This window comes from Zosterops lateralis (assembly GCF_965231275.1).
Source record: "Zosterops lateralis genome assembly, chromosome: Z".
Taxonomy (NCBI): Eukaryota; Metazoa; Chordata; class Aves; order Passeriformes; family Zosteropidae; genus Zosterops; species Zosterops lateralis.
The window spans coordinates 47,821,273-47,943,168 of record NC_139800.1 but is presented as its reverse complement, the minus strand read 5'-3'; the positions used below and the strand labels follow the sequence as shown (position 1 = coordinate 47,943,168).

Here is a 121,896-nt window from a genome sequence, read left to right as displayed (position 1 = left end):
CAAGTCCTCATTTGCTACCCGTGGTTACTACTACATTTCCTTCTTCTGTTCTATAACAGATCGTAACTAAAATGGGTTCTGTGAAAAGATAATTCATGTGAATGCTGCTGCAAGCACTGGTTTTGTAGGTGTTCATTTCATTAATTAATGTGGAATAGGAGAGTACCCTGGAGCTCAGAGCAGGGGCCACCTTAAAGGTAAATCCAAGTTCGATATTAAAGCAGTCCTCCACATTCTCCAAGCAGAACTGTGGACTTGCTTTATCACCTTGTTATGCAGACAAAACTTTACAATATGTAACTCAGTTCAAGATTCAGAAAGAAAGTGAGTTTTCCAATCCATGCTGCAAGTAGAACAATTAAAAACTTGCTTGTGTGCTCTGTGACATAACCAGACAGGACCAGTAGGCAGTTACTGGTGGAAATTTTCAGGGCAGCTGATCACTTGGGCAACAGTGTGACATTTCAGAGGGTCAGCCAGGGAAGGAAATGTGGTGGTGACCCTTATTATTGCAGAATTGATGTCCTTAAATTCCCCATAAGCCAAAAGAAATGAGCATCCAGCTTAAAAAGGGGCCTACCACTAAGTTAACAGCAATCCTGCACCTGTGCCATACCATATGGGAACAGGTACCAGCACCTCCAGCACCAAAGCTGTGACGGGCCTGGAGAGAAGCTGAAAGCTCATCCTAAATCTAGGGACCCACCTCCAGACTGGTTACAGGACAGAATTGCCATAAATCATGCAGATTTCCACCACTGACCACTGACATCATGGAAATCTAAGCACTGAAGTGTTGAAGTGCATTAGGAAAAAAGGTGAATGAGATTTCGCTGATGGAAATGAAGGACTGAGGGCCTGCTAACACTCAAGTTAACATTTCCTAGGAGATCCCATTGGATAACTTTCTCTTGAAACAGCCACAGCTTTTCATTAAGGTCTCTGGTAAATGAGGCAGTCTGTTCACTGAAGAGAGATTAACAATAGAGGTACTCTTTGCGTATAGAGCAGTAGTAGAGGATTTCCAACTCTCATGGTATCTAGATGTTGTGCTCAGAAACAGGGTAAAAAAGCCCACCAACCTCTGTCTTCTTTGCCAGGTTATCCCCCTGTTCTGTGTTTGTGTGCAAAGATTTGAACTACAAACAGGCAAAAAGAAGTTTTTGTGAGATGTAATTTGGCTCTGTGCTCTCACTTTCATTAGCGGTCAGGGTGTATCTGTCACAATGCATTTGTGCATTTGTGCATTTCTCTGCCCTCAGAGGCAGGAAAATATGTCAGGGAAGCGTCCATCCTGACTGTGACGTATCATAGGTGATCTGATGGTCGGATCTACTCTGTTCAGAAAGCCTTGGAAGCAACTAAATGGAATATTCTTAAATTGTGATTGCTGTTTTTATTCAGCATGTTAATTTACTATGAGAAAATTGAGGAATCCAAAAGCAAAGTACGAGTATAAACATCTTGGGAAAAAAATAGGCAGTATCCAATTTTTCACTGAAAAGTAGTTAAGAACAGTCACTCATGTTTAGGCATAACAATAAGTAAAATGTTACAAAAACCAGTCTATGGTTTCTTCTGAGCTGATCTCCTGGCCAGCCTGCTCTTCAGATAACCACATAAATGAGTTATTCCTGTGGGTCCGCACACTGCAACAACAGTCTACCATTAGAGTGCAGCAAAGGAATTCCTACTGCTCTTCTGTGCATCTTTAATGCTCTTTGAGCAAAATGTGTTTGTATAGGTAGCATAAAATGTAGACCTCTTTTTTCATTGCTTTCTATAAGGTGCCAGTTATTTTTAGTAAAGTTCTAGACGTCAGAGCAACTATCAGCAATTACTAGTAAGTACAGGGAAGGAAAGGGTGCTGCTGCAGTAAATGTCCAAGGTTGTTACGTTTACCAGTCACCAAATGCATGCAGCAAGCATGTAGTAGGGAGCAGGTGCCTCTTAGGTAAGGGTTAGTGACTGTGTACACAAGTTCTTTAGGCAGGTACAGTGGCAAAGTGAAAAACTCTATCTTAGACTAGCCACGTGATTGATTATAAATTGCCTGGGCTCTACAGTTTGTTTCCTCCACCAACTTTCTGGACTAGTTTACTCCCCACTTCATCCTGCTGTATCAGGTTAGTAGCATGTTCTGCCAGAGTCCTGAGGTCAGTGAGTGTTGGTACAAATGCAACACAAACTATGAACAGCACAAGTCCAGGCTTACTGTGCGTTGTACATTGTCTATACGCCAAAAGTTTAAATAACATTTTGAATATGGGTTGTTTCCAGTTGAGCATTCACAGAAATCTAGTCTGGGTAAAAGTCCTCTACACCATTCCAGATATTCAGGGAAATACACTGTGGTCAGCAAAGACTTCTGCATTTACTGGGAGTTATATCATTACTTTTGAAACGGACAAGAACAATCCTTCCACCTCTATGGTACAAACAGTTTTTCTTTCTCATGCTCCATACAGCAACTATAAGCTGATCGTAGATTATCTACTTGGGAAGAAATTCTCCAAAACATTACACAGTCTGGTGCTGAAGGTGCAGTGCTGACAGTGAAGAGTTTTACTTGTCTCAGGCAATTTATTCTTTAATTTTGGGTACATAGTCCCATCCTCAACTCCCTTTTCTTCAGTTCCTGTGCTACAGTCGAACAAATGCTTTTATTCTGCAGGAAAACAATATTATTCCTTGACAATACACTTGTGTGAGTTTCTACTCGGGACTAAGCAGAGGATCTGAACTCCCAAATCAATGCTCTCTTACCGGTAGGAGCCTCCGCTAAACTCCGTTTAACCAGTAGATGGCAGAAGTTAAATCTTTGTTTTGCTGCTGAAACTGAAGTTCAATAAAAGTTACTGTAATTTTCTGAAGACTCTTTAAAAATAAAATAATTTAAAAAAAAAGAAAAATAAGTAAATTTGAAGAAGAAGCAAATTATAACATATTCTTAAAATATGCCGACCACAGAATTTTCTTTAGAGAGTGCACAATCATCTAATTAAAGAGGGAGATGCAGTATTTGCTCACTTAGTTCAATAACCAGAATCTACTATGGTATTTCTGAGAGGTCTTCCATGAGCTGTCAAACTGTCTATTTTCAGACTTGTACTCCTCTTGCACGCTGAAAATTTGAACAGCTTAAAACAGTTATTGCTAACAACAAAATTTCAGCATGAACTCCCTCGTGAGGCACCAAACATATTTTTCGGTACCCAGGACAAGCTATAGGCCATAACCTGCAAGCTACCATCTCACCAGTTCTTCAGTTCATCCACAGATGGCTTCCTGGAGTCAGGAATGCTTCTACTGAGTGTTGAACTCATTTAAATATATCAATTCATATGTTCTGTAGAACACAGTATGTTAAATAATGTACTCTTAGGAGCTGTTTATGGGCACACAGCAGTCCAGAGCAAACCTCATCAGGCCTTTTCATTATACTAGAGAGAGCCAGGAAAAGCAGAACACATGCAGACACTTCTTGATGGCAGCTCCAAAGGTCTGGGTCCTCTAGGCTGCCTGCTCAAGTTTATTGCCTCCCTGTCAGCCTTATCCTAGCCCAGCTTGAGACTGATTGCAGCAATCCTGTGATTGCTGCAACCTCAGTGATCAGCTGAGCCTGTGTGGAAGATTGCTACAACACTGAAGTCTACTGTTGTATATTAAGACTTTATTGGCTGAAAGCTATCTCCTGGGAATTCCAAGTATTTGTAACTACTTGATAGGATCAGAAAGAGTGAAATATGTTGAGAGACACAACAGAGAAGTCAGCCCCAGTGAGAAGAATACTCAAATGCTGGAAACACTAGCAAAAACACTCACACAGCATTGCCGTAAACCCTTCAATGAACAGCCTGTCTTCCAACCCCATGATAGCCTCTGTGTCCTTACAAAGAACCAGTAGAAGCTGAAGCAGTTCTGTCTCTCCTCCTAGGATATAAAATCTTCCCTTCTATGCTCATCCTCAGTGGCCTTTCCTCCCCACAGAACAGAAAGTACAAACCTTGTAGATATTCACTGGGAAAAATCAGAGCTCGTGTATCAATTTCCCATTTCTGCTGCTGACCTGCTATTTTCACTAGTCTTTGCTTTCTGTACAAGAGATTTTAGGTCAATCAGATTTTGCAGCAATTGCATTGTTATCTAGGTATGGAGGATTTGATTCATAATTCAAAACTTAGTGATACACATGAGTCTTGTAAGTCTGTTCTGTTAGAAACAACAACAACCAAATTAAAATTTTTTAATTTTCTTTTTAAAGGAAGTGACCCAGAGAAGTATTACAGGACTTAACCCCACAAAGAGGAACATATTTGAAATGTTTTATTACTATTAATTAAACATATTTAAAAAACCCCACTTTTATCAAATAAAGAAGCATTTAAAGCTGTAAGAGGTTTTAGAAATTCTCTGGCTTTTCAGACCATGAGAGTCATCTACTGTTTTGTGGTGTCATATAGAAAGATGAGCTTCCAACTTCAAGAGCCAAAGCCAAACTACAAACATAACTCTGCTCTGCCAAACTCAGCCTTAGGAACCTCTCTGGCCAAAGGTTTGAAAACAATATTATGAATTAATGTCCAGTTCCATGTTAACCATTTGGGTAAAGCAAATTCTATCTTCTAAAAACCAATAGAATTCTAAAAGAAGAGCTTAGTGCAAGTGAATTCCTCCATGTGGTATTTCTGCTGAACAGAAAACAGGCCAACCTGGAAGAGATTTTGAGCAATAAATTGGAAGTACTGTGTGTTGCGGATTACAGGCTATTTAAAGCCATCAGTTCAGAGAATAGCAGGTTTAACTACAGAGAGTCTCTTGAAGTTTTAAGTATTCTAGTGAAATAGTAGTAGCAGGTATGCCAAATCCAGGATTTCCACATTTAGCTAAAATAAAAAACAAAAACCAAACCCTAAAAACCTACTCAATGCATATTTTTTTTTTTTGCTAGATCTTAGGGTCCTTCCCTCTGATTTCTCCTGGTTTGACAGTTCCACCTGGACAGTGTAGGCAGGAGGATTTGTCAGCACATGTCAATGTGCAGAAATCCAACCCACAAACATCCAGGTGGCACATAATGGGCATTTTCTATGTTTCATCCTTCTTTACAAGTAGAGTTAAGCACTTCCATTTTCACTCACCTGAGACTCGCTCCTGTGCAGCAAAGCCAGCAAGCTCAGTTTCCTCTTAGCCCAAACTTTCTTCAAGTAAAAACAAAACATTACTGATCTTGTTTTACTCCAACTGTCAGTGGTTAGCATGTCTCCTAGTCAGTGCTCTCCAAGACCTTACCAAGACTTGCAGAATATTTACATTCCTCACAGAAACTCCTCTTTACTATGTATACAATTATTTTCTTGGAATTAGATACTTTCTAGTTTACTTACTTGTTAAGGAAAGTTTCCTGTCTGCCGTCCAGGAATCATGCTGGCAGGCACACTCAGACCACATGACCTGGAACGAGGTCGCCTCACAATGGGTGGCTCCAGTGAGCTGAGGGGTGCCCTGTTTGACTCCCTGCACACTCCACTCTCACCCAGCCAGACCGAGTTTCCTTATGGCTGGACCCCAGGTTTCCCTTGACAGAGTCTCAGACTCCTGGATTCTTACAGTGGTTTAATCATGGTGTAGCGACAAAATAACAGCTCAAGCAAGTGTCTCAGAGGAGGGACCCTGAGCAAAGCAAACCCTGGGCTTTTATACTCTCACAGTCTAAGCATATGAAAGTCTGGGGTCTTCCATCTGAAGCATTGACTCCTGCTGTGTCTCTCAGTGTCTGCTCAGCTAACTGGGCTACAGAGTTGTGCACCCTTTGTTGGGTCAGTGCCAGCTCCTGGCCTCTTACTTCTGGCTCCTGCTATCCAGAGCTCACGCCCAACTACTTGTGCTGAATGTATTCCTCAATGTTATTCAGGCTCAAACCATATACTGTTCTACTGGGAACATGCTGGACACTGATAAACTCTCCATGGCACTCAACTATGGGAGTGATGTAAATTATGTCCTCTAGGATGTCCTCTACTCTGATATTGTTCTTTAATGCTGACGTCATTATATTGATCTTGACCAGCTTCTTCAGTAACAGTCTGTTTCTGCCAACAGCCGGGCCAGTCAGCTCTCCCCCTGCCAAGAGAAACAACAGGGGGTCCCGCTCTATAGCGCGGCCATGAGGATGAGGATGCAGTGCTGTGTGTCAGGCGGTGCCCCGAGCGACACCTGTTCCCTCCCGGGCCCGGCTCCACTGACAGCCCCTCTGGACTCTCCGAAGCCCGAGGAAGCTCTCGGGGCTGTGAGCAGGTGGCGCAGCTGACTGCCCACACCCGTGTTACAGCGCCCGTCTTTCCGATAACCCTGCAGCAGATCTGGCCTTGGCCTCGCCACCACCCTCTTACCCACCCCCCACACTCCCAGCGCTCCCTCTCCTCCTCCTATATCCAGGGGAAAGGGGCTGGACGCGGGAAGCAGCGGCTCTCTGCGGGCCAGGGCTGCAGGCGTGAGGGGAAGCCCGCCCCGCGCCCCCGCCGCCCGGCCGGCCACCGCTCGTCCTCCCTCCCCTCCCCTCCCAGCCCCTGCTCGGGCGGCTGGCGGCCATCCCGCCGCCGCTGTGGCCTTGGGGCGCGGGGCGGAGCCGGCCCGCCACCGCCCCTTCTCCCTGCGCCCGCGGCCCTGACGGCGAGCGGCGGTTTGTGCTCCTCGCTCCGGTGAGTGCGGGCCCCACCGCCGCCGCCGCCTCGGGGGCCCGGAGCCGCTTCCCCGGGCGCGGCGTGTGTGTCCCCGGCGGCCCCGGGGCGAGGTGGCGGGGCGGGGGGCGTCCCTCGGGGCAGAGCGGGCCCGGGCGGAGGGCGGGGGCCGGCGGCTCGCAGGGCCCGGCTGCCAGCAAGGGCCGGCGGCAGGACGGGGATCCGGCCGTCTCCCGGCTTCTGCGGTGGCGGCTGGAAGGGGCCGTTGGATGCTGCGGAGGGAGGGAGGGCGGCTCTGGCGGAGCAGCCCCTGCGAGGCCCCGTCTCGTACAGCAGCGGGGGCTGTGCGGCCCCGGGCCCGGCTGGAGACCGCGGGTGTCTCCAGACCCCCCCGGCTGGGGCCGGCTCACAGCGGGTGCGAGGGGCGGCCTTTGCGGAACGGAGAAAGAGGAATAGGTTTAGCTCGAGAAGAACGGGAGTGGAAGAGAAGTTGTACTGCCCTGTCCTTATGTAGGTGAAGCTTTAAACATTGATTTTCTTCCTAGAACTACTCGAGCCTTGTCTCGAGTATTATATGTTGGTATTTTCAGTAGTGTCTAAATAGTAGAAGATAGTGCAGAGTGTACATATCAAGCACACAGCACAACTCCTCTGTGTTGCAAAAAAACTCAGTAGATTGCAGCGTAAGTGGGACAGGGAAAGGACGGAAGAAAATAATTGGAAGGTGGTGCCTATAAAGTGCCAGGTTTTAATAATTTTGGGTGACAAAATAATCTGTTTCACGTTCATGGCACAGACTGCAGGTGCAGGTGTTCTGTAACAGTTGTGGAGGTCGTAGCAGAGCCGCGGGTATTTGCCTTCTAATTAACTTGACTTAGGACTGTGGCTGTGGAGATGCCCAGTTTCAGTAACTGGATCAGGTACGTGTTTGGATCGGTCCCTGTTTATGTTCGGGATGTTTCCATGTTTCGTAACATCACCACATTTATTTTTTAACTGGAGGTTGTACTTTGATACTTAGTTTCCACCTCTAAAGCTTGTGAAGGTGGGGGGAGGGGGGTAAAGGGGAAAGCAGAGGTCTGGGTTTAGTATTTTTTTGTATCAGCAGGAAACTTGGTCTAAAACAGAGGATTCTCTCTCCAAACAGTTGGAATTGAATTAATATCTCTGAGCACTCAGTAGTGTCGCTATTGTTCAGACTGGCTTTATCAATCTACAAAACCGAAGTAAAGGAAGACCACCCTAGAGAAGTATTAACACCGGAATGTTTATTTAGTAATGCTTTGCTTAAAAGCAATTGTGCTTCATCAGAATGTCCTAATAAACTTCTGGGGATTGTTACTGCTTCAAAGAAAGTAAGAGGAGTGTAGTGGGCATAGAGTAGGAAGTGCAGCTGAGTCTTGTGCCTTCCAGGATCTATGGTGTGTGTGAGGAGTTATTAGGAAAATTATTAGTACTTTACTCATCTCAGACTTTATAAGATAGGAGAGATTCCTGGAGAAGCTTTCTACATAAAAAGAAGTCTGATCGCTTAGCAGTACTTTACTGATTATGTCATGCAGACTATTGCTGAATTGCAAGGACCATAGGGCTTTCAAACTGCAGGGTTTTGTCATATCATGTTTGTAGTTTAGCACCATTCTTCCTCTCTGGTTATCTTTGGCCAGAGGATGATACACTCAACTTTGATACTATTTGGTGACGTTTCTATAGTAATAGTGGAAGAACAAAAACATTAAATGAAGAAAATTAGAGAAGAAATAACAACTGAATAGTAAAAAATGGAACAAATCTCTTGTTAGTGTTTTCCAGCATAGACTGTAGGATTGTTAGTGAGAGTAAAAGCTGGAAATTTGCTCCCTCCTTGGAGTAACAATCCACTTAAGCTAAGTGGAAAGATGTGAGTTGAAGAGTGGTCCCTTTGTGTCTTGAGATATAGAGAAGGCAAAGAGGAGTTTTAATTCTGTGAAAAGGAATAGATTTTTTTTCAGGGTTTTTGCTTTCACTGCTGCCTTAGGGATTGATTAATTCAGAAGCTTTCCTCCAGGTATTTGGCACTTCCTTGAAAGAGTTGGGATGTCCCACAGCTGTAGGCTCAGGACTTCAAATGCTTGTGAAAGAAGGTGTTAATTTTGGTTGTTTGGGGTGGTTTTTTGCACACCCTTTCTGTGTGAAAACTGTTATGAAAAAGTTGATGTAAAAATGTTTAGTGGAACTTAATTTGCCTCCTCAAGGCGCTTGGGCGGTAAACTCTGCTAACAGCTAGTGTGAGTTTGTGAAATTGTGTCAGACACACACTTGTTCTCCTTACAGACTGAAGATGTGGGTGTTTGAAAATTGGATTCATCTACACAAATAGTTGAATGGCTGCTGAGATTGCAGGTAGCAGCTTTTGGTGTAAGAAAACTGTCTTTATTTCCAGACCACAAATTCAGGATTTGTCTTGAAATGGTGTGAAAAGTTAGGACCTCACAGTGTCAGATTATTTCACAACAGAGCTAATCCTCTCATCAGTTCTTCATCCTGAAAGGAATCCTTCCACCTACATATCTTCAGTAGCTCTGAAACACTTCAGATTTCAAGTTGTAGAAAAGGAGTTTTTCTGAGAACAGTTTATAGAGCTGGTATAATGGTAATGGCATGAGTACAGAGCTGATTCACAATACTCTCATTTTGTTTGCCTTTCCCATGCACCTCTGCTGCATTTCTTCACCTCTCACAGGAGTCTTTTGAATCTAACAGACCAATACTGAGATGTCTTTTAATCCCACCTTTTGAAATTGAAACAAAATTTCGAAGACCAAATCTTTGTACACATGTTCTATTCTATATTCCACACTTCTTGCAGCACTTCCATGTTCGTTTTGTGTTTTTTCTAACTAACTCTGAAAGCTAGTTCTTTGTTAAAACTGATCCAAATTGCATATTTGTTATAAACAGTCTGAGACTACAAGCATAGGGTAAAAAACCAGCAAGTTTGTAGAGAGGTAGGAAGTAGTTTAAAGTTCAGAGATGCTCTTTCATAAGGTGGGAAAAAAATTTCAACACTTAATTTTTCAGTGTCTGGTAGTCTCCAGATAAGCTTCCTTTTATTCTCAGGTGTAGTGCTGCTCATTTTCCTGTAGCAGAAAAGGAAAATTAGTCTCTACTTTTATCTGTGACACTCAGTGGTGAGTGTGCTGACAAAGCAGTCCCTTAACACTTACACCTGCTTAATTATGATCTGGATTTTGTTAAGACTGGATTGCATTTCAGAGGCTGTCTGAGAGCACATGAGAGCACACTGCATATGTGTGCTTGCCTGGGCTACCAAAGGCCGGTGAGATCTGTGTGAGAGAAGTATTTTGACTGTCCCTCTAAGCTGTAAGTGTACAGTACCTGTGTTGAAGTGAGGGAGGAGGTAGCATTTGGCTTTCTGGAGGGATGACTTGAAGGAGTTTAATATCTACATTTTGGAACTGGGCATGCATCTAAACTTCCAGCTCACTTGGAGCTGGAGTTACTTAAAGACCTCAATGTTTGATTTCACAAACTTGATCTCTGACCTGAACTTTCATTATGTGCAATGCAGCATTGCTAACAAAGTGAAATGGACATTAATACTTATGACAGCCTATGAAATACACAGATTATGGGACTATGCAATTAGCAACCTGTTCAGTGTGTTGGAAGTTTAGCACTTTATGGATCTGACTAAATAAGTATTTTAGGATTGCAGTCAAAAGTTTCAGGCAGCAGGACAAAGCAGGAGCATCTGCAATCTAAAGCTCTGTTTGTTCCAGTACAGTGTTCCTCTTGAGCATTAGAGTTGAAAAGGGTTCGCTAAAACTTTGACTAGAAATTATTTAAGAAACCCTGCTTTTTTGTATTACTGCTTGTTTTCCATTGTGGAATACTGATGTAGTTTATACTGCTCAGTCATCAAATTGTTAAAGATATATATATATCGCTTTAAAGATATGTGTGTAATGATAGACTTTTCTGTGTAACGAAGAAACACAAGGATTCTTTCTCCAGATTCTTTAACTATTGAAATCTCTTCAGTGTCTGTTAGCAGCAATGCAGTGGTGTATATTTGTTACATAATGGCCTTATCTGCCATAGGTAGAGTAAGTGTTAAATAAAAAGAGCTTCTCTAAATCAAAGCAAGAAACCTGTGTTTATTGCCACAGTAATTGCACTCATCTGTTCTTTGTACGTCCAAAAGTAATTATAGCATTTTATATTTTTTATAAAACAAGACTCTGCTTGTTCTACTTCTGGTGTTGAAGTGTATCCAAATGCTTGGGGGCATGCGTGGACTTGAGGCTTTTTTTGCTTGTGGTTTGTTTGGTTGGTTTTTTGCCATTTTTTGGTGGGTAGATGGGTTTTTTTGTTGTTGTGTTGTCAAGTATCTGTATCTCTATCTGCCACTCAATTTACCCAGTGTAACAAAAACATTTTTCTTAGGCAACTTGGATATTTAAATTTAAAGAAATTCCTGCTACAAAAATTTATTTATTAGGATTTTCTTTCTAAACTGTCTTGGATTGTGGATGGATTTACTTAGTGCAGTTTTACTACTTTAAACATCTGATGGATACTGAAGAGGTTGCCTTTCCATATCAAAAATGCAGAGTTTTGTCAACATGCTTAACATAGGTATTCTCCCTCCTTGGTTTTTGGGTAAGGTAGGCATGTACAGAACAGGGTACAATTCCAATATGATGGAAGTTCCTACATGCTGGACCTGCTTAGAAATCTTTATTCATGGCTGTGCCATCTATAACTTAGGTAAACTGGAATTAGTCATAATTTTTTTTTTTTTATGGAGGCCCCCTGCTGAGTAGAATGTGAAACCATGAGAAGAGCTATGAAAGTTTTACAGGCTCAGGGTAATTGAGCAATAGGCCTTTATTAAAGAAGTGCTGTTCAGCTATATGTAACTGCTAGTAATGTCACAAAGTGCATGCTTAATGTTGTGGTGAAGAATTTATAACTCAGTAGCCTCCTGCCCTGCTGCAGCTCTGCTTAGATTTTTTAAGTTGCTTGCTTTTGCAGTGTGGAGGCGCTTCTTGAAAACTTGGCAGCTAAGTACAAATACATACAGTGGCAGTCATTGCAGTGGACAAAACCAAGGGAAATAACTTGTAGGTGTAGGAGTGATAATTGCAACAGAAGGTGGTCAGATCAGATTCAGCATGGATGAAAAATGTTGCATTTTTCAAGCAAGGCCATGGATGCTGCCTATGTCCTGCCTTATCACCAGGCAAGGACTTTTATCATGGTGGTCCTGCCAGCTCACCTTTTTCCCCAGTTTTCACCTGGAAATTTCATCACAGACACATCATATTTTGTCATGTTTCTTCTCGAATTTCCTGCAAGTACCAGCAAGTCTGAACCTTCCCCTTTTTCTTGATGACTGATAAAATTGTGACCTTGCTTTGCCTAAGTGTAATCCTTTTTGCATTTCCAGAGTCCGATAAAATGTTCAAATTGAACTGATTCTTTGCTGAGTGTGTGCTTCCCAGCAATGGCCAGGAATTTACCCACATTTCAGGAAAAAGAGCATTTACTACTTGAAATCCGTTTTAGTTAAGATGCTAGGCGTTTAGTTTTATAAAAAGATGTCTAAATTTTACCTCTTATCATTAATAACACAGAGACCCTTTCTTTATTGGAAAAACAGTAACTAAGAAACGAAAGATGGAATAGAAAAAACAGTTGTGGAAACATGTTTTTCCAAGTGAGATTAAATATATGTGTGTACTAAAATGCTAAATAACCATGGCTGGTTTGTTCCTACTTTATGGCCCGAAGCTTAGACAGAAGTTGTCTCATCTAGAGCCTTTTTCCTTTCTGCAGGTTAAACAGTCTGTGTCTTTGGTTTGTCATCGAGTATTTCTGTAATAAATGTGATTATTACTGATCATGAATCTTTTTTTAACATAAGTGTCATGTACTACAGAAAGAGCATGGTTTACTGTCAGCATGTATGTAGGAAACTACCATGTGTGCCATGGTTTTCTCTTGTTCTGGATGGCAAGAGATGAGTGGAATGCTCTGATATCCCTAAAAAAACCCCAAACAATACATACTATTGATAGTTTGGGTCTGTTTGCAGTCAATGAGTAGATGTGAAGTTGTGCTTTTAAAAAATAATCTCTTTTTTTGTGATGTGAGATTGCTGCTTTTAGTCTGGCTAGCTGTGTTTGGTTTCACCTTCAACTCTAAAGAGAATAGAATAGTATGTTATAAAGTGAAGTCTAGAACAGTTTTCAGACTTTTTCTCAGGTATAGCAAGGGGCTAAATACATTTTTTACCTCTCCATGATCTTCATGAGAATTTCTGCAAGTGCAAAATTACATACATTATTATGTTTATTATTATTTTGAAATTCCACGAATTTCAGTGGAGTTTATTTGTTGTCATTGTTCCAAGTTACACAACTGCTTTTAAAGGGCTCTACAGTAGAGACAAGGAGTCACTGTCAATCAAGAATGTGCTTTAAACTGAACCAAGTCCTTTTCTAATCAATGTTGTTGTGATGTGACTAGTATTGTATTTATGTTAGATACTCAGAAAGATACAACAGCTGATGATTTGAAAACACACATACAACATATATTGGAGTCTTCTGAAAACGTGGGGGGTTTTGTTTGGTTTTTTTTTAAAGAAAAGATTTTATGTTACTTACTTAAATCCTTTTTATGGAGATCCACATGAGACTTTAATATACTTTAAATGTATCTTGTGTAGTTGATGAACAAGTAAGAGAGGACACGGGAAGAGGATGGACAGACACCTCTTTCCTTCTGTCCCCTTGGATTTGTGCGTGTTTCTTATGTCATCATCATCAAATGGTTTACCCTTCAGGACACCAGAGAGACAGGACACCATCGTGTCAGATGGTACAACCAGCAGGCATCTTTGCAATGATCTTCTGGTGCTGGTGAGCGTCTGAGGTCTCATGGTAAAAGCTGAGTTTGCTGCTACACTCAATACGGATGAAGTGAGGAATGTTGTACTAAATTTTGTTCAAATGCTTTATTAGAATATCACAGTGTAAAACTTGTGTTTCCAGAGAAATTTAAACTGTCCTGTGTCATATATAGGGATACAAACAACAAGAGACAGCTGCTGTGGCTAAGGGTTCATTCTCTACCCTAAAGGTCAAGATGTTGCATTTGCAAAAAACAGCTTCCTATTTTTATATTTGGAAAGCTATGGCCTTATCCAAATTTGCCCCTCCTGGTATTCATGGTTACAATCTTTCTGCACTTCTGCTTCTCTGAAGGAGAGAGAAAGAACAGAAATCAGACTTTCTGTGGTGAGCTGATGTGCAGTCTGGGTGAGTTGAGGTGCATTCTAACAAGAGATTGAGTGCGGTGGCAGAGTAATAATCTACTGCATTGATGTAACAAGATGAGTGGAAAACAATATTGATAGGGAGTTCAAATTCAAAGATGATCAGCATTAGTGTGGGCCAAATTGTAGGTGTTCTCAGAATTTTAATAGTAGGCACCAAGAAAGGGCTAAAATAAGGCTGTTGTTTGTCTGGTACACTTCATACAAGTCATGCAACCCTTTAAGAAAGTTCCAGTACCCTGAGATTAGCTCTGTTGGTCAGAACATGGCACTTATAATGCCAAGATTGTGGATTAGAACACCATAGGGGCCATTCACTTGGACTTGGTGATCCTTGTGTGTCCCAACTCAAAATATTCTGTGAGTCTATGTCAGTAATGAGATACTCCTTTTAAAATCCTATTCTGCATTTTCAGGTTTGAATAATCCACGTTATTTAATGTAATCTCCACACAAACAGTTTTAAAGTTGTTGGGCAGAAGATCAAGTGCTTGTTTTGGTATGTCTGAGCAGATATTGATGTGGTCATGCACTGGCCATGGTCAACGCATGTGACTCTGTGCTGCAGCAGTTCCAGGCAGACACATGTCTCCTCCCCCATGTTTGCATGTTTACATTTCAGTGCCTGCAAAACATGAATAAATATTTTGTGCTCCAATCAGAAGTTAAACTGTATCAAGTTAAGAAAAAAGGTAACCTCTATCTATAGTGAGGATGACTTTAAAAGCTTTGGTATGCTCAGTGTGCAGAGTATTGCCCCCAGACTTCTTTTTGTCAAATCACTAATTCAGAGTTCTGTGCTGTGGCTGCTTGGTTTATAATTTAGTGTGTGAAAATAGTAGTTGGTATGACTGAGGCTTCCCTGGCTCTGTGAAATTTGCTACAGCAGTGCTGCTAGTTGGTATTTTTTCTAAAGGTTTTACCTCTTTTCAGGTGTTCCTGAATGGCTTCCAGGTTTGTAACAGTGTTGTTCATGTCAGTGTGACCAGGCAGATGAAAAGAATTTGTGATTTGGTCTTGGTCAGCCCACAGTTTGGCTTATTTGTGTACTGAAATATCTCTTACTGTGAACTAAAAAAATCTCTGTCCAGGGAAGAGAGTGATGTCTGGTAAAGTAATGTTAACACACAGATAATGTGTCATAACATCTTGAATTTCTTCTTTGATTTGCCAAGACGTGGACCTGGATGCAAAATGTTCAAGCTGTAATTTACACTTGGATGAGATACGTGAACTGAGTGGACTCATGGTCATATCAAATTAATGGTTTGCTTTATCTGTCAGGGGATATCCGAATATTTTCTATCTACAGCTACTCTTAGACTTTCCCATGAGAAATTGATATGCATAAAATAAAGTTCTCATAGTGGAATGCAAAAAAGTAAATCTTAATAGGAGGGTAGCTGGCAAGAAGAGGAAGGAAGAAATTAATTTTGATCATGCTCAGTTACAGAAGCACAGACTTTACTTGGAGGAATAACTAGTAGTTCATGCTGTTTAAAGATCATGACACCTAAAACTTTAGGGGTTTTTGTGCAGGGTGAGTATCTGCACAGCTGGGAAGAGGAGTTTCAGAAAGCAACTTGTCAATGGAAATGTGAGAGGTGATGCATTTGAGGTTGTGCGTATGTTTGCAGTGTGTTCTTTTGCTGGCCTTCCAGCTTCCCTAGGCATTCAGCTTTTTATCTAGAAGCATCCATTTTTTTCCTTAAAGAAATCCTGGAAATCTTTCTTTCTCTTACATTATCTTGCTGCTTTACACCCTAGACCATCTTTTGTTACCGTTTTTGCTATTTCTCCTTGGTTGTCTTCTGAACTTGAAGATTCTTGAAGATGCTGGAATACTTTAAAAATCTCCCATAAATATGTTCCACATAGTAGTATTTCCTGAACATTCCATGAAACTAGCAGATGAGATAAATAAATTAATTCTTTGGCCTTGCATTGTCTGTTTTTAACGAATACTGGACTTTGTGCATCCTTTTACACCAGTGTCCCAGGTCTGCCATGTCTATCTCCTGCGTTGTGGTGAGTTTCTTGTTTGAAAAACTGTGACAAGAGAAAATAATGTTACTTGAATGAAGACAAGAACAGTAATCTGGGAAAACAACAGATCTAGAAATCGGGCCCATGATTATCTCTCTTCTAAAAAAAAATTTAATAGTGACTGGGAATGTTGCCAGGCACTGCAAGAGAATTGTTCTCACTGTTAATTTGTTAGCTTGGTCCTTGGCATGTGTTGGCCTAAGCCAATGCTTCCAGAAGAGACTTGGACAGAGTTCAGGTCTTCAATGTGTCCTAGGAAGTGTTCCATTAAGTAGTTTGCATATGGATAACTTTTTCTGGACATTAAGAGACATTTCTGTACTGAATGTAGGCCCCTTTCTGCTAGTTGGCCTTGATACGGGGAATATCTCAGGGTCCTTTAACTTCTGTATGTGAACCTAAGAGTCCTAGGTCCCAGAGGAATGTTTTATCCAGCAAACCATTACACCACAAAAAACAGTAAATCAGTAAGCAACAACAAAAAAGGAAAATATATCAAACTAAAATGATGTTTACAATAGAGCCTATATAAATTTTCTTTTTGGTGGTAACCTAACAAATCTTTCTGAAATTAGAAGGATTCTTTTTGTCTCTGATAGCATTTGTAATCTTAGTCTACAATACTTTCTCTTTCAAAACAATAGTGTCTTCTGGTTTTGTTTAATTGTTTTTAACTTTGAATTCAAATGTCTGTCTGTTTAACTTTAGATCAACACCACTTCTGTTGGTTTTGGCTGGGATACAGTTAATTTTGTCCCTAATAGCTGTGCTTTGAATTTGTGCTGGAAACAGGGTTGATAACATAGAGATGTTTTAGTTCCTGCTGAGCAGGGCTTACACAGAGCCTTTGCAGCTCCTCACCCACCTCACCAGTGAGGGGGTTGGGGGTGTGCAGGGAGCTTGGAGGGGACACAGCTGGGACAGCTGACCCCAGCTTACCCAAGGTGAGGTGTGATGGTGCCCTGCTGTCTTGGAGAGGGCTGAACACCTGCCTGCCCATGGAAGAGGTGGATGAATTCCTTGTTTTGCTTTGCTGGCAGGTCTAGCTTTTGCTTTATTTATCAAACCATCTCTATCTCAACCCAGGAATTTTGCAATTTTGCTGCTCTGATTCTCTTCCTTTTTCCACCAAAAAGGAGTGGGGTAGTGGCTGTGGGTGCTTAGTTGCTGCCAGGGGTTAAACCACAACACACTTAAGAAATGAGACTGTGTTGTCATGGTGGTCTATGAATCACAGAGGCACAAATGACTGTCTAGAAACAGCATAAAGAAGAGAATAATGGAGACATTGAATTTTGTTTGTGAAATTGTGTCCACAGAAGGGCAACAAAGATGGTGAGGAGGCTGGAGCACAGGTTCTGTGAGGAGTGGCTGAGGTAGCTGAGGTTGTTTAGCCTGGGGAAAAAGAGGCTCAGAGGAGACCTTATCACTCTCTACAACTCCCTGAAAGGAGTGTGTAGCCAGGATGGGGTCAGTCTCTTCTCCCAGGCAGCTAGAGACAGGATGAAACATGTCTCAAGCTACACCAGGAGAGGTTTATATTTCAAATTAGGAAAAATTTATTCCAGTCAGTGGAATAGGCTGCCCAGAGAAGTGATGGATTCATCATCAAAAAGTGTGTGGATGTGGCACTTGAGGGCATGGTTTAGTGTTGGATACGTTGATGCTCAGTTAACAGTTGGACTTGATGATCTTAGAAGTTGTTTACAGCTTTTAAAATTCTGTGATTCCAAACCATGTGGTGTATCTGTGTTTTCCACAATACTCCTTCAGACCTTTTATCTCTGAGGATGTGTTACAAGGAGATTTGTGGTGGAAGGGGAATGACTGACATTACCTTTTTCCCTGGTACAGGCCTTTGTCTGTGGGATAGATACAATGTAGACTGTGGGACATGTACTTTGTATGCAGTACAGATGTCATGAAAATGTCTTTGATTTTTCTTTTGTTTTAGGGACACTAACGGTCTTCAACAACCATGAGCAACCCCTTCGTACGGATTGTGGAGCCACTGGACCCAAAACAGCCTCTGAAGAAATTCTTTAATCTGACCAAATTGGAGGACGTGAGATATGGTATGTTGACAACATAAGAGAAGCATTTTGTTAATACTGGTGAACAGAACCTGAACAGACTTTGTCACGTTGGATGATACTTGATCTCTGGAGAGAACTATGAATTCAAAAGGTGGATCTTGAAAACAAAATTTTAGCAATTTTTTTTTTCTTGAAATTTAGAACAACAGAAATATTGGCATGATCACAGCAGTATTTTCTCAGCATACTGTGCACACAGCGCTCTTGTTTTTCCTGAGTGGGTGAAGAGAGCTAGGCAAAACTAAGAGCACAAGTTTTCTTATACTGCTAAAGACTGGAAAGGGTCTAACACTATATATATGACTGAACCAATCACAAAGATTTTTTTTTTCAGCTTTAAAAACAGCAAATATTTTCTTAGCAGGCACTTTTCTTAGTTCCTCTGACATTTACCAAATCTTTCAGCCGTACTGGTAAAACTCCTAGTGTCTGTGCCATTGACTTAGAAAGTGAATATCTATAGCTTGGAGTTGTCTATGGTGGTGTTCGGTGTTTCAAAAGGAAACAGTCGATTGAGGAGAATTCAGGGAACAAGAGGAGGAACACTTTCTCTGAATGTCAGCAAAGCATATCCATTACAGGCTTCAATAAGTGACCAATTAATGTCAGTCTTGGTGGGTGAAAAGCAGAGACGAGTCTTAAGGAATAGACAAATACACTTATGGTGTTATCAACTGATCCATTCCAGGATTCCGAGAATGACAACTTCCAGATTCTTTAAAGCAAAAAGGATCCAATTTTCATTATACAGCTTAAAAAGGCAGTAGTTTAGCAGAGAAAGGCAGGAGAAGATTCTAAAAAACTCCAAAACAACAACAGTAACAATAACTCCCAAAACTCCCAAATGAACAAAATCCCCTCTGAAAAAACCCCAAACAACAACCAACCCAAACTGTTCTGAATTACTGTGTCCTGAATAATAGATAGGGTTTTTTTACAATAGCACTAATGAGATCTCAGTGTGATTAAGTGACTTTTATGTCCTGGGGGCCAGCCTGTGTAGAAAGTTGGAACTTCTCAAAAGATTTTGAAACTGTAAATATTCTGAGAGGCAATCAAACAACTCTGATTAAAGTGGACCAGAGGAGGAAGGACCGAGACGTGTTTGGGTTTTTTCTTCACACTCATTCCTTGTAGCAGAGCTCTCAGGACTGCTCTAATAGTATTTTGCATCATCTTCTTTAAATATTTCTATTTTGAAGTAAAAGAAGATTACTAAATGCACAGTCTGACTTTGATTCAGTTTTGTCTTCATGTCTTGAGACAAAGAGACTGCATAAACCACTAAAGCTGTGCTTTCCAACGTGGCAGACAGAAAACTATGCTTTTCCTAGCACGTTTATATGTCTGTGTTCAGTGACAAGACTGAGAGCAAACTGCAGAAAAATAAGGTGATCATGTTTTCGGGGTAGCTGTGCTATAGAGGATGGAAAAGCTGTGGAAAAGTCCCTCAGCAAAGATGTCTACTGTGTCACAGGAGCTGAGATAATAAACCTGCTGAAAGCATCAGGTGGAACAGGTCAGTTAGTACTTACCTCCTGGCAGAGCTGGAGGCTGGAAAAAGGGTTTGGATCAGGATAAAGCCTTGTGAGAATATGAGGACCTTTCTGCCCCAGGCACGGAACTTTGCACTCACTGACATATGCCCTAAGGTAAAAAATGAATTTGTTTCTTGCCTCTTACCCATGCAGCTCGTCTGCCGTTTTCCATTCGAATCCTCCTGGAAGCAGCAATCCGTAACTGTGATGAGTTCCTAGTGAAGAAAGAAGATGTTGAGAATATTCTCAACTGGAAAGTAATGCAACACAAGAATGTTGAAGTGCCATTTAAGCCTGCAAGAGTTATTCTGCAAGACTTCACGTGAGTCTGATGCTCTCCAAAGTGAGGAAAAGGGGCTTTTGAGAGTGTAGCAATGGGCAGCTTGGGGTGGAGGGGTGAGCTGAGGGGAAGAATAGCCTTTTTCAACTTTCCTGGATGTCATGCTACAGACAGCACTTGAAGAAGCAAACACTCAGAATAAGAGCATTGAGAGGAACGCTTCTGAGATGGAGAAGTAATTATCTTCACAAAACTTCACAAAATGGGGGAGGAAAATGGGATTGGTAAATTGCATCAAAGTGAGGAAGTTTGTTATTTACAAGTTATTATTTGAAGGGGTGGTATAGTCTATTCTCTCTCTCTCTCTCTCTCTCTCTGTCTCATTTGTTTGCTTGTTTGTTTGTTTGTTTTTGTTCCCCAGGGGCTCATGCTTTCAGTTTTCTACCTATTTCAGTTCTCATTTATAACCCACATCATCACTTCTTCTTCTAAATCAGTATTGTTATAAATATATTTTTAAAGACTTCTCTGTTCTTGAAAAAATGAGCGTATTATTTTTCCCAGAAATGCAAATTGAGATTCCTACCTAATGGACTCTGAAAACTGGGCCTTGTTACTGCAGTAAATCTTTGGGTGTCAGTAATAATCATTTAATAGTCCCTGTTCAATGTCAGAAGTCAAGTGAAACAATTGGATCTGTTCTAATACAGCATTTGACTTGCAAATATCAAGTTCTTTGTATCCTTATCCTCTGTCTTAATAACATATTTTAGTACATCCATGGCAAGCCCAATGCAGTTGTGCTGCCAGTTAGTTTTCTTCCTCAACGGCGAAGTGTCATACCCTCTGTTTGTGTCATTCCCCCAGTTAGCTGTCATACCCTCTGTTTTGAATTTTCACAGAGGTCGCCAAAGTGCTAGAGACCTAGTACAGCTCAACTTTTAAAGACATTAGAAAAAATTGGCAAAACTTCAAATGAAAGAAGTGCTGATTTCCTAGCTATTTTTCATCCACTAGCTGTTGTTAATGTTTTGAAAAACTGGAGCGTAGAGGAACCTGAACTTTCAAGCAAACATTTTTCCTTCTTTTGCTGCTCTTCTTTCTTGCCCCCTACTCCTGCTGAGTTTTAAAATTGTACCTATAGGTCTGCAGAGCAACTGCATTCCTGAAAAACAAGCTCTTGGACAGGCCTCTGAGGACCTTTTTGAAAAATGCAACTTTGGCAATTTTCCAAAAGCCATACAACAATTACATTCAGGTTGTCCTGGTTTAGAATTATCTAATTTCCTAGTTAGGATTATTCTGTAATTATCCTGAGTTGTTCTAAGGCAGTAGAAGGATATTGTCTGTTCCATATCAATTGTATAACATTTGTAACTTGGCAAAATAGCTCTTGTGCTTCTTTCCTCCTATCCCCCTCCCTCAAATTCCTCTCAGTAGAATAACATAGAATTTCCTATTTTTCTTATAAAAAGCTTATCTTGGGATGTCAAAGTGCTGAACAACATCAATTAATTGTATCCAGGTTAGATAATGTGGATCCTTTTTCCTGTTTATTTTTTGGTAATTATTCAGGATTTTCAAGGTAAAATTCAGTAGGAACTGAGAAGCCTCTTACTGCTCTTGTTTCATGGTTTCTGATATTTAAAAAAATGTAATAGCATTCTTATGGTCAGAGTTGAAAATATAAAGCCTTACTGCTTTGGGCTGCTCTTACAGAAATGTAGTTTTTCAGTGAGTTGTTCATTGATGCCATATCCTTATGAGCACATCAGAGAACTCTTTTTGTTTTAGCAGCCAGCAAAATCAGTACATAAGGGGGTTTTCCACGCTAGTCGAAGATATCATGGTAGAACATACCTCAGTAGAAAACTGAGAATGTGTGTGCAGAGAAGTGTCAGAAGCTGTGTTAAAAGAAATACTGAAAAGCATATAATCTCTTAGATAAGTCAGGTGTTAATGTGACAGAAATTCTGGTTGCTACTCATTATTTGCTTGCATTGAAGATGGAGGAGTGCAGTTTGCTTTATATGTGACAGTAGTTCTCTATCTTGGGATTGGTTATTGTGGGTTTTTTTTCTCTTATCCAAATTGTTTCATCATGCCCATTTTGTTTCTGTTGTAGTGGGGTGCCTGCTGTGGTTGACTTTGCTGCAATGCGTGATGCTGTGAAGAAACTTGGTGGGGACCCTGAAAAAATCAATCCTATCTGTCCTGCTGATCTCGTGATAGATCACTCCATCCAGGTTGATTTTAACAGGCAGTAAGAATAAAAAACTCTTTATGTCTTAATGGTAGTAAGTAAACTGAATCCATTACTGGTCATCAAGGTAGTTGTACTGTTGATACCGTTAGCATTTGTACTACAACATTCCAGATATTAACAAATTTTAAAGTTAATCTGTTGTATCAGCTGCGGTCAGTTGGGGGAGAATTTTCTCTATCTGTGGTGCATCTTCTCAGCAGCACAAGCCCTGTACTTAATGTTGATAGAAACAGACTCATTCCAGGCCTGTGTTTATTGTACTTCTTGTTAATAATGCAGCATTATTATTAATCCCTCAGAAATGGCTTTTTTTCCCATGCACTTTTTTGACCCGTAAGGGTTTTTAGAAAGGACAAATGAGAGTATTTCCTTTCTTCCTCACTTGTCTAAGAATACAGTAGTGTCAGCTCTGAGGAACTGCTTTCTGCTTCAGTGCCTCCAAGCAGAAGAGCCTGACACACTGCTTACTATGGCCCTTATGAATCCTGGAAAGAAACATAGGGCTATTCAGTCCTCAGCATGCTGAGAGCAAAGATATAAAGACTCACTAGGATTCACTAGACCCACAGTGAAATATAAGGACTCTATACAGAGGTCCTTCTACCCTCCAAGATACATAAATATGGGCCTACTGAACTAATCTTCCAAACAGATGCTTCAATCACACATTTTATGGTGATTTCCTTCCACCTTCTTGAAGTTTTTTGGTATGTTTTAGCCTCATTAGCAAATGTAAGAAAATAGAGATTTTTCTCTCATATAGAGAACATTGGGGAGACTTATGCTTCAGTTCTTTCGAACTCTGCAGACCTAAGTTAGGCAGCTGATTGTGGTGAAGACAGTCTGCCTTGAAACAGAGGCTTCAGACAGCACTGTATCATAGTGACAACCTTTTTAAATGAAGTTGCAGGACAGTTGTGTTCCAGTTTCCTTTTACTGCCTTGCTGATTGCTTCTGATTTAGGTATTGGAAAAGTCATATTTTGCTAACATGCACTGTTGCTTATCTCAGGCTACAACATTTAGGACTGCCAAATGCAGATTAGTGTTCACATTTGAAGCAGAGTTCAGGTATTATCTCTTAAGATTTCTTGAATTCTTTTCATTGGTTGCCTGTAGTGATATTAAAATGGTGCAATGGATCAGCATTCACATTAGCTAATAAATCTTATTTTCTTGCAACCTTTGGATATATTTGACTAGATGTAAAATTCAGGTGGTTCTGACAGCTGATTATTTTCCCTTGCAGGCCAGACAGCTTGCAAAAAAATCAGGACCTGGAATTTGAAAGGAACAAAGAAAGATTTGAATTCCTAAAGGTACTGACAAAAATAATCATATTTGCATGGAGAAAAGTTCAGTTCTTCAAGTGCTCATGCTGAAAATTTTTTACTCTAATTCCTTTTTTTTCAGTGGGGCTCTCAAGCTTTTAAAAACTTGAGGATTATTCCGCCAGGCTCTGGCATCATCCACCAAGTGAACCTGGAGTATTTGGCAAGAGTGGTAATGGATCAGGATGGCTACTACTACCCAGACAGTGTGGTGGGCACTGACTCACACACCACCATGATAGATGGCTTGGGAGTGCTTGGCTGGGGTATGTACAGCAGTGTATCATGAGCAGTCTCTTGGCTTAGGCAGCTGTGTTTTGGGCTCTGGTGAGTTGACCCTGGCTGGCAGATCACCCCCACCCAATCACTTCCTCATTCCTCCTGCTAGCACAATGAGGGAAGAGAATTATTAGTCCAAAGGCAAGATAAAACTAATGGGTAGAAACAAAGATATTTTCAGGTGAAGAGAGGTGAGTGTAGGGAAAGGAAATGAAAGAAGTGATACAAAACCAGTCAGTCACCAGCTCCTGTCAGCACACCAAAGTCCAGCCAGTCCCTGGGCATTTGCTACTTTGGGAAGCCCACCTCAGTTGGTGCTGAGCCTGATGTTTTATGGCTCATTGTTCAGCTCTGGTCAGTTGTCCTGCCTGTGCCTCTCCTAGTGTTTTCCCCACCCTAGCTTACTTGCTGAGAGGCAGGGTGCAAAACAAAGTGCATCGATACTGTGTAAGAACTGCTTAGCAATAGCTAAAAATGGTGTGCTGTCAACAACAGTTTGGTCACAAATCTGAAACATGGCTCTATATGGGCTGCTGTGAAGAAAAGTTATCTCTGTGCCAGCTAGACACAATTACATAGCCTAACCCCAAATGCAAGTAACCTGATAAGGTCTCTTACAGTTACATAAGACTTTGTACTAAGGTCCCCTTTCAGCTAACTGCCTTAGATGATTTCTGCTACATGTGTTGTTGGCTTTGTTTGGGTTTTTAATATATTCTTTTCTATTCTGCATTTAAATTACAAGGAAGTAGGTAAGGACAATATTAAATAAAAGGGAATTGAAGTATCACTGACCATCCAGTTTTTCTGGTGTCACTTGGCTACTTTAAAAGTGTTGGATTATCCAAAAATTACTGCAAGTACAAATCTATTAGGTGGAAGGTGCTGAAAATTAAATCTGAGTAACTATATAGTCATTCAGATTTACTGGTTGGAGTGCACATTATGGAAAACAGAACTGTGATGTTCTAATGCCTGTACTCTGCACAATATTTGTTATGGGAATAGATGTAAATAATTTATTTTTCCCTGTAGTAGTGAACTGAAGTTCTTGAATGATTGAAGAAATAGGTAACTATGGAGTGGAAGTATTTGTAATCATCCCACACAGTAGCAAAGACTTCAGCTGAGCCTTTATTTTCCTGTGATATGGTGATAGCAGCACTGTTAAAACAACTGTTTTACAAGTATAGAACACACTGTGTTTTTAAAGAGTATTTGCTAGTTGTTCATGAATGTGCTTGTGAAGTTCTGAGCACCACATATGATAGGACTTCCTGTTTTTGATAACCTGCCTATACTACTGCAGCAATATTGGTTGAGTGAAACTTTCCAAATCAAGGGTGAAAGAGTCTCTGGCTTAGAATACAAAGGTAAACAAGTTCAGTGTATCTAAAGCATGACATCTTTGGGGTTAGACACATCTCTTATTCTATATTTAGTTGTAGCATATGCACGGAGCCATCATTTAGATCAAGTTGTAGCACTAAAAGGTGCTTGAAAAGGTGTGACTCTTAGCCTTGTTTTTTCTTCAGAATATGGAAAGTATGGCTGGAGACAATCCATAGTGTATGTGCTCAAAAATCATACTCTTGGATCCAACATTTTTTTCCAGAGGCTGGTGAAGTTGAACTTGGTTCATGACTCTCAGTGGTAGTCAGTCAGTTATGTCGACTTACTTGACTGTTTAAAAGTGTGATTCAACACCCAGTGAAAGGAGCCACACAACTGGATCTGTAACAGCATTATCTTTTAAATTAACAGAGGCATATAATTTTGAACAAAAGAAATTAGAAATTATTTTTCAGAACCCGTCTTAGATTAAGTGGGAAAAAGGATTGGAGTAGTGATTTGGCATTCATAAGCACCTATTACAGGCAGTTTTTTCTGGCTCAGTGTTCATTAGGCTAAATAAAAAGTAGGAGTTTTAGAAAGAGAAGATAAATATATGAGGGACTTTCTACAGCCGAAAATTTATAAAACTGCTTAATGCTTTGACTGCTTAATGCCAAATTGCTAGTTAACAAACATCCTGGCTTTGTTAGATTGCATATGACTCTGACATCTTGATACGTTGCCTTAATAAATTAGCAATATTAAGCAGTAGCTGGAATTCTAATAATTAAGGTGTGCTTATTCAAAAGTTCCCACCTACACTTTCCCAAACCCTGTTGAAACTTAGTGGACAAAAGGGAAGATACTTCTGTCTGAACAGGTATTTTTTCTGTTAGCCTTCTTTAGTAACATTTATGTCTTTCAAAAAAACTTCTGAGTTTTCATTTGGTGACCAGCAATCATGATCTGCATATGTTTCACTCACAGCACATCATGTTCAGAGCCATGTCAGTAATTCTTGGTTTGTTATGTTACATGTTTAAGATATTAAATTAAAAAATCTGTTATTGTAAAGGCCAAGCATCCTTAGAGTAAGTTACTTAGATTCACTTAATATCCCAGTTAATGGCTTAGGAACAAGGATGAAAATATGAAACAAAATTAAATTAAAAAACCCAACCTTGCAGAAACAGCAGCAAGGTGAGGAGTGCCTCTTAGCAGACTCAGGCTGTCTGCTTTCTCTCCTCTTTCACACCTTAAATAATGAGAGTACTCATCAGGCAGTTCAGTGTTTATCTCTGACATGGTACTGTCTTTCTGAATAGTCACATTGTATCCTCCTGTTGTGTGCAGGTGTGGGTGGCATTGAAGCAGAAGCAGTGATGTTGGGACAGCCGATCAGCATGGTGCTTCCTGAGGTGGTTGGCTATAAGCTGATAGGAAACCCTCAGCCACTGGTAACATCCACTGATATTGTGCTCACCATTACCAAGGTAAATTACCAAGATTAGATATTTTTCCATTACTGCTGAGAGCTAAACACATTCTGTAGGATGGAGCCACTGTACATACATGTTTAAGAACTCTGTGTGTGCTTCCAGGTAGTAATTTTGAACTTTTAAAAAGCTTCATCACTGTGGATTGGAATCAGCTCATTAGGGACAATTTTTCTAGGCAAATCTGTTTCCCAGAAGCCACACAAAATATATGTTGGGATATTTTGAAATTTGGTAATGTTTTGGAGTGACAGTGCTTTTTCCTCTTCCTCAAAAAAACCCTGATGACTTGTTTTTGAATTCACCACCTAAAATAAGGCAATATAAAAGCTGAAAACTAGACAGTAAGCATTGCAGTCTGATTTATTTCATGTGCAGGTGTTTGACTCATGTCATATATTCATAATATGTTTACTCACTCTGTGCATTGTCTCTGAATTAGGAGTATTACTGGTCAGCATTAGTGTTGTTGGAAGTCAGAAATGTGGTACATAAGTTAATAATGGAATGCTGTCTACAAAGAGACCTTCAAATGGGGAAAGCAAACTTTTTTTCATTATTTTATTCAGATATTGTGTATGTTATGGTTTGACTCATGTACTTGTGCAGTTGGTTCTCCTGTTTTGCCATCTTCCTGGGTTTGTTGTCTGAAGACTCTCCACACAGTTCTCCTCCTCTTAGAACATCATGTTAAGAAAATACAATTGTAAGATAGTCTCGTTTAAATGAAAGGAAGAGCAAGTTTTAGAGGAAATAGGGTCCCATGTTGTACCTTATTAAAACTTTACATGTCTGTGTCCTCATCTTCATGATTCCTGGTTTCAAATGGTTGTAGAAATCTTCACGAGAGATTTTTCTGAGTCAAAAGCTGGATTTCATAACAGACATGCTCATGTCATTTGACACATAGCAATGACACAGGCACTGTAATTTTATAACAGCATCTTCGCCAAGTTGGAGTTGTGGGTAAATTTGTGGAGTTTTTTGGACCTGGTGTTGCCCAGCTGTCGATTGCTGACCGAGCCACCATTGCCAATATGTGTCCAGAGTATGGAGCAACAGCTGCCTATTTCCCAGTGGATGATATTAGCATTGGGTACCTGATACAAACTGGTGAGTATAAGAAGAAACCACAAGTTAAAGGATAATTGAAAGGACTCCAGAGCTGTATGACATTAGCAGTAGGATTGAATCAGGTGAAGCCTTCTGAGCTTCAGTTCATTTTTTTAAATTGATATTTGCTTGTTGAGGCTGGTTTTTGTACTTAGGATCTATGTTTAGGAAGAGCTGAATGCTAAACTTTTGGCAGCCTGCCAAAAACCTCAACCTAGATTGTCCAGTTGACAGAAATAGGAACCTAAGATTTTGTTCTGCAAAAGCCACAAAGTCTGCTCAATTGCATTGTTTTTAGTGGATCTCTAATATTTGTCTTGAAAGGGTCTTGTAGTGCTATTGACAGCATGCCTGTTATGTGCTTTTTCTAGCAGATGGTGGTTTCTCCATTTCACTTGCATTTTGGTTTTGCTGTATCTGGCTTTCATTTTAGGCCGCAACAAAGAGAAGGTTATGTGCACAAAAACATATCTTGAGGCTGTGGGAATGCTGAGAGATTTCAAGAGCTCCTCTCAGGATCCAGACTTCACGCAGGTTAGAAACTACTCTGTCTTCTGGCTTTTTGCTTTGTGGCCTGTCCTATTTTATTGTGAGGATTGTCTGTTTTTCACTGAAACTAAGAATTAGTCAAGGGATTCCCTGTTCTTTGGTTTGGTCTGCACAGCTGTCTTATTTTAAGGCCCAGTGGAATGAATCAGCTGGCTCTTTAGGTGTGAAAACTTGGATGTAGGTATAGATCAGCTCTCAATTGACCTCCAGCTGGTGCAGATTCTGCTGTTTGTTCCATGAAGTTTTCAGAAGTCCTTCCAGGCTCTGAAGAATATTTTTAAGTGTAACTATGGAGATAATGTGGATGTTGGTTGTTAGCCTTGTTTGCAGTTTTATTATTTGTCTGTTCAACCAGTTATTTTGCTATGTGAATCAGGACCCTTAGAAGCTCTGTGTGATAATCACAGAGCACACAAGTAATTTTCTGTGCCAGAAAATTAAGATCTTATTCTGTGTCCAGGAAACTCAAGAATATTCCTGGTTTTCTCTACTCTAAAATTTAATCTTGACACTTGTGTTTGGGTCTGCATGATTGTTAAAAAATCTTAGTAGATTTGGAAGGATGTAGCACATTATGAAAACAAAGTTGGAAAATGTGTGAGGAATAGATTAATAGTCTGCTTTGGTTTGTATCAGTATTTCTTTGCATCATTTTTTAACCCACTTCAGGCATGTGAAAAGACAAAAAATAATTCATAATGCTTAGATGCTTTAGTTACATTGGCTTTTTCAGTAACTTTAATACCTTTGATAGCCATACCTGTGAGCTGGCAGCATCTGAAATTAGAATTGTTCCTTTTCTTCTGATCTTCTCATTCTCAGGTGTCTTTAAAAATTTCTGCAAATAAAGGTGTGCAGACTTAGCATTGATTCAACAGCAGGGGTAAGCATACCTGTGGCTTACCTGGCTTCAACCTTTCAGGCAGTGCCCAACCACTCTCTGTTTATCTTACTTGAACAGGTTGTTGAGTTGGATCTCTGTACTGTTGTGCCTTGCTGCAGTGGACCAAAACGACCTCAGGACAAAGTTGCTGTGTCAGATATGCAGAAGGACTTTGAGACTTGTCTGGGAGCCAAGGTGGGGACTGGGAACATTTGGGCAAACAAACCAATGTGTGCTTCTAAAAGCTGTCTGGTGTTCAGGAACTACGCTCTGGTGTTGTGCGCTGTTTGTTTGCCTACTGAAAAATAAATTAGGATATTTGACTGCAGTTTCAAAGAAGCAATAAGTGGTTTAAAATTGAGATGTTGCTTCTCTTGCATGAAAATGTTCATGTCCTACTGGAGTAATATTTCTTTCTGATCTTAGGCCCAACATGGTATTGATATAGACTAGAGATTTATAAACCCTGCCACGATGAGGGGTTGTTAATAGATGGGACAAAATACCTACTGCACTGAGTTCTGGGATAACTACCCAGCTTTTCAGCTCTCCAAGCATTCCAAGCAGGTTATGCCCTGAATCCACAATGTAGTTTTCCACTAAGTATTGAGTCTGTTCAGCAGAGCAGAACTGCATGTATCTCCGTTACTCTTTGATGTTGGTGGTAAAGACAGAAAACAATGACTACATTCTGCATCATCCAGTCAAAAGTGGTCATTGAAAGAAGAGCTAGATTTATATTTGAATGAATATTCCTGGATACTTAAGCTTTCTAAATCAGTTTGAGTTCTTACCTGGTACAATAACCATCCTTGTTAAAGGCATTACAGAACTCTAGTGATGTAAATCAAGAAACCTAAACTAACGTAGTTCCCAGTAATTCTTGGTTTGTTACATTTTCCAAACTCCATTAGGTGATCTTATGCTTTCAGATCTCTATATGTAATTTTTCATAGCATGAACAGTGCCTTCTTGCTCTTTATTTCCATCTGTCAGACCTTTACCTCTCAAACCAGCTACTGTTATACATTCAAGCTGTTTGATAATCCTGGCTTAAAAATTTTATGTGTTATGCTAAAATCTCAGGACTAGATTATGTACTAAGACTATGTGTGATCAGAAATATGTAACATACAGGAGTAAGAGGCATCTGAGAAATCTGAAGAAGGATGTATTCATGCAGGAAGAAAATACAAATATGTATTGCTGGAAAGGCTGCCTGTTTTACCAGTAAACAAAGAAGAGGAAAAACTCCAGAAAAAAAAAAAAAATGTCCACCATTTTGGTTGACCAGAGATGCAGCCTTCACCATCAGACATAAAAACATAAGCACGGATGTGACTAACAAATGCTTCTCATGGGCGAAAAAACAGCCCATACTAATGTTAGGTCCAAATGTTTACATTAACCACTCCTTTTTATTCTTATTTTCTCTTCCTACAGCAAGGATTCAAGGGATTTCAAATTGCCCCAGACCGACACAACAGCATAGTCAAATTTAATTTTGAGGGACGTGACTTTGAGCTTGCTCATGGTTCAGTAGTGATTGCTGCCATTACAAGCTGCACGAACACCAGTAATCCCTCAGTTATGTTGGGTGCAGGTAAGCTGATTTGCCTAAAGTGCAGTAGTTTCTCTATGGCTCTCGATGTGTGTCCTAAAGACAACAACACCACTGATGTAAATCAATGGGTGCAGTGCTGATTTTGTCATTTGGAGTGCTAAAACTGGGCTTAGTTTCTAAAAGTAACAGAAGGACTTGTAGAAGTGGTAGATAGAAATGTAGATTGACAAAAATGTATTCTTCCTGCACTGTCTTCTCTACAAGGCAACATGGAACTTAATTAACCAACACTTCTGATACTTTGTCAAATGCACAGAAGCTGATATACAGAGCTAAGAAGAGACTGTTGAAAGTCAAAGCCAGAAGAGGGGCAGTGAAGAATGGTCTTTTGGGGCAAGTCTGAAGGTGCTCTGATCTGTCAGCAGAGTGAAAAGCACACATTTAGCTAGCACTTGCCTTCTCAAGTTGTTACGAGAGTTTGAGGGTATGGTAGGTGTGAATAGAGAAAGCAAATTATTTACTCAGGGATTTTCAGCTTTCAGAGCCTTTTCATTTACATCTTAACTGCATCCAAGAGGAGACCAGAGGTGAGCTTGGTATGCATCACTACAGATAAGTTAGTCTGACTTGGTTGTGTAAAATTTCAGGTCAGGGGATTGTTCATTTTTAATATGACTAGTCTGGGTGTAAAATTTATCATTCCTGATGTGGGCTTCTGGGAACAAAATAGGAATGAAGAGTGTCAGCTCGAAGAGTTCAGTCTATACTGGACAAATTTGGCCCAGTCTCCCTGGTATTTGGCTACATGTTTACATATTTCTTTCTCTCCTCTGCAAACATACATAGATGATATCTGTCACTGTAGGATCATTGCTGCATAAAGGCTTACTGGTCTGTCAGACTGTTCATGTGATGCAGACTTTATTCATACGAAGGTCAGAAGGGATGTGCAATGGGCTATACGAACCCTTCACCAGAGAGGATTGCTTCCTAGTTAAAGTAATATAATTTGTTCTTGTGTGGTGCTGGGAAGCTTGTGGGTTGTCAACAGTCTCTGTCAACAGTAACTTTGCGTTTGGCTTTTTGATGTGATATTTCTCACCTGTTTTTAGACTAGCATCTACCTTTGCATACTTTATATACCAGCAGTTCACCCCCCTCCTTGGCCAAAGGTTTTTTAAACTGCAGCAATAGGTTCAAAGTCCGTCATGAACTAAGGTGTGGGGCAAAAGAGAATCAGAGGAGAGACCTGCTCATTATCTTACAACTTTGAGAGGAATAGAATTGAGCAAGGTGTCTCAGTCCATAGTACTGGCCCTTAACAGGACAGTCAAAGCAGCATACCTCTTTCCTCAGGTCTATTCTGCATTATCATGAAAATAGAGCTGTATTTCTTTCTTCCAAGGATCAAGAAGCAGGTTTTCTCAGGCAGACTCTATTCCCTTAGTTCTAGGTAGGTGTATCCCTTAGTTGTGCCTGTTGAGGATAGTTTCCACTACTGTTTGGCTCCCGGGCTAATGACATACGTTTTTAACCTTCCCTGCAGCAGCAGGGATACTGATCTTTCAACCCTCTTGGCTTAATAGCTCTGAGTTCAAAGTGTAAAATGCTCTGCAGATACAAATAGAGTTTGTACTTTGAGTGCATTCACTGCTATATAATGCACAGCATCCTGAAGAATGTAGTCCTAAGGATCTTGGTGTATGTGCTCAGATATAGTGGCTACTCTGACTTTTGCTGCCTTTCTGTACAGTAGCATTTATGTTTCAACCTTGACAAGGAAGGAAAAATTCTGCCAGTCTCTGATAACTGTTGGTAAACAGCAGTGTTGAGGACCTCTCAGATGCCCTCAAGAAACACAATAATTTGGCTTTCAGGATGAGGTTTCAAATGAAAGTAAACGAGCATGCAGTGTTCCCAAATAAGTAACCAAGCTGAAAAAATCCAGGACATGGAGCAGTTCTTTCAAACTACTGCTATATGCTGTGCACTAGGCAGAGGCTGTGTGTCTGGGGGATAGTGGATGTGTGCTATAGGAACTTTGACAGCCTAATCTGACTTTATAAAGGTGTTGGATTAAGGTTGCTCAGAGGAGCTAAAGTTCTGGCATTTTCTTGCCAGCTTTGAGAGTTTGACTATGCTGTCTTTTCAGAACTGGTATAAGCAGCAAGACAGAAGCCAACATTTTCAAACAAGCTGTCAAACTCTCAGTTCCTAGGATGATCGTTAGTTCATAGTCTCATTTGCAGAAGTATTCAAGAGCTCCGGTTTCTGCAGATTACTCTAGTAGCCAAGGAACCTCAGCAATTTCAGGAATAGGACTGCTGCTTTAAATTCATGTGTGCAGGCGATCTCATACAACATTTTAAAGTGTCATGGTCCAGGTCATGTCTAACAGAGCTGCCAGACAGAGCTTTGCCAGCTGGCAAAGACAAAACAGTTTGATGACATCTTCCTGTTGGAGATCATGTTGGATCAAAGCACATCTTATGTGTATTTTCTTATCTAGATGAATGTCATATGTGAGCAGGAAAATACAGCATGGGAATGTGAAGTTTTGCACAGTTTGGCTCTCTGCTGCTTCTTTTATGTTCATCCTGGAAAAGAGCTGTAGAGAACTTGTTTTCTGAACGTTCCTCTCTGACAATTCATTTCAAAGGAAGGAATTCAGGATATATATGTGTCTAGTAACATGTTCCACTGAAATATCTCTATGCATATTACAAATGCAGGAGTGGTAAAACAGCACTTGTGCAACAAGCTGTGGATTATGAGATGGCTTGTTTGTGGCAAGAGCCAGCATTGATGTTCTCATAGCCTTCTGCTCTTGAGGACAGCAGGTCCTATCCTGGCAGTTGTTTATTCTCTGGGTTACGAGACCATAGTAAGTGGGAACTTAGCAGTTCTTCATTGCATTTTTGGTGAGACATTTGTTTTACATGTAGTATTCTGAAGTTTTGAATGTCTACTTGCTGCCTCAGTGAGTGCATCTTATTGAATGCAAAATCCATCAGCTTTCTAGTGGAACAGAAATTGCAGGCTGGATCTACAGTTCAACAGAGCACTTCTCCTCTAGCTGGTTATCACAAAATTAGTGCTGTCGGCTCGCTGTACCATTTCATTGCTGGTGCCTTTTCTGTTCCCAGTTATTTAATGGTACTTCTCTTAACATGCTTATGCTCCAAATTGTCTCACTTCCCGGAAAACCTGCAACTATGCTCTGTATTTTTCAGGATTGCTTGCTAAGAAAGCTGTTGAAGCTGGTTTGACAGTGAAGCCATACATTAAAACTAGCCTGTCCCCAGGAAGCGGGGTCGTCACTTACTATCTGAGGGAGAGTGGAGTAATGCATTACCTTTCTCAACTGGGGTAGGAGTGCTTTCCTTACTGTTGTCCTATGGCTGCTTAGCTAAAGCATTATCAACAAGTGATGCAATAGAATAACTATTCCTCTGTACAGCCTAAAAGATATTGCAGGTACCTTATGGTGTGATCCTGCATGAGTGAACACATTGCTGTTTTGCTGGCTGGCTTTGTACCAATGATGAAGGCCTGCTGTAACTTCTTGAAGACTTATGTTCTTAAGGAAGAGAATGGGTGTTTTTCAGGACTAATTGTTTTGAAACAGTGTAAATCACACTATATTGTTGTTCCTCTTGCTAGGTAACTCATTTCCCATTCTGTTTGCATAGACAGTCACTGCAATGGTAAAAACAGGGCATTTAAAAATGCTGTTTTCAGCAGCATTTGATTTGTTAAAGCAGTACTTCTCCTGAAAGTAATCATTGTCAGCTGCTGAGCAGTTAAATGTCTTGCTCCAAGGTAGCTTTTTTGTCCACCATTGTTTTTGTGCTTTGTATAGGTTTGACGTGGTGGGTTATGGCTGTATGACATGTATTGGCAATAGTGGACCCCTACCAGAGTCTGTTGTTGAGGCCATTACACAGGTATGCAGTTTTTCCTGTGCAGCTCATTTATGTAAACTGTTCTCTGCTGTGTGCTGTTCTGAGTTGTATTATACTGCGTGTAGACTCTTCTCAGCTCTGTACAAAATAAATTGAGTCTATATTCTCTTTTCTGTGGGAAATATTTTGGAATTGTTCAAGATCAGTGACTGGTCATTGTTGTCGCAGTGCAGTGAGGCTCTGCAGACTTGCAGTGTGTGTGGATTCAGCAAATACCTGACCTGTCTTTGTCTCAAACCCCATCTTACAGGGAGACCTTGTGGCAGTGGGCGTGTTGTCTGGCAATAGAAATTTTGAGGGCCGTGTCCATCCCAACACCCGTGCTAACTACCTGGCCTCCCCGCCGCTGGTGATAGCCTATGCAATTGCAGGGACCATCCGGATCGACTTTGAAAAAGAGCCTTTAGGTAAGACAGCATTGGGATGCTTCTTTTCAGCTTATGAACTAAATTCTTTGGAATTAAGCACTTCAGAAACATTTGTCCTCAGGAAGTGCTCTAAAGTACAAAGAACCTCTGGGAGACAAATTATGCAATTCTTAAGAGTCAGGGCAGCAAGGAGTCAGTATGATGGAGAAAGAATAATGCTTAGGCTTGGCTTCCCCCTAATTACACTGGGTCATATTTTTGGTTATACCTGGGTGACAGTCTTTCATGAGCCAACCTGAGTTAGCAGATTTTCTTTGGCAGACAACCTTCTAAGATCCTTTCCAGCGTAAATGATCCTTTAAAATATTCTGGAAGGCCATTGGAAATCACAAAGGAAGGGTTATGTTCAGGTAGTATCAATTTTGTGACTTTTCTGTCAGACTATTTTAGTGAAATAAAGTGTGTCTTGTGAGTGTTATAAGGAACACATAGCCAGAGAACAGTGGTAAACTTTCCTTTCTTCTTGATGAAAAATTTATGCAACAAAATTGACAATACCATTTTATACAGGAATAAATGCTTCGGGGAAGAAGATTTTCCTGAAAGATATCTGGCCAACAAGAAATGAGATTCAGGCTGTTGAGCGTCAATTTGTTATTCCTGGGATGTTTAAGGAGGTCTACGAAAAAATAGAGGTGAATTAATCCTCCTGCCAGTAGTTTGATTAATGTACTATGCTATTCTGAAGATATTAAATGAGATGATCATGATAATGAAATGAAACTTTTTCATCTCTCGGTTTTGCTCTTGTTCTGACAGATATTCAAATGAGATTTTTTTTCTTTAAAAAAAAAATCTTCTGGATAATTAATTCATTCTTTCAGACAGTCATGTTTTGAAAATTGCTCCTTAAGATATTTTTAATGTAACATGTAGATGATGTGCTTTCAACAGCCATCCCCAGCTGATACTAGAAGGTGGAATATTCCAGCTTCACAGATGTTTGTTTTTTTGCAGCTGACATAAAATTAATTTACATTAACTAATAGGATTGATATCAGAAAAAGGAATTGTACTTGGTAATGTCTTCCTGGAAATCTTTCACAAGTGTTGAAACAAAATATTCCTATGGTTTTTATGTTAGGGAAGCTTCTTAAGATTACTTACAAATACAATAGAGAATTATAAAGTGTCACCTGTGTACATAATACAGGTTATTCTCAAAAAACAGGATGAATGCCTCTTCTTTTGCAATGAAGTGAGGATCTTCCTAAACGTTTTAATAGATAGAATCATTAAAAAAACACCTCCAAACATAACATAGATTGAGATGTGAATTTTTCAAAATGCTCTAAGAAATACATAAGGCTTTTGCTAAAGCCAAATTTGTAATTTTACCTGTATTCTGAAGTAATTATGTTGTTTCTGAAAACTTAGAAACCAATGAAAGGATTTTGTGTGTTTTTCAGACAGTAAACAAGGCTTGGAATGCCTTAGATGCTCCTTCAGATAAACTGTATACTTGGAATCCCAAGTCTACTTATATCAAGTCTCCTCCTTTCTTTGATGGTCTGGTATGTATGTGCTTTCCCTTTGAATCAAGCCAAAGTGTGCAGTAATTCTGACTCATATTGAAGGTGAAGCAAAGCCTCTTGAAGGGGCCTGAGAGGATTCATAACAGCCTATTGAGGCCTTGGTTCTTAAATGTTAGAATTGTGCTATTGTGTTCATTTTAATATAAAGGCATGAGTGCATCTCAGAATTGTAAGGATTCCCTTTCACTTCAGAGCTCTTGAAAAGTCTCGTTTTATTTTTAAGTTGAAATACTTCTAAATAGTCACAAAGCAAGTGAAGAAAAAGAACAGAAAATGAAATGCACTGTTCTGCCATCTTGCATCTTGCACCAAATAGTTCAGTGTTTGGATTGCTAATCCAGTACCATTTAAATAAAAGGAGATTTTAGTGCATGCACATGTCTAGGGATCCTCGATTTTCATGAATGTATCACAGGAAGCCTTGGCTGGTTTTTTTCTTCATGCATGAACCTGCTGGCAGACAGCCAGAGCATCATATTTCTTCAAGAACAAACATTTTTAATAGTGTTGAGTTTTTCTTTTTCCTAACTTGTGTAAAAAGAGAAACTTTATTTTGCAATTTGCACTTTTTTTGAGAAAGCAAAGGAATTATTTTTCATACATTAATTGTTTTGTTTGTACTTATGGTGGCTTAGACTTTGGCTCTTCAGACCCCAAAAACAATAGAAGATGCTTATGTCCTGTTGAGTTTTGGGGATTCTGTGACAACTGACCACATATCTCCAGCTGGGAACATAGCAAGAAATAGTCCTGCAGCCCGTTATTTGACCAGCAGAGGGTAAGTACTGCTTCTTCTTCTTCTTCTTCTTATCATACATTGGGAAGAGAAAACAAACCACAACTATTATACCATGTTACAGGCACACGTCCTTTCTGTCTGTTTACATACACTTGTATACCTTGACAGCTGCCCGGACAACATATAAATTAAGAAAGAAAAGCAACTCTCTTTCTGCTGCTTCAGCAGCTCTCATTAAAGAAGTAAGAAGTGTACACACAATATGTACACACAATAGAGTGTATACAACTGTTATCACTGTAGAGCTAAAGACCTTTTTATGGCGATAAGGGAAGAAGATGACTTACTGCAAAAACTAGCCTGTACGTTTATTCATAAATAAGGGAATCTGGATTTGTCTCCCTGTCAAAGCAAATGACTCTTTTTTGTTAGTGTCGAAATTGAGTTTTATATTAATTTCTTCTAGCATCTGCAACTATTTCACATATCTAGGCTCTTAGGCACTACAGAACATCCAGAAGTTTAGGTTTCAGTGCAGCTGCAATAACTATTGTGATTGGAGTCCAAACTGCTGTAAAATGTTCATCTTCTTCTATGGCCAGTCTGTCGATTTAGTAACTTGAGTTCAACTTAAGGCAAGATTTGGACTTATCAAGTTGACCTATTCAGACTTCACAGGTAATGAAATGCTTTTATTCTCTCATTCGGCACTTCTTACAGCTTCAGTGGTGTTTTAAGCAACAGCACTGACATTAAAAAAAAGTCCTAACTCATTAGATCTAATAATTTTGGAAAGAGAATGGATTAAAACAGTGTGATATACTGAAAACCAACTGCCCTAGACTCTCTGACTCCCTGCTATGAGTTACTTGGAAATTTAAATAGTCCTACATGCATTACAAAATAGATATTGTGTGTCATAGCTATGGTTTGGATGTAGCCCAATGCAAACAGTCCAATTTTCTGTCACGTTCCAGTGCATTTTTTGCTTGCTGGTTAGGCTGGAGTGTCCCATCATTCTCATATTTCTGTTTGCAAGTGAAATTTTTCTTCTGTAGTTCTAATTTGCAGCAGATTCTTGCTGCCTTTTAGATATTTAGCAGAGTGCTCTGTCTTTGTTCTAGATGTTATAGTAGTATAAATAATGAGGATCTTCAGGCACCAGCTATTAAGAAAAAAATAGTGTTGCATCTGCTTACTTAATGTAAATTATATCGTTGCATTACTGTTGGATACTATTTCTAGGGTAAAAATAGAAAATATTATGGAAGTTGCTTTTTCTGACCAAACTGTAGCTATTTGTAAATTACTTTTCTTTTCCTTCAAAACATTTCAAAGGAAAAGTATTGGCTAACTGCATGCTACTGCCAGAGTGGGAACTATATACATACCTGCCTCAGAAACACCAGTTTATTGCTTTTTTTTTTTTAGAAAGAGAATGGATTTTTTTAGAGCAGAGTGCTTTTAGTCTAAAACCACCATGGTTTCTGTTCTTCTTTTCTCTTAATAGCTTGACTCCTCGAGAATTCAATTCTTACGGCTCCCGCAGAGGGAATGATGCTGTCATGGCCAGAGGGACATTTGCAAACATTCGTTTGGTCAACAAGTTTATTGATAAACAAGGACCTCAGACGATCCATTTCCCTTCTGGGGAAATTGTAAGTATACATACTGCTCTAAACTGTGTATCACTGACAACAGAGTGAATTAGTGCTGGCTTTCTTTCTTACCAGCTTAGGTTCTTACTTCAATACCTTTTAAGTAAGGCTTATTGTGGGAGCAGGAGCTGACTCAGGGAAGCAGTCATGTGTACCTATGCAATCTGGTGCTTTCAGGCATATCAGTGGAGAGTGTAATCACTGTAAAAGCACCAGTGGAAGGTGCAGGTTTGTGTTGGGAGTGAGATCAGACTAGAAGCCACAAAGTGCTGTGTGATCAATATCCTCAAAGTACTACTTGGTGGAAGTTGTGGGCTTCAGTTGTTTATGTGGGGACATTTTTTTTCCTCCTTTCCCTGGATCTGTACTTCCACTCACAAAAAGTTTACAAAGCATTTGGCATTTTTATTCCAGCTGGACGTGTTTGATGCTGCAGAAAGATACAAGCAGGCTGGTCATCCTCTGATTGTGCTGGCTGGGAAGGAATATGGTGCAGGAAGTTCCAGAGACTGGGCTGCTAAAGGACCATTCCTCTTGGTGAGTGGCTACAGTAAGCTAGGGAGGGCAGTGTTAATAGTGCATTAATTTGTCAGTAAGACTATCTTATGACCAAATCCTGGGTTGCTTATTCTCACTTTTGGTAGCAAGAGCTACTTTGAAATCTTAGCTGCCTCCAAGAGCCACAGTAGCATTGCAAAAGCTATTTAATATTAATAGATCTTGTTCTGACTGGAAGGTTTGACTGCTCTTCATCTAGAAATCCACAAGGCCACACTAGAAAGGCCAATTTCTTTACTTTCACTTTCCATAACCCTGTCCATAAACCATAGGTCTGCTTTCAGCGGCATCCTTAATCTCACTTAGCAAGGAAACTAGAAAGTGTAAGAGAGGAGTATCAGTGTAAATTAAATTTCGCATGTCTTCACCTTGGGGGCCAATAGAGATCCGCATACAGTGAAATAACCTGTTTTTTTCTGTGTCTGTCTAGTCTTACACTGTTTACAGCAAGAACTCTGCTTCAAGCTTTTTTGCATTATTAGGAGAAGTTTTATGAGTTGGTGTTTAAGTTTCATCAAGGTTTTTGAAGTTTTTTTCTAGGAATGAGCTTTTGTGTTAAATGTACTAACATGTAAAATTTTCAAAATTAATTAAACTGCACGCTGGTGTTTATAGGAGGGCAACACTGAATTAGGAAGAATTATGGAAATGACTAGTGCTGCTCTGCATAAGATATATTAAAGTAGATGTAGGATTCCTGAGAAAACACATTATTTTTTGAGTCAGGCTTCTTTCAAAGAGGTGTGAAAGTGAATGTACAATCAAGTACATGTACAATCATCCTGGACAGTTCACTGTCAAACAGACCTGCTGACTCTACCAGTAGTTGGTAAATGAAATAGAGTGGACCACAAACAAATCAGTTTTGAGTATAGAAATACTGCTCTGAACTATGAAATTACTCAATCTGTTGTGTATTTCCCAGGGTGTCAAGGCTGTGCTTGCTGAAAGCTATGAGAGAATTCATCGAAGCAACCTAGTAGGAATGGGAGTGATTCCTCTGCAGTATTTACCTGGAGAGGATGCAGGAACTTTAGGACTCACTGGACGGGAGCGTTATACCATTATCATTCCTGAAAAACTAAAACCACAGATGAATGTCCAGATTAAGGTATGAGACACCTAAGAGCTGAATTTTCTCAATCACTGTAATTTTACTCAAAATTAATTGTCTCTTCAAAACATATGATGTGTTGTATGGCAATCAGATTAGTTTAAAACAGGGAGAAGAATTGAGATGGCAAAGGAGATTAGAGCAGCTATTCTAATAGGAATTAAACTGAAGGAAGGTAGAATTAGGTTAGATACAAGGAATAATTTGAGATGAGGCACTGAACTACTGCCTAAAGAAGCTGTGGATTCCTTCCCTCTGGAAGGGTTCAAGGTCAACCTTTCTCTCTGGAACAGCTAAAGGTTGGATAAGGCTTTAAGCAACTTTCTCTAGTTTCCTGCCCATGGCAGTGAGGGTTCAAACTAGGTGATCCATAATGTCCTTTTCAGCCCAAACCATTCTATGATTTACTATGACAGGATATAAAAGCAGGATGCTCAAACTGTTTTAATTGACACAAAGCCATCCTGTGTTCTGGACCAAAGTCACTCAAAGTCCACTATAAATGTCTCAGTTATAAATGAAGCAGCAAATGCAATGAGACTCCATAAGTGTGTGTGTGTTATGGTTTGTTTCAAACCACTTTTCCTCTCAAGTAGCTTCATGTAGTCTGGTGTAGCTAGAAGTACTGGTACCTGTTCGTAATTTTTTAAGATCACAAAACTATCCTAGTAGTCCTTGTTTTACTATGATGTCAAGTAACACGTGCAAGGTTCTGCTGCTTGAATGACTTTCTTTGACCCTAACAGCTGAACACCGGGAAAGCCTTTCATGCCATCATGAGATTTGACACTGACGTGGAGCTCACTTACTTCCACAATGGCGGCATTCTGAACTACATGATCCGGAAAATGGCATCCTAATAAAAAAAAAATTAAGCAAAAAGGTTCAGGTACAAGCCTGCTTCTCCTGAGCACAATGAAACTATAATAATCATGCATTTCAAAGTGTGAACCATAAAGTGAACAGTTTTTTTCTGTGGATTGTGTTAGAAGGCTTGTTTACAGTGCTGAATTTTTCTGTGTATCAGGAAACTGTACACAGCTATATAAAGTAAACAGCATTTATTAACTGTTTTGTATGGCAATTGGCTTGACTTACCATAGAATACAGTGTAAAAGCCATTAAAATACTGCTGGCATCTGTAGAACCATTGAAGATCACGTGCTGATTTCATGTATTTGATCCACTTAGTTTGACCCTGAAGTTAAGTTCTATGCTCATATCAGTGACCTAGAAATTAACTGACAATATAAAAAGAATTATTCCTTCCTGATTACCTGACACTGACTTGCTTTCTTATTCAGTTAAACAGAATCTGAATCTAATATTGGAATTATTTCGCTGTTTATTAATTCTAAAAAATGTGAACTCTGTTTGAAATCTAAGCCTTTGTGGAAAGGTGGACTTACTGGGGATATTTCTAATACATAAAATTATGTTTATTTTTAAAAAGTTTGGTGGTTCTGTCATTTTATCTTTATTCTTGGGATGCAGAGCAAAACTTGGATTTACACTCTTCTCATGGTCCCTGTTCTGTAGGAACGGAATCATGTAAGTCTTGACTTTCCAAGTTTGACAAGTTTGTGTAAGATAGAATAAATACAAATACCATCAGATACTGGCAGTCTTCTGTAACCTACCAGAATATGGCATGATACAATTCCCTCTGTTTTGTACCCTCAAGAAAACAGTCTCCACACTTTGTAGATCCTTGTCAACAATTTCTAAGTCAGTTAACAACCAGTAATTACATTCATGCACTCAGTGCAGTCAGTGACTGCTCACTCAACAGTGCAATGTGAATATATTTAGAGGGATAACAAACTACTCTTACTCAGAGATAAACAAGGTTATAATACTAATTCTCACTCTTAACCATATTTACAGCAACTGCTGCAACAATTAACATAGTGGAGAAATTATTTCAAAATAATTTCCTAATGTGTTTTCAGAGCAGTCAGGTCGGGCTGTTTCTGGATTAAAAAAACAACTATTAAAATAGTTATGAAAGAAGACACTTAAGGAAGGCACAAAGATTACACTGTACCTGAAACAGGCTATTGCTTGATTGTGACAGAGCTCCTCTAGTAAATCCAACAGAGGCCTACCACAATGTTGCAGGGTCTGAAGTGTCTCTCCTGAGAAGAAGCTGAGAGCCAGGACTGTTTAGTCTAGTGATGGGAAGGCTCAGGGATATCTCTGCTGTTTGTGTGCAAATATCTGAATGGAGGGCACAAAAGAATATGCAGCCAGGCTCTTTTCAGTGGTGTTTAATGACAGCAAGAAGCAGTGGGCACAAACAGTGTGAAACACAGGATGTTCCCTGTGAACAACCAGAGACACTTTTTCACTGTGAGGGACCAAGCACTAATGGGAGGAGATTGCCAAGAGAAGTTGTGGTGTCTCTGTCCTTGGAGATGTTGGGATTCTGTCTGGACATGTGGACATTGTCCTGGGCAATCCCTTGGGTCACAAGATGACCTTTATACGTCCCTCCCAACCATAGCTTTTCTGTGATTCTGCAAACAGAGTGTTGTTAATATGGCAGTAACCTTAGTAAGAAATATGCCATTTCAGCTTCAATTTTTTTAAAAAAATCAGATTCTCAAAGGCCAAACAGAGTGCTGGTATTCTTCCCCACCCTCCCATCTCCACTGTGTACTGAAGGAAAGGCTTCTTGTATTGAGCTGAATTCTTATTAATGTGTTATCCCATCAGCCTTTGGTACTCATTAAGGCTGAATTGCAAAGTTGTTTTAGTCTAAAATCCTTGTGTTCAAAGAATAAGAAAATACCAAAACCTTTCAAGTTCAACTTCCCAGTAGTTACTACTATAAACTAGAATTATGGACTGATTTTTTTTTATGCCAAGAGTCCCAAAGCACATGGTCCTTTCACAGAGCCATTTGATACTTGAGAACTGTGATTTTTCCATGTACTTTTAATCTGACAGTGCTAAACCAGCCTTGTTCAAAAATATTTTGTTCCTAGTATTTTTGGAGGGGAGGCATTATCTAAACATAAATCATCTTTATTCATTGTTCTGTGTTTCCTTTTAGGTAAAAACTAAGTACAGAGGAAGTTACTGTAGGACTGAGATTCAGCCTTCCTGTACAGTGCAAACAGCTTTCACAGTAAAAGCCATGGACTGGGGTGGAACATAAAGTAGTGCTTACAAAGTACTTTTGCTTTTAATGCCACGCAACACTTTACACAATCACCACAAGCTTCACTGGGTAGGATTTAGGCAGTTTAAAATAATTTTTGAACTCATAAATTTAGGTTCATTTTTTTAAACTCTTGAATTAGGTTGGGAGGATTGGGTTATGTTTTGGGGGTTTTATTTTTAAAATTAGTTATGGTGTTTTGTAACATAGTTTTTGCACATACATACCTTACCACACTGTCAAATAAGCAAAGTAAACTTAAAATACATTTGCTTTTAGTTCCAGAAATACTGAATACTAAGCTCATTGAAGATATGTAGAATCAGCAGGTCCTTTAAAAAGTACAAATAGAACATTTCAAAACTCTGTAGGGATTTCTGTTTTTCCCAGAGAAGTTCTGGGATCTGGGTAATCCATGAGACAAGGCATCCAGGTAAGTGCTAATCTCCATCCAAACTGAACCTCTATGCATGAATCCAGGGCACTGTCTTGTCCATATTAGGGCTTGTTCAGTTCAGCAACACAGGAGGGTGCCCATTCTGCAACTTGAACAACAGCAACTTGATCAAGGTGCAGTGATATAAAAAAGTGCTACCATTTTAATCACAAGGATGAATCCCCAAGAGGGCTTTCTGCCCTACTGCATTTTTTACTGTTGCAGAAGCATTTCCTATTAAAGACTGATTTAAGAGATGCAGTATCTTCCTTACAGAAAAGTTACTGGACATTTTTCTTTCAATTTTATATATCTACGTCTAGAACATTAAAAGTAACTTTTTTTAAAGTTTCAAAAGTAGCTAGAGCAGTGCCTGAAATCCTAGTAAGCCATGCTGTTTGCAAGGATGTGCAATCCAACAACATGTTAGTAGTACTGCTGATTTGCACCTCAATTCTTGAAGGTGTAGCCTGTCACCTAAAGTTGGATATTTAGTTGGTCATTCAACTTGATCTTACTTTTTTTTAGACCAGGTTACTCATAGCCATAATGATTTGGATCTAGACACCTAGGTTCATGTCTGTCCTTCTGGAGAAGTATTTCATTATAGCAAACATTGCTTTTAGTGGGCTTACCAGCCTTTTATAATCTAGCCAGATGCAGATGAGGGGCCTAGCACAAAGAACAGTAGTTTTTGAAGAAAACTGATTATCTGCTATTTCACCATAGTGCACAAGAACAATATATCCATTAAAATGTTGAGTTCAGATGGATGTTTCTTCATCAAAATTCTTCAAAGACAAATTAATACTTTTCCATTTCTGAAAATCCATTTGTGTCCCAGTTTCAACATTCTCTAGTACAAAGCTTTTGATTTTGATTACTGGTAGATTATCAAATGTCTTGTACTTCACTGTGATCCCCCAGTCATGCTGGCACTCAGTATTTCGGCAATGCATCTTGCTTTTTTTCTCAAAACCATCAAACTGAACCGGTTTTCTGTGGGGCTTTGTTATATAACGCTCCTTGAATGCGTCACCTAGGACAGTGTGATGGGATTCCTGAAACAACACATGCAAGAAACAATATAAGAAACAACATTACTTGTTTTTCTTGTCATTTCCCTTCTCAAATACATGTTCTCTCTTTTAAGGCACTTGCTATCATCCAGGAGACTCACCTTCCAGCCTCTTTGGCTCATTGCTCTTTTTTTTTTTTTCCCCAATCATGGAATATCTGGTTCTAGAAGGACCCAGGTCTGGGCTTATCAAAACCAAAAAAAAATTACTATGTACCCCCAGTCACCAGCTTACACATATTTGAACTTAGTAAACTTTTAAAAAACTGTGTTTGCAGTGTTTGAGCCACATCCATGAAATGAAGAGAGTAATTCAGACAATGGACAAGTTTGAGAGACTCCTGTTTCTCATCAGGGGTCGTGCAATTACTTTGGAGTGGTAGAAAAAATAACCCTAACAAAGATTAGGACCTACAGTTGTTTATAACATATTAATACAAGATTAAAGAAATTAACAGCCTGATTTGAAAGCATATTTACAATCTGAGTGTGAGTCTGAAAATGGTAGATCCTCCTGGAAATGCAATTTGTAGGGATTATTTTAAAAACTGAGGGGTTATTTGCAGAGTACTAAGCAAAACCACTTACTGGAAAGTTTTCTGAATTCTTGGATCTATTTGCACAGATATAGGTGATAAGCCAGGAGTACAAAATACAGTAAAAGTCAGAGATGCTTTAGATAGCACTTGTTTTTTGACAAAGAAATGTAAGCAAATTTTCACAAAGCCGAGCTATTCCCAGCTCCTTGCAGAGAAGTAGTGAGCACCATCTACATTCCAAAAACAGGTGGTAAAAAGAAACAAAAAATTGGCAAGGGCCTGAAGGCATGCTCACGGTTATGCTCACCTGTGGCCTGAAGGCCCTTATCACATTGCAACTGCACTTTTCAGAGCAGCACAAATAGAAGTAGCTTCAAAAGAACAAAAGGCAGAACTATAAAGGCTCAAAATGTTCAGAAAAGTGTCTCTTCCATGACCACCACTTTCTGTGTCTAAAGAGTATTTTCTTCTTTTGTCTACAGAGTAAGTTTTCATGTTCAGAAAGAGTACAATCAAAATGTCCCCAGTATATACACAGAAGCAATATGAACTACACCTACAGAATGGAAAACAAAATGATACTGAAGAACTGTAGGGCTCTTCTTGTGAAACCATGGTTTACCTTGCTTTTCAAAACTCAAATTGACCTATAAGACAAGGAGTTTGCATGCTGATTCCAGTACTTTGTGTAGATAGCTTTCAGTCAACACAAATCGTGGGAGAAATATCTCAACAGCAGCGAGACTTTCATCTGATGCTAATCAGGAAAGTTAATATCCAGTAGTAACTCTAGAAGGTTAGAAGGTAGTTGAAGATTGAGGTTTTCAACAAAATTCATCAGAAAGGCTTCAGGAAAACTGAAGTGATTCCTTCTGTATCCCGAATTTGCACACCTTGGACAACATCAACTCATATCATACTACAGAAGTAGTCACAACTGTTCCTGTGACTTACTGATTTACTCAGAATTTCTATTCTCCTCCAGTTTGCACAAAATAACCCACTGATAAACAATGCAGTTAGTTCAATAATGCTGACTTCCCTGGTGGTCATGGATGTAGGTTCCTGTACAGAAACATACCTTTATAATTCTGATGTCATCTGTACTGCAGACATATGCTTTGCATTTTCCACACAAAAGGTTCTTTTTCCCTTCCACTACTTTATGTTTTGTTTCTTTCTTTCTGGAATCCCGTAGTATCTTTTCCTTAATTTGCAGCTGATGTATCTTTAATAAATAAAAATCAAGATAATTATGAAATGAAGTCCCAATGTCAGCCTAAACATGACTTTTAGGTTCCTAGATGTTACATGGGCATGTAACATCTAAGAACCTAATACTTAAAGCCCACAAAACACACCTTCTTCTAGCAACTCATACCAAGAAAGAACAGGGTACATTTGTCAAGTTGGAATGCATGGCTAGAATGAAAAGTGATGGACAACATTTAAACTGTTTGTTCCTTCCTCCTTTCTAGCTCCCAACAGCCCCCTATTCTTAAGGCTAGTATATCATGTGAACACTTAATCATGTGAGACCCTACAGAACAATTAACGCTGCTGCTCTGGGCATCTCATGGTTTGTAAAGAAAGCTACAGAGATCACAGAAACTGCAGGCAGAGAGAGAAGCAACAAGGCACAGCCTGGAGCTGAGAACGAAATACAGAAATGGAATGCTCTGAGAAGAAGCAGGCGCAACCACATCAAGCCTTGCAGGTGGGAGAAGAAATTTCACAAAGGCCAGGGGGCTTTTGTTGCACAGCTCAATCTCTGAAAGACTGTCTGGAAACACAGGATGATCTGTATTTGGGGGGCATGGGAGAACTGTGTAAAAAGCTTTTTCATTAGTAGTGCCTGCCACTGGCTTATTCCAGGCTTTCCTGAGCCCTGGGGAGCACCACTGATACCAGCCACCAGCTGTATTTAACTCCAGTCACTCACACTCTGTGGGCCCAGCCATCCAGCCACTTTTTTACCGAGCAAAGAGTGCACCCATCCAAGCCAAGAACAGCCAGTTTCTGCAGGAGAATGCTGTGGGAAATGGTGTCAAGGTCCTTACTGAAGTTCAGATAGACACCAACCAGAGCCTTCCCCACATCCATTACGCAGGTCACACTGTCACAGAAGAAAAATCAAGCTGCTCAGGCAGGACCTGCCTTTCATAAACCCATCCCAGGTGAGCCTGATCCCTGGTTGTCCTGTATGTGATGGGTAATAGCACTCAAGATGATCTGCTCCATAACATTCCCTGGCACCAAGGTCAGGCTGACAGGGCTGTAGTTCCCCAGATCCTTCTGGTCCTTCTTGCAGATGGGTGGTCACACTGACCAACCTCCAGTCACCTGGGATCTCCTTGATTATCCAGGGCTGCTGATAAATACTTAAAAGTGGATTGATGAGCTTTTCCACCAGCTCCCTCACTACCCTTGGGTGGATCCCATCTGTCCCCATAAACCTGTGTGTGTTGCAGTCGTGTAGCAGGTCACTAACCAGTTCCTTTTGGATTATGGAGCCTTCATCCTGCTCCCTATCTCTTTCTTCCAGCTCAAGAAGCTGGATATCCTGGGAACAACCAGTCTTACAGAGGCAAACAAGGTATTAAGCACCTCAGTCTCTTCATCTTTGTCACTATGTTTCCCTCGATATCCAATAAAGAATAGAGATTTTTCCTTAGCCCTTGGTGATGGTCCATATGAATATCCAGTTGGGCTTTGGCCTTCCTGATTTTCAGCTGCAAAACATCACAAGATCTTTGTACACTGTGCCCAAGAGAGCCTCCATCATGAGTCCTTCTTGTTTCATAAGCAACAGGTCATAAATTCTACCTCACACTCAAGTTTTTTGCAGTTACTGTACAGTTGACATTCACAAACTGGCAGTACACACGATCCCTCCTTTGCTGACCTAGCCTTTGTCAGAGATCAAGTACAATGAACGCTTCACTCAGATTATCACTTGGCCCCACATGAAGCCTTAGTAGGTGAAGGCTGATATAGATTATGCCTTTAAAATTTGAGTATGAAAACTGCACAAATCACAAACCGTTCTTGCAAATGTTGTTTCATCCCAGTTCTGTAGCTTTTCAATAGCTGCATTCATCATTTCTTCCTTGTAACGGTTTAGTTTTTCATTCTCAACCACTTCTGTTTTGCTTGTCACAAGGATGCACTTGCTGTCTTTTGCCCTTCCACGACCTATATAGCAACACATTTATACTCTTTAGTTACTCTTTACAACATGTGCAAAAGTGACAGGTCTGGCATTAGACTATTAAGGGCCTTCTGTATGGCTGCTTTTGTTTGCCACGTTCAGATTCAGATAATGCTCCTTCTGAAGTGCATTCTTCAATAACAAACCACAATGAGATGCCCCCTTCAGGTATCTTCATGGATATACCCTATCCAGAACTCTATTGCCTGCTTCTGTGGCCTCCCTGTGTTGAGTTCAGGCATGCCTTAAAATAAAACTTTTGTGTAGCACCTTGCTGCCTTCTTGTCATGTAAAAAATAATAATAAAAAAAAAGATAAAGGAGAAAAGTTCATCTCAGTCTTACTTATTAATTTTCAGCCCTGCTAATTGGTGTCTTAAAAAAACCCCATATATCACAAAAACCTAAGAAACTGGAAATATAGTGCTAACAGGAACACAAACAACAACAGCAAGTGCCTTCTCTTCTACCTGACTATGCCTACTGCCTGCCTGTTTATTAAAGCTGTGACACAGGGAAACCTAGAACTACTGGCAACTCATACCAGTTTAGCAGTATTTCCGTTATAAAAACTGTTCACATTTTCTTTTGATCTTCTACTCCACAAAAATCACAATTGTATGTGGTTTGAAACTGACATAACCTCTTTTCTTTGCACCTTTAATGGCTTTTTAATAATAAACACTATCTTTTCATTCTGGGCCAATTATTTTATTACAAAACACAGATAAGAAGGTCACAACACAAAAACCCTGAAAGGAGAGTACAAAGTAAGTACAATGGAAATCACTTCACTTTAAATTATGATGTTAACTGCTTGGGAAATAGGATAAAATATTGCATATGCACCCTTAAAAGAGTAGGTAGTTTTATGTCATTTAGGAATGTGAAGCAGAATCAGTATTTAGTGTGGCTTTTCATTCCCCTCTACTGGCCATACTGTAAAATCACCAAATTTAGAGCCAAAGTCTTCTCTGGACAAGCATGGAAGACAGAAACAGGGTGTCTTTCTTTTGGTCTTAAATATTAGAGATCCACACAGGAGAAGGCCTTATGTACCTGGGAGCAGCTGGGCTGGTAATAAACCACTGGGCTGGGGAAGGCTTTCAGAAGCCAAGGCAATACAAGAAATTCCATTGCAGCAGTCCTTTGTAAATTGTCACAGAATGATTTGTAATATTTCTGACAACAGTTCTTCTAGTCATAGTTCTGCTTATATGTGTAATTGTCTGCTTGAGGTATCAGTAATAGCTCTGAAATTCCATACCTCTGACTTGGATCATTTTGGTGACATTTCCGAAGTATTCATAGAGAACCACAAGGTTGCACTCGCTAATATCAATGCCTTCATCAGCAACAGATGTAGCAACTAGCAATCTGATGTCTTTGTCATTTCTGAATGCATCCAGTACACACTTCTGCATTGGCAGGGTCATACCTACAGTACCGAGAAACTGTGTCAGGAAAAAAAACCTGAAGAGCTCCTTGAGCAAGATACCCACATTAGCTTTTACTTAAGTGATTAGAAATTAGTACATCCTTTTGATTCAGAAAACTGCTTCAAGTTTGATATGCAGCTGGGGTGTATACCCACTAACCACAGACTCCTGTGTATGTGTCACAGGAATTACCAACCTGTGAAACAACATTTTAGACACAACACCCAGATCCTTACTGAAAACACACACGCAGCTTAGTTAAAACTCAAGCTAACTCTTAACTCAAGCCATAGGCAGTTCATTTCAGCTATAGTTCCTATTCTATCTTAAAATGTCTTTCTGCCATCAAACACAAAATAAGAGAGGGATTTATAAAAGTAACAGAGATAATATGAGAATTATTCACAAGAAGCTAGTGAAGTTTCTAAACTGCTTCTGAACCAGCAGAAGAATCCTGCATAGAAGTATCACTGACAGTGTTATGGCTGCTTTAACCAAAGGTGCTGGACAGAAAAGGCAAGCATCTCCTTAGGATGCATTCAAGGTCTTCTCAATATGGAAGAATGCAAGTGCAAATCTGCATGACCTTCCTCTGTTTAAGGGCACAGAAGATGAACACAAGAAAAGCAGAACAGTTTTAGCAGCATAGCCACCACTGGTTTAGCATATCTCAGTGCAAATCTGCATACCTGTTTTATGATCTCTTCTTCCCTTACCCATCAACACATCTGTCTTTATGTGGCTAAGTACAGGGTTTGCGTCTATCCACTTCTTCAAAGCCTGCAGAGCAAATGAGGGAGTTAGATTCCCTGTGCAGATAAAATGCTGGTTTGAGATAGGTAGATCTTTTCTATGCTTGCCTAGTCAATTAATACTTCCAAAAGAAGACCCAAAAGCAGACAACAAGATGTAACTTGTGTGTCAGGAGGGAATATTTTTTAATAGGTGAGAAAGCAAGGATCACACCATGATGCCAGATTAAACTATGCCAGACATATTTCCCCTTTTTCTACTCCTGCAACTTAATGGCTGGCTAGAGAGCACTTTCACTACTAAAAAGTTTGCATTTTTCTCTTATAAACTAATAGGTCACTGAATGCTACACCACTGGCATCAAAGGAAAGTAGTTGCTATTTTCAAACTGAACTTCTGCTACACAGTGACAGTAGCACATTCAAACTCTTCTTAAAGAACAACAAAATTCAGCCAAGCTTTGGACTTTAGCCTGCTTTTAACTTTTTCTGGTTTGCAATTCATCCAGCATGTGTGGATGAAAAGGATAAAAAGGGAGGGTGGGTCATTCAGCTGATAAATCTGTTTACAGTAGACAGAGACAGCTGATATTTGCAGTAAATGTTTTAATCTACTCCTGCTAATGATTAGCAGCACATTAACTTCAAGCACAAACCTTTTTCTGAGAGCAAGGTACTGTAAGGGAAAAAAACATTATCCAGCCTAGGTCCTTGGTCATAGGCAAGTATGAAATAGACCAGAGGTAAGAGCCATCAAGAAAACATCTGCTGCACAACGTTTTTCCTTTTTCTTGATCAAAAACAGGTGCTAGGGCACAGACCTTCTTTAGGTCTATAAGAATCCTCTGAGAAATGTATAAATACCTCAGTAATGAAGTAGAACTGCTGATTCATAACACCACTACTTAAAGCCAAAACCCTTAAAACACATCTTGTTGTAATTGACTTGAGGCCTAAAATAAAAATCTGATGGCTTAATGATCAACTATGACATGTAGTAAGATGTCATGACAGGCACCATAGCTGTACTGTAGTTTTCAGAAAAAGAAAAAAATCCTGCCTCAGAGCATCAGGGCTTAGGTAGACAGTAAAATAAATTAGAAAGATCAAATACATGCACATTTTTCTATTTCAGATGAAAATGGGAAGGGTAATAGATGAGGCATTTTATTTTCCCACTTTCCATTTTAGGAGTTTTAAAAACGAATGTCATACAGCTACTAAGGCTCTTGTCTTGGCAAAGAGAATAGTGCGAGTCTCTGGGTTATAGCGGTATGCTTCATCCAGGATGCAAGTGAGCTCTTCCAACTTTGGATTCTCATTTGATTCATCTTTTGAAAGGGCAGTCAGCTCTTGTTCTTTCTCTGAAAGAAAGAAAGAATGTTTCTTGAAAAATTTACTTTTTTTAATGCAGAAAGTAGAATTCCCACACAACCTACTTTCAAACAGCATACATACTCTCTTTAGCTTCTTTTTTTATTTTCTATTGCATTCTTTCAGATGCAAGCAGGGAAATCTGTGGGTTAAATGCAACAAAATCCCAGGAAAAAAACAAAATTATGAATATCTCATGTTTGGTAGCAAATTGACATGAGAACTTATGTGATATACTGTGTATCAAAAGATAGCAACAAAACAAACTCAGCTCTTGTGCTGTTTCTTCCTAGAAAACAACTGACACTCAAGGGCAGACTGCCCAATGATTTAAAATTGTGGTCAACACTGCAACACACCAGACTACAGGCTGGAATATAGCCTATTGCTAACTAAATGAGAAGTCAGAGAGCAGAGACAACCTCTGACTTCCAATGACAAGGGTACAAGGGCCACCTGCTGCTCCCCAGAAGACTGGGACTGGCCAGGAGGCTAGGCAGTGTACTGAGCAGTGCATGTTGGCTCATCTAATGCTACCAGCATCCATGACTGTAGACCATCCGCCTACTGTGGGGCACAGCCCTAAGGGCACTCACTGTTGCTTTGTCTCCAAGCCAGGCATGTAAGAACTAACTACAGCATCCAGGCACAATTATTACTATTTTATCAGCTTCTGCACTAGAAGCTTACAGTCCCAGAAATTTAGTCCCCCCCCACCTGCCCTAACACTGCACTTGCATCCATGCAGTCACCACATCCTCTGGAAAGTGCAGGAAAAACAACTGCACTTACTCTGAAGAAAAGACTTGGACCATCCTACCACAAGCTCTCTTCTCCCCTGCAACTGTCACAGGTACTGTGGGAAATACCTTGAAATTTCTCCGTCAGTTGCTTCTCCAACTCTGTATATGGTCCATTTTTTACATTTGTGAAAAATTCATTTAGGTAGGCTAAAGCATCTTCGATGCGGGCATCTTCACTGATAATGACAGCATCGTTGAATTTCTGCTCGGAAAGAGACACATGCATTTAGGCCTCATTTTCCACAGGGTGGTATGAACACAAATTGTATTTAGCTAGATTAAGTGTTGTAAACTTGTGGTGTTCTTCCATTTCCATGACAACACAAGCACTGCAAAGTCTCCTCTGCACTAATCTGTCCCTGGTGAGTAATGTAGAGATATCTCTTACATATCTTATGTTTTAGCCTGTGTCAACTTGTTGCAGTCTTCACCATCCTCACTTAGTGGAGAGGCAAGTACAGTCCTGTCACTGTTGTGACCAGTGACAGGACTCATGGAAACAGCTTGAAGCTGAGTCAGGGGAGGTTTAGACTGGATATCAGGAAAAGCCTTTTCACCCAGAGCATGGTTGGGAAATGGAACAGGCTCCCCAGGGAAGTGGTCCCAGCACCAGCCTGACAGAGCTCAAGAAGTGCTTGGACAATGAAATTTGGCTTATGGTGAGGATGTCCTCTGCAGGGACAGGAGCTGGACTCAGTGATCCTTGGGGGTCCCTTCCAACTCTGCTTATATTCTAGGATTCTAAATAGAACGTTTGGTTCAAAATCTGCTTCTAGGCGAACATACCTATATCAGACGGAAGAGAATGACTCTACCTCTGCATGGAAGGAAAGAGGATACACACCTACCCGTAAATGTTCAGTACAAATGAAAATGTCTCTACAAATATTGCTCTCCTTCTCCTTATCTTCCAGTTGCAACAGTCTGCATTTCCTCTGAGTGGAAACTATCCAGTGTTCATATCCCTGTGTTCCAAAGTTATTCTTGTTGATTTGGGAGATGTTAGCTATTAAAGGAGAGAAAAGAAAAATAGTTCATCTCGAATAACAAATAAAAAACATTAGCTAGAGGATAACAGACTTCCCACTAATATTGGCTCTTAAAAGCCTATGCAAAAGAACAGTTTTATGATACAATCACAGAACCCCTGAGGTTGGAAGGCACCTGTGGAAGTCTTTAGTTCAACCCTCTGCTCAAAGCAGATCACCTAGAGCAGGTCACTCAGTTCAAATGGGCTTCGAGTGCTTCCAAGGACAGAGAGTCTACAACTTCTCTGGGCAACGTGTTCCAGTGTTTGACCACCTTACAGCAAAAAAGTTCTTCCTGTTGTTTAAATATTTCTGTTTGTGCCCACTGCCTCTTGTTCAGCCTCTGGGAACCACCTATGCAGTGTCTGGCTCTGTCTTCTTCACTCCCTGTGTTTCAATGGATACACAGATGTTAACCTAAAATTAACCCAGTACAATTCAACTGAGGATCTATGTACATACACACATCTGCAGGGACTTTAGTAAGAAAATTAGAGCTCACTTATCTGTAAGAAGCCTACAGTATTTAAAAAACTGCATGCACATTTGTTCCTTGAATTACCAGCTACTCAATAGTTTATATTCATTCATTAAGTAGTCCAGCAGCATATTGTCCAAAGGGCTCTCCTTGAAGCAGAACTAGGCAGTACCTGTTTGCTGCATACATACTCTGCTTGAGTGCTTCACGGGCTTCAGTAACCACAGACTCCACAGAAAGGAAGCCACTGCCATTCGTGCAAGAGGAACGGCTATGCAAAATAAGCTTCAGAAGTGTTTGCTTAATGTAACATCAATTTTGAAAACATCTTTGTTCTTTGATCAGGCTTCTTGGGTTTTGGGTTGTTTTGTTGAATTTTTTTTTCTTGGTGGCATGGGGGTTTTAATTCTCCCTTCCAGTCCCAGAATATAGTTCATTCTCAAATATCTGGGAAGGGGAGGGCAGGGGCAACATCTACAACTGAGGTAAACAGGTTTAAGGTACTGCAGTCAGTGTGCAAAAAACAGTCTAAGCACAGACAACATCCTTTAATCCGGAGCTGGAGAGACCAAGGCTGATCCTGAACATAACCATCCATACTCCCTTCTGTGCTCCAATTTTTTAGATAAGCCACTTACTGGATTACCACTTAGGAACTCTGCAGAAGCAGAACAGATCAATTTATTTCTGAAGGGTTATAAAATAATCTCATGATCACAAGACTCGTTTTCTTTTCACAATCACGTATCGCCTCTCTGCAAACCTTCCCACCAGAGTAGCTCCTGAAACTGGAACTCTACTGACAATTGTTTCCTTTCTTGGGTAGCCATATCCTCTCTCCAGTGATGTTCATGTTGCACAGATCCTATTATGAAACATTACCTCAAAGGTTTTTCAAAGGAAAATAATGGAGACCTGGTAAAAAGTAGAAATAGGAGTACCCAGAAGCATAAGAATGCTGACCAAAAAAGGTGGCCAGAGCAACCCCAGAAATAACTCTGAGTGCAGTTCTCTGACCAGAGAAAACACATGGAGTGTCAGAGCAGCAGTGTGAAAATTAACTTTTGCTGTAGGGAAAAAATTACAGCATTCAGAGTAATACCACTGTGATGTTTCTTATTTTCCTAACAGAGGCAGACTGGGTGTGAAGAATTTGGAGAAATGTTTAAATAAGAACATACAGGTATCTCTATCAATGAAATCCAGCCCACTGCATTTTGAATGCAAGCCCTTTTGTTTCAGATTCTTTAAATTCAGTAGGATTTGACAGTGGCAAAAGCACACCACTTTTAGTTTCATGTAACAGGCTGAAATTCAAGCAAAAATATTTATGATGGTCAAACTAATCAGGTGTAACAGGAAAATAGTTGAATCTCTTATCTGTGATCTGTTATTTAGGAAATATTGGTTAAATGCAGCTAAAAATTAAGGAGAAAGGAAGTGAAAAAAGAGTGTCTGTTCTATAGAGCAGCTATAAGGATCCACACTGATTCAATCAAATACTGGACTGCAATATAGGCATATTACAGCATCTTACCCACTGAGTAAGTCTTCCTCATCAACACCTCTGTCTCAGACATCAGACCTGAGATAATGTCTGCAAAGCGATTCCTAGCTTGCATTTTAACCCATCTGATATCTAGAGAAGAGAAATGTAAGTCAGTATGCTGAATAAGTAAAGCATTTCCTCAGGAAGCACAGAACAAATTCTTGTCCAGAAGAATGCTACACATGGTGCTCCATGCAATCACAATCAAGTTTACTAATGAGCACTGCAGGTGCACAGAAAAAGCAGTCCCCAATCCTCACTGGCAGAACTGAATAAAAACTAGAGATGGTGCATCAAGAGCAAAGAAAAAATATGCCCAAGTGGGCACTGCCTTACTGCAGGAGATTGCAAGCCTAAACTTCTTTCAAGCTAGCCGGAAGCAAAGCTCCAGCTTAGTTTTAAGCTTTTATGTTAATCTAAAAGAAAAGGGAATTGGGTATCTGCCATAATCATGGTGCTTTGCAACTCCCAGGAAAATAAAAAGGAAGCACGCTTACGTGTTTCTGGCTTGTTTCCAAACCTCTGCAGATCTTCTTTGTTCTCTCTGACAGTGGATATGGCCTTTATATCAAGGTAGGAGCAGAGGGTACAGATGTGCTCTACAGTTTCATTAGTGCTCTTGGCATTACCAACTCCAACAGAAGCAGTTAAACCTACAATCTAAGCACACACATGAATAGCAGTGGTTGCTCCTTTGTCACAAATGGAGTAAAACCAGGAGATACTGTTACCAGTCACCAAATTGCAACCATCTTCAAACACATGGAGACAAAACAGGCAGCAGAAGTAAACAAGAAGCAGGTACAAAATCCTAAAAACCAGTACCTGTAACACTCATGCCCTCTCCAAGGCACTCAGAGTATTTAAACTTAAACTATCCAGCCACTTAAATCTATAACGAGCTGTATCTGTCAATGCTTATCATAGAGAGGAAGAGCAAACCCACACCCTGATCCATCCTTTCCATTCATTCAGAAATGTCTTCTCAGCTGGATGAAAACCTCATGCCAGCAGCGGTGGTGGCCCCATTTTATGGGGCAGAAAACAGCAACAGAGAAGTAACAAGGAGATTACTAAATTACATGCTTTCTTCCCAGTTCAGCTCTTCCATTTGCTCTCAAATACTCCAGTCTTTGCCATGCTTGAGCAGTCTTCCTTGACAGCTGTAGCGAAGATGTAACATGGGAAAAAAGCCTGGAAGTGTCCAAGAATGAAAAAATATTCCAGATGCTACCATTTCCATTTGCAGCCATTGTTGAAGGAACTGGAACTTTTTGAACTGGATCAGCACAAAAGGCAAGACTTTGCTGACTGCATTGCAAAACACTTTCCTCTAATGTATCCACCACTGATGGGCTGGGCCTTACCTGAGGCAGCTGGTTTGCAGAGGAGTCAAATTTTTGATCCAGGTATCTGGCCATCAACACATTGTAAGGGTGGTTGCCTGTAGTGTTGTGGCACTCATCAAATATCATCAGAGTGAAGATGGAGAGGGAGCTAAGGATGCCTTTCTCCATGCTATTCACAAGAATCTGGGGTGTTAGCACAATGATGTCACTGTCCTGTATAACATTTTCTACAGACATATTTGCAACTGTTTCACCACAAATTCCTTGAACAGAGTATCTGGAAAGAAGAGGCAAAGAATAGGATATGAAAAAGGATATCTTGCAGGACAAGTAAAGCTAGAAAAGCAGGGAACTTGAAAGTCAGTTATTAAGTTTCAAATGGCAAAGAGTTGGAGCTGGTAGTTTGACCACAGAAGCTGAGAGAAAAAAAGCTGAGGGTAAATAAATGGATTTTCAACTACCATTAACAAAAACATATCATATTTGAGGAGTGATTAACTTGTACATTCAAGCTGCATTTTTCAGTTCACACGTAACATCCCTTTTGTGTACGTCTGGCATCATCTAGGACTGTTTCTGCCCAGCAGCTTCCCTTTCCCATAGCTATAAGGATACATATGTGGATGGTCAGTAACCAGTTCCCTCAAAATCTGAAGATATAGGTTGTTAATGCCCCTCTAAGCAATTTGCAGTCATGTCTGAGAGGTGGACTATCATTTTCTGACTAAGAGTTGTAACAAAAAAGAAGTTTGGGTCCCTCCGTTTAGAAAAGAGAGAATGGCAAGAGGAAACCCACTACTACTTGCCCGGAACTGCCTCAGCTTTGGAAACAGGTGTGAAAGGTGTCTCAAGAGAGAACACACCTCACCCTTCAAGTATAGAAATGCTTTCACCATTTCCACAGACATGCAACGAGTGCTTAAACTCTCCAAAACCAGACTTCAGAATTTCCAAACTAAGTCTGCTACAGCAATGCCATTCTTGCAGCTACACATCATCCTGATATTACTGTCAAACATTCGTGTTCACCAGTAAACCCACCACATCTTGCCCTAGCCACAGCTGACTTATAGGGCAGTTTATTTTCTGCGGAGGAAGCCACCACGTAGAATTACACTTACCCTCTTCTTTCAAAATGCTGCCTGAATACATTTTTCTGTTGCTCATACACTGGCACTTTGGTTGCAAGGAAGACAACTTTTGCCTTTTGTCCAGAGGGAACATTTTGCAAATGATGTTCACAAATCATAAGTGCCACAAAAGTTTTCCCAGATCCTTCAAACAAAAAACATGAAATGTAAAGGACTAATATGAAAAGATGCATCTGTAAGCAGTAGCTTGTCTCATCTAAATGCCTTGTAACAAAGGGGAGCTGGCAATGGGGCCATTACTCTTCCAGACTTGAACATAACTGGAACAGATTTGAACACAAGCATGTTGCTTACTCAGGTCTGGAATCATCACTTTCTCTCTCACAGTCTCAGTCTGTAAAGCCCATTAAACAGTCACTGGGGATTAAAATCCATTTACAGTTGTATTTGAATTCTTTGAAATCACTGAAAACAGAGTCTGTTTTTCACTCTTAGCATGTGTTCTTATATCAAATCAGACCATATATAGACACCAGGCCCTTTCAGTTTCCATCCTTCCCTATGCAGCCTTGCTCCTCTCCCACTTGTTTTCCTTTGGCCCTCAGGCTCACTGTGCAGGCTCCCCAGAACTCTTCTCAGCCCCTACCTCCCTTATCCCACTTGCCTCTCCAGAGCTCAGGGGAAAATCAGGCTGTCTGGATGTTGTAGGCATTTCAGTAGAGAAGAGAGGGGAGCCTTAGGCTAACTCACCCTATTTTTCCTTCAACTTGCAAGACAAATTTATTAAATATCTGAAAAGATTAGTACTGGCTTTAACTGAAAAATCCACACTGAGGAGTGAGAAAGCAGAAGTCAGAACATGGAATGAATGCTGAATGTGCTGAATACAAGCACTGACGTGCCAACAGACATGTTTGTCTTGCCAGCCTCTGTGCTGTCCATGGTCATTAACTGCAGGGTAGATCTTGATCTACTGCAAGGAGGACGTGTTGAAATGAATGGCTGAAGAAGTCTGATTCAACCTTTACCATTCCCTATCCTTCATAGCCATAGGCATCAAGAGAATTTTTCTAAGAAATGTCTGTCTCTTTACCTGTGGGGGCACAAATCAATGTGTTTTTCCCATCAATAGCAGGCTGTGCAAGCTCAATCTGGTAACTCCGAGCCTTCTTTGGTTCATAAACAGATGAAGACTCATAGATGCTTTCTAGAATAAAACAATGCTTTTGTGAAGAGTGTTGCAATAAAAAATTTTAAAAAACCACTGTGCCCCATACAGTTGCTATCTAAAATGATAAAGGTACAAGAGTCCTTGCAGTCTACACAGAACATTCTCTGACAGACAAACCTTTTACGAGGACAGATGCACCAAACAAGAATTTTGTGTGAGTCTGATGGTAACACTTTCATTACTCCTTAACTGACTCATAAAATGAACTCATTTCAAGGTCTTGGCTGACAACACTCATTTCAACTGGTCTTTTTTCAACTCAGAATGAAAACACAAGGGATTATTTTTCTCTAAATACATGCACAGGATTTATTTTAGCCTTATGGTCTACAGACTTTTGAAGTTATTAGTCTCTTAAACTGTGGTCTTGTCAGAGTATTTGGACTTATGAAACAGGAGGTAGGAACTACTGGTGGAGCAAAATCTGCCATGACAGTCACTGCACAGATCCTTTGCAGTCACATTCAGTTCTCTAAAATGGTTAATATCAGGTCATGTGTGAATTAATTATTTCAGAGAAGAGGTGCATAAACAGTAGGTTGGTGTTTGAGAACCTTTTTTGATAATGTGTTGACAAAACAACTCTTCACTAGAAATATGATAAATGAGGTGCAACCCTTAACATTTGTAATGCCCAGCATGAGATCCTTTAAACATTAAAACAGAAGACAGCTAAATCAAGTCAGAGATTTGTACTAATTCCTCAGTACCTTTCATTGTGGCATATACTGCACGTGTGTCTTTCAGGAATTCTAAGGAAACAGAAAATACCAACCACAAACTTTTACATTCTTAAGATTTACCTGAAGCTGAAGAGAGATTTTCACTGAGATTATCACATTCTGCTTCTTCAGAAAATGTCATCAAGGTTTCAAACTGAGTCTCAGAGGCATCTGTCATTTCACCATCAACATATTTGCCATTATCTGTATAAATGATGAAAAAGCCATGTTGTTGATCTTCATGGTTTTAAAACATATTTGCTTGTCATTTGTCATGACAAGGTGAAGGAGCTGATTGCTGGAAGAAAAACACTACATAAAATGATGATGCACACAGGCTCCTTTTCAAGGAAGATGGATAGCGCTGAGAAGCTTGGTTTTAGAAAAACAAAATGCAAGTGTAACAACCTCCAAAAAACAAAGGAGACAATAGATTGGAAGGCAACTTTATCCTCTGTGTTTAGCAAAAAGAAGTCACTGTGTAACATGGGCATTAACCACAAGCATGAAAAATTCTTAGGAATTCAAAGAAGCTTTGTAAATTCGAGATTCTGCTCTCACTTTCTCCCCATCTTCTGAGAGCACCTAGAAATTGTAAGAATATCTCTATTCTCTGTATTACTCAATGATCCAAAGAGAAATTTTCTTTGATGTTATAATTAATACTTTCTCAAAGAACTGTCCCTGGGCCCTGCATGAAGAGTCTCTTTGCAAACAGAACATATGATCACAAAGCACTGCTTTTGGGGCATGAGAAGGAGCACATCTACACATCAATCCAGCTCCATAAAGCACACAATATCTGCAATTAATTTCCAGTACTGACTCTTCTTAACTGCCAGCAGTAAAATGCTTCCAACACGGACAACGCTTCTTCAGTAGGCTGACTTTGGCTTTGCTGAGTTGGACATTAGAGGAAGCTGCCCCGAAAGACAATGATAACTTCACCTTAAAAAATGTAACTATCAACAAATAATATGTATAACCACCAGCAACATAAAATAATATCTATATACATATAGGTATTACTCTTATGTATTATTTTACATATATTTTAATAAATTTATTACTTATGTATACAACCTTATGCATAGATAATAATTAATTCTCCAGATAAGAAATTACACACTTTGACTGCAGTCATTAAAAATTTCAAAATAGGAAATACAGTTTAGAAAGCCGCTTAAATATAGCCTATCCCTGTTGATAACTAAAAAAACCCCAAATTTAAAATAAACAAGCACCTAGGGAGACAGCAAATGTATATATGAAGATATACAGTCCATTTTATCTAAAAATCACTTTTTTAGTAGGAAAATAATGTATTCTTCTATAAATTCTCCTATGCTGCAGGTTACTTATACAAGCATTTTTCAAGGAGGGAAAGGTAAATTCAATGACAAAAGCAAAATCTTACGAGAGACAATTCTGCACTTTTAGAAAATATGAACATAATAACTTGGTAACGACTGCTTATCGATTTCTCTAGAAAAAGATATATTATCTGCTCTGGGGATTACAGAAATGCTCTTGGACTATAACATTATAAATAATATTTTACCAGAAAATATTGCATCTATCACAAGTCAAGCAACCAAAAATTGCAAAAGTTGAATTAAGAAGGGAAGAAAAAAGATAACTATTTGGTTATTTTTAAGTTTTCAGAGCCTGTGCCATCTGATTCTCCTTACCAAAAAAAGGTACCATGCCTAACCATTTGGGAGGAAAAACGGTTAAAAACGAAATTCTGTCTGTTCAAAGTATAATACTTGTATTTAATGATATATAAAAGACGTATAAAATAAATTTTTAAAGGGGTGTTTTCTTAGACCAAAAGACGTATAAAATAAATTTTTAAAAGGGTGTTTTTTTAGACCACAAAGTAGTCAGATAGTATCCTTCTAAATTAGTCTGATTCTCCTGAAAAAAATTACTGTCTGGTACAAGAACGGGAAAAGAGTATCATAAAAACAATTCACATTTTACCTTCTCTTATATTCCAAAGTTCACTTGCATTGTAATATCCTGCATTATCCAAAGCCAGCTGAAGACTTTTGGGCCAGTTTTCCTTATCCGAACGACAGAGGCATTCAATGAGTTTAGTTATCCCAGCTGCTTTGCTTCTGTATTCACTGATCTGCACACACCACAAACAGAAACTGCTGTAGGTTCTGAGCAATAAAACCTACTGCTCTTTGCTTAGTAGGAGAATTTATTACATTTGATGTTCAGTTGAAAACTGCATTTCCTTCTCAATGAATAAAAACTTTACAATAGGATTCAGCCACTTACCCACTACAGCTTAAATTCTGCCAGTGTAGTCACACACTAAACTTAGCTGGACTGTAACAATAGGCAGGCTGTTTGTTTGAATATTTGTAAATGGTGTGAAACATCACAGAGTTATTGTGTCAATTTCTGTCTGGCAGAGTCCTTGTAATAAACTCTGCCTGCCATAAAATTCTGAGGTTTTCCATTTTAGACTAGGAAAAGAAAAAATGATAAAAATTATGGTGGTCCTATGGCCAGCCATCCTCCCCACCCAGCCACCTGTCACACAGGCACTGATTCATCCCACAAGTGAGGCAGCCAGCACTTCTCTGAAGCAAAACTTGGCAACTACCAGGATTTTACCATACCTGCAGGATCTCATCACACTCCCTTTCTATCAGGCATGTGTTTATGTATGGCATGATTGCCACAGGATCAATTTCTATCATTGTTGCTTCTATCCGTTTCAACAGCTGCCTGTGCAGCTCCAGTTTTTCCAGTTTGCTGAAGTCCCAGTTTTCAATTGCTTCTGCCAGTCCAGTGTAACCTTTCAGAAAAAGAGACAAATCAATACTGTGAATTCAATCTCTACCTAGAATAGGTAGGAACAAGCTGAAAAAACATTTTCTCAGCCATGGAGAAATTAAAATTGTTTTGTGCTGTAAATGATAAAAAATCTAAGTGAACCACATACAAATTGTATCTAATAAGTGACTATTTTCCTTTATAGCACTTGTATGTCTAATACGCCTTTACTGAAAGAGCAGTAGCACCTGCAAAAACAAAAAAGAGTCACACTGTGTCACAGGTCACATCACCCAAGCAACTATATCCACCCCTGTCTTTCAATCATGTAATCCTTGAAATTCTTCTATTCCATTATACTCTTCCACAGGATTCCCAGAGCAAAGGACACTACTCAGAATCACGAGATGCTTTTGTGACCTTTTCTTTTATTTACCAGCATTTTATCTTTTACTCTTGTCCTTGGCTCCACTCTTCTTCAAAAATCCCTACTGTACTGGATTAGAGCCAGTCCATGACTGAAAGCAGTACAGACACCTGCAACCTAGACAGTCATTAAACAGCTGAAAATACTCTCCTGGAACAGACAGTGGCAGGAAAGCATATTTTAAGGACTAGTGATTTGCTGTGTAGGCTTCTGAAGTGGAAAAAAGTACAACAGGGTCCCAGAAGAACTTGTGGGCAAACAGAAGGAATTTGCCTAACTTCTTCTTTCCTTTTAGAAGAGCAGGAGAGTCGTGTGGATACTTACCACCATAATGTCTTTAGCCTAAGTATTACTTATCCCTGCATCTGCCAAAAAGCAGAGTAATCCTAAATTCTAGTCTCTGGCCCAATTAACAAGTACTTGAGATAGCACTTTGAAACAGCAGGCTAACTGTCTTAAATTTTTGCTGAAGATACACCAAACTGAACACTACTAGGAAGCTCAAAGTAGATAGTTCTGAAATTCAGAAATCAGGATTATCACAGACTGTAAAAAGGTTGGTCTGGACATAGTACTTGCTTTAAGGGATGGATGGGCTACATCCAAGTGACAATAAACTTTGTAATATGTGTTCACTGAGATAATTATTTACAATTAACGGTGAGGAAATGAAAGCAAAAGTAGCTTATGGCATGAGATTGTGGGGTTCAACATGTCTAATAAATCACCAACAAGAATCTAGGATATGATATACATGTACAGAAGAAAGCTGGCAGATGCTGCTAATTTTATACTTTCACAATCTCCTGTTCCATTTCATAAAGGAAACTGGATTAGGAACTTACACATCAAGTAGTTACAGCTACCCTGGAACTATCATCCTTATAAACTACTAATGGTTACTTACTTCTTGAAAGTAAGTAAACATTAGTTACTTAGAAGTAACTACATTCAGAAGACTTTCAGTGTCACTGAGTAATCTTTTAGAAAAATTAAAAAGTAATTTAAGACTCTGTCGTTGAGTGAAGTTATCCCACGCTACCAGTCAATGCCCACGCACCTCCCGAAACCCATCTGGCTTTCTGTTTCAGAGGGTAAAGCCTCCTTTCCCTGTACTCGGTGAGGGAAATGGCTGTCTTGTTTCTTTTCTAAAGGCTCTGAGACAGACAACTCTCCTGCCAATGAGGCTTTCTCCATCCTCAGCATTGTTCCAGCTGCTTCACTTCCCAACAGGCGTATTCCCAGACTCTGTCAGCCTGCCTTTTCCTGCGGCATCAGCCCCGGCGGGACAGAACGGGCCCTGCGCTCCCGGCCCTGCCCAGCGGCGGCAAACCCCGCCGGGAACGGCGCCCACCTGCCGCAACCAGCGCGTCCAGGAAGCCCCGCAGCCAGCCCTCCGCCTCCAGCACCAGCACGGCATCCAGGAACAGCGCGGCGGCCGCCGTCACCCCCTTCTCCTCCTCCTTTCGGACTCGCTCCTTCACCTCTGGCAAGAAGCCAACACAGGCCGTGAGGGGACCGGGCGGGGGCAGGGCGGGGGGCGCGGGGGCAGCGCCGCTGCCGGCTCTCACCGTCGGACAGCCAGTCCGTCATGTTGCTGAGGATGTACACGGGGTTCAGGATCCTCTCGATGTACCGCCGGTAGCACTGCAGGTTCCGCTTCTCCTCCGCCGTCATGGCGACGCCGGCCGCGGCCCGGACTGCGGCCCCGATGGCGGCCCGGACTGCGGCCCCGATGGCGGCCCCGATGGCGGCCCGGACTGCGGCCCCGATGGCGGCCCGGACTGCGGCCCCGATGGCGGCCCGGACTGCGGCCCCGATGGCGGCCCCGATGGCGGCCCCGATGGCGGCCCCGATGGCGGCCCGGACTGCGGCCCCGATGGCGGCCCCGATGGCGGCCTCTGTGGCAGCCCCGCGGAGCCCGCCCAGCCCCGCCGCGGGTACAGCGGGCAGGGAGCGAGCGGGAGCCGCCCCCCGGCAGGGAGAGATGGGAAAGAGAAACTCCAGTCCGGCTGAGGAATGGAAACTGAAAGCGATCTGGAAGGGGAGCGCAGTTTTCCGGTTGCATCTCTCCTTAGCAAAATAAAAAGGGGACCGCCATCCCCACCCCAAACACCCATTGCATCCCAACCATGGATACGGTTGGAAAGGCTGTGCCCAGCCCGTTCCTGCGGCTGCCAGGGTGAGAAAAAGCACAGCGAAGAAGTGGGAGTAAACGCATCGGCCCAACTTCTCTTCCCTCTTGTCCCCGGAAAAACATGAACGAGCTTTTATGGGCTGTATCCTGTTGTGGTTTTATGGGGGGGAGGGGGTTTTTTGTTGTGGTTGTTGTTTTGGGGTTTTGTTTTTAAACACTTCTAAAAGCTTTTAGACAATGGATCAGGCAGTTGGACGTCAAAGGAGAAGGCTTGCCAAATGGGCAGTCCTGTTGCAGGGCAGAAAGCAGCCACAGTCAGAAGTGCTGCTAGAACATGGCAACCCCGGATGCAAACTTCCCTCTCACCCCGTGCTGAGCGGCTGTGCCATGCTCAAACAGCCGACTGACAGCGACTGGCCCAACAAGATTCCTGCTTTCTGAAGCCTGCCAACACAAGAGCACTGAGTCATGGCCTTGTGCTGGATGGACAGGGGGTAGCAGGGCAGAAGAGGGGCATTGAGGAAGGCACTGACGTTTCTTTTTCTACTCTTCGTAGTCCACTTTTACTCCCAAGTATTTAATATCCTTCCTTTCCTTTCTCTTAAGTCTTCTGTCTATTGGAAGAGTGATTGGGCATTGGAATAGGATGCCCAGGGAAGTGGAGGAATCTCCCTGGTGACCCACCCCTGAAGATATTTAAGAAAAGAGTGGGTGTGGCACTTAGTGCCAAGGTGTGGTTGACAAGGTGGTCAGAGGTTGGACCCAATCATCTCAAAGGTGCTTTCCAGGCTAATTTGTTCTGTGATTCTGTGGTTTCACAGTACATGAAGAAAGTACAGTTCTTTTCAAAAGGCTGTTAAGGTCATTAGGGAGCTTCGCAAAAACCGTTGGTTGGTTGGTTGGTTGGTTGGTTGGTTGGTTTGTTGTATAAACCTGATGCCAGACAGCATGAGCCTGAGCAACACGTGGATTGCTGCAACAGAATAGGTGAAGGGCAGCAGGACTTCCATGGGCAATTGCATTTTTATTCTGTAAGTCAAGAGGATATTGGTATATCCCAATTTAATAAACCAGGCATTTCAGAGACCTTCTTTCCATCATTATGCAAGAAAGCTGCTTGTGGGTTGATGTCTCTGTTTAAGGACTAAATTGCCTCCAGTCACAGGAGTGAGACTGCTGAGGGCAAGGGGACCTGGCAGCAGGTGAGGTCCCTGGGGCAACCAGAGTGCTTGTTTCCCAGGATGGCTCTTTGCATATTCTACCTCAGTTCCCAGGGATTCTCCATTCCTCACAATGTCCTTGATTGCAACGTGCACAGACTCCTGCTTCAGCTTTCCATGCCTAATGCTGAGTAAAGTAAAATGCACAAAAGCAAGGGTTGCTTTGACATTGAGACCCAAAGTAGCTCTTTGATATCCTGAGAGTGTAATATGATATGTATGATGAGCAGTTAAGACACAGTAACTATCAACATCAATACAAAATTAATTAGATTTGCTAAATCCCTTGAGTTTTGTGTGGAAGACTTGAACTGACAGTATACGGCCTGAGAAATGTGTTGATAAGCTATGCTGTATCTCCCTCTGTTGATCGAGACTTGAATCGCACTTGACCAAAAGTCAAGAGAGTGGCGGCTTTCTGAGCATAGCTTTATTTCTACAGAAGGCATCTAAGGTGATCTTTAAAACTGCCTGTTTCTGTAAGTTCCTCAATAATCATCCACCATGCAGAGAATATTAAAAAAAAATGAAATGCAATTATTAAATTGTAATTAGTGTTGGGTAATAAGAGACCAGATAGTAGGTTTTGTTGTGGCAGGAGAAACACATAAAGTTTTTGATAGAAAACAGCAGACAAGGAGGGCTGCAATTCCTAATCCTTTCATTACTGCAGAATGCATTGGTATGCCTCAAAACAAGATAAGGTGCTGGGCTGATTGTGTCACTGCACTATCTACTAACTCTCTTGCAAAATCCTCACAGGTCTCTGGCTCTAAACCAAGGGTCTGAAACACCTTTTGAACAAACACTGCCTTTCTCATTCCTTGGTGACTCCTCCATCTGATCCCATTGAACCTTCCTTTGAGTTAACCCATAAGAGCAGCAACTGTCTTTCAAAGTGATGTTTTGCATGACATTTTGTTTCTTGAGAAGAAAACATGATGTCTGTTTAAAATTCTTTTTTCCACCTTAAAATGCTCTTTCTCTTTTCTGAAGACTTTTATATTCCATTCACAAAGGCATGGGAAGACACGCTGCAGAGATCTTAGAAGACAATAAAATTATACTAGAGTTTACTTTTACTCTTTGCAAGGCAAAAGACTAGAAATAGAGGAAAAAAAATATTTGAATTATCTTTGCCTGTTGTGTGTCAGGAACTCAGCACAGCACATAAGTAGTTTTGTAACAGAGAAATTGTCCTTGTGACATTCTTATCTTTGACTTAAGGGAAGTCTTCAAGATACTGTCTTCTTCAAATCTTCAAGATACTACTACATTTGGAGTAGGCTTGAATCTCCTGTAATGCTTTCAGCCTTCCCTGTGAAATGAAGATCAGTTTTTATTCTAGTGTATTTTGTCTCAAGCACTTTAGGTCCTGATACAGCGAGACAGAAACTGCACCTGAATACAAGAGCTGAACATACAAAGAAACAGCAAAGAGTAGAGGGAGCTAACAATGGTTGTTAATGTTTCATGTTGTATGAAGCAGATTAGTGAGTGCTGCCAGCAGGGCTGTTCAGTGCTGCTAACTGATAAACCTTGCCCATCTGGGAGCTAAATTTATTTTTACAGGATTTGTAAAATGTCTTTGTCAATGTCTTTCAACATATATGCTATTCAAGTCCTGGTTTTCAACAGGCATTTTGTACTGCACAGTCCTCTTCTCCAAAATTTGCAGGAGCTGTTTGCCCAGGAAATTTTTTTAAATCATGGAAACTAGTGCAACAGAATGATAAGAGGCATTTATGACTGACAGCAGCTGAATATGCCCAAATCTTCATTATCTCAATTATTTTACTGTCTAATTTTTTGTTAGAAGGCTCATACTGGGAAGTAAATCTCTGAAATGATCTTGTGCATTCCCTATAGTATTCAGTGCACTCATGTCCCATAGGTAGTAAAAAGGAATTATGTTCCACTGATTAATGTGCATTGGAGTCTTTACAGGTTTGACTAGCCAGAAGGAGTCCCTCCCATATGTGGTCATTAATAGGAAATAGTAATAATTACCAGTCAAGTCAAACGTCCTGGAACTTACCTGTGGCCTTAGCAAAAATGTAAAAATAAGTGCATAATGCCTGATGTGCAAAGGAGCAATGAAACAAACTTTGTAGGAGAAATTGGGTGGGATTTGTTGCTAGCCTCATCATTATCTGTTGTAGACTTTAGGTAGAGAATGCTCTGTTCAGTAATTTCTCAAAGCCGTGTGTATGCACACAGTGGGACATACATCCCAGTAAGTGTCTTTGAGGAGAAGGTCTGCTGAGGAAAAATAAATAATACCAGGTTCCACCTAGGAAAAGTACATTAACATGAACCACCCCATGAAAATGAACATCCCTCTATTATGAAATTATGAATTTCTAAATGAGAATTGGAATTAGTGTAAAAACTGTGAAACATTTTTTAGTCTAAGGATATGAGCCCATTAAGAAAGTCATATAGCTCCTCCTGCAATGCACATTGGCAGATGTGAAGAGGAACAGCCTGAACTCTGTGTCTTGATGGGTGCTCAATTTGTTAAGTAAATCCTGATACACAGGATGTCATATTTTTACCTCTCAGTCTGGTGTCCCTTTGGCACAGTCTTGCTTACCACATAGGTGCCTTGAGGCTAGGTTTCTTGCACATCAAGTGTTTTCATGGTATTAAAGCCCACCTGCACCCAGGCAAATTCTTGGTTCCTCCACACCACGGGTAGAGCAGGTGCTCAGCTGATGAACACAGACTTCAGGTGTGCTGCTGTGGCACAGCCACTGGAGTCACGTACTGCATGGCTTTGTTTGCACCAAACTGTTGTTCACATGATAATCGGTTGGATTGAGGGGTAAAAGCCTCTGCTGTGGAAGTCAGTGGGAGCTCTACCACCTTTCTCAAGCAGAGCAACACTTACAAAATAGGATTGTTCATGCAAGGAAGTTTGTCTGTGTGTATCAATATAGCTGTGTCTGTGTCTCCTTTGGCCTCATCTTTGGGTGAGTGAATGAATGAATGAATGAATGAATGAATGAATGACTGCAAATGCTTAAACTGAGCATGCATACTAGGTGTTTATTCAAATGCCAGAGGTTCCAGAAAAATGTCCTAATTTGAACTCCCCTGATACAGCTTCATTCTCTTCCCTTAGGCCCTATTGCTGATCATCAGGGAGAGATCAACACTTCCCTCTCTGCTGTCCCCCTTGAGGAAGGTGTAGACTGTGATGGTGTTACCCCTCAGCCTTCTTCTCTCCAAAGTGTACAGAACAAGTGACCTCAGCCTCTCCTCCTAAATCTTTTAATTCCTTAGCCACTGGCCTAAGTGCAGGATGACTCACATGGGTCTCACAATTACTTTAACCCCAGTTTATCCTCTCAGGCTATATTTCCACTAATGCAATATCACCTCAGTAGGTATATCCCTGACCTGTAATCAAATAGCAAGTAGAGAAGCAATCCCAAAATCCCTCAGCAATGACCAGCTCTATGGTGGTCTACCCTGAAAGCATACACTGGTATTATCCAATAAAATCACATAAGCATGAAGGCACAGTTCTCATTGAATTAGCAGTAATAATTGTCAGCAACTTCTCACATTTCCTGAATTCCCTCATGATCCTACTGCCCAGTTGCTAAAAGATGGTTTATGGAAGTGCCACAGCATGAAGGCTAACTGCTCCATGAAACAAGTGACACTCTGTTAAAACAAGGCATTTTGATTTTGTTGACATCGATCTGTAGTTGATAACCCAGTTTTGCTTGCTAGTGTATTTCAGAAATAGCTAATCGTGTTCTGGATAATGGACAGAAATCTGTGACTTGCCATGGATTATGAGCTCAGAAGCTAGGAAACCAATGGTACATACTGGTCTCTGTGGCTTGTACATAGCTGTTTTTAACATATCTACTAGGCAAGGTCTTCCCCTGAGAAAAAAACTCAAATTGGTTGTGAGTTTGGAAGATCTGTGAGGAAAGTGGAGAGAACAGCTCCCAGACTCCCTGTTCCTGTGGTGCAGGCACTGCTGGCCTATGTCTCAGGAGGGCCACGAGCTCACCTGCAGTGTTTAGCAAAGTCACTCACTGAGGACATGATCACCCAGAGGGGTCAGACCTCCCTCCACTGGGAACATGAATTAAGCAATGGTTAAGGTACAGTGTTATTCATACAGACACTGCTGAGTGTATATCTCATGACAGTAAAACAGGAGTCTTTTTCAAATGTAATACTTCTAATCACAAAAAAACCCCTCAAAAACAAAACCAAAAAACCCAAACCAAAATTAAACCAAGATACCCCTCAGAGCTCATCATTGCACGGAGTTCTTGATCAATCTCACAATGACATAATCCTACATGGGAAGGTACCCCTGCACTCTGTAATACTATAATTACAAGAATTATTAGTGTGCTGAATGGGTATGACTGGTGTTTAATGAAAGTTGAAATTAAGGAGTCAGTTTGTTACCCTTCTAAGGAAGCAATTCTAGAAGAAAACATTGAAGTGCAGTAAGTCTGACCCTTTTGACTTAGTTTGACTGGCTCTAAATTGTCTTCTGAAAAAAATCACAAAGCCTTAAACAATAAGCTAATAATTTTAAGCATCACTACAACAGGTGATAAAGCACTGTGAAGATAAATGGTTTCTCTGTCAATGTTAATGTTGAATCAAGTAGCAGTTTATGCATGTTGGTACCACATCAAGCCGTTAAAGCATGCCTGCAAAAAGTGCTCAATAGTTCACAGTGGAACTTCAGTATAAAGCTCAATTTCCATACAACTCCAGGAAAGCAGGAGTTTTGAAGTATGTTTTTTCAAAATAAGCCAAGAGATCAAGGACCACAAAAACAGATTTGCAAATTAATATAGACCCAGATAGGTCATATAGTGAGATCTCAAGACAGACTTGTGACACATTGGTCTTAAAATCTCAGTCATAGATTTTCAAATTTCTAAGGTTTTGAATTTCCTTGGCAGTTTACTGTTAGTGTATTAACATTCTTCTTTTTTATTTCTGTGGTTAATGTAAAATTGTAGAAGTTACTCTGTATGAAAAATTATTTCCCAAAGTGACAGAATGGCTGTGGGTGGAAGCACCTCTGGAAATTACCTAGTTCAGTTCTCTTCTCAAAATAGGGTCAATCAGATTGTCCAAACTTGTTTCCCCTCAGTTTTTTTAATATTTCCTAGAACGAAGACTCTTGTGCTGAATTACCTTTACGGTGAAAAAAAAAAAAAAGAAAAAAAAAAAGAAAAAAAAAGAAAAAAAAATTATTTTGTTTAAGTAGAATTTCCTTTATTTTACTTTGTGTGCATTGTTTCTTGTCTTTTCACTGGACACTGATGGGCAGTGTCTGGCTCTTTGTCTATATACTTAACCAGCTATACCTGTAAACATTTTATTGATTTCTCATAAAGTCACACAGACCAACAAAAGGCAAGTTATGGCACTTTTTTTCCTATGAAATATCGCCTTCTCTCAGCTGTCTTTTTTCCATTTGAGCATTCAGTATAACAATTGCAGAGTGCTTTAGAAAGAATACTTCTATTTTATTCCCTTCCTTGTTCATCCAAATTTTGGAAATCTGGGTGGCAGGGCCTTTTAGGCCTTTAAACAAGTCACTGCTTTTTGCATGGTTGTACTTAGACACACAGACAAACACAGGCACACAGACACACGCCTTGTGATAGGTCTTTGGTGAATTTTCAGAGTATGTCCTCTGTTGTTAAGACACACATGGAAGAGACAAATCTGTGACAATGAGGATTTAAGAGAGAGAAAATTCCTGTGGATCCTACTTATGCATGCTTCACTCAACAAAATAAGGAGGTCATCTCTTACTTTCTGCAGAAATGTACAACTAGGAACATTTCACTCATTTTGATTTGTCCTTGGCTCACAAGTGTATCTCTGTGTACCTGCACAGAAGTACTAAGAACATGCCAAGAGCTTGAAAGACAAGGAGTTAAGCTAGAGGCTACTACCAAGACTTAGAATTGCATTTTTGAAGATTGTCAGGGGCATATATCAGGAAATTTTCAGCACAACAGAGAAGATTAATTTCACAGATATGCCAGTCCTTTCTTCCATCTCCCCGTGGTATTCCCTTTCAAAGAAGAAATAGTTCACTCATTGTGAGCTATTTTAGCCCAAGTCTGACACTGATCAGTGTTCTTAACTAAAACTAATCCTGAATTAGAGCTACCTCAACTATTCAGAGTACTTTAGTAACCCAGGCTGTAGTCCCAGCCTTAGAGTTTACCTATTCAATTGGAAAAAAGGGCAACAAGGAGAGATAGTTGAATACAAATGAAGCTTGCTCTTCATTCATGCCTTCTCCTTCCCTAAGGAAGTCTTACCAATATATTGGTGACCAGCATAGTCACCTCCTCTAAGACATCAGCACCTTCTATTCCCAAGTATACTGTGAACAAACCACATTGCTTTCAGAACCTTAATCTGACTCCACCTTCTAAAACTAAAATAAATTACCCAGATTGACACTTCATATTTTCCCAAAAACCTAACCCTAAAACTCACCATGTCCTTAACCAGAGAGATACAAACTGGTGGTATTTGCTAATATCAGCGCTGAATGCTGCCAGGGGAAGCAGCTGCACAGCTTGTTAACATCCTCTCCTTGCAGCAGTTACTTTACCTCCCCTTAAGGTCCAGAACAATCATCTCATTTAAGTAACCCTTAACCCTAGAGCACCAAGTGCAAGACTGTATGAACAGCAGAAGGGCTGAAATTGGATGGCACCCTGGCCTCAGCAGGGCTCACCATTTGACCACCATCAAGAAGGGAATTAACCACGCTCAGAAGTTCCTGCCATAGGCATGGAAAGGGCTGGTATGGCCCAGGTGTGTGGAAGGGAGGAGGGAACCCTCAGCATGCCTGGCAGACAGGGGCAGAAACTGAACCAAAACACACCCAACCCAACCACTGGCTGCTGTTTTTCCTGGGCACTGGGAGCACAATTCTGGCTTTGCCTCCAGGGCTGTCACTCAGCCCCACCACTGCACTGTCAGGGGAGGACACTGTAATTTACAGCACAACTACAGAGAAGCCTGAGAGGATGTGTTGCCTGCTTGCTCTGTGTTGCTTATAGCAAGACACTGTTCAGGGCCTATCTATGCTTTAGTCTCCATCACTCACTTCCCATCTCTTCCTTCAGGGATGTGCAAGCAGCAGAGAGTTCCCAGATGAATAAGTCAGACTAGCTGCAAGATCCAGCTTAGCTGAGCTGTTACAGCCCTGGGACAAGAGCTTGCAGGGTGCTGCAGGAAGTATTCAATATTCCTAATTTAACCACACTGCAATCTACATGTCTTCCTGCAATTTCCATGCTCCTTGCTGAAATCCAGAAATACCCCAAAAAACCCCAAAACACTGTAAAACAAAGGTTTAAAGTCCTTACTATCCAAGTTTTTAGACTGGATTTTTTCACTCAGAAATGAAGCTCTGTATGGCTCTCTGAGAGAACAAACAGCACTCTCTAGTGCTGTAGGTTCAGCAGAGTGGGTAGAAAACATTAGAGAGACATTTGTGGACATGCAGGTCTCGGTCTGGCAGGGACATATGTGCACAAACACTACACTGGAATTCAAGGTAGCTTGGATTAGGAGAGCTGCCCCTTATGCAGAGAGCATTCACTTGATTGGGACCAGAACCACTAACATCTGTCCTATCTTCTGGAATTATCATTATCACCTCCTCAAATTAACTGTCCTCCGGATCTGTGTGGGTGTTGGGGGAAAACAGGAAAGGAAACACACACATGTGCTTAAAATTGTTATTACCAGAGACTAACAGAGAAAATAGCTTCACATGTTATTAACTAAGCATATAAATGGTGCATGTGAGGCTTTAAACACAGCAACATATGCTCACGTAAGACATCACATCATATCACATCATATCACGTCATATCACTCCACATCACTCCACTGTTTTCACTGTTTCTGAGATTTCCAAGCCGAGGCTGGGCTGTGTGGTTTTTTGGGGAAGTGTAGGGACACCATCTAGCGTTGTCATTTGGAAAAAGCACATTGTGTCTCAGCCTCTTAAAATTTTACCCCACCACAGTAGGACAGGACAAAAGTTGACGGAAAAGTTGCCAAAATTGTAGCTACGTCCTTCATCAGGATAAAGCGTAAAGCAAACAACCTGGATGACAACAAATGAAACATATCAGAGACCATCTTTCCAAGAAATTAGGTACAAATTACCTAATTTGTAGAGAAAGTCTAAGTGACTCTGTTAGGAAGAGAAGTGAGACAAAGCAGAGAGCCTCTTGCTCCTGCAGCAATTCTAGGTGAAGGCAGCTTATTCCAGCATCTCTCTATAGCCTGGGAACATGCTGGGCAGTTATATTTCTTAGGTAACTCTGTCCCAAGCAGTCTAAGCCTTTAGATTCCCCAGATATATACAATTAGCTCCTGTGCAGTTCCACCAATTCTTAGCATAGAACTGTAGTCATTTGGGTTTTTTCATTAAGAACTCAGCAGAATCAAATTTAAGAAGAAAAGAGTCATCAAGCCTATGATTAACTCCATTAAAATATCACTTACTAAGGTTTACTTGGCCCATTATTCTCAAAATACACAGAAACATAGTTATTTAATACTTGCTATTTTTATTCCTAAATATGACCTTTTCTGAAATTACATTCACCATATTTCAAGCAGCCTGCAGTGAATTTCAGCCCTTATGGTGACAGATTTTCATCTAGGGTAAACATTGTTACCTTTCTTGTGTTTTCAAATTCCTTATGTTTTAAACAACTAGATGTAATTACAGGCACATATGTGTTAGTTAAAGACAAACAAGGAAGGTTTTGCACATGTTCAGATGGACTGCAACCATCCCTATACTCCTGAAAAGCTGAACAATAATGGCTATGATCAGTAGTGTATGCACACATATTTCTTGTCTTTTCTCTTGATACCAAAATTTGATGAGAGTCATGCAAAGAAAACCCAAGTTCAAAATTAGTAGGGAGTAAGAACAGTGTACTATTGCTAGAACAGAGATGTGGGCAGTCTTGCTCACAGCAGACTTCAGTGAGAAATTAACTTCTTTCATCTTGATTTCACATTTGTTTTAAAAACATAAGCAAATAAGTTTCGCACCTAAAAGGAGTTCCTATCTCTAATGGACTGTAACAGCACCATTACACTTATTAATTTAAATATTTAAGTATTTGTTTACACTAACTATAACTAATGCCTGTCTCAAATACAAGGTTCAGCAGGAGAATGGAAATTCAGAACTGTCAAGGAATGATTAATGGCATGCAGGATGTGTTCTGGCAAAGTTTCTATCTGTCTCTTTTTTTACCTAAGACACGTAGTGTCTCTAGGCAGTGACCAGAAGTCAACATTTTCAACAGAGTCACTGTTGGAAAACAAGGTATCAATCAGCCATGGCCTGTGAAGATACCTTCTCTGAGTACCACATTCTTTTCTACTGCATTTAAGGGAAGTTGCATTAAACATGGCACTTATTTAACCAGCTTGGTGAGCTGTGGGAGGCAGGGACACCACACTGGATGTGTGAGAGGGAGACCTGTGGCTCCTAAAACCCAGAGCAAACATGGGCTGTTCTCCTTCTGGATTTAACAAGCAACACAGGCAGAAATCCACACTATAGCCCAATGCCCCATTTGTTTGAACAATCAGTGTTATGGAACACTTTGTCATTAAACAAGCTGATCGCACAGACGTATCTCGAAGACTGCACACAGGCCTGTCTCTAATTAATTTTGCTTTAAGACATCTTCCTACGTTTGTTGTCTCTCTCCTACTTACTTTACTAATTAAAAAAAAGTGCAATTATAAAACAACAGATTTACTTTCTTTGCTCCCTGGTGTAGTATGAAAAAGACCACCAAAACTTTAAGATACTTTTAATGTTGTTTTAATAAAACATTTGTAAAATATGCTTGTGTTGCACCCACTCCTAGTGTTCCAAGAATTGTGTTTATGGCCACTCATTTCCTTAGGCATTTAAGTGTGATGAAGAATCTGGAGACATGATGCAGCATGTAAAACACTTTGATCCTTGTTTTTCTGCAGTATACAGGGAAATCCCCATGAATAATAAGGAAGGAAATCTAGGGGTTTCCCTGAAGATCAACAGGCCGCCTGATCTTCTGAAGTAATGTGCAGCAGGAACATTAATAACTGAACTGGGAATGGTACAAGTAAGAGTGGTTTGGTGAATATGCTTAAACTACACTTTTGCAGGAAATTAATAGTAACTAACACATAACTCTTTAAGTAAGGTGGTTCCTCTTTCCTTGCTTTGCACCACATCCAAGGAACAAAGCAGCACAGATAATGCTGAAGTGTCTTTCAGTTTTGCATGCAACAAGTAAGTGGCTGGAACAGAGCTGGACTAAACAGTTAAATAAATTATTACTTCACTGGAAAAAGAGGTAGCACAGGGAGAAAAGTGATTCACAAATCATGCATTAATTCATCAAGACTTGTCTAAGAAAGGAGCATGGGAAGATTTTTAAAAACTTCACCACAGTTTGCTTTTCATGTGCCTTCCATTTAGAAATGTTCTTCATTTATTACCTCTTTTCAAAACAAAACACTTTTAGTTTTGAAAATGTTTTTTGTGGGTTTTTTTGTAATTCGAAAATGGGACTTAACTTAGGAGGAAGGAGGGGAAAAAAGAACCAGGTTAAGAAATCTAGAAATAAGGAATTTGTGTTAGTAGAAATATGCAAAATATTTAGGTTTAGAAAGAACCCAAATAAATGAGCTCATGCCTGGCTTGCTTTGCAGAAAATAATTCTGTTTCAGTCAGACTTTATTTAATTTCTATTCCTTGTTCAGTCAGCAGTCCTTCCCATTCAGTCAGCATGACAAAAAAGAATTAATCACCCAGCCCTAGCCTGGAATAACTTTTCTGATTATGACTGAAATTTTTTTGTCACACCCAGTGGCAGGGATCCATGTCCTGAAGCAGTGATAACTGATTTTGCTGTGTTTCCCTGACTCTGAGTGCCATGAGTGTGCCACAAGGCCTGAATGTTTCCACTGAAGCGTCACATAGCCTCCACCACAGACATGTGCATCTGCATTTCAAACAAACATTGTCTTTTCCCTTGCTGAGCGGGTTAAATGTTGCTGCATAAGGGGAAGGAATTTTGTTGCCTCATGTTGCTGCCAGGCAGACAGTATCTTGTTAGATCAGCAAAAAGTTATCATATCAATATGCTGCAGACAAGCTGGCATTGAAAGAAAAAACAGATGAGAAAGTAGAGTGTGGTATCAAACAAAAGACTGTTTGTTATATGGCTGTTTGAGGATTTGCACTCAGAGTAAATACTGCCAACAGCAAAACCAATGCAATGGGTGAAAAAGAGTTCAATATGTTCTACCCAGCTTCAACAGCACTAACAGAGATCAAAGGAAGAGGATACAACATTCAGTTGTGAACAGAAAAATATTACAATACCTTATTTTTCTAGTGGCTCCACCACTTAATTGAAAATGCTGCCTCAGAACAGTTCTAGTGGAAAATAAAAGAGTACCTGGCTGGCCCACAACAACATGCACATGTGCAACAGCACAAGTTCCAGTGGGGTTCGAGTGCAGCTTCTGAATGAGAATCCCCAGGTAAAGTGGATAGGCCCCATTTATGGACTTACGTGGAATGTGAAATGCATGGAAAAGAGCCCACTTCTCATTCAAGATTGGTCTTGGGCAACTCGAGCTGCAAACTCCACAAGAAACTTGCAGCCTGGGTTCTAGAGGCAGGACATAGTATGTAAGTGACCTCCAGTTCCCACTTTATCTACCAAAAGAATTCTCAATCTATCTCCAACTTCCAACCACAAAGTCTTCTTTCTTTGCCTGGAGGAGTTGGTCACTAAAAATGAGGATACTGTAAGGCAGAATCAATAGCAAAATTTGAGGCCAAAGAGATTCAAGAATATAGAAGGTTTAATGTTCAATAAGTTCAATAACTTTTAAGTCAGGCTTTCTTGTTAACACTGCAAAAATTAGTGCTTTGGGGCACAACAGAAAAGGATAAAGTTTTACAGTTTTTAGGTTAACACAAGAGAAACAGTCAGTGGTTATTAATCTAACACACTGCAGGTAGCTTTCCCATATTTTGTAATGTCATTTGTTGTACTACCCTCCTAAAATGTCTTTAATGCACTATTTATTTTATATTATTTTCCCTTGAGTGTCTGTCTGAAGTTATCTTGAGGGAAATCATCTGTATTTGACAAGTCTCTAGGTATTGTGGTCACTAACACCTAAATTAGTGACAAGATTTTAAACATACTAAAATGTACTCTGTCATCTGTCACACCAATTAACACAGCACTAATTGAAATACAATGTTACTGTGAGTCTTAGAATTTCATACATATGTTATGGGGACATATGACAAATATTTTTGAACCAAGTGACTGATCTCACCAGAATCATTTATATACACTTCAAATCTTTCTTGTGGATACCTTTCATGCTTGTTATCCACAAGAACTGTCTTCCACAAAAATCCACTGTCATTTACTAAGCAACCCACAATAAGGTGCTTCCATAGTTACTGGACTGTATAATAATTTCTCTGTGACCTGTTTGCTCCCTCACACAGCCTTTCAGATCCTGCTTTACAGGGAATTTGCTCCATGATTTCAAGGCATGTACATCCATATGTGCAGAAATAAGCTTGCCTTGGTGCTGTTGTTGGGCTTCCTCAACGTGGAGGAATTCAGGGCTGAGTGTTGTTATCTTATGCTATACACTGGGAATTTACAAACTAACCGCAACAGACTCTGATTCATCTTTCTATTGCTGAATTTCACATTCCTCTCACAGACACCTGAAAAGAACATTCTTAATCATAAAGCAAACTGATTTCCACTCAGACACCCAGGGCGAAATTGGAAACTTAACTCTTTACTTTCCTTCACATTAACTGTGTTGGCTTGACTTTGCTCCTCATAATTTGATTGCACTTTGCTGAACATCCTTGCTTCCTTTCTCCACTTTTACAGAGTGCACATGCTGTTGTCTCTGCTCATCTTTCTGGGCATTGTGTGTCTCATGCCATCCTTAACTGCAAGCTCTGCCCTTGCTCTGTCTAATGCACAAATGAACAAGTTGGAGATGACCTTTTACTGAGGAAGACTGGTGCTTTGGGAAAGCTGATGTAAAGTCTGGAGAAACAATTCATTTGCAGGAAAGTAGGAATATTTTCTGCTGTGGAAACTGGTCAGATGCCTGGGAAGAAATGTAGGAAAAAGCAGGAAAAGGATTTAATGAACTCTTGAATTTGGTATGTCTAGTGAAAAGAAAGAAGATTTAAAGGTTGTGAGGGGGACAGGTGATTCAAATCCAAGTCAGAGATATTCAAGGTCCTGGCAGTAGAAAGACTTTCTCTATTTAACAAAAATGCAAGGGCCTGGGGTGGGTGGGCGAGCCTTGAGAGCCTTGTAGGACCATGACCAAAGATAGATTAAAGATCACTCTATAAATGAAGCTGAATGGCTGTAAGAAGGATTCCAGCAAAGGCTGAAAAAATATTTCACTGAAATTTTGCTTTGGTTGTTGACATGCTCCGAAAGAAATGAGACTCAGTATGTTGTACATAAAAGTGTGTATATTATAGCTACCATAAAATGTAGTATATTGTCCTTCTAAATTCCTTCTAAACATAAGGTATCTCCAAGAGCTCTGCATCAACTGGCAATTTGTACAGGCTTTCAACTGCTACCAATAAAACCCCTAAATGGTGAGTTGCACCACTTTAATAACCAGAAAAGGCCCATGTAATGACGCCATTCACTTACAAACGCCTTTTCTGTTTTTTATCTTGCTTGTAAGGAAGGAGAGAGCTTGGAGTCAAATCTCATTAGCCTCACTTCAGCAATACACTTGATGTTTGTAACTTGCATTCTAAAGTTTTCCACTCAGAGTGGAAACCTGCAGAATGGAAGTATCCTTCATGAATATTATTTCTGAATGGAATAAGGAGTCATAAAAATGTCAGTCTGGTAGAGGTGTGGAAAACAAGACCCCACCAACATATGTCAGCTGTTTGGGGCAGTCCAGAAGTTGAGTAGTTCTCACTAACTTTTGACACTGTCAACACCAAGGCCAGTTTTGATAAAACACCATACTTACTGAAATATTTATTGAACCAGAATCAAATGTATCTGCACATTCATATCAGCACACAAATAGGTTTTCTAATTGTTCTGAGGCATTCTGTTATTTAATTTCCTATAATGAAACAAATTCCATCTAGTGATGAAAGTTTCTGTCCTGACTTCACTCAATACCGGAAAGATAAGGTAGGAAAATACTTAATGCAAAATAGAAAGGAATGCTGTGATTTGTGATTTAGAATTAATTGCGTAGCAATAAAATATTACAAGATATGATACTGTTGTTTATACATATATCCAAGGCCTGTATTTTCTAGAACTGCCATTTAGGTTATAATTTCAAATTACCCTAAAATCTACAATAGCTTGCAAACCGCTTCATGACAAATTCCTCCCCAGTGTATATGATGCAGGTGATTAACACTGGCAAATAGTCTATAAGGTTGCAAAAGTGAATCTTATATGTTTAGAAGAACAACAAACAACCAAACCACTGCAAATGTTTATGAACATTTTGAGTACATCAGTCTCTCTGTGGGAAATGAGATGTTGAGTTACATTTTCTAATGTTACTGAAGAAGACTAACAGAGCATATGACTGGTTTTCTGTGTATGTCTTGGGAGTTTTATGGAGAGCCCCTATCAGATTTAAGAATTAATCAATATCCTGTAAATAACTGTTGTGTCCTCTGTAATGGAATCACAGTTACACAAGATTCTGGGTTAAATAGAGTTCATTTGCATTCTCCTGGGTAATGCTTCATACAAATTTTTGCCTTTTTCCAGATCACCCATATTTTAAATTTTGCTTCCCTAAATTGCTGGGTTCAGAATTAAATACTGCCCAAATGAAAATTAAAGGGTAGTCTATTGTATTTACCTCATCTGAGAAGAATTTCATCAACTGTATCTAACTTTGTTATTACCAGTATTTTACTGGCTGCAACTCTCTTCTTTGTGTAATTCTATTTAACCAAAGACTTTAGATGTCACCCAGATGTTCACATAAATTATATTTTTCTTTATTTGAGACTGACTTCATTGATGTCTTGTAGCCATAAAAAGACTTGGCAGTCCTTTATAACCCTGAATGTCTAATCACATTTTCTAGAAGTGATGTGCATTCTTGTTGCTATGGATAAAGTGACTGTCAAGATAAAGGTTGTGTGGAGAATAAGCTTCTTCTAAGACACAAAGAAAAGCAGTTACTACTTCAAACTACAACTCACTTTACTACACTGGATAGACTATTGATTTTATTCACAGAGTAAGAGGCTCCTACTTAAACAATATGGCATAGTGGCCATTCAAATGCTGTGGGCTTGGTTGCTCTTGTCTAAATACCTGTATAGCTGCAGTCCATACCACTGCAACACTGCTGTGGTCATCAGGTCCTTCACAGAGTTATTATTGATGCTAATGAGCCTGTGTGCTGGGGTAGGGGATGGGAGGTGGCATGTACACATTCTCCAGTGAAACAGCAACTTGACTGCTATTCATAAATAATCCTTTTAAATACAGAAAAAGAAGCTAAGAACATCAGTTCAAGTTCAGCCTACAGACTCTGTAAATCATTCTTCAGATATTACACATGGCTTCCATGTGTTCCAGACACTTCCTAGAATTTGGATTTTCTCTAAATTATTATTAGAAGGCCTCCTGTGGGATTAAATCTTTGGAAAGGTTATGAGACCTTTATTTCTCTAAGAAAACTCACATACCACAGTTCTCCTACATGTTGTTCAGCTTCACGAGCTTGCTGAACTAGTCAGCAATGATCAGTTCCGCGGAGTTAATTTATGCCTCTTTTTTTCCTCTTCCAAAAAGAGAAGAGTTTTCTCAAGAGTACTCCTGTTGCTCAATGATCCCCTCAGGCAAATACATCCCAAACATGTCAGCGAGAGCATTCTCTTACTGCTCTTTTGTGAAATAGTTTTGTAAAAGGCTGGAGGTCCCACATAATAACAACTCTAGACATAACAGGAAATTGAAAAAGACAGAAATTTTTAATTCTTCATCCCATTTGAACATTTTGTTAATGCTTTTGTTAATTTTGTTAATGTTAATGCCACAGCAATACAACACAATCACAGGGCATTGATTTTAGGAGGATGTAAAGACAAACGAAATTGCTGAGAACCATGTTGAGAAAGCATAACAAGAAATCCACATCACTTTGGAAAAACATATTTGGTTTAGTCTGTTGTGTGTCACGGGGGCACTAACAGAGGTCATAACAGTGGACACCTTTCCCATCAGATATTGTAAGATAAGGTGCACCTTGACACTTACTGAAAAGTATCACACAGTAGCACACATCTGCACATCATTTCAGGAATTAGACCACCATATAGGATAATTCCCTTGTTTCAAGGTGTGTGATTTCCTAAATCTTAATTCCTTCAGTGCATAAGGAGAGCCTCCTCTATCAATCAGTAGCACTTCTGGAAAGTGACACATGTCTCTGAAGCCAAACTAGAGAGGACTGTGTACAGACACAAGACCTCCACACATGACAGTAAACCAAGAAGAGAAATTAGGGGGAAAAAAAGTCGTTAGTAAACATTTCCTATGAAATAATGCGCTTCCTTATAGTTTTATTTCCAATGCTGCTTTTTCATAGTGTGTGATAACCACAGAGGACTCCTCTCCTCTCCTCTCAGGATACACAAACCACAGGATTCCAATGACTCACACTGAAAGAGCTTTCAAACACACAGAGGACGGAAGGGCATGCTGTTTCTGCATTAAAACTTCCTGCCAAAGCCCCAGACTAAGCATACATTAATATATTTGGACAAAGTTTTAGCAACAATGGTAAGTTCACCTCACTGTAACTGTTCCGGTGAGACAATCTTGCCCATTTTATGAACCATCTGATTGCATCCTGTTTGACACTTCCTTTTTGACAATCACAGCTAAAGCAAAAACACTTGTGAAACTGTTGTTTGCACAGAAAGGTGCAATATTGACACTTTGGTGCAAGGATATAATACCTCTCTTCACTGATGGTCAGCAGAAAAGGTGATTGGGCTGAAATCTTGAGAGTTCTTCGGATAGGACCTGTAATGTAAATAATGTATCTTTATTTTACTCTTATCTCAATAAGCTCCTTACTGATCAAGCTGTTGATCTAACATCAACAGTATACTGAAAATTAAAGTGAAGTTCTCTCTTCTTGGAAATCCTTCAGCGGATACATCACCTCTCCTCCAAAAGAGAAATATTGAGCTCAATCCACTGTAGAATACAGAAGTTCTTATGGGAAAACTTCAAAGAAAAGTGGTCTGAAAGGGGAAAACAAATATACACAGGTTGAAAGTACAGTCTGCTGCTGCTGCTGTCAGTAAAGCTATTTGGCCTTTCCACAGAGCTTCTCTGGAGACATGCCAAGGCATTCACCTGCTGTTTAACACCTAGCTAACAGTGCAGGGGAATACTGAAGCCTGTTCAGCCACATATTTCTCAAAGCAAAGGCTGAATATCTCTAAATATCCTGTTCAGCTGAACTTAGGTAGTTTCTCAGACTGTGGCTTGGGCTTTGATGGAAAAGAAAATAGAGCAGGTCAGTGTAAATGGTTTACAAAGCAATAAATTTCAGATTGTGACAAACATCAGGGCCAGAGAAAGACCTGCATTCTCAAATTCATGAACTGGTTGATGAGAGTGAATGCCTGCCTTGAAAGAATGATGTGACTGAGCCATGCCAAACTTTGAGATGCTGAGCTGATCTCAGAATGCAAAGCAAGACCAATGGACTTAAAGAGCATCTCAAGTTTTGTTACCTGAATTTCATCCTCTGCAGCTGAAAGTGCAGAGATTTCAGTAATTTGAAGTTAATTTATGTATGCTATAGTCCCCAGATCCCAGCTCCTTCCTGACTGCAGCTCCATTATTGAGGATAGAGGTAAATGTTAGAGCAACTGGACTGCACCCCTTATAACAAAATAGAGCATTTGGGATCCCAAACAAGGGGGATTGGTGAGTTGTGCAGTAGGATGATATGTATTTGTTGGGAACCTCCATGTGACTGACAGGAAAACTGTGGGAATAGAATACAAGCATTGCAAGGATACAATGAGGACAAGAAGCAGGAGATCTTACACTTTAGGAGGGTTATAACCGTCTTTATCCATCCAATTCACAGCCCCATTATTCTTGATGTGTGGAAAGCAGATAACAACAGTTTCCCTAGGCCGATGAGTGCATCCCACAGTTTTTGCTTTTGCTGCTCCCACGGGGAACTCCTGTGCTCATTCTTCTTCTATCAGTTGCATTTGCAGCTAGTGATGCTGCAACTGATACAGATTGTTGTTACTATTAGTGTTCCAAGATATCAATGTATTAATTCAGGGCATATGGAATACCATTCATGAAAGATTTGAAGGAGTTTTCCTGTTGCGAATCTCGCCTTTGCATCTTTCCACCCCACTGAAAGTTATGATGGATCACTCTTTCTCCTTTATCCATTTAGGCATATTTAGGTACAATGACTATAGAAGATTTATAGAGGGTATTGAAGAAAGTAATTTTACAAATGCATGGTATTATTACTAGAACACTAGGGTTTTTTATCTTGTTTGTGTTAAGATCCCATCCAAATTAGTCCCTTTATGAGAGTTTTTCTAAGAAATCAAAAATCATGGTTTTCATGTAATAAAAAGCAATGGTTGCAGTGACAGTTGCTACTTTTCTATGTCTCATTTAGTAGTTAAAAATCTGCATCATTCTAGATGTTTGAAGGTAATATAAACTTAATATCAAAGCAAAAGTGGGTATTTGCATGAAATGAGGACATTAGGTCCTGGAAATAAAGGAAAAGCATGCTAGGTGTACACTGATAAGCATTTCAATTTTTCAGAGGTCTAGATTTAAATAAGAATTTTGAAGCACAGTCCAATATGGCATTTTTTAAAGTTCATACAGTTTGGATTATACCATTTCGGGATGGTTGCTATGCGTTTTTGGAAAGCACACTTCAAGCAATGGTGACAAAAAAATGTTGTCAAACAGGATGCATGTATCAAATAAGTTTTCCTTGGGTTTTCCCCAGGTAGATATTCTATGTTCTTGTTAGCCACTTGGATGGTGGATGAGTAAATGTGTTGCACCATCAGTGTTGTATGAGCTGGAAGGTTAGATGTGCTAGAAAGCAAGATTAGAGTAGTTTTTGAACATCGAAGAAAAGGTCTGGAAACACTGGGTTCAGTTTTCAGTGGTGAAAAATGCAAAATTTTAGACAAAAAAAATGGCAATCAAATAATGTAAATGCAGGGTAGGAAATAATGGGCAATTGTAGCTCTGCAGAAGGGCATCTGAAGGGAGATGGTTTTGAAACCAAAGCTGTCCCACTGGACACAGGATCAAGTGGCTAACATGAGACCCAGGGAGAAATTGCTTGTGCTCTGCTGATAGATCTCCAAATAATTTTTGCGCTCAAATTTAGGCATCCTGTCTTAAGGTGAAATATTCTTACAATACATACATTACAACTGGAGATCTGTAAGAGAAGAAAGAGAATGAGGATGATCAGAAGGCTACAAAATAAAGCTGGTAAAGAAAAACTGAGATCCATAGGCTCATCCACTTGAGAGAGGATAAAGGGGATAAAGGGGAGGCTAGGAAAACAGTAAGAGTGACAAGTTTAGGGAGCATGCACTAAGGGATGTTAAGATCAGATAAGTCTGGATGTCTCAGGTCACCCAGGGAGTCTGAGAAGTCTAATCTCTCCAACAAAACACTATTGTAAACACGGCCAACAGATAATCCTCACTAGTAACTGTCACGGGGAAGAAGATGACCAAGATTTGAGCCTGAACCGTCTAGACTTTCCAGAATGTCACAGGTGCACTGCACAGTAGAGATGCAGTATCAAAGTTTTTAATACTTCTGGAAGGATTGAGGGGATTAAATAAACAAAGAAAAGGGCAAGGGTATCCTCAAAGCTCAGTCTTAAAGGCTGTGTCTCTAGACCCTCATCCAAAATTAGAGACTTAAAGAACCACCAAACATCAAGTTTAGTGAGAAGAGCTTAGTTTTAATAGAAATGAAATTAGAACAGTTCACTTTCTTAATTGGGAAAACTCCCAGCTACTAATTCAGATAGTTTGGAAATGGAAAGGTTGATGTGAATTCCTTCCCCAGCCCACTGTATCTCTTCAGGCAGATCCTCATGTCCATGGCTGGTTGTAGCCAACTCATTGACTTTTTGAGCAGCACTAGATTTTTCCCAGTAGCCTCTAGGAAATTTGCTCTTCTTCTCCAATCCTCTGGTGCTTGGATGTCTGATCTCTCCCTAGGCAAGAGTGCCCTAAACTGCTTTTCTTTCTAGAGGGTTGAAACCAACCTCTTCACTTTTTAATGGAATTCAATACATCACTGTGTTGGGGGTTAGGTTTGCTTCTTTTTTACTTGAAAGAATTTTTCCCCATAAGTTACCAAGGAGACGAAGTGTTGGATACTTAAAGAATTCTTGACCAAAACAAAGAGATGGCCAAAGCTCGGCTGGGGAGGTTTTTCTTTATCTGTTGTAACTCCAGAAGGGAGGGGGTAACTGCCTTCTCTGATAACAAGCTAGCTGTTAAAACCAGGTGGAGCTTTATTTCTTATCTCTGCTCAGTCTTCCACTGTCCCCATGGGAATATTTTCTGTTAATGAACCATTAAAGCTCACTAATGGCATGACACATTTCATCATCCTATTGTGAGATGCTCCACCCAGGGAGAAGGAGCCAAACCATTAAAGAGCCACAAGTGTCACCAGGCACTCCGGTGTTCCCACGGGACTCCCAAAGGAAGACCGGACCCACCTCGGGACCCCTGGCCCACAGGATCATCATCTCTGCTTCCAACAGGCCCACATCTGCCACTCCAGGAGGGCTGACTTTGGACTGTTTCCAACACCCTGACCAACAGGGTGTCAGGTTGTATTTCTGACTCTGTCAAGGTTTTCCAGGATTCCTTGTTTGTTTGTTTGCTTATTCTTTTGTACTACAACATTTGTATTTTTAATATCCCTAGTAAAGAACTGCTATACCTATTCCCAAAATCTTTGCCTGGCAGCCTTTTAATTGCAAATTTGTAATAATTTGAAAAGGATGAGGGGGAGGCTTACATTCCAAGGGAGACTCCAATCTTCCTTAGCAGATACCTATCTATCCAAACCAAGACATACTGCAAGCACCCAAGCAACACAAACACCATCCATCACACCTTCTTGATGGAAAGAACACCAAATTAAGATGATGATAAACAAGGACCAACAATTTCTAGAGTGTAAGGCCAAAAGGGATTTGTCCTGACAGCTGGATAGCCTCTTAAATAACATATATCACCAAATTTCTCTGAAACATTTTTTATCTGACAAAAGTGTTTTTCTTTCACTTTTAAATACCTAAATTTCAAATTGAAACTTTCAGCTGAAAAACCTGTCCCATTTTTTGAAATGTTGTTTCAATGTTATTTAGACTTGCTGCTGAAAATCCGTGATTTATTTCTAACCTTCACTTGTTGTTCTCTGGTTCCTGTGATATTTTCATCTGCCAGGCTTTAGAGACAAAGTCAATGGTTTGCTCACTCTGTGAGTGTTGACCCTCTGGGACCAGCTCATCTCCTAACTTCCTCTTCAGTAAGCCAACTATTTTGAGTTTCCTAATGTGGGACACGTTTTTGAAATCATTACTCATCCCTGTGGCTCTGCCATGAACCCTTTGTACTTTACCAACATCTTTAATAACACTGCAGAAATAGTTGCACTGGTGGCATATATTAAATAAGCGGCAGGGGTGGGGAAAGCTTAATTTCAACTTAATACTTCCCAATACATGTCTCAGGCTATTTTAGTACTGGCATGACAGGGGGAACTTGCTTACATGCCACCCACAAATATCTTGTCACTGATTCCTATTTAGTCCTTGATGCCTACTTTCTTATCCTGAGCCAACATATGCTATTGCACTTACCTAAATATTTAGATCTGATTGCAAAATCCACAATGTAATCTCTTGTAACTATCAATATTTGTCTTATTAAGAATTTAGATTATAGCCATTTCATTTATTTTTTTTCTTAAGTTACTGGCAAAGTATCAAGGGTATTAGATTTAAGCTTAATGGAATGGAAATGGGAAAAGGACTTCAATATTTTCTTCAAAATGTATAAAACTATGATTCTCAGGTTTAGTCTGGTTGTTTCTCACCCGAGATTCCAAGGCTGGTGGTGGTTCGTGTGGGCTCGAGGGAGTGATTTTCCCTCTTGACCTCTGAAGGATTTAGGGTCTGCTGTCTGACTCTGTGTCTCTGTGTTCTGTGCTGAGCTCGGTGCTCGGTGTTCGGCGCGAGAATGATGAGGAGTCTCAAGATCTTGGTTTTCTTGGTTTCTCGTGTTGTTTATTAGTTCTTATCTTACAATTCTCAGTGTCCAGCCAAGATGTTCACAGCAGCCTGGACACGAGGGGACTCCCCCTGTGATGGGAGGTCGCTACCTCTTATGCAGATAACTACCTACCCATTGTTTACAATTCTGTGCCAATGTCTATCACCTATACTAACAGGGTCATGTCTACTTTGATCCAATCCACTGAAACTACTTTGTGCCCACATCACTGCAGAAGATGGATGCCAAGGGAGAAGAAGAAGAACCCAGGGCACCGCCCAAAAATCTCCATCTTGTCCCTTTGCATCTACATTCTAAAAACCGAAAACTACAAAATCTTCTGCACAGTGATAACTACACTACTCTCAGTAACACCTTTGTGACTTGCAATTCTTCTCTCTGTTAGATGTTTATCTCATGGACCAAAATCAAAGACTGTGTCTTCCTGGGCTCTGTGCCAGGCAAACCCCCCTGCACAGACCCCAGACCCTCTTTCTCAGGTCTCAGGCCTCTCTACTGAGGTCTCTGACTTCCCAGGACGTCCAGAGGGATGCCCTGGACTCCAACATATGATAACTTGAAATTTGCATGTTTATGTTTCTGAATTTCCATCTTTTGTTTCTGCCAAGTTTTTTGTGTTTGCTGATCTCTGCATGTATTCAGCTGTATACAAAGAGATAGCCCAAAAATATTTTGATTGATCATTTTGGCAGAAATAATAGGGAGTTTTTGGGGTTTTTTTCTGTCAAAATCATTCAAAATAGGGCCTATATTGTTCTTATTTTTAAAGTGTTGTGTTTTGGTAGTGTCAAAACTTGCTAGTGACATTTTAATAAAGGAAACTGATTTTTCAGTTCAAGCAATTTTTGGTGTTTATTTAGTATAAGTTTAAAAGCCTTAAAACAACTTAGAGTAGAAGAAAAATATTTTAATATCGAAAAGGCCTCAAGATGTATTAAAAAGCCAGTCAACCAAAGAAACTTTCAAAATATTTATTCCTTTGGGGTATTTAAAAGGGTTTTTTTTTTTTCTAATTTTGTTCTTCTTTGAAACATTCTGCAATTGTCAGATTTCCTTAGACACAAAAAAGACTGTGCCTAGCCAGCTCTTACATTTGAACCTCAGAAGTTTTCAAAGTGCTGTGGGCAGGTCACAAGGACAACAAACCCCCAGATACTGCAAAACAGGAAGGAATTGTAAAGCATGGCAGCAAAACAATGATTCATGCGGATGCCAAGCATTTAGGATAGTGTGATTCACACGCCTTATCGTGCCTGCTTGCAGAACAACATCATCTGATCAGGGCAGAGGAGCTCAGCCAGCTGAGCACTTCCAGTGGCAAACAGGACACATCCGCTAGCAAAAAATACAAGTAACTCTCAGAGGAGAAAAGCTCTATTGAACATGCAGTGCTTAACCTTGTGAAACCTGCACCTCCACTCCCACTCTGCCTCCCTGGGGAGCCTTTCTGGCACCTTGCAGAGTCACCACTCCACAGACCAGTTCTGCTCTCTCAACACCAGGTGCTGTGAAGACCCCACTGGATCCTTTTTATCTTTCTTGCCCGAAGGCTGCCTGTATAGCCTTGAACTAAATCACATCAACCAAGTAAATGTGACAGATATTTTTTTCTAGGACCATCGACCTTTCCCTTTCATATCTGCAGTCAGCATTTACCATAGGTGAATGAGAAAGCCAAGGGGCATGGTCTAAATGGGAAAATCCAAACTGCTCCCATCATTATGTGTACTTTCTGTTATTTCCAGAATAACTGAAGGGGCTTTTTTTTGATTTTCAACTTTCTAATTTCAAGCTCCCTTTTCCACAATCATCTCTAAGTCTTCCCACATAGTCTCCCTTTCAGCAAAACAGGAGATCTGGGCTCTTTCCTGTTTCTCCTTGAATTTTTCAGGACAGACATCAGGACTCCCCAGAAAAGATAATCATTGTCAAGGAACAGTGGGGCAGGGGGCGGTTGGTAAGACAATTCCTGGAGCAGAGCACATCTTCATAGAGTTTGCAGATCTCAGTGCCTGGTGTAGAGTACATGCTGTTATCAGTAAGGGACGGGGAAAACAGAAGTCTTTTACAGACCATGTTATCAAGTTCAGTGCTGATGAGGAAGTGTGTTGGTGTTGAGGGACAGCAAAAGTTCCTCTTTTCACAGTTGGCCAATCCCACCAGCCTCAAGAGATGTAACTGCCCCATTGATTTCATTTTTACCACAGAGGACCTACTTGGTGCAATACTGCTCAGTGCCAACACTTCTCCTAGAAGGCTCTTCTGGTTGGAATCCAAATGCTTTATCTGAAAGTTTTAAGTCCTAGGTAGCAAAATTTGTTTGTTTGTATTTTGTTGTTGTTGTTGTTGTGGCAATATGATTTCTTGTGTTTTCCACTGTCTTCATGCTGTGCTTCCTTATGCTTCTTTCATTGTTCCTGTGTCCACAGAAATCTGTGAGAATGTGTCACATTAGTATTGTCACCTGCTGGAAGTGATTTCAAAAAATTACCCAACTGGCAGTTCCATGAACTATTACACTAGATGCAAACAACAGGCCTAGAGACCCACTTCCAAGAACCTCCCCTGTGTATCACTATGAACTATTTTTCATCTGATGCATGCTTTTTCAGCTTAATGGAAAAAGTGATCCTGAGGTAAATAAATAAAACTCACTGTCAGAGCATACGTATCTCTACACATGCAAATAATTATTGAAAATTAACAATATTTGCTAACTCACAAAAGAGCTGTCTTTCATGCAATTATCTTACAAGCATCTTCAGAAACGATGTCTTATTTTTTTTCCTGTAAAAGCTTTGCATTAATCCAAATATTTGGATGTTGGCAATGAATGAAACTTTTCCAAATGTAAAGGTTTTTTAACGACGACAAAATTATTGATTCAGATGAATTTTGGAACAATGGGTTAGCTCAAGACTCAGACAACACTTGCACAACTGACTTTCCGAATCTTCTGGCTGAACAAGAAAATAATGCAATAAAAGGTATTGAAATAAAATTAAGCAAATATTCATAGTAACAATGTGTTTCCATCACTTTAAATTTGGCTGATCATCTGACTGTATGCATATGTCTGAAGAGCTTCCTAATTAGTTATAAATGTTCTCAAAATAAGTGTTGTCATGCAGCTTCCTTTTCCATTAATAGATGGGCCCATGGGCAATATTAAGTGGTCACTTCCAAAGAAATAGCCCATGCATTTCAGAACACAGGCAGTTACAGAAGCATTACAGATTAATTTGAAGTCTACTCCTTGTCTCTCACTGTAAGACTCAGAGAATGACCTTAATAATTCAGGCACAAGGGAAACCAAGGACAATGCCAAAATCATCCTGTTAATTCACATAGAGATGGGCCTAGCTTCTTGTGGGCTTTATTTGATTTTACAAATATGCCTCGGAGCAATAAGCATAGGAATATGTTGGATGTTTTGATAGCAAAACAAAAGCAACAGTTAGCAAAATTTATTAAAAAGCATTATCCCTGAGATTGCCAAGTGAAAACAAACATCTGCCTTTCTTGGCAATTTGTGCTGAGACTTATTACATAAGTCTATTTGGTTGTTAACTGTTTATAACCACCGTGTGCCCTCTAGAAAATGTAGGTATAAGAAACCCTTGTGGATCAATAGGTGCTAAGATTGGCACAAAGCCAGTACAACAGCATCAGGATCTCTGCTAATCTGTATCAGATTGAATTCTGGACGGCATGGTATTTTATGCTATATCATTTGCTCTTGTGATCTGACAAGATCAGTGTCTTCAAGGAATACTTTTAAACTGGGCCATGTCTAGGATGCAGCATGGCAGACTCAAACTGTGCCTTTCCTTACAAAATCAAGATTTACTAGTAGTTGAGGATGAATGGGCTAACTGAGAAAGGACTTAATTTTTTATAAAAAACAAACATAAAGAATCCCAGAGTCTGGTAATTGGCTCACTCTGCACCGGGCTTTCCACATCCCCTAGCCTTCTGATGAGACATAATTTCTCCCTTGGTATTTGCACCCTGTATGTAAAGCTGCATCACCGTCTTCTAAACAAGTCCCTCATAAATCTCCATCACTGCTTTGAAATTATAGTGCCCCATCCCAGCATGGAGAGGGGCAGGAGATGGAGATATGGTGGGAGTTTATGGTGTAGTTTCCAATGTCTGTGTGCCTGTTCCTGGTGAAGTGATAAGTGTGCTGCCAAGAGTCATAAACACTCCTTTCCCCTTAGCGTCCACTTCACACTGTACCCAAGGTTTTTTAAATTGAGCTTTGTTGAATTTGTAAGGTTATCCTGCCTTAAATCAACTCCCAGAAATCAGTCTTCTGTCTAACAGCCTGGTGTAAATGACAGTCATTATGATTAGCAACCACAGTAACCACTTCCCTGACTAACCATCCACAGAAAAGCATATTTATCAAACAACTGCCTGTTTCTAGCTGCTGAAATATATGCAATGTTCTTCCCACCACTGTTAATTCTCAGAAGGGTTGTTCATTGGTACTGCTACACAAAGGGTGTGTCATCTCAGATATCTGTGTTGGAGGGAAAAAAAAAAGGCTGAGTTCAACTCTCTGCTGCCAACTGGCTTTTCTTGGGTGAATCTTGGAGTTAAATATAGACCTGGACAGACACAAAACCAGCCAAGAACAAGTCAAGACATGACAGCAATGTACAGAATTTCTGTGGCTGGAAACTTATGTGAACAGATAGCAAGTACAGCAGGGAGGAAAGTCAAGAAAGCACTGGCTAGGTAGGTCTCACATGGAATTGAAAGCATAGCATGCCCTATTCAAATTTAATTCATTGAGAAAAATGCGTTGTTGCACTCAGTGTATCTCATGGGTGTAGTTTTTACTGCTTTAGGAAATAATACTGTACATGCTTTCTTCCGCTTCCTATGTTTTGGATTGGATTTACAACCTATTTTGGATTTAAAGAGGGTCATGGGATTTTTCTTCCTGTTATTCATTATAATTAAACAGCATTTATGTACTTCCGAGTGGAAAGCTTTCCAAATATTTTTTCTTTTCATTATCAATCATTAGTTCTTTTGGTTTTTTTCTTTCATGACTCAGACTTTCTTTTTCAGACATCTTGTTCCTCCTTCCTGACTTAGCAGGATAGGCTAAACTTTCACACCAAAACATTTGGCACTTGCTCTTTATAGCTTGTTTTGATTTATTTTCCCTGTGCAAATCCCTTCTCCCTGGCCCATAAAGTCAGTTCTGTCAGCCTGTAGATTCTACCCCTAAGCACCTCTGACCTCTCACTTAATCTCTGTTCCAGACAGAAATTTTGTTTCCTTTTTCATCTTCTGAAATGTCTGACGTAATTCTCAACTGTTGTTATTATCATTACACCCTTCCATATTATATATTATAGCTCTGGTTTATTCTGTGCTGAATACATAAGCAATTGCTTCCTTTTTTTTCTTTTTATTTAGTCCATTGACCTCCATGCCCTCTCAGTTGTTGGAGCCTGAAGTCTTAGTTTGAGTACTGTTAATAAAGAGCAAATATAAATAGCTCAGATTACTTAACTCTTGAACTCAAGCCTTCATGTATTTTGCTTAGGTGGTCTTACACCCTATTAATTTTGGAAAAGACTTATTTGATAAAACTTGCAGATTACCTCAGCAGTAAAAAATTTTTGCTTGAGTCATTCAGTCATTAAATATTTCGATTTCTGGATTTTTCATTCTCATGTGTTGAAAAAGAATGTAAGAATGTGGATCATATCCATGGATTCTTCTTGCTTATGTTCAAAGACCAACAGGAAAATGTTGTTTAGTTACTAGGAAAGGGAAGACATTTTAACCGAAGAGCACAAATTACTTGTTTGTTTGTGCCCATTCACAGAACTCTAAGTTCAACACATGGGAGAGGGGCTTCCTTGAGATTTCAGACAAGAAGACCCCAATTAAAAGTATGATGTCAGGACAGAATCTTCAGTCCTTCCTAAAAGATCATGTACCCAGAGACAGAGTTAAGAAAACATTTATCTGGCAATAAAAAGCTTTCTGAAGTCAGAGGTGGACAAAACCTCTTTGTATATCATAAAGAAAAATGTATAACCAAATTGTCTAAAAATAAATGTTTAATTAGCAAAATCACAGGACACCACAAAAAAAATGCTCAAACTATTCTCATTTCCCTTTTTATTGCCTGTTTGTAAGATTACTCCTTTACAATTTTTGAGAGCTTAGCAGATCTTTTGAATGGATTGAATTTCCTCTTTCTTCCAGACTCTTTTTTTTCCCCACTGAAACCTCTGGATACTTGTCTCTTAATAATGATACAAACGGATGTAGCCACCCACAGCCTGCAATCAGTCCTTCCGAGTCATTCTTGCCTTTCATAAATGCCTACATGCTATGACCCCTTTCCAATCCCATTTTCTAGTTGACTGCAATGCCTGATTAGAGGGGCAGTGCTAATATCAGCCAAGGAGAAATTATGAACATACAAACAGGAGAAAAACTGCAGTTGATACTAAAAATAAAAAGTTGCAGTGTTGATAGCTGAAGTGCTAACAGAAGGAAAAAGAGTTTTGCCTTCAATTTTTTTGAAAGCAAATGTTTATCTTGTTTGGCCTTACATATCTCAGCTTCACATTATTCAGAAGTTTGTTTATGCTGTGTCACCTGCCAGTGGAAGATTTCATTAGTTAATCTAGTGAATGAAATCCCAGTCAATTAATGATTAAAAATGTACTCAATCACACCAACACACATGGGAGCAGCAAGCTAAGCTTTTATTGCTTTTGAAAGAGAGGCCCATCCACTTGAAACTAATAAATTCACAAAGCTTGATAAGTGAATCATGGGCACTAATTACATGCTGATTAATTTTGTACTGAGTTTTGTACTTACATAAAGAGCTCGAAGTGTCTGGGGGAAATGCACAGAGGCTGTCTTCCCAAACCCAATAGTCTTTGATGAAGGCTGAGTATGGGTAGGCTGTGGTAGCACATGCTGATGTGATGCCAAAGCACTGCATAAATGCTGCTGCCAACACTGGGGCGAGGCTTCAAAAAGCAGAGATTAGGGTGCCATGTACTGTTTGCTGCCTCCCTGAGCCACCAGCTTCACCTCAACACTTGAACCTCAATCTTGACCTGGCTTGTGCCACCACAACAGCAGAGTGCATGTTCTCCTCTCCATAGGTTTTTCTTGGTGTAATGATGCACCCCACAACCCTAGCAGATGCTTCCAAATAGGGAAAGAGGTTCAGTTTACCTTTAGACATATTAAAAAGTTTACCTAGAAACTTCCATACCTTGCTGACAAAGATTGGCTCAGTGCCAGGACAGGGGCATGGATTGGGTTCTGAGAGTGTAACTCAAAGCCCCTTCCTGATCTTATTGGCTGCAAGCCAGGTTATCCCTCCTAAAACACTCAGCATTTAAGAAAAAGTGCAAAAGGAAGTAAAGGGTTTTTGGAGGTGTCTTAGTGAAGTGCAAAAGATTTCTCAGGCACCTGTGCAAGGCTTTTTTATTTGTTTTCTGTGACATTTGTTATTTTGTTATCTTTACTTATTAAATCTTTTGATTTATGAAACACTTTTGAGGAGTAGTCTCGCTCAAATTAATTATATCCACTTTTCTGCCAGGCTGGTCCTCGGAAGTGTGGGTCAAACCCATTTCTTGGAAATTCCCAAATCTCTACAGAAGAGAGGTCTCATTTGCAGAGATTAAAGCTGAAAGCCTTGTTCATATAGGCAAAACAAGAATATTGAGTCAGGAAGTTTCTTACTGTGCAATGTTCACCTCAAATACTTAAGGAGTTCCCCAGACCACATCATGGATCCTCCTTTTGAACCAACAGGCTCTGCTTCAGCCTCTTGAGCCTCTGCCAGGTGAAACACAGCAGAAGAAAGATGCAAGCGTCCTGAACTTTCCAGTTCACCACGGTCTGAACAAACTGGGTGCTTTGTGAGATGTTCATAGCTTTCATTATTCAGAAAGTGTACAAAGACAGCTGTTGTGGAAATTCCCCTATTCATCGCCAGGAATTGCTGTGATCATGCCACAGGCACTGCAAATCTAGAGAATGAAATGTGTGCTAAGGTAATGTGGAAAATCGTTGCCCTCCTGCCCAAAGGCAGTGTGATACATAGCTGGCTGAGGGAAGGGTCAGGGCTGTAGGTGAGGAGTTGGTGTCTCTGCAGAAGCAGCAGCAGTAGTTATCTCTGCAGCATCTCAAAAGATTGTCTGTTCTAGAGAAACAGACTTTGCTGGAGTGAGGATAGTGTTCTCAGTGTTGAGAAAGCTGAAGAACAGCTTATGTGTGGTTCATCTGAACTCATAAAAGCAAGTAGGAGAGTATTTGAACAGGCACTTGCTTACAAAGGTAAAGATGAAACAGAGCTGGGAAGAATTCAGGTTGTGCATGGTTGAGGCATAACCCCTGACTGCAGAGTGATCATATTTGCGTTACAAAATCATGTAGCAGTCATGGTTGGCATTAACATACCATTGGTCTGGGTATTACTACGTATTGTCTGGATACTATAAAAGGAGATGATAATACTGTTAATATATTCTTGTTGGATGAGAAGTAGCTGATCAAACACTTGTAAAAACTGAAGTGAACACAAGAAGTGTTTATTCAAATAAACTGCATAGTTTCATGTGTGTGCCATTCCTAGCATCAGTAAGTTTCTATTTGAAACACTCAGAGGAGGAATTTCCTTTTTTTGTGTGAGAGTTCCAAAGCCAAAATAAAGGTCTGTGGGTGCATTATGAATTCAGATTTAGACAGCTTGCATCTACATTTTATGTATAATCTATTCTAGCAGGATATGTGTAGATGCCCAGGACATTTCAAAGTGTTGTAAATTGTGTAAATGTAATGTTAATTAATCTTTGCATGTAAATAATTAATAAATTCTTAATTTGACACGGTCAGTTTTCTGTGTATTTCATTACCTGCTATGTAGTGTACTAGTGCTGAAATCAGAGAAGACAACTGAGGTTAAATAGACGCATATAATTCTATTTATAAATTCTTTTCCACATGCTATGTGGCAAAGTTAGTGTCATGTTTCACAATGTTTTCTGAAGTATCCTACTTCTTCATCTCCTTCCTCAGTGTTGATGTCCCAGTAGAATTCTGTGTGAAGGACTGTGTCCTTAACTTCCCTTCTTTTACTTTGATTTTATAGAAAGAAAGGGAATAGCCACCTTAAAGACTGTAGTTGTACAGGTCCACAGAACATCAATGCTTACAGGTCATCAGTTTTATACCATTTCTCAGACCTGAAACACTTGAGGTGGTAAAAACTCAACATAATTTAAAAAGCTAAGATGGGGTGTCCTGTTAGGCAAGAATGAGTACTACTTTTGTTTTGAACCTTTCCAATTTGTTCCTCATACCTTTAAAAATTATCTTTTCTCTTTGGCACTCTGAAATCCAATAATCTGTTTCTAGTCAAAAAACTTGAAATTTCAGGTTATTCACGCATGTTGCAGTGTAGCTTCTTGATAATTTCAAATCACTTGAACAGCTAATTCCTCCAAGTACTCCAGATGAACTCCAGCTTTCTGAAAAAGAACTCATACTTCTAAAAGGATTTCTTGATATTTTTTCCAAGTTATAAGATGCATCTATAAAAGATCAGGTGCTCAATTTGCAATGTGTTATCTTCTGCTTCCCCACTGGCAGACAGGGGTTTAACCACAGTTGTTACTCCTGTAACTCTTCCCACTCTAGTTTGGAAGCAATTACTACAAACATTCCAATATGCCTTTCAACAGACCAAATTATCAACCTGAGCTGGTGTGGGAATACCACACCTCCTCCAGGAGCAGCCTCTGTTTCCCATGCACTCTGCACACAGTCAAAGTCCTACCCTAGTGCAGCCAAAGTCTTAGCTCTGGAGAGACCACTGCCTTCCATAGCCCCATTGTAGCTTCAAGAGGTGACAGCTGGGTTTTTCCCCAATTAGAGAGCTCTGCTACTGCTCTCATAGAAACCATAGTGACACCAAAAGCAAAAGTTGCTTCCACGGGCAGTCATAAATGGCTTAAAATTCCCTGGTCATTTGGAAAGAGTTGGCCTTTCCAAGAACAAATTGTATTGATTCTTCTGACCAGTTTTTTGTTTATGTAAAACAGGGCAAATATTCAGAAGAAAAGGATTGAGGTCTGGGAAGAAACTCAGGATTTGCAAGATGTTTTGAGTCCATTTTCTAGTTGCTTATTCCTGCTCTGTGTTTGTGTGTTTTTTGTGCACTTACCAAGTAAATACCTCCTTTTAAAACTGGAAATCTCAAGAGAGAAATAGTTCCTGCCTCTAAATCAAGTTTTCAACATGGAATACAAAGTACCAAACCTCGTTAGGACAAAAGGTCCTAAAAGTAAGAAAAACATTTAAAAGCAAAAAGTTTTGAAAATCCAAATGTCATGAATTTTGGTTTAATTTTGACTATAGACTTACTCTCAATAATAATCAATATCTAAATGATTGATCATAGCCTTAACTCTAAATTATTTTTAATTATTAATTATTAATTTTAATTAATTATTAATTTTAGTTAAAATACTATCAGAAATAAAAGCTAGATTTTTTTAAATTGTCAACTAGAAAGAAAATTAAATGGTATTGACAGGAAAAGTTTTCATATAGCTTTTTACAAAGGATTACTCTCCTCAAAAAACATCAACCAGATCAGTTTACCAATAAAATTAGACTCGAGAAAAAGCAAAGTGTAGACTTCCACACTTCATGAGTAGTTCAAGACACCTTCTGACACAAATTTTTACTTTAGATGAAGAACTGGGACATTTTATTTTTAGTGACTCAAAATAACATCCTCTTCTGTGGTCAAATAGGAAGAACAGTATCAACCATTTTTTTTCTCAATATTGGTGTTGCTTACTCAAGAGTACTATAAAAATCACTTAGTGAGGGAGAGGTGAGGAAAGAAAGAGATAGAAATGCTAGTTGTGGAAGTTCTCAGGATGAAAGTTAGAAGAATTTCTGTGGGGTTTTGTTGTGGGAAAACACATATGAACAGCACACTGTCAGTGGAATATATATATATATAGACCTGTATTTCAGGACATGTCTGTCTTTAGTGTTGTTTTATATAAAACCAGGCATATACTCTTTAAAACTCTTATCTGCTTGCTTCTTGTTTATATTCCTCTGTCACTGAGGACATATCACACAATTCACAATGAATCAGATGGAGAAAGGTCAGGTAAACATTTCTATTTTTTTTACAGTAACCTTGAATTGCACTGAACTTTACGACAGATTAAATAATAAAAGGTACTCAGTTTTGTTCTTCAACTCATCAAATTAGAGTCTACTTTTAATCCTATAACCAGTGAGTGTTTCCTGAGGAAAGTTCTTTTACCTCTGCGCACCAGCACGGCTGCCAAGCACTGGGTGTTGGACCTTGGCACTGTGTTTCCAGCAGCCCTGGTGCCTCCCACGAATGCTCACTCTGGATAGCTCTGGGGAGCTGTCTGGGGCTGGCTTTCTCAGCCCCACTACTGAGGACAAGCCAGAGCATTTGAGGATAAATCTGCTGGAGCAGGGCACACAAGAGAGTTTCAGTGAGAGAAGGGAAATTCCCAGTGACAAGTCATCTGGCAGTGAGTGTGGTTACCCATTGCCGGCCCCTTCCCTGCTATCACTGCCCCGTGGGCTGATTGATCACACCACAAGCAGACTGCTGGGAGCAAGCTGCTCACAGTGTGCACAGGCAGGGTGCAGACAGCTGCTGCCACACAGCACACAGGGGCTCAGAGAATTTATGGAGTCAGCTGGCCGCCTAACATAGGATGATGACATGCTGGGGTTTTTTACAGAAGCCAGAGAACTTTTCTACTGTTGTCATGTGTTACGAAGTGGTAGAGGCCAAGGACACTGGGGAAATTTGCTGCTTATTTTGGAGGTGTGTATTAGGTTTCCCACAGCTGAGAGACATGCAGCTTAGCTTCCGTGGCCCCTTAGTTCTTGGGATTCTGTATTCAAATAAGTAGGAGAGAAGAGAGGAAATCTATGAATCATCCTTCCCTTTAGCTCTTTGATTTATAAAACCTCAATTCCTGGTCTTCGAATAGAAAATTGGTCAGGTCAAGCAGAAGAACACTGCCACCCACCCACACAGACTTCTTTTGGTAGTTTTGGGTTTGTTTGATTTGTTTATTTTGCATGCACAGCAGTAACTGTGCTTATAACCAGAGGAAAGAAAAGGGCAAAGCAAACAGGCTCAGTAAAAGTTTATAAGAAACTGTCAAAAGACTTTTAAAGATCCAAATCCAAAAGATTCTACTCCCTTATCTTTGAGATTAAACAATTAATGCAAGTTACAGTACATTTAAACCATTACCATTAAAATGAAGCAGTACAATCAACACTCTATAATACACATTGAGAGTCCTCTGCTTGACAACTGTAGAAGCACTGAAATTCCTAATAAACAAGTGTCTGTTTCAATGAGTCTCAAGTTCAGGCTCACTAGGAAGTAAAATTTCCTTTAACACAGGATGAAATAAGGAAATCATCAGTTACCTTAGCAACCCTTTAAAAAAAGCACGTGCACCTATCCAAAGGGCAACTAATCTAATTATAAATTATTGTAAAGGTTACATGAACGACAGTAGCAAGAGGAAGCCATGATTCATTATTTTAGCCTATGGGAAACAGCATTGCCATTGTGCTCCTGCACAGGCTGGTCTACTGCTGTGCTCTGCAGACCGTCTGCCAAGGGCTCCTACTTAACTCCCAGGACCGACCAAAATGCATTTACTGAAAAATCTGGCCTAGGCTCCCTCACTGGCAGTCCAACTCTTTAGCTCTCCTGGCTCATAAATTTCTCCCACCAGGGAGATAGGAGCCTAAAGCAGGCATTTTCTTGTTCAATCCTGTGTATAGCTCATGGCACAAAACCTTTGAGAACACTCAAGCATTGTTCAGGGCTGCCTACCTGTGAAATCGCCATCTTCCCTTTAAACAACAACATAGGTGGTGGGCAGTGATATGCATTAATAACATAGCTACCATTTAATAGCACTTAACCTACAGGGTGGTCCTACCTTGCACTTTGTGACAGGTTGGGTGTGTCAGACCAGGGAAAGTGTCCTGCCCACCAGTACTTTTCTGAAAGCACCGCATGCTGCTCCTGAGCAATTTTATCCTCAATATAGCCCAAAGATGGTGTGTACACTTTGGAGGGTGTGTCTCCTGGAGCAGAAGAGGTCTCACCACAAACTCCAGCTTTCATCTTTGCCACACATTTTAAAAGAGATTAAGGCTTCACAAATGCCAGTGTCTGAGTGGCAGAGAGCAGACAAGGTGAAACACTGGGGTTAATGGCAAGGGAGAGAATCCCAGGTTTCATGGATAAATTCTCCAGCATGAGAAGTGATCTGTACCCTTTGGCAGGAGCATAGTTTAAAAAAGGTGAATCAGAACTTCACTCTCATTGTTTTTAAGCATGATCCTTACTTAAGAGGAAGAAACACAGGAACTTAGAGGTTGCATCTTCCTTAAACTGCTTCCTGTACTCATAAATTAATGCAAAAAATCCTTCCCTTACCAGATTGTTTAAACCAGATAAAAGTCACTGTGAAATAAGCTGGACATCTCCACTCAGATTTTCACCTTGATATTTCTAAAAAATACAAACTGTGACTGTAATAGAGGGTTGGTAGGCTTGAATGATGGCTTAGGTTTTATTCATAATGTCATGACCTTCTGTTTTTCTGGGATGGCATGTAGTCTGTGCACCACCCTTAATTTCCAAGGTGCTGAGAGAGCCTGACATTCCTAAATCAAACAGCCTCTCTTCCCATCCCTCAGCCTTGGGACCTCTACAGGGACCTCCATGCTGCTGAGCAGAGGGAGCACGCCAGCCACATCCCAGTGGGATGCAGAGTATACTCACCAGCCTCCACACAGCCTGCTGTTCTCTAGAAGGAAATCCCAGAGGCTATGAGAGAAAATGCCTTTCCCAGGTTTAAATGCCTCCACTTGTGTACTGTCTGTGGGTTTCCAATTTTGAGTGTAATTTGAAATCTGCCTTTTTATTGTCTTTGGCACATATACCACAGATTGGCAGACTTGCTTCAGGAGATAATGTTTGGGCCCAAGCTGGGAAAAAATTTTCTGGGAAATCCCTGAAATCCCAGCAGGTCTTCTGTATGGCATATGTATAGCCATGTGCAGTGTTTGGTTAGAAGCTGTGGGAGCATCTGTTAAGATGGAGAAGTTGAGAGGATGCCTTTCCATTTCCTTCACTAGGAAGTGGAATGTTTTTATCTGGGCAAAATGGAGACTTTGTGGTTGGGTAGAATTTTGTGCTGATATAGTAGATTTTCACATTGTTTGCAAGTGGACATGGATAGCAAGACATCATCCCTTAAAATGCACTTCAGAGGAATGAAACTAAACTTTTTTCTGTCTCCAGAAAAAGGTAGAAGGGTGTGTTGGTAAGAGCCTAAAAAAGAAACCTGGGTTGTGAAAGATTCAGTAATTTTCAGTTTCAGTGGCTTGGGGACTACTTCTTTCATTCACTTCCCAATCTTGCAAGGCAGTTTTGACACCTCCTCCCAACTCTGGGTTTCTGTAGTATCCCAAAGAGCCACGAAGACCACACACTTCTCCAAAAGCAGCCTCCCAAATGTCATTGAAAAAGAGAGTGACAAATTCCTTCTGCACAGTCAAGGATCCTCCTGCCATTACTCCTGATCTCATTAAGTCATTAAAGGAGACCCTAGACTTTTCTGGCACCATGTGAATAAAGAGCTGCAAATAGTCTCTGTGAGCAAGTATCAGCCTTGCTTCACCAAGATATTTATTAGGCAACATAAAGAAATGGGAAACAGAGGTAAGGGGGAGTTGCAAGGTCACACAGGAAATGTGCAGCTCAGTGGGAAATAAAAACATGGGTCTCCTGTTTACAACAGGTCCTTTCCTTTCAGCATCAACAAAGGCTACTCTGAAAAATGTCATTCATTTCTCTGACAGCCCAAGAGCATTTTATATGCAGAAACTTAAATTATTTATAATTGTTATCATCATCCCTATTCTGTTAAGAAAGCTATTCAGAAAGTGCTCAGAAATGGAACATTTTAGTTCTAGGTCGTTTTCTCTCTACTTTAATTTTCTATGCAGATAAATTGTTGGATTTTTTTTTTTTTTTGTCAGTATTTCTCAGTCATACTTCAAACACCCAGATCTCTCTTCAATTTATTTTGATCCTGTGCTGTGATCTCCCAATGTTAGCAGTAATTTAACTGATGGCCAGCAGGAGGAGAAACAGACCAGTGTGTGATCTTCTACTTAGGAAACAGAGATTAAATGGTTTATGTGGAAAGATGGTGTTAATGGCAGCTTGAGGTGGAATCACTCCTGCTAGTAGTTTTGCATCAGTGCTGTTTGAGCTTCAAACAGCATACAGCTGCTGGTATGTCCACCACTCCCTCAAAGCACAGAGTGGCCTGATCTGCTCTCTGTGGCTGTCAGATCTGTTAGGCTGCACACACATCCTCCACCTGACCCCTCTGGATTTGCACCGTGCATTCCAGGCAGAAAATGTATAAAAGAATCATCACACCTCATCACACAAGTTCTATCTTGCTCTTCTTTAAACCCACTTGTAGGTGCTGCCATGCCTCAGCATGCCACAACTCCTGATCCCTCTCTGCCCAAGTAGAGTGAGAAAAAAGGACCTGGGGAAGGAAAGATGCTGGAAACTGTGCATCTTTTCAAGTGCACAAAAGTCCTTAGGAGCCGAAACAGATGAGATTTTCACTGAGATTGGCACCCTTGATTTTGCATGGGTCGCTGTGATTCAACCACTCAATGCCAGTGGTTGTACAATGGGCTGCTGTATAGGAGCAAGTTTCTTTGAAAGGGTGCCAGTCAGCAGGGATGGAGGTTACTTGTTTGTCTTGTCAGGCCTGCAGCATCTAGGGCCAAGTAAAACCTTGCAGAGGCACAGAGAGCCCTCACCTCTTCCAGCATCTGCCAAGCATGGTTGGGATAGGAAAACCTGGCAGGTTGTTGGGTGAGGGTGAGTGACCCCACCAGAGGGAGCTGGCAGTGAGTCATCAGCACCAGAGGTCTCATTTAAGATACTTTCAAAATCTCATATGTGCACGATGCAGTGCATTCTTTAGCAGAAAGGGGACCTTTTTTGTCTGTGACAACATCCTGTCAGCATGGTCTTAAAAATTGGTATTTCTTGTAGGGTTACCAGTTTCCTTCAGCATAGAATTGGAGGGGTTTTTCCATTTGTTTCACACTGGGTTAGCTTTCTGTGGCAAGAAAAAATTTAACAGGACAAGATGTATCATAGTAAAATCAGTCTGGAGAGTCCAGCAGAGACCATAGAAGTACACTCTGAAACTGCTATATAAAATCAAAGTAAGAACACACACTGGGATGAAAAGTCAAATATTCATATTCAATATGCTTGTGAACCTAGCAGATGAAACATTTATTTTGAGCTGCAAGAAAGAAGATGGGATGCTAAGATGTGAAAGTACTGGTCTTCCCAGCACCTTGCCTGACTCACTGACGTTCTCTTCAAACAAGAGTATTTGCTGCAGAAGTGTATTTTTACTAAAATAATATTGAGAGTGATGTGACTTTAACACTATGCAGTAATACACAGCGTTATGCCAATAAATTACTTTTAAAACAAGAATAATGGAGCAATGTCATGTGAAAGGAAATGAGAAAAAGCATACGCCCTGTTCCACATCTACAGGGGTTTCTGCAAGACAGACTTAGACTTGCATGTTTATCAGTATGCTTCTTACATCTCAGGTTCTGGTTCTGTGCACAGCAGTGCTGCTGAGCCACTGCTGAGCATCTCAGTGACCATATGACAAAGTGCCAGTCCCTTTGATATAAGCATATTGAAAGTCCCAACTCTTGCTGTATCACACATATTTATAGTAGAAAATATGGCCTGCAGTCATTATGACTCAAATCCAAGGACAAAATGATAAACTAGTCAAACTTTTAATATACATCAGTGGTCACAGACATCACACAGGCAGATGTAATTTCAGGTTTATCTTCAGGACACAGTCAACAATCCTTTCCTCTTGCCATGAGAAGGGATAAAGCACAGCTGAGCCCTGCTTCATTGCCAGTGACATGTGGGTTGACAGAGCCACAGAAGAGGTGCCCTCTCTGTGGACTGTTGCAATGACAACTTTTGACTTACTTTTTGTTTGTGCTACCCTTAGCACCATAGCCACTTAAAATTTTTCTTTCTCCTTGCAGGGAAAGCAGGGGGAATGCCAGTCCTTTTTAGCTGTGGGTGTTTTCCTAAAGCCTATTCTCTCCAGTCTTCTCTGCTCCCCCTTGAGTCTAAGCAAAGCAGAATGAAGCTTCTTGAAGCTTTGTGAGCCTCAGTTACTTTGCTACCACAGGGACCTCACCTTAGATGTCTAAAAAGGAGTGGTACCATCTTCTTATGAAGATGAGTTTCAGACAATCTCTAAACATTGATAAGGAAGTTGTTTATTGTTCTTTCTTCTGTAGCTAGAGTATATTCAGTGTGTGGTTTGAAACACCTATCAGAGAAACGTAGATGGAACTCAAAACAAATTATTGTTTTCTTATTATGACATCTATTTGGTATTTTCCATTTATCTAGGCAGGTGAATCTTCTTTTCTTAATGAGTATAATTTAAAAGCAAAACCCCAGCATCATTATAAGCAGATAAAATGTGTGCCTTCATCTGTAAACCTGGCTTCATTGTCAAATCAAACTTTGATTCTCTGGGTGTCTGTGAGGCACTCAGATGCTAGGACAGCACTGCTGTTAACTAAAGAGAAAACCACCCTTCTAGCAAAAGGCATTATTCCAACAGCAAAGCTAATTTCTGTACCTGTAAATTTAATCAAATTCACTTGGTTTGACATATTTAAAACAGTTCTGCCAAAAACATTTGTATTCTTATCAACAAATGTATTCTTATCAGTTAGAACTTGCACAAAAGAATTTGTTTTCCTCTAAATTTGTCTTCCAAAGAAGTTGAGTTGTTTTAGCTGAAGTAATTAACCATTAAAAAGTAATCACAGGATAATTTAGATCAGAAGACTTTATAGGCAGTCTGCTGCGACTCCCACTTTGAAACAGCTCCAGTTATATTAGGTCATGCCAGGACTTTGTTCATTTAAGGTTTGAGTATCTCCAAGGCTACCCTGAACTTCGTTACAAAGTTACTAACATCATCATGTTACAGAAGTTTTTCCTCATACCTAGTAGGGTTTCCCCCATTCCAGCATATGCCTGTGACCTCTTAACCTGCTGCTGTCCATCCCTAAGCAGAACTTGTACCTTCGCACCAGGTAGTAACCACGACCTGGTCTCCCCTTTCCCTCTTCTTCACAAGGCTGAACAAGCTCATTGAACTCCACTTCCTGCATATGCCCTGCATCCCCCATCGCAGAGGACCTTCCGCTGGACTCCTTCCTGTATGTCAGCATTTGTTCTCTGCTGTGAGCCCAGGATAGCACACCAGGAGTGGTCTCACCACTGCTGAAAACCTGTGAAGGACCTCTTCCCCTTGCTGGTGCAATGCTTTGCTACATGGGTGCACTTATGCCTCCTGGCCAAATTGCATCCCACTAGGATCCCTGGGAACTTCCCGCAGAGCTGTTGCCAGCTGGATGGCATCAGCATATCCTAGCTGATAAAAGCCCCTGCAGGGCTTTGTCCATTCCAGAGGACCACATTTATGCTGGCATTTGTTCAACAAATCTGTCCTGTCTGAACAGCAGCCTACTTTACAGTACATTTTGGAACAACACCACATTCGATTTCATCTGCAAATACACCAAGAGTGCTGCAGCCCAACCAATCATCCAGGCCATTAACGAAGGCAATAAGTGTTATTGGTCCCACTGCTAATCTGTGGAAAATACTACTTCTAACTGGGCCTCATGCTGCCACCACCACCTTCTGAACCTGGCAGTCCAATCAGTTTGTATGCCACCATTTTACGGTGTACATATCCTGTATTCCATTGGTTTGACTAAAGGAATCTAATGAAGACCATGCCAAAGGCCTTGCTTAAGTGTAGAACTTCCTTATCCCTTACACCACTGTAGAAAGCAATCAAGCTAGTTGAGCACCATTTGTCCCTTGTCCATCTGTCTGACTGGGCTATTCCCAACCACCTTCTGGTACTTTCCATGGCTGGAAATGGCTTCCAGGAGGAATTTTTCTATCACCTCTCGAGGAACTGAGCTGTGGCTAATCCTCCTGGGGGGAATAACCCATGATGGATGATTCATTCTGAAATTATTACTGTTTGGCTAAGCAACTGATTAACAAGCTCCTCGAATGAGAGCTTAATTACTGAGCAGAGTTAAGCACCTGTGTACAAGTGAGACCATTTTTTTCTTTTGGAAATCGTTCAAACTTGAGATTTGCAGGAATTTAATTAATGTAAGCCTATCGAATTCAACATATTTGTAGCAATGTGATCTGCGTATGCACTATTGGATTCATCATTTCATCTAGCAAATTCCTGTGAAAGAAATTATGAGCTTAGCTTATGATTTTTTTTTTTTAAATAAATCTGTAAGAAAGCATCTTACTTAGTTTAGAAATTGTAATTGCATTCTCCATAATATGATCCCTTTCTGTGGGGATGTCTTCTATTTTAGAGCTCTGAAGTTTGAAAGAATAGCAGTGACAAAATCATAATGTACTGGCACGTTTTACCCAAACACTTGTGCTGGGAGCAAATGAGTCCTACAAGGACACATGCTTACATGCAAAGTACAACAGATAAATAAAAGGGTGTATGAATCACACCTAAATAATTGTCTGTCCTTTAAATCAGCTAAAGGCCATCTCAAGTTAAACACTAAAAATTCATGTGGTTTTCTGCCTTCTATAATGTTATCAAAATAAGCTTTTAAATGCTTTGTTTTATTTTTAGCTTATGATGTGCTATGGAGAAGATTGATGTCCTGCTAGCCTAGGCAACAAAACAGAAATAAGGATTTTTCTTATTGTAAATGCTTCTTAGATTCTTGAATTTTTTCCCCTTCTTTTCACAGTGTTTTATTTGGCATTTGTAAAGTGTAAAAAGAATGCTTATAAAGCCATTGTTTGTCCACTCAGGTAGTCAATGGATCTTATTAAACTTGTCTAAAATGTGTTCTAAATTCTAATTGTGGAAGATTTATAAATAAACGTTGCCACTGTCTTACAAGGTTAACCAAACTGATCAAATACTGCCAGTAATTTTAAACTAAAGGGGAATAATTTCAATAGACCAATGTAAAAAAATTATAGTATAGCTTTCCTTTGGAAAAGAGGATAATTTTAGGTCATAAAACTAGTGTGTTGTGATATGCAGCTGAGTTCTATTGAGGTATAGGTACATTTCTGTTCTCCTGTCACTGAACATCAATGCCATCGGGTTTATCTTCAGATTAGGCATCAAAACAAGGATATAATATGAGGTCCACCCTAATCTCACATCTCTTAGATGTAGGAAATAAAAGTGCTGAAGCTTACAAGACTGTCTGAAGCAAAGTGCAAAACTGGATCATATTGTTGTAATTCCTGAAACACTGCTTTAGATGATCATTCCCTGTACAAGGCAGAGGGGATACACTCCAGGAAGCAGTCTACCTTTAAAATGAATGTGAACCCTGAATGTCTATGACAAAGCAAGACTTAATCTGTGGTTTAAAACACCTTCCTGTATATAAATCTATCTGAACGTAACCGTTTTCTCACAGATCGGAGACAAATCACTGCTAAACTCAGTGCCAAGTCAATATCCAAAAACTCGTGAACTATTGACTGACTCTGTCCTACCTCTCTTCTTGGCCTTTATCAAACAGTTTTATTGTCTTCTCTGAAACTCATTTAAATAATCAAGATCAAATCTGAATTATTGCTCAGAACATCTGAGTATAAATGTTGTGGTAGGACTTGGGTCATCCCTGTGGGCCCCTTCTAAATCAAGCTTTTCTATGACCGCTAGACAACACCATTTTTTTTCACTCATGTATCCTGCAGATCAAACAGCTACATACAGCTGCCTCTATCTCTTGTGAGAGCATGTAAAATACAGTTCTGCAGAACAAGGGTGGGTGTTTAACAGCCACCTTCACTATGTCATTCTTGAAATCAATCATGAGCTCCCTTTGATAAGAGTGGGCTAGAATGGCACCATACGGAAAATCTACCAAATTTTCGGGATATAGATTTACTTGCCTTCTTGTACTCAGCTGTTTACTCTTCTCAGAGGTGCTCACTTATTGCAAAACAAACTTTTGACAGCTTGATTAATAGCTGCGATCCTGGAGTTGAACATGTTTCTGCCTATATGTGACTCACTCGTCTCCTGGTTCAGTTTTACAGGAATTAACCTTATAAGTATTTTGCTTCCTGTGGAGCCAAGTTTAGTCTGTAATTTACAAAACAGTAAGTATTGGGGTCCATAATAGATAATTTTCTAAAAAGTAAGTTTAGATATAAAGAGAAACTTTAGGCTCTGAGTAGAATGTTAAGGAATTACTGCCTATCTCATTTTTATACATGCTGCAGTTAATGTGGAATTATTTAACCCTATCACGTCCTCCATGTTAACAAAGTGTAATGAAACATTTATGTGGTTTTAATGATGAAACTTAGCAAGAATGTGTAAGAATTCAGAAGACCTGAGACATTAATGATTTTTTAAAGGAGGCATACAAAAAATTGTGGGTTACTTCTTAAAATAGGATGAAAACAAAGTTTTGTTCAAATTTTCAAAGTTGGTCTTAAACCAGAAGACATTTTCATGTACCAAAATGGTGGGAATAGAGAGAGGATGGAAGGGAGGAAGGGATGAGCTGACATCCTTCGAAACAAAGCTGCTAAATACTGTACTACAAAGAAAAAGATAGATATGCTATTTCATGCTCCCTTCTTTCTTTTGGGATGTCAGTCCTACAGAAAACTTAAATCTTGATTAGATTCTAAAGCAGTGGGATACACACACCAGTGCTGTCATAACACTGCATTAAGAATATCAATACTACTAGCAGCACTTTTTCTAGACTTGGAATTACTGCTGCGACAGGAAAAAATTATTTATTCTTCTGAAACTTTAGCTGATGACTCTATGAAGCCTTTATAAGATTGCATTCAGGAAATAGAAGAAACTTATTTAAAATTAAGTATCTAAAGTGTACTGCTAAAAATGGTCAATTAATCTTGACAAAATTCTATCATAGCTCTGCAACAATGATCAGATTTTCATGAGATTCTAATTCTCTATTCTGAGTAATTTCATCGTTTTCTTGGGTTATGGGATAGTTATATTATTATACATTAATCTGAATGCTTTAAAAAGATGTTGCCTTCTCCAGAATTTCGTAACAGGCTTGGCAATTGAAAACTTCTGGTACTCAGGTGTTCCTATTCTGCTTCTGTACATAAGGCACGTTTTAACGAGAATCTCAGGTGTTACGAGAGTAACTTTAATATATTTAAGTCCAGTACATGCTGTTTTTCTGGAGGTAGTCACATTGCTGGTCCTCACAGCCTAAAAGTGAGGACAAACAAGCTTTTGCCTATGCAACAGTCCCTGAGTTGTCAACACGGAGCATGCAATGAAGCATTACCTTTTCTCTCATACGTCACTAGGCAACTATCTTGCAGTCAGAATACCAATGCCCTCCCACCTCATGTCCACACATACACCCATTCTGACCACATATAGTTCAGTTTTCAGCTGCCTCCCCCTTTTACTGTTTTCCCTAATCTTTAGCATTGTAATGTATCTCCGCATTTCCTGCTTTATTGTGCGAAAGGCTTGTTCTCCTATCTATCCCCAGGATGAAAATCTGGTTTAATCTTTTGTTCCATCTGATACCTGGAGAAAGCTGGTGAAAAAGCCTTAGCCACTTAAATGATAATATCTCTGTCAAACACCTTGACTTTGCTATTGAGTGTTAAACCACAAATTATTTTAGACAGCAGAAATGCACCCACCCATCTTCAGATAACCAGCAAGAGAAATTCAGACTTCATTACCAACAAAATATGGTAATATCCTGTCTAAGATTAGGGAGAGCACGTAACTGAGGAAAAAATGCAGTCCACAGCTACACATGCTGCCCCATACTCTTACCAGCCAGCTCCAGGTGTTGAGGGTAAGCAGCTCTCATGCTGGTAAGAGCTAGACTGTTACTGCTCTTCCTTTAGTCAGCTGGCAAATAGCTCAGCCGTGGAGAAGATAATCTCCACTGGGCACAGTGTGTCTTAGAGCCTCTGTGTTCATTAGGAAGGAAAACAACCTCACACAGTAAAGAAACATGTGGACATAGTTCTGTCCTGAAAGGCTACAGGAGAGCCACAGCCTTGGCTCTTCCTGCTTCCAGCCTTATATGAGACATCCACAGAACCTGTGGCTATGATTGAGGGAGGCTGTGGGACAGACATTTCTTTGCTGCAAGCAGATGAGGAAGTGGCTCTGAACAGCTGAGCTGTGCTGCTCTGCCTGACATTGGTGATATATTCTCTGCTATTTCATACATTACAGTACAGCAAATAATTAAATATATACAGACATTTAATACAATAATCTACCAGTTTAGATTGGTAATTTACTGTTACTGTTACTGTTCATGACAGTAAATCGCCAGTGTCTGTAGGCTGGGTAGAAGCTACCTGTTTATACCAGGGTTCTCATTTGATGAGCCAGGCTGGTCTCTGGTTTCTGGCCTAATGGCCAACTTTTTGATTGTCTATTGAAAGTCATTTACTAAACTATTGTCTTCCTCTCACCTTGTAACCAGATGTCATACTCGTATACTAACTTCAGCTGTTCATAAGTTACAAATCAAAACAACTCTAAAAGCTGGTTAACTTTAAAAGCTTAACTACAGCCTTCAGGCACTGCCCTTCTTTAGCTGATGATCACTGCTCTCTGAAATCAGCTGCTTCATGTCAAGTTATTTCCCATTTAAACTCTGCCTTCAGACATTGCTGAATCAACTTCTGTTCTAAGGTCTTTCTCTCCTCCAAAAAACTGATGAGACCCCTGAGAATTTTGTGTTAACAGCTACCATGACCTAGATGAGGACAAGTTCATCTTTGCTATTTCAACAAAGCACAACCACAACCCTCTGCCTCCAAAAAGAATCAGACAATGACATTTGCTCAGATTATAGGATTACAGCTTTTCCCTCATCAGTGTGGAAAGTAGGTGTGAGGACCCTTCAAATTGCATACCAACTTGGTGCATACACCCAAGGCTCACTCAAGATCCCTTTACAATCCTGGCCGTAACAAAATAATCATGGTAGGCAGATGTTGGATGTGTTCCGAAAATGAATAACAGGGGAAAAAAGGGGGTCTTGTAGTCTGTATCAAAATTATGTGGAAAATAGGCCTATGCCTGTTGAAGTCTAGTGCCTATAAGCTATTTTTCTTAGATAAGTTTAGACTTCAAGTCTTTATATCTTAAAATGGATTTTTCTAGTGTTGTACAAATTAGTCTGTCATACAGCTTTACTGCGGAGAGTGAGGCAGCTGTCTGCCTGGTTAAAACACAACAAGGCAGGTTCTACAACACTGTTACTGGCAGAATGTGCCCTGAACTATTTTAGGAAATTTTGAAAGGAGGTGTGCAGTCCATGTGTGGGTGGGAGACTGAAAGTTCTCATTAGGTCATGGGATATACCCAAAAACATGTGATTCCTGAATAAATATGGAGCAACTACAAGATTTGTAAAGAAGGAAAATAAGACAGGTTGCAACAAGTCATCTCCTATTCATCTTTCTTTTTTTCATTTTTGAAATATACAAACTTGTAATTCCGTTACATATGCTGTAAATAAGATTCTGAGCCTAAATGTGTAAGAGACGAATCAATTCACTTTCCTGATATTCTTCTCTTTTTAATTTTTGTGAGGTTGGAAGAGCACAGCATGTTTTTCTTTACCACTTTCTCGGAAAGTGTACCCTCCAGACTGTACATAAATGTGAAGGAATACTGGTATATATTTTTTTTCTGATTTTACTGTATCATTAAATACATCAACATAAATTTAAGAATAATTCAGCAAGCTAGAATCAGTTAACATTAACTTTCTTTTTTGCATTATGTACATTTAGAAAAAGACATGTAGGCATTTTCTTCCTCTTTCAAATCAACTTTGCCTCCTTGAGGAAACATAATTTGAGGCTGCAACACTGTGCAGGGAGAAGGCATCTATTAAGGTCAATGCAGCGTGTTCGGGTAGTCTGCTTTCCATAAAGTATATCTGAACAAGTGGCCACATAGGCTTCTCCATTTCAGGTCATTTTGTGCTGTCATTCATCACTGTGAATAAAATGGAAAATAACCTCAAGAAAGTCATTAACAATATGTGTGCAGGCAGGGCAGTGCTGAAGAAGGGCAGTGGCAGTGGCAGTGGCAGGATTGCTGCTGAAGCTTTGCCAGCAATGAATGACTCAAAAAAAAAATAAATCTATGGTATGTTCACTATAATAATCTTTTTAGACCTTATACTAATGACCAGAATATTGCTCTGATCCCAAGGCTAAGTAGAACAGATTTTATCACAAAGCTGTTTAACTGTATGATAAAAATTTTGCCTTTCAAAAATTAAACAACCTCCAATTACTTCTGCAGTTTTTGTGCTGCTTAAAAGGCTAAGACTGCGATTGACTACAGAGGCTGAAGGTATGAATCAGAAAAAAGGGTGTGAATCAGACCAAAGTGCATCAAGAGCTTTTCATGCTGCCTCACATTTTTGCTCAAAGAAAGGTTTACTTTCAACTTTCTACCTATATATATATGCAGTTACTTCACTTCCATAGATGCACAACTTGTCATCTTCTTGTGTGGCCAGTTGCTGACTTCCACTTTTAAGCAAGTTTCTAAACATATGACTGATAACATTCTAGGAGAGGGGGTTCAAATTCTAAAAACACTAGAGATTATTGATACCATAGGTGTAGGATTTGTAATTGGGCAGTCAGAGATAACACATAAAATTCTTTTAATTATCCTTCAAATGAACTATGAACTGGTTTAAGGCAAACAAAACATTGGGTAGAATATGTATATAGCTGTACTTTTTGCTTGTTCTAACAGGAGTAATGGTAAACGCACTTGCATGCTGGTTTTGGCTGGGGTAGAGTTATGTTTCTACACAGTGTCAATCAAGTATGGTGCTATGTTTTATATCTGGGCTGAAAACCGGGTTGATAATATAGAGATGTTTTTGTTATTACTGAGGTGGACTTACACAAAGCCAAGGTCTTTTCTGCTTTTTGAGCTGCCAAGCTGGTGAGGAAGTTGGGGGTGACTGGGAACCTGGAAGGAAGCACAGTCAGGACAGGTGACCCAAACTGGCAAAAGGAATATTCCAGACCATGCGTCATCCTGCTCGGTATTTCAAGCTGCATGCAAGGAGAAAGGAGGGGACATTTGGAGTGATGGCATTTGTCTTGCCAAGTCACTGTGAGACGTCAGGGGGTCCTGCTGTCCTGGAGATGGGAAACACCTCCCTGCCCACAGAAAGCAGGGAATGACTTTGTTTTTCTTTGCTTGTATGTGCAGCTTTTGCATTCCTTCCCTATGGAACTGAATTGATCTCAACCTCTGAGTTTTCCAGCTTTTATCTTTACAGCTATCTCCCTGATCATGCTGGTAGGGCCAGTAGCAAATGGCTGTGTCTGGTGCTTGGTTGCTGGCTGGATTGAAACCATGACAACTTGAAAATGGTTGTCTTCTTGTCCCACATTCCACTTTTAAATCCTTTCATCACTTGTTACATAGTTAACAGTAGATTGGGAGTTTTCAGGCAACTGAGAAAGCCAAGTCACAGAGAGTGTCTGTTGAAAATCATATACTGCCTCTTCCTTCAGAACAGTGCATCCCAATTAGCAAGAATCAGACAAAAGGCAAGAAATCACTGTGTATAAAGAACTCCTGTCATTCCTCAAGTGTAAACAGGAAATACACAAGCGATAGAAGCAGGGTGAGGCCTCTTGGAATGAACACAGAGAGCCTGCCAGAATAAGCAGAAATAAGATGAGGAAGGCCAAGGCCTTATATCTGGCTGAAGACGTCAAGTAGAACAAGAAGGCCTTCTTCAAATACATCAAAAGAAAAACTAGGGATAGTGTGGGCTTGTTACTGTATGGAAGAGGGACCCGGGTAACAGAGGATGCAGAGAAGACAGAGTTACTGAACACCTTGTCTACATTGGTCTTCACTATGACCAGGCATCACGAATCTCTGACCCAAGAGACCAGGGTAAAGGAACATTGAAAGGAATTTTCCCTTGGTCATGGAGGACTGGATAAGAGAATGTGCAGACAAACTTGACATCCACAGGTCCCTGAGCCCTAATGGAATGTACCTCGACTCCTGGGAGAGCTGACATCCCATTCTGTAGGTTGTCTCTATCCACATGGATGACAAGAACATGATCATGAGTAACTAGCATGGATTCAATAAAGGTAAATCATGCTTTACTAATACAATTGTCTTCTGCAATGAGACAACTACCTGGACAGATGAGGGGAGAGAACTGGATATTGTCTATCTTGACTTCAGCAAGGCTTTTGAGACTGTCTCTCACAGCATCCTCAAAGGCAAACTCAGGAGGTGTGGACTGGATGAATGGATCATGTGAGCTGGCTGAATGAGGGTCACAATCAGTGACACACGATCAGGCTGGAGGTCTGTCACTGATATTGTCCCCAAGGTTCCAAACTGGGGGACAGAGTTGTTTGCCCTATCCATCAATGACTTGGGTGGAGGGCAGATGCCTCCTCAGCAAGTTCGCTGATTACCCAAAGCTGGGAGGAGTGGCTGATAGCCCATAGGGCTGTGCAACCCTTCAGAAGGACCTCAACAGGCTGGAGAGATGGGCAGAGAAAAGCTGTCTGAAGTTCAGCAAATGCACATACAGGAAGGGACATCTGGGGAAAAACAAGCCCAGGCATCAGCACAGTGATGGGGTGACCTGCTAGAAAGCAGTTCTGTGGAGAAGGACTTGGGGGTCCTGGTAGAAAAGAAGCTGTCCATGAACCAGTTATGTGCCCTGGGGGCCAGTGGGATCCTAGGATGCATTGGGAAGAGCATCAGCAGCAGGTCAGGGGAGGTGATCCTGCCCCTCTGCTCAGCCCTGGCAAGGCTGCATTTGGAGTTCTGTGTCCCATTTTGGGCTCCCTAGTCCAAGACAGACAAAGATGTACTGGAGCAGGTTCATTGGCTGGCCACAAAGATGAATAAGGAACTGGACTATCTTTCTTATGAAGAAAGGCTAGGCAAGCTGAGTCTGTTCAGACTCAAGAAGAGACAACTGCGAGAGGACCTTATCCACGTCTGTAAGTATCTGAAGGGACAGTGTCAAGAAGACAGAGCCAGGCAGCAAGCAAGGACAAGAGACAATGGGCAGAAGCTGATACACAGAAGTTCAACCTGAACATGAGGAAGAATTTCTTTACTGTATGTGTGACCGAGCACTGGAACAGATTGTCCAGAGACATTGTGGCAACTCCCTTGCTGGGGATATCAAGAACCATCTGGATGCAATCCTGTGCCAAATATTCTGGAATGACCCTGCTTGAGCAGAGGTTGGACCAGATGAGCCACTATGGACTCTTCCAATTTTACTCTTTCTGTGATTCTGTGATTCTGCAAAAATAAGCCACTTCTTCAGGTCTAAATTGGGTTCATGCTTCTGCCTAAAAAGCCCCGGAGTATTTGGGGTAGAGAATATTCAGTTGTAAAATTTTGACACAGGAAAAAAAAAGTTTTTCCTCAAGATGCCTAATCAGAGTGTTCCTGCCTGGTAATTAACTTTTGCCAGTATTGAAGTTATCTAGGTTTCCCCAACTAAGAAATTTCCCAGACTTTAAAGAAATTACATATCTAAACAGATAACAAATAGCATTGTGACCAAAGAAAAATCTCATTTGCAGCCCCTTGTATTAAACACACTTTCATCAGAATGAGTTTATGTGATGGATTTGTACCACTTGTTGTTTTCAGTTCAGAGGAGTTCTAACGTAGCTTTTAATACAGCTTTACCCTCAGACAGCACTAATGACAAGAGTCTGACACCCCTCCCTGAGTCACCCTGGTGCTCACTTGCAGCATCAAGGCACACCTCACCTTTAATACATGTTCTCTGTTGATTCATGCCCATGGGACGTGAATGGGCATGCAAGACACCTGCACAGCTCTGGGAGAAAACAGACTTCCAGCTTCACACACAAAGCCCAGTGAGCATCCCCTGAAGCTATATCCTTGGGAGGTTTCCACTGGTCAAGAGGTGCTCCTGTTCCTGCTGCTTCCTGTTCCTAGTAGCCAGTTTGTATATCTCTTGGCTCAGAATTAATTCTCCTTCCAGAAGAACTTAGTCAGTGCTACCACTTACAGAAAATTTAAGAAGTCTATTTTCACTGCAAGAAAGATTCTAAGAGGAGGACCATCAATAACACAGTATTGCAGTGAGCAGAAGACCCCACCCCTTCATGAAGTTCTTAATGCCGTGGTCAGAAATCATGTCCTCCTGCCCGTCATCCATGTTTAATTAATTCTTCTTTGTGGGATGGGAATCCTCTCAGAGTAATACCTCCTGAAAACTGCCTCATATGGTGGACCAGAACCAAGTCAATTTCTAGACACTTCCACAAATTTCAAGTTCATAGAATTTAGTAGATAATGGGTTTTGTTAAAGACTACTACCAGCTTAGAGGACTGTAACTGGTTATTGAATTTGGTGGAACAGGTACAAAAAACAGTCGTTCTGATTGCATGCAATAGGAATTTTCCATCAGGTACTGAGCCACTGTAAAAGCAAAGGAAGTATTATAGACAGCTAGAACAGCTGGCTGTCTGGTTAATCCCTTTTTTCCATTCCCCTTTCAGCAAGGAGCCGGAAGTAAATGTGCACTGTGTTCAGAGTCATCATTTATTAGAGATTAAAGATAAAATAGTCTAATCTTCCAATATTACCAAACATGCCTAAAAATAATGATTTTGAACGCCCCAGGGCCAGAAGAGCAGGGCACACATTTACCATATAAGGGTTATTAATTTAGGAATAGGCTTTATAATTTAAAGAAAAAGACAAAATGGTGCCTCACTCAGTACATCCTATTATTTTCAGCAGAATGTTTTCCCTCCCAGCAATTCCACCCTGAAAGGTGCTGAGCTGACTCATACTGTCTGGCCAGACAGGGACACAATGCTATCAAGCAGTGGGTGGAGAGCAGAGAATTAAAAGCTATGTGTTTTGACGGAAGTTTCCCAGTATTGGTATTGTACCTGATTCAAGGAAAAACACCTAGTAACAAACTTAACTAATAGCTTGTCTGGACCAAATGCAATTCTCAAACATTGTCCTCCAGTGCCAAGGGATAGAGCTGTAAATCTGGACTCCATTCAAATACATAAAATATCTCCTTCCTAGTGGCTGAGCAAACAACCCTTTATATTTATACACTCACTAACATAGACAGCTGGAAGGGGTTGCTACAGGCAAGTGAAAGACCTGGCCTATGGTACACAAAATCCACAGCTGAATTTTGTGACCAAGACCCTTCCTATTCCATAATGGAAAAACTCAGATTTTAGCTCCATTAGAAGTCTTGCACTTTTGTGCTGAAAGCAGCTCTTTAGTTCATCTATCTTATCACTGAAAAGCTAGTTATAAAAGTGTACCCAGCACAACTACAATGGAATTTACCAGAAATTACATGTGTTCATATACAAGGGTATAAGCAAACACAAAATAAATGTTTGTCCTTTACATCCTATTTATCCAAGTTGTTCTTTCTCCTTCACCAGTTTGCAGAATTTTTATCTATTTTGTCTGGAGCAGCTTCATTACTAAGAACATCTTCTAAGATGAATAGTAATAAACATATTTGGCGATAAAACTAGTGAGAAAATTATAATAATAATAAAAACCCCTAAGCCCACTTTTTTTTACATTTTCCTGTAATTGGAAAAAAAAGAGAAAAAAAAGCTAACAGAACAGGTTTACAAGGAAGAAAGACGCATGGACACCATTGCACATGCCTTAGGTGTCCTCTAACCACTAGTTTATCTCTGTTCTAAGTGCAGTTGTGACATCTAAGATATGATATGGCAGCTAACACAAAAGAAATGTCTCCAAGGTGTGTAACTCCATCAACAAATATGAGAGCTCCATCCGCATGGTAACTACTCAAGGACGAATACAGAAGTTAATGGGATAGCAGCTCTGCTTCATTTATAGCTACTAATCTATGATCTGTACCCACCAGCAATAAGGACAAGGAAGGTGGGAGCATCTCTTCTTCATGTATGCCTCCTATCAGGTAAGTACGGTTGCATTAAGTTGCCTTAGATGCTATAAGCAATGTGCAACTTTGTAAAAATTATGGGAATTATCTTCCATGGCTGCACACACAACCGCAACACCAAATACACTCTAGCATTTTACACTCTCCCTTTTCTGTAATTGTGACTCTTACAATCAAGTTAACAGGATTAAAGTTGTTTATTATCTCTAGTCCACATACAGCAAACGCCAGGTGTTTGGGATACTTAAACCATTTTAGATATCCAGTACTTGAGCTCTTGCTGAAGTATTGCATCCCAGGATTTGTAAAATCCCAAGGATTTGTAAAATCCCAAATACAAAAAAGAAACAAACCACCATCTTTCAGAATATAAGCCTTGATTTTAAGAAAATGAGGAGGAGGGGCATAGGGGGGCATGGAGGGGAATGTGGTGCAGAGAGAGAGAGAGG

At 40.1% G+C, this 121,896-nt stretch overlaps 2 protein-coding genes and 2 long non-coding RNA genes across 7 annotated transcripts; 1 reads left to right on the top strand and 3 right to left on the bottom strand.

The window, feature by feature from the left end:
- Positions 1-2,801: 2,801 nt before the first annotated feature.
- On the bottom strand, positions 2,802-5,405 carry LOC310922691. The gene is made up of 3 exons (XR_014592472.1): positions 5,293-5,405; positions 5,142-5,201; positions 2,802-2,877 (listed from the first exon to the last, which is right to left on the bottom strand). It is a non-coding gene; the product is annotated as an uncharacterized lncRNA (long non-coding RNA).
- A 1,179-nt stretch (positions 5,406-6,584) lies between these two features.
- ACO1 (aconitase 1) lies at positions 6,585-42,252 on the top strand. Of its 3 annotated transcripts, none has more exons than XM_083884013.1 (21): positions 6,585-6,701; positions 18,029-18,149; positions 19,862-20,030; positions 22,114-22,251; positions 23,503-23,572; positions 23,667-23,850; positions 26,552-26,691; positions 27,636-27,807; positions 28,241-28,341; positions 29,318-29,434; positions 30,683-30,842; positions 34,037-34,172; positions 34,666-34,750; positions 35,019-35,175; positions 35,707-35,831; positions 36,606-36,710; positions 37,367-37,509; positions 38,981-39,128; positions 39,543-39,665; positions 40,612-40,797; positions 41,547-42,252. In XM_083884013.1, exons 2-21 carry the CDS (start codon positions 18,053-18,055, stop codon positions 41,658-41,660), a joined length of 2,670 nt encoding a protein of 889 aa, XP_083740139.1. In that variant the 5' UTR covers positions 6,585-6,701; positions 18,029-18,052; the 3' UTR covers positions 41,661-42,252. The 3 variants fall into 3 exon arrangements, with proteins under 3 accessions (XP_083740139.1, XP_083740140.1, XP_083740141.1); XM_083884014.1 differs by lacking the exon at positions 6,585-6,701 and adding an exon at positions 7,102-7,190; XM_083884015.1 differs by lacking the exon at positions 6,585-6,701 and adding an exon at positions 7,581-7,600.
- Positions 28,351-32,471, bottom strand: LOC310922975. Its single transcript, XR_014592520.1, has 3 exons — positions 32,148-32,471; positions 29,117-29,194; positions 28,351-28,643 (listed from the first exon to the last, which is right to left on the bottom strand). It is a non-coding gene; the product is annotated as an uncharacterized lncRNA (long non-coding RNA).
- Positions 42,253-43,832: 1,580 nt separating the features above from the next.
- On the bottom strand, positions 43,833-66,035 carry RIGI (RNA sensor RIG-I). Of its 2 annotated transcripts, XM_083884012.1 has the most exons (19): positions 66,014-66,035; positions 65,840-65,965; positions 65,623-65,754; positions 63,685-63,863; positions 63,032-63,182; positions 61,127-61,249; positions 60,186-60,299; positions 59,123-59,276; positions 58,020-58,278; positions 57,150-57,312; positions 56,641-56,742; positions 54,446-54,603; positions 53,664-53,799; positions 52,636-52,784; positions 51,358-51,448; positions 50,497-50,667; positions 49,063-49,214; positions 47,101-47,247; positions 43,833-45,463 (listed from the first exon to the last, which is right to left on the bottom strand). In XM_083884012.1, the coding sequence occupies exons 2-19, from the start codon at positions 65,943-65,945 to the stop codon at positions 45,167-45,169; spliced, it is 2,784 nt and encodes a 927-aa protein (XP_083740138.1). In that variant the 5' UTR covers positions 65,946-65,965; positions 66,014-66,035; the 3' UTR covers positions 43,833-45,166. The 2 variants fall into 2 exon arrangements, with proteins under 2 accessions (XP_083740138.1, XP_083740137.1); XM_083884011.1 differs by lacking the exon at positions 66,014-66,035 and having other exon boundaries at positions 65,840-65,977.
- Between the last annotated feature and the right edge of the window lie 55,861 nt (positions 66,036-121,896).

Excerpts from the sequence above, each read along its gene's own strand:
- ACO1 (XM_083884013.1), top strand. The coding sequence starts at position 18,053 with ATGAGCAACCCCTTCGTACGGATTGTGGAGCCACTGGACCCAAAACAG. Across the intron at positions 20,031-22,113 it reads GTTATTCTGCAAGACTTCAC|TGGGGTGCCTGCTGTGGTTG; the intron begins GTGAGTCTGATG and ends TTTCTGTTGTAG. Across the intron at positions 22,252-23,502 it reads CAGGTTGATTTTAACAGGCA|GCCAGACAGCTTGCAAAAAA; the intron begins GTAAGAATAAAA and ends TTTCCCTTGCAG.
- RIGI (XM_083884012.1), bottom strand. The coding sequence starts at position 65,945 with ATGACGGCGGAGGAGAAGCGGAACCTGCAGTGCTACCGGCGGTACATC. Across the intron at positions 60,300-61,126 it reads AAATCTCTCTTCAGCTTCAG|AAAGCATCTATGAGTCTTCA; the intron begins GTAAATCTTAAG and ends GTTTTATTCTAG. Across the intron at positions 49,215-50,496 it reads CAAAATGATCCAAGTCAGAG|GTCGTGGAAGGGCAAAAGAC; the intron begins GTATGGAATTTC and ends GTTGCTATATAG.